Source organism: Mya arenaria, chromosome 10 (genome assembly GCF_026914265.1).
Source record: "Mya arenaria isolate MELC-2E11 chromosome 10, ASM2691426v1".
NCBI classification, from domain to species: Eukaryota; Metazoa; Mollusca; class Bivalvia; order Myida; family Myidae; genus Mya; species Mya arenaria.
The window spans coordinates 59,218,803-59,325,086 of NC_069131.1; the positions used below are offsets into that span (position 1 = coordinate 59,218,803).

General features: G+C 34.3%; 2 protein-coding genes and 1 pseudogene across 6 annotated transcripts; 2 read left to right on the forward strand and 1 right to left on the reverse strand.

The window, feature by feature from the left end:
* Positions 1 to 14,357: 14,357 nt before the first annotated feature.
* On the reverse strand, positions 14,358 to 22,757 carry LOC128204863 (tyrosine-protein phosphatase corkscrew-like). The gene is made up of 5 exons (XM_052906270.1): positions 22,693 to 22,757; positions 22,183 to 22,219; positions 21,514 to 21,617; positions 20,717 to 20,842; positions 14,358 to 14,402 (listed from the first exon to the last, which is right to left on the reverse strand). Exons 3-5 carry the CDS (start codon positions 21,610 to 21,612, stop codon positions 14,358 to 14,360), a joined length of 270 nt encoding a protein of 89 aa, XP_052762230.1. The 5' UTR covers positions 21,613 to 21,617; positions 22,183 to 22,219; positions 22,693 to 22,757.
* Positions 22,758 to 35,196: 12,439 nt separating this feature from the next.
* LOC128206218 (protein draper-like) lies at positions 35,197 to 97,784 on the forward strand. Of its 5 annotated transcripts, XM_052908540.1 has the most exons (23): positions 45,431 to 45,830; positions 52,053 to 52,169; positions 81,128 to 81,207; positions 81,319 to 83,115; positions 83,453 to 83,558; positions 83,944 to 84,008; positions 84,213 to 84,368; positions 84,704 to 84,861; positions 85,109 to 85,196; positions 85,507 to 85,574; positions 85,718 to 85,754; positions 86,335 to 86,438; positions 87,251 to 87,376; positions 90,601 to 90,749; positions 91,069 to 91,204; positions 91,809 to 91,937; positions 93,188 to 93,290; positions 93,459 to 93,535; positions 93,703 to 93,837; positions 94,135 to 94,263; positions 94,592 to 94,746; positions 95,200 to 95,335; positions 95,578 to 97,784. In XM_052908540.1, the coding sequence occupies exons 3-23, from the start codon at positions 81,156 to 81,158 to the stop codon at positions 95,668 to 95,670; spliced, it is 3,999 nt and encodes a 1,332-aa protein (XP_052764500.1). In that variant the 5' UTR covers positions 45,431 to 45,830; positions 52,053 to 52,169; positions 81,128 to 81,155; the 3' UTR covers positions 95,671 to 97,784. The 5 variants fall into 5 exon arrangements, with proteins under 5 accessions (XP_052764501.1, XP_052764503.1, XP_052764500.1 ...); XM_052908541.1 differs by lacking the exons at positions 45,431 to 45,830; positions 52,053 to 52,169 and adding an exon at positions 35,197 to 35,229; XM_052908543.1 differs by lacking the exon at positions 52,053 to 52,169 and having other exon boundaries at positions 45,430 to 45,830; positions 83,456 to 83,558.
* On the forward strand, positions 74,112 to 76,481 carry LOC128204864 (zinc finger MYM-type protein 1-like; annotated as a pseudogene).
* Positions 97,785 to 106,284: the final 8,500 nt, after the last annotated feature.

The window sequence follows — 106,284 nt, forward strand, 5'->3', positions numbered from 1 at the left end:
GATAATATCAGTACATCTTCAATCATAGTAAATCTGATCTTGTTTGTTTAATATTTTTTAATAAGTAGACTACCTTTTATAATTGTATGCAAATGTATAGGTCTTCACCTTCTACTACGAATTGATATCGCATTCATGTTTTAGATATAAACACACACAAACACACGCACACACACACACACACACACACACACACGCACACGCACACGCACACGCACAAACACACACGCACACGCACACACACGCACACGCACATACACAAACACACTCGCACACACGTATATACCCTCACACACCATACAAATACACACACACACACACACACACACACACACACACACACACACACACACACACACACACACACACACACACACACACACACACACACACACACACACACACACACACACACACACACACACACACACACACACACACACACACACACCCTACCAATACACACACAGCCTCATACAACCTAACACATACACCCTCACAGACCGAGCCCATATTCACTCATGTGCTTGGTCCGAGCCCATATTCACTGACGTGCTTAGTCCGAGTACATATTCACTTAAGTGCTTAGTCCGATCCCATATTCACTGACGTATTTAGTCCTAGCCCACATTCACTGAAGTATTTAGTTCGAGCCCATATTCACTGATGTGATTAGTTCGAGTACATATTCATTAACGTGCTTAGTCCCATCCCATATTCATTGAGTGCTGGGTCCGACCCAATATTCACTGACCTACTTAGAACGAACCCATATTCTCTAACGTGCGTGGTCAGAGCCCATATTCACTGACGTGCTAAGTCCGAGTACATATTTACTAAAGTGCTTAGTCCGATCTCATATTCACTGACGTTTTTAGTCCTAGCCCAAATTCACGACGTACTTAGTTCGAGCCCATATCCAATGATGTGCTTAGTCCGAGTACACATTCAGTGATGTGCTTAGTCCTAGCCCATATTCACTGACGTCCTTAATCCGAGCCTGTATTCACGGACGTACTTAGTCCTTGCCAATATTCATTGACGAACAGTTATTCACTTACGTGCTTAGTCCTTGCCCATATTCACTGACGTGCTTAGTCCGAGCCCGTATTCACTGACGTGCTAAATCCGATCCCATAGTCACTGACGTGTTGATTCCGATCCTATATGCCCTGACCTGCTGAGTCCGATCCCATATGCACTGACGTGTTTAGTCTAAGCCCATAGTCACTGACGTGCTTAGTTTGAGCCCAATGTCACTAACATGCTAAATCCAAGCCCATATTCACTAACGTGGTTAATCTGAGCACATAGCCATTGACGTGCTTAGTCTGAGCCCATATTAACTGACGTGGTTAGTCTGTGCACGAAGTCACTTGACGTGCCTAGTCAGAGCCCATAGTTACTGACGTGCTTAGTCCGAGCCCATATTCACTAATGTGGTTAGTTAAACAACAATACCTTTGACAATAGTTCTTGAAAATTAAATAATTTTACAAGATATTTTGCAGAGACAATAATTTAGATCAAAATCCCTGCAACGACATTAACTTAGGCAGCAGTCCCCACAATGACAGTATTTTTTTTATTTCATAATCCAATCGATTGCGAACACTCATAAATCTTGTAAGTTGTTGTATCATGTTACACCGCCCTATTTAGTGCATTGCAATTTTAATAAATTGTGAAAAGGTGAGTATGACTGACAATGGTTGAGATATTCTTTTCCTGTTTCAGAGATATAAATGTTACATGATTTTCGCGACTGTGGATTGTCATGATTTAGACTGAGGTTAGCGCATTCACATTTGGACTTATCATACTTTTAGTAACACTACTTTAAGCGGAGAGACATTCAACAAGAAATACAATACAGTATTCATTGAATTATTGTTTAACAGTTTCGTTTCGGTGCGTAAAATATTTTAAACCTGAAAGATTTTACAGTCTTAGCATAAAACCGAATTAATGCTAAATGATAAATAGTGGATATGAGTAAGGTAAAAACTAATATATATATCAACTTATTGTTAAGAGACAAAAGCTGCATAAATCTTACAAGTGTTAGCTTCTTCAATTTTTTCAAAAACGAACAAGCTTATTATCAATCAGTAGTGTTGCTTAAGAATGATCGTCTTGCATTAATTCTTTGTTGGATTATCGAATATGAATCCGTGAATTATATCAGTTGTCTTTCATTTTAACCATAGTAGTAACAAAGGTAGCCATGTATGAACATTATAACACATTCGATGCAATAGTGATGGCATATATAAAAAAATAAAAATAAAACATTGTCAGTCAAAAGTGATTTACAATTTCCAAATGTACACTCTAACATATACGATACTGCGCAATACTGTTCATTAATCATATGTAACATCCTAAATATCATGTGGGTAAGGGTCTGAAAGTGACATGCCTTAAATATAAAAACAGCAAAGCCAAATTCCAATTTTTATCAAGGTAGTTTGAAGAATTGTCTTTATTCGATCATGTAAATATTAACGAATCCACAAAATCTGAAAAACAACGTAAAGCATTTACGTTTGATATATAAAGTGGTAATCCAGTGCAATGCAAACGATGAAACTACCCAGTCAAGCCATAATTTACTGTTTTAACGTTAAAATAGTGAACAGCTCTGTTAAAAGAAGCGCTCAAAATCCGCTGCAATAGGACAAATTCCTGTTAGTCAGTGCCGCTAAGAACATGCATTCTTACCCAAACAGTATGTGAAACGATCAACAATTGCCAGAGGGGTTAGCTCTGTGTCGTTTCATTTGGGATTCAAACTGAATGTCAAGTAGAAACCACATATCCGCATGCAATTTGTATAAAATTGTTTTTAAGCTACGGATACAATTTTCACCGTGAAAACCACGAGCTTACCTCGACATTATAAATGAAATGGATGGTGGCCCATTATTATAAACATTGTTTTATTGTTTCTGCCAAACAGGCGTTGGCCTTTTTGCATTATAAGCTGGAATATCGTCTACTCTATATTAAACGGTGAAGTATCTTATACGTTTATAAAATAAATCATAATCTGTGTTTTGTCATACTTGCCACTGGGACTGAATATAAGGTGCTTTAAAATCAGGTTGTCTTATTCAAGAAGGTTTATACACAAGCAAGATTCATAGGCATTAAGAAAACAAATGAGCATTCACGTTTCCAATAAGCAAAGATTGTTCACTTTCTATTCAAGTTCCAAATTTCAAAGGCCCCACTAATAGGGTGTTGTCTATCAATCAGTTTCAATATTCGAAATGGAGACCAAGTCCGTAGAGCAATTTTGCGTTTACCATCTATCATTTACGATATTCGAAGCGGAGACCAGGTCCGTAGAGCCATTTAGTGTTGACCATCTATCATTTAGGACATTCGAAATTGAGAACACGTCTGGAAAGCCATTATCATTTTTTAACCTTTAAGTCACCTTTAATTCGAAACGAAGACCGAGTCAGGATTTCCATCAAGTGTTGCCAGTCTATCATTTACGATTCGAACGAAGACCATGTCCGGAAAGCCATTTTCGGTTGTATATTTTTCGAGGAATATCAAGCTTAATGCGAGATAATAAACATTGAATATTTATTTATTTTCATTAAATCATTAAAGCGAACGCTTAAGTTTATATAGTTTATAGTCAATCAAGTGATACGTACACTAATTGTTTTGATTATATGTTTGCTAACAAGAGAAAAATCATATATTGTAAAACAAATTGTAAATCTATGCCAGCACCTTTGTCTTAGAATGAAATTAAACAAATGCACTTTAGATTATCGTGTGATTTTTTACAACTTAAAATTTAGTAAATTATTTTTATTTTTTAAATTTAATGCAAATATTGCTAGGAGACTGATTATGAACAACATTAGTTTCTATGATCATATTTGTGGAAACATTTAATAAAACTTTGGTTAGTATATTTGTGTTTCAATACAACGATTATACATAGAGCATCTCAATGCTCATACGTACATAACATAGAATATTATGATATATATATATTGTAGCGTATATACACACACACACAAGTGTCAAATATAACTGTTGCTGTTCCTAAAGAGAATTGAATGCTTCATTAGCCAAAACTTTTATGTGCAAGACAATCAATCACACTTACCACATTTAGATCATATATGTTCATTGTTTTGATTCGGGTACGCACGCTCAAATTTGCGCCCAGTGCGCTACGGGCCCCTCTTCATCCTTAAACCGCCCCTTCATGTTATGTCATAATTTGTTAGAATATGACCCTTAAGTCACAAAACATTTGGTTACATCGTATAACAACCGGTAGAGGTCTAAAAAAATACTATGTATATGTGCTGATACTTTCTTAAAAAAACTCGGCCCGAACCAGCATAATCTACAACAGATCGATCAATATAGGTGAAACAGTTACCTTGACATGCCAGAGTAAATATACAACCGATCATGTTCGAAATGGTTTGGGTTTGGGGTTACATCTGTCGCTACGTTGACATCAAGATGGCGTTTCATAGGCCCTGAGTGAAGAGAAAAGGTTTATATATGTCGCATGTCTGGCACACTGTGCGCCTTCATGAACATTTATATACGCAGTGACAAATGTGTGCAAGCACCGCTGCAGTCTTGGACCTTGGTATCGTTGGTAGCGATGACATGTACTTTTCTTATTCCGTCTGTATGTTGTACACTGACACCAAGACATAATCAGTCAATGTCATACAAGTGGTCTAATTAAGCAATGGAAACTATCATAACACAGTTGGACCTACAGGGACAAGCCAGTAGTTAAACGCTTAAAACGAATACATACTTTTGTGCACAATGTAACGGCCAAACAGAGACTAAACGAGGGACACCTCTTTATTGTTTGTAAAAGTCAGAAATCTAAAAATCATATGACTCTTACCAAAATTCAACGCTACTAAAAGTACTCTGTAGTTGAGCGTAAAATACATATTAAATATGAAGGAATATGCTCTTTACTTCTTTAGTGCAACTGTACATATTATAAACGCACGCGGAAAATCTTGTTGTTGACCCTTATATATTTTATTAGACTTCCAAGAACTTGAATGCAAATTATGATTATGAAAATGAACGTGATTTTAAAATGTATAGATAGACCATAACCTTAACATTCAAATTACTCTGAGTCCATGTGCATATAAATTAAAATCTGGAATGTACTCGACTCGATAATGTTTCAAAGGAACAATATGTGAAAACAACGGATCATTGATAAATGACACCGTTTCACATGTGCTTCAAGAAAATTACATTTTGAAAATCGTCAAAGTGCACATATTCAATCTCGTGTTTTGGGGCCTTGATCACTGTTCTATTTTTAAATACATATTGGTATTAAATTAAGGTATTTGCTTTTATCTCCCTTTGTTTCTGTGTTTCCTCATTTAGACTAAGTTGAACCTATTTTTCACCGGTATTGGTTAACATAATACATTTCTGTCAGTATTTGCAAACGACAATCTAATTGAAAAATAATCATGCTGAGCTCAACTCTCTGCATTACAAATAAACTAGCATTTATGACACTAATGAAATTTTTCAACGGTGATGAGCATAAGAGTTCCCAAGTAGTGCTCATTTTCTCCTTAGGGATGTAGGCTAATCATTTAGAACGTTTATTTTACACTTACCGTTGCCAGCCGAAGTATCTTTATACATTACCAACTGTTTTCGGTTCATTTTGTTTTGATATCCCGAAGAAAAATTTGACAGCATATTGTTGTTATTGTTGTTGTATTCTGCATTCATTATTATACAATATTAAGACATAGTTTTAGTATTTATTGTCAACTAGAAATTACTTTATTATTCATAGTTTTCAGTATTTTCATGTTGATGATGGCTCCGACGAGGCTAATAATTTTAAGTTCATGATTATTGATAACTGTTGGAAAATGTATGTACATTAATGGTTTAAAGCTGCACTATCACAGATGAAACGTTTTGACAACTTTTTTTTATTTATTTTTTTATTTTTTTTTTTTTGTCTTGGGACAGCTTTTTGCATAAATATTTGAACGGAAATATGAAAGTTTACGAGCAAAAGTTTGCGTAAATATCTGCAAACCAGGGATGAAGGACTTCTGACAAAAGATCAGATCGTAGATATACATATTTCCGTTCCAAAATTGATGTTTTATGCATGGTTTCTTTAACCGTTAGTAACGGTTTAAGCCAAAAAACATTAAATTTTGAATGGAAATATGAAAATCTGCGATATGCTCTTTTGTCAGTATTCTTTCATCACTGGTTTGCAGATATTTACGCAAATGAATACTAATTCCAAGACAAAAAGATAGAAAAATTGTCAAAACGTTCAATTTGTGAGAGTGCAGCTTTAAACCCTATATCTCTGGTGAAACAGTGAACTCGTTTTTCATTCCAACATAGTCATCCCATTATTTATTGATATAACTATTTTGATGCGTGTTTGGTCAATTTGTGATTGTTTGTATTTTTCGTTTCTTTATCAATGTCTTTTCGGCCCTTACTGTTATTTTTAACAGGGTTTTGTTTTGGCTACTTGGGATGTTCCTTTAGTCAAACACATATAATTGCTAAAAGGTTATTGCTTGAAGTCCTGCAATGACCTTTGATTTTGTATTCGTCCTGCTTTGGAATATCGAAGTTGTTGTTTAACCCGATGATTATGCACAGATAATCGATTACTAGCAAACTTTTCAAACTTTTCTAAACTGCACCGGCGTTTTCCTCCATTAAAGTTTAAATAATTATTTTGTTTCAACGGATCAATAATTGTGATTATGTAGTTGATACTTCATCCAATGTTTTTTTACCGGTCGCAAATTGGATTTTAAAATATAAATTAAAAAAAAACTGAAACTGATTTATTTCATTAAACGCCTATTTCTATATAAATATTCAATGAAATTGTACACACAATACAAAATATAAGAATCACAAATTATAGAACAAAATCAAACACTGAGACATATACCATATAAAACATGTCAAACGTAGGTAGCAAAACTATAAAACAATAAGAGAATTATTAAAATATTAACAATTCACGATACATACTACTTCTAAAAATTTAAATAACCTGCTTTAAAAAATGGATCGTTGTGACTAAAATAAATTTATACATCGATGCCACGAATAACAGAGGCTCGAATCAGCTGAATTATATTAATAAAAATAAAAATAAATTATACATGAGCTTGATTAAGATGATAAAAGTACACTCAACTTAAGACTTCAAACACTTTAAATTACAATATATTACAATAAAAAATAAATCAGGATTCTAAAAATTCATATAAATATCACAGAACACAAATAACAGAAACACGGATAAGTCCAATCAGTCTATCTTCTATTAAAACCACAGTATGAACAATGACTAGAAAAATGCATAAAAATCTCTAAAGAAGTGAGTTTTAAGATTCTTTTTGAACTGTTCTATGGAAGACGAGTTCTTGACGTGTACAGGCAGTTTATTCCAAAGAACTGGGCCTGCTGTAGCGAAACCCCGGTCAGAGAATGTTTTTCGCCTATTAAATGGGACATCGTAAATAAGTTCCGACGTAGCAGAGGATCTCAAACCGGCACGTCGATGCATTTTTACGGTCAATAGTTCCGTGAGATATGATGGGGCATTTCCGGTTGAACAATTAAACATTAAACACAGTATCTTAAATTGAATTCGTGCTTTAACTGGCAGCCAATTGAGCTCGAATAACGCGTCTTTAGCACTGTCATATTTTCCACGCTGAAGAACAAGTTTCGCACACATATTTTGTATACGCTGCAATTTATATAAATCACAATCGGCTATTCCGTAAAGTAATGCATTACAATAATCGAGATGGGAGATGACAAGCGACAAAACAAGAATTTTGGTAGCGTCTACGGTCAGATATTTACGGATACTTTTAATCCTCAGATAGTTAAACATAGCACTTTTACACTTAATTCGAATATGTTCTTTAAAATTTAGAAACTGGTCAAGGTAAGCGCCCAAATATCGCACAACTTTCACGGACGGGATATTGTCACCTATAATGTTGATTTCAGTGGTGCAACATTTATTTAGTTGAGAACTATGTCCGAATAAAATAAACTCTGTCTTCGATGTGTTCATCTTAAGTTTATTCGCGTTCATCCACTCATTTATTGTGGTCGCACACTCTTCAAGCTCTTGTATGGCACTGTGCTCCTCAAGCTCCGAGGCAGGCCGGAAACGCTTGCCGGCAATATGGTCATCGGCAAACCCGTACACGGAAATTGACGGTGGAATGACGTCAAACAGTGTGCCAGCATAAGTGAGGTACAGCCAAGGGCCGAGGCAACTTCCCTGAGGAACACTGCATTCCAGTGACCTCGAGGATGACATGGCGGCGTTGACACTCACACGGCAACTTCTGGGACGCAGATACGAATCGACCCACGCCAAGGCCGAGTCAGCAATGCCATACTGTTTGTGGAGGACATCAAGCAGGATGCCGTGGTCTACAGTATCGAAGGCGGCGCTGAGGTCGAGTGCAATCAATGCCGTCACTTCCTGTTTCTCCATGCCGTCCAGCAAGTCGTTGACCAATCTGACTATTGCCGTTTCACACGAGTGATAGCGTCTATATGCAGACTGGTTCACCGGAAGGAGACTGTTGGCTTCGACGTGCTCATTTAGTCTTAGTAAGGCTGCCTTTTCAATCACTTTTGAGAGGAACGACAGGTTACTAACAGGTCTATAATTAGATAGGTGAAACTCGAGTCCCGCTTTCTTCAGTAGTGGTCGAACGATAGCCTGTTTCCAATTGGATGGAAATACACCTTCTGCTAGTGATAAATTGACAATTCGCGTAATACATGGTAAAAGTTCGTTTAGAAATGACTTCAATATATGAGTTGGTAAGATGTCAATGCTACAAGACTTGGTATTCAGTTCACTTATAATTCGCTTAACGTCCGTTTGCGAAAGCTCCTGGAAACTGTTGAAACACAAGGTGTCCTTAGGAATAGGCTCAAAACACTGGTAGTCATTGAGTGCATTTCTGATAGTGGCAATTTTGTCCATAAAAAAATCTGCGAATTGTTCAGCTAACGTTGTGTCGTTCACGGCAGAGGGCATTGGATTTTCAGATTTGGTGCCAGTAAGTTCGGACACTATACGATACAGGTGTTTGGTATTTCCTTTTGCGTTTTCAATTTTGTCAACCATGACTGTTTTCTTCTGTTTGCAGATTTCATAACTTTACAAACTTCTGATTTGTTTAAAATATTCAAATTGGTCCTGTTGTCTGTACTTCCTCCAAATACGTTCAGCTTTACGTAAGGTACGCTTAAGCTTCATGATGTTATCATTGAACCATGCTTTTTGTTTCCTGACAACTAGAGTTTTCTCTTTAACAGGGGCATGCTTGTCAACAATATTTTGTAATTCTGTTTCAAATGTGCACACTAAGGTATCAATGTCCACGGAGTCAAATGGCATATTCAATAAGTCACTGGAAAATTCGTTCAAAATTCAAAATTGTATTCAAAACTTTAATCAATAATCGGCCGGAATCGCAAACCTCATATTGGCCGAGTCATTGATACTTATGTCGAAAACCATGTACAAACAAAATTACTGTATACAGTAACATATGTAAAAAGTGACTCGTTTTCTGCTGAAATATAAAACAAGTATTATATATACAACGAGAAACGTCATGAATGGTGATTAAGGTATGTTGAATAAGAAAAAAAGTACAAAAAGCGCTCATCAGATGTTTAGTGATTGACAGAAAACATGTATGTCAACATGTATGACATAATATCGTATTGATGATATAGTATAGTTAAAATAGCCAATGTGCTGTAAACTCAAACGTCTTACGCAATGATAGTCGCTTTAATGAGTGCAGCGTAGAACAATGCATTTGGATAATAAACAATATTGGGCAATCCAGAATTCTTATCTAGCATCACAAAATGTGTGGCCTTCGTATCACGTGCTACAAAACTTTCTTGGAATCAAGACATTTTGTTGAATATTAAGTCAGCGTCACTTTAATAGAACATTCTACTGCCTAAATCATATAAATTTGTCTAAAAGTGATATTTTCAAAATATACATGAAAACTGCTTGAAATTTTCTTTTGAGTATCGATCGTTCGAGTTATGTCTTATAATCATTTCATTTTAATTTCTGTTTGCATCATTTAACAAAAAAAACACTCTTAGAATTGTTCAAATTATTTGTTAACCATTTGATTGTTTAAAACTCAAGGTCATAAACAAAAGTATACATCTACGATAAAAAATGATTCAGTCTTAATTTACAAATAACACCCACAAATGCAGATTCCTTTCTAGTGTATACCATTGCTATCCATCGATGTGGGGTCATCGGATATCGAATGTCAACACTATGGCTTAAAGGAAATACTTTATTTTGGCGGTTCCGGAACAATAGAAATTCATCTGTTTAGCTTTTGTTGTTTCATACCAAAGACGTTGACAGTCTTAAACCGGATACATTACCCGAATTGCAATTAGGGGCATTCGATGTTTTCCTTGTTTATTCACGAAAAGTTTTCCTCAATGTCTTTTTAAAACATTGACATAGTTTTCCTCAACGACCTTTTGTTTGACTGATATTTGCTGAATTGCCCATAGGCGAATGAGGAAAAGATTAAAGATTACACTTTTAAGTCTGAAGGGGTCGGCTCAAAGATTTAAGCAAACATTTAAACGACCGTTTTCAATAAAGTCGGGATTCTCCTAACAATTAGACAAATACAAATACTACTTATAGATGAGTTTAGACATTGACAGTATCCAAAACATAATTGTACGTGGTGATATTAGTTTCGGCTTCCTTGAAAAGAAATGTTTTGAGATAACCCATATTGTCAAACTAAAGACTTACACTTAAAAATCGCTACATAAGATTTTAGCCGTTTATTATTTTAGAAGATAAAGGTTTCATATATTAAATCTATCATATCACTGCTATATGGAAACGTAACAAAGCTTATGTTATTTCTTAATTAGAAAAGTGCCTTTTTGTATACTACCTTCCCTAAGTAACTTCTAGTCAATTTTAGTACGATGACATAGATCATGAAATATTTCATATAACCCAGTAACAATATATATATATATATATATTTGTCAAGCGACAGTAAGAATATATAGTGACAAGCGGTTCGATCTTTATAATGGGGTGTTTTAGATATTCACGCCTTTACTGATTATGTGCCATTAATCATCATAATATGTTCGCCTGAGTGGTGACCGTGTTTCGTGAGCAAATTGCTATGTAATCGCTATATATTAACAATCATATCACCCTTTTCTGCCATGTTTTACCAATACATAATACTGCAGGATCAATAATTGTATTCAAAACTTATTTTAAAACAAAATTGACATAAAATATGCATTTGTTTTTTAGTATATATTATAATCTTGATAGAGTAAACCTACCAATACCGTTTTGTTTTTTTTAACAATAAAAGAAGCACAATAGTCTCGTCCTAAAGCCTTCAGCATACATTACAATCACATCAGGATGTAAATCAGCTTTGAAATATTTCACGTATTGAATGTGCATCCTTAAATTTTGATCTTAAAAACGATAGCACGATGAACATTAAGGATACTCTTGCAAACATGACGTTTACTGCAAAACAAATTAATTTACACATCGACTAAAGACAAATTTTAAACAAGGGTTTAGTTAAAACGAGTGAATGCGAATAACTATTATATTGCTTTAAAACAATCCATATTTAAACGTTTAATAAAAAATGGGACGAATATAGTCGATCTGAGGATATGTAAGTATTTATGTCCCATTTAAAAAGACAAAAATAAATTGTTATTTTTTTTATTTTTTAACTTCAAAAAACTTTATCAAATGTTATATATTTACATCCGTACTTGATTTTCTGAACGATAAAAGTATAGTTCATTTTGCATGAATCGGTCGATCTTTCTTGACCTTTGTTGGCGGAGTTTGGCAAGAAAGCAACGCTCTGATTGAGCGCTGCTGAATCACCGCGTGTAGTAATCTTACTACGATCTACTTTATTGCTAGATATAGCAGGGCACATGTTCGTTGAATTCCGGCTTGTTAACATGTTTTTGTTTTATGTTCTACGAAGAATTTAAATGAAAGGCATTATTTTCTATAAATATCATTTGAAAAATTTGATTTTGCTTTTGATAACAAAAGAACAAGCATTGAACAAATAATAAAAAACAAATTTAAATTTACGCGGTTTTTACTACGGTTCGTCTGCAACAACTGTCAAAACAAACATGGCTGATGATTCTGAGTTCGGCGGTTTCTTTCTAGGACAAATGTATGATCCATTATCGGATTTCAATGAATATCTTTCTTCGATAGAATTAGGCGATATCTTCGTCTACATTTAAATACATGAACTGATTGGAGACTGTCAAAGTGTCATCTTTTTTCGCGAGTTCGAACAAACGTCTTAATGTTGACAATTCGAGAAGGCTAGCACTTCACAACAATTCAATATCTATGCGGTATAATTACCTTAAACTGGAAGTTATCCATTAAATCAGCATGGCCACATTTTTATGCCCACTCAGATAGGTCATGCATATGTAAAACAGGAATTAAAATATATCGAAAGTTATCTTGATTAAAATGAACGTATACAACAAAAATCATTTTTACCTTCACATATTTTACAGAAACTACCAAATGATTAAAACAATCTTTGATTGTTTGATTTTTTCTGCAAATGGACTATTTATAATGCGGAAGATAAAAAAAAACACCAAGGGCGAAAAGTGCTCTTACCCTTTACATTCGCTCTACACGTTTTTTCCCATTTGTTTTAATTAAAGACTTGTTCTCAAACACTATTCGAGCGAACAAATAAACAAATAGAAATGAAAAATATAACTATAAGCATTGATTCTGATTTTTGTGCGTATGCAAAATAGCGGCCGAGCGTTCATACTGCATGAAACCACAAAAATCAGAATAAATTCTTAATTGAACCCTTTTTAATATCAAAGAATAATTAATAAGCAATATTTGTTTGTTTAAAAGTTATGTGATTCGTTTTGATCAAGCCGAATTAAATCTAATTGATTTAAAAGAAGTTTTTAAAGTTGATGTGTTCATTCCTTAATTTGCAGTGAATACAATTCAATTCAACAATGTTTCTTTCACGTTAAATCAGTTTTAAATCGAATACATTCCAAACAATAGGCACCCATCCTTTTTATCGAGGTAACTTTGATACGATTTACCACGTACGATTTTACTTTATTCGAGATTGTTGGGACAAGAGTGAAATTGTGCACACAAACTAGTTTAAACCTCCAGGAAATTTACTGACCGTTCCAAGGCGGTACCTTACAATCCTTGATAAGCACACCTAGTGTTTTATATATAATATATATGTAGTGTTATTTGGGAAGTTTTGTGCTGTTGTTCTATTTTTCTGGTTTGTGATTGTTTGTTTTTTTGTGTTCTATGTCATTGGCATTTACTCTGTGTCATAAAACGGGGTATATGTTTTTTAATTTATTACACAGTTTTATCATTTCCTCTACCTGAGTTGTATGTTAATATTGTGATTGTGTAAATTAGTTGATGCTTTTCCCATAAGGAAGCTGGTGCGCATGCTGCACATGATTCTTATTTGGCACAAGAAGAACAAGCAATAGAAGATATGAAAATATGTTATTACTACCAAGTTTAATGACTTAAAAGAAAGAAGGCTAACACATTCAAATCGAATATCTGTAAACTGAGTATTTAAGACAGTCATGGAAAAAGATAAAATAGATGTATAAAAGTTATTGTCAACATTCATAAGATATTACCATTAACTATTTGCTGAACAAAACATACCAACAACATCGTGATTGCTGTGCAATAAGAATTACAAACTATTTTGTTAGGTCCAAGCACAAGCCATATTACAATGTTAAACTAAGATTTTTAACTCCATTTTTCTTTTCTAACGTTTAACTGAAAGTTATGATCTGAGAAAGGTGGACATAATTGCGTATAAAACATTACAAAACAAGTATACGTTTAATTCATGACAGAGGAAAACAAATATTCTTCACAATCATTATTCGTTTTATTTATCAATACAATTCCTAAAATACGTCATTTAAGAATAGTTTTTTTTTGTTGAAAGTTCAAAAATGAGTTCGGTCACGAGAAAGCCAATATGCTCTCATTTAGTAGAGTGTTGATAGTTTATACAATTACGAACCTGCAATGCACAACCGTAGGTCCATTTAGTGGACTCTGAGTACTGAGAACCCGTTGTCGGAACTCTATCATCGCAGTAACATCGTCGGGTATCGCTTTGTCAACACGTGAAGTGCAAATGGTGCAACGTCCTTGCTTCGGTACCCTACAGATATATTATGATGGTTCAAGTACGATACTTTTATTATGTTTATGAAATATTATTTGATTAAATTTGTTTCTTTTCTAAACTGTTAGAGCACAAACTATATACACTGATGTATATTGCTTGAGTTGTATGGTGAGCATTCTTTTGTTTATCTTATAATCGAGCATCAAAGTTAAATATGTGCGCCCTTTAACTCATTCTGGGTTATTGTGTGGATACTCGGCTTGGCGCTGTACATTTATTTGCAAGTTCCTTCCTTATGTTGATGAGTGCGTGTGCACACGACTGTATATCAAATTAAACCAAACAATTGAAATCCCAGAATGTCATTGTCAACGAATTAAACATTTCAAGACTCCAGGTTAAAGGTACATCTAATTTAACAACCTTAAATATTAATTTACATGGAAAAGAATTTCGAATATGAGGTTGAAAATATGGTTTAAGTGATAGAAATCACAAAACCTTCGTCACTTAGAACATTTTATTATGTAACTCTTTTACAATAATATGCCATATCCCTGTATAGTACTCTTCACCCAAATAATAAACATATTACTCATATTATGCACCATATATATCACAAACAATAAGACTAGATTTACACAAGAGTCACCAACAAGAACGACAATTCAGTCCACTTGATTACTCAAGTGGACAATAAGACTAAAAGAGTTACTCCCCTTACTGTGACTACAGTTTAAGTGATAGAAATCACAAAACCTTCGTCACTTAGAACATTTTATTATGTAACTCTTTTACAATAATATGCCACCTAGAGAGATGTTAAAGTAAACAAACTGTCAATAAAGAGTCTCATTAAACTGATAATGCACTTACAATAACTGCTTGTTATCTATAATGTTAATGTAAAAAACAAAATAATATGCAAAACTATAAACAACAACTGTTGCATAATATAATACTGAGTGTCCAGGAATGCTTTAAAGTATCATACACACGAAACATACAATCGATTCTAGGTATATCCATGAAAACGAAGTCTCTTGAATGTTCTATTTGAGTATATTGTCACTTATCGTATCCGAAGGTACTGAATGTACATAATGTTCATAAAACACACTTTCAGTCTTCCAGCGCCCTAACCGCATGACCTTTTTGGGATCTTCAAGGCTTTCAACCGCTTTAGTAGCCCCAGTTGGGCGGAAATCCTTTGGACGGAATCCTTCACCTTGTAAACCAACACGGTTTAAGGCACTTTTTAATATGTTGGATACAGTTTTTGAGTCAATCGCCCTGAATGGTTTAGTTAATGTTAAGAACACAGGTTTATCTACACAAAGTTCTCTTTGTTGAGTAGTTCTTTCAATGTAAGTCTGTAATGCACATACAGGATCTAGTAAACTATCAGTGGTAGGACGTACAGTAACAGAAAAACCAGATCTATCTGTGTCATTCTTAATGCCATGAAAATCTATAACTACACTACCGTCTTGTTGAAAATGAAGCTGACTTGTACTAAAAATCATTCTCTCAATACAATTAGAATCTTTATCAAAAATAACACCCCTAGGGGCAATGTCAGATGGCCTAAGCATAACTGTGAATGCAAGTAGAACAATGGTTTTCTCCCTAAGGTCCTTAAGTTTAAGTTGTGTATTACAGCCTAATTGTCTAAATAACATATTAAATGGTTCTGTAGGTATAACATTTGACTTTTTCCTGACCGCGACAGTTCCAGCTTTTACAAGTCCATCACAAAGGTACTTTATGTCCCTATCATGTGTAAAATTGGGTAAACAACGAATGTTGAAAAAATGGGACAGTGCAGCACAACATGACTTCAACATTGATGAAGGCCTATCAGAACCATCAGCAGTCTGACATAAAAACTCTGCTAAGTGATGTGGTTGAACCTTGCCGACCTCAATATTGTTATTGTGACAAAAATTTAAAAACCTTTTAAGCATTCTATTGTAAAGTTCCCATGTGCTTTCTGCGAGACAGAGTGTAGTTTGCAAAGCTGCTCTGTCTGACCATCCCTGAGTTAGTAATTTTTCTTGCCACTCACTCTCCATGCATATATTTTCCAGTTTGTGTTTCGAAGCGGCTCGGCTACTGTACCGTTTAAGAATGTCTGCCTTTTGTTTGGAAGTGGAATTGGTGGTACCACTGAAAGAGCTTTGAGTTTGTGAAACCACATGTGACCCCGCCATGCTGGTGCAATTACAGTTGCCTCTGCTTGTTGTTGCACAAGTACTTGCACCACCTGCTCTAATAACCGAAAAGGTGGATTTACAAAATTGTTCATGTGTATTTGCCATGGTTGCAAAGCGATCTATGTTGTGTGGGCCCCATAGTGTATCTAGGAGATAGAACAGGGCTGGATTTAGCTGCCATTCGTAAAGTGGGTTTAGGCGTGACAATTTGTCCGGCATGCAATTCAACTTGCCCTGGATGTGCTTTGCCGACAGTAAAACGTTGTGCTCTAGAGCAAGTTCCCAAATTCCCGACGCTATTTTGTTGAGTTCCATGCATGGCCCACCGAGGTGGTTTAAGTATGCTACTGTTGTTATATTGTCCGACACTATTTGAATATGTTTGTCTGCAACTCTGTCTATGAATGATTCCAGCACTAATCTGACTGTTAGTAGTTCCCTGATGTTGGACGACTTGTGGCTTATACTCGGGGGCCAAAATCCTTGGGCGTAACAATTGTCCATCACTCCACCCCATGCTATGTGGGATGCATCTGTAAATATCTGAGCTTGCACTGGTGAAGGAATTAAAACGGTCCCGTTCCATTGTTGAACTGAAGTTTTCCACCATAACAAATCAGATTTAACACTATTATTCAAATATAACACATCTGACCATGAAGTTTTTGTTTTTAACAATCTATAAACACTTCTAAGCATAAGTTTTCCAGGTAGCACAGCACTAGTCATAGAAACACATACACCAGCAATTTTTGCTAGAGTTCTAGCCTCTATTTTAGTTTTCTTAAGAAGCCGTGATAAATCATGACTTAGCTTTCTCAGTTTGTGTTTTGGCACTAAAATCTCTGGGTATCCTGAGCTGCCTTTTGAGGTCAAAATAAATCCAAGGAACAATTTCGTTGGTTCAGGCGTTAACGAACTTTTCTCCTTATTAACAACAAACCCCAAATTATCTAATGTACTCAAAAGTAGTGATTTTTTGAAAGTTCATATCACAACATTGAGCAGCAAGGCAACCATCATCTACATATGATGCAAGACGTAACCCAAGATTGCGCGAGTATGTGATTACAACACGTGTTATTTTAGTAAAGAAATATGGACTTACATTTAATCCAAATGGTAAAACAGTCCAAACATAGTAATTATTGCGCCATGTTATGCCTAAATATGATTGAAGTGAGGGATGAATATTGACATGATGAAAACCTGAGTTAAGGTCCCATGTAATAAACTGGTCCTTAGGTTTTACAATATTTTTCAGGTAAGAAATGCCTTCATATTGAAATTTCGGGGCTTCTATATATTGATTTATGGCCCTTAAATCAGTAATTAATCTCCATTTACCACCTTTTTTAGGCACACATCCTACTGGACTTACACATGTGGGTACATAATTTACATGCTTTAAAGCTCCTGATGTCAACAGCAATTGGATTTCTGTGTCAACAAATTTATTTTGACTAGAAGTAAGTGAATGATTGCACCGAAAAAATGATGGTGGTTCTCTTTTAAATGAAAATTTAACACCTTCAGATATACAGTTTAACACAAAATCACTGGCACCTATATTTTGCCATGCAGCTAAGTGATGCTTTAAGGAACCGGCATGAAATTGCATAATCTTAAACTAATGTTACATACCCAAATGCACAGTATATACTAAAATATGTAGTACACAATGTATCAAACACACAAAACATCAATTCGATTAAGAAATATCATATAGTAACTACTATACATTGTTTGAAATGTGAATAAATGTGTCTATGATTTAATGATTTAAGAACACTACACTGTATGATTGTCATTGTTATCTGAGTTTTGTGTTTATCACTGTATTGTATGTACATCATCAATAAACATGTAAATAGTTACATGGCAACAGTAATGGCATAATGATGTAACTGTCAAAGTTTCTAGTTATCGGTAGATTCCTCCTTCTTGTCATTACGCTTGAAAAATCTGGGCTGATAGTTCCTTGGTCCCTGAAAGGAGTCGAACACGTTATTGTAGTTTGGTCCAGATCCCCGACCACGGTATGGAAAACGACCGAATGACCTTGGTTGCAGGTTATTGGAACCTCTACCAGCAGGCGGTTCGTGTTGGACTTTTACCGATGCGAGCGAAGCAGCAGTTTTTATGTTTTCGATAGCGACATCACTAACAGTACCCTTGGAACCCTGTAGAGATCGAAATATCTTGGCAGTGTCATTTGAAAAGTTAGACTGAACAAACACATTGGCTTGTTCACCTTGCAGGTAATGAATTTGTGCACATAAAATAGTGTTTATGGTGGCTAAGGTGTCTTCCGTGGGTTTGTCAATGCTCCAAAGAACTTTAAGAGCTGTCTCCGAGTACCGAGCACATTTGTTGACGACAGCTGACAAGTGTTGACAATCACGTTTTGAGGATTTGCAATCTGGTACTAAAAATTCTTTAGGTAGACGTTTGGAAGCAACACCTGTTTTTATTTGCAAAAAGTCACTCTCAATGGCACTCACGTCCACTGTTGCTAACCCGGTGGTACCTTTTTGAAAACTAGCAGTTAACTGGTTGGTAGGACTGGGTGGGGTAAAACCCGATGCGTACTCGTACTGAGATTCTGGACGATTATGTGCTTCCTCGAACGCTTTCGTTAGTCTGTCCAATCGATTTGCTAACTCGTCGACCTTTTCTTCCATGCTACTCATGTCGAAGTGTGAGGTAAACAGCGATTTTCTGACGCTCCTCTAAACCTCGTGGCCATGGGTGAAGAGTCACCAACAACAGATGGAAAGATGGACTACAGATGGAAACTCCAGGACTAGGATCAGCTGTTTTATTTTATTAATGGAACTAACTCGTGTTACTGACCTGATCTAAATACATATTGCGCGTGCACCACCACATTATCAATGTACACCCCTCACATATGCTTTATTAATTCATGTTACATAGAAATGGCTCCGGATTGGCAACTGTCAATAACAATTGTGTGAATGACCCGATAAAGAATAATTGTGCGCGTGCGCCAGCGCTCTGTGATAATGCACCATTGACATTTGTTTTATTTATTTTTCCATTAGTCACAAAGTAATGACTCCTAACGGAGAGACAGACGGAAGAACGGAAAAAGCCAAATGTATCTGAATGTTCTTTCCAGTGGATGATTATGAGGGAAATGAAATTTTGATTTAAAAATACGAACGAATTGTTTGATTGTTTTCATCACTTAATACTGTATCTAGCTCTAAACATCATACTGCCTTAACTTAATATTCCAAACCACTTTCATAATGTGATTATAATATCTGTAATTGTTGACTTTTGTATGAATTTACTTTGTGGTAAGACTTTTTTTATTCAGAAAAGAGAAAACTATACCTTAATGAAACAGGTGAGATTCAAAATTATTTGAATTACTCGTGCACAATCTCTCATTATAAGGTTTAAATAAATCTAGCAGAGGAATATAACTAAATATATCAGTGAAATATAATAAGGCATATTATTAAGTATTTGTCGTGTCATAAAAACGCTTTTGTTAAAATAAGGAAAGGCAATCTGTAAATTTAAACCCGAAAGAAAAGTATTCGGTTTACGTTAAAGTTACTTAAGTCAAGCATGTAAGTTTAATGATCTTGTGGAGGCATTGCGGTTTATATTGACAATAAGCCTTTAGAAATTGCGCATTTACCCTTCAAGAAGCGCTTATTCATTTCACGTCTTAGATGATAGTCTCACCATATTATGTAATATCTGAATAAATTTAATCCATAAACTAGAAAAACGTGTTTTAAAAGTGAATTTAATACATAGACCAGAGTTTATTTTATATACGAAGGATTTACATATTATGTTATCTGATTTCATTTTGAGATAATTTTGGGATAAACGATATTCATAAACATGTAAACTAAGAACCATTTGTGTTGAAGTAAAATATTACTTAAACCCTGGACAACCTATTCTGATAGCGCACAATACGCCCCGTGAAACTGCAGCTTCACATTGACGGAGACTACCATTGAGACAGTAGTCATAGATGTACCAATTCCAATGGCAGTTAGTACACGATAACTTGCACTCTATTTTCAAGACCATTTAAACAGACTCAATGAAATCCAATGGTATATTGTGTCGGCTCACCATGGTCACTGTGAAAGCCCTTCTAGTAAACTCGGCAAACTCATCCTCCGAGCGGTTCTCCACCTTTATATCGCCATACTTCTTAGTTGTGCCCGGGTTTGGCCAGTACTGCTCGCATTTAGGAGACTGAAATAGCATACCTTTATTCTTTACCAACGTACACCATTTAATTAAGGTTTAATCGATAATCAATGGTAGTATAATAATAGTAGTTTCAGTAACAAGGAACCTTAAATACACATGTTTGCTCCCACAATTATATCGTCATACGTCAGCAAGTGAAATTGTTAATACAAACGACTACATACGGCCAGCTTATTCCTACATTTAAAACAACGACAGTGAGTTAGTGTTCATGCAAAAGAGTGAAGTTCGTCCGATGGTAAAGCGAATAACGAGAATATTCTAACGTATAAATTATACACGGATATATCAAAAAAGAAGTTACGCCTAAAAAGTTACGATCTTACACATACTATTTTTTATTGACGTGGTGCCTATAAGAACATTGTCATAATATGTTAAAGAATACTTACATTTGCAACATAACATTTAAAAAAAATTGTGACATAACGTGAAAGAGACTATAAAAGCATTTGAAATTACAGTTTGAGAAAATACTATATTGACCATACTCATTTGTGTTCGATATATTTTTCTTATATTTTTGTAATTCTATTGTAATGACAAAAAGGGCTATTTGTGTGATTTGTCGTTTTTACTTTAATATCTTATTTCTTCATAATGTTATCATCTAGAGTTCTTTGGAAAAAAATGTTTAAAAGTTTTATACTTACTCCCTGCTCAACCATGTTGGTAACCATAACAATCTTCTCAACCCTCTGTTGCCAAATCATTTTCCAAAATAAGCTAAAATCTCCTAACTGTTGGGACATGGGACCTGGAACGGAATTGTTTATAACCGCCGATATCAATAAAATGTTTATTTACAAATTGCATGTTAGCAAGAAAACATTAAATCAAAAAGTAAGTACAATAAATCTGGATTAATATATCAAATTGTTAAATCGTTCCCTTTATCCAAGCAATAAGAAGGACGAGCATTGCTTGATGCCATCTGTTTCAATTCGTGACTGTGTTACTGGACTCAAATAAATATGGAATCAGACTTTCAAAAAGTAATATATTTTAAGCTTGGTGAATTAAATGCCTTTCCCGAAGCCAAGACGAAATATGCATTTGCTTAACGCTGTTCGAATGGCTTAGTCAGGTATAATGCGTTCAATAGTATGTATGCGTCATAATATCGAAATTTTGAAAAATCAGATATAACGACCGGCTATAACTCCATTGAAATCTTTCACTGAGTGACAAAAGTGCCATGCATTAAATTTCATGCATTTCAATAACGAAACTATTTGTGTTTTTACAAAATGTACTTATACATAAGTACATATGGAAACCTGAAACCATGATATGGCTTAATATTTCAATTGTTCTCTTACCTAATGTGGCGATATACTGCTTCGGCGTCTTGTAACCCTGGAACGGTGTTATTGAATTTTATGATCATATTGTTTAATTTTATTTTATCAAGGTATACAAACTATGACATTGGGTAGTTTGACGGCGTTTTTGAATAACACAATTGATAAGGATATTTCAAAGATATAACATTTGAAAGTACGAGTGCATGCCTACTAAACTAGGAAGTATTCGTACTGCATACACACTTATAAAAGTAAAAGTTACCGACTAATTAAGGTTTTCCTCAAACGCTTTAGTGCGAATGTATGATTTCAATCACTCAGGTAGCAGATGAAATAACTGTCAAGGAAAACGTTAGATGCATACAGTGCAGTAGATGAGTGAATAGCGTTGTAAGTCATCCCCATGGTATTTATAGCACGGTTACGCCCAATCTTTTTGTGACGGTTCCGATATGGAAATTAATGTGTGGTGTAAATAAGGAAAACACACTTAATCATTTAACAGTACTTTTTAACTTGACATACATCAATAAAACTTGCGTTTATGTAGTCGGAACCACCACTGCTTCTAACCTTTACCCTCGAGTCATCGTCTGAACGGTTAAAAGGAAAGAAAAACAATGTATCACATATTGCTGTTTAACATAAATATGTTCTTACTTTAATTCAATATTTTATTGCCTCCAATAATGAAGATAGGAAAATACATATGTAATACTCGAAACACATACAAAGGATTTTGGTGAATAAACATGCATATATATATATATATATATATATATATATATATATATATATATATATATATATATATATATATATATATTCAAAAGGTTGATCCCTCTTACCATTCCCTTATTGCCTTAGCCCCCATAACCATTCAAGCTCAACTTGCATGACTCCATTTTCAGGTTAGGATCAGACATCCACGCGTGCATGAACGTGTTTTAGACGATGGATGACCATACAATCCATAAGTGTTTTGCGAACCGAAATGTGAAATATTAGAGAAAAACAAACTCCTAAAGTTTCTGATCAATCGGAAGTAAATAACGCTATAAGATAAAAATGAGCAAACCGTATGAAGTGTGAATTCTAATGAAACCGTATACTTTCCAAAAAAACATAAAGCTTTCTTATTTGGCCCAACGTGACAATTAGTAGTGCATTCTACCAGAACGGTGGTTATTACTTCACACGAAATTGAAACGTTAGTTTAAACAGGGTAATGACTGACTGTTGCCAGTTTAAATGTCAGAGCCTCTGCCTTACAAGCCTCTGATTCTCATCGACCTGCTGGCTTTATTATGTCAATGGGACAGCCTACCAAAGCGAGGGTGCTGCTATTCTAAATGTATTATAATGTACCTGGTGTTTTGTATTTAGAATATTCAATGTTAATTGTAGACAGGCAGTTAACCAGAGAGCTAAATATTGATCGTGACAATGTTTGTCATCAAGATGACAGGGCTGGGGGGCTCTGCGTTAAAGCTACACTCTCACAGATTGAACGTTTTGACAACTTTTTTTTTGTCTTGAAACAAGCCAATTTTTGTAAAGATCCATGGAAACCAATTATATAAGACTGCTGACAAAAAATATTTAAGTTCAAAAATTGTTGTTTTATACATTTTTCTTAAACCGTTAGTAACGGTTTAAGCCATAAAAACATTAATTTTCGAACGGAAGTATATGAAAATCTGCGATCTGTTCTTTTGTTAGCAGTCTTATATCATTGGTTTGCAGATATTTACGCAAAAAAGTTTCCCTTTCCAAGACAAAAAATAAAAAAGTTGTAAAATAGTAAATCTATGAGAGTGCAGCTTTAAGGCCGGAAAGCGATTTACTGTCTCATTGCTTTCCTTAGAAGCAGTCGAAATGTTTGGATTTGGAACTCCTTATCTGCACGACGAAATAATTGTCCAGAAACACGTCCTTTATTGCAGTTACCCTTTTTGTTAATTCTTGTTTTGTAACAATGAATTCACCATGCCATGCAAAAAGCAAAGCTAAAAGAATCGGACACCAACTGATTTTAGTATTGATTGATGGTAACGAAAGGTAATATTTCAGTTATCTGTTCTAGAAAGCCAATCTTTAATGGCCTTCCACAGTTCAAAAGCCGTTTGAAAGACATGAACACAAACTGTTTAATAGAACATTTATGATTTAGTTTAGGTTCAATATTGAACAAACATAATAAAAACATCCGTTCAGGCATTTGTAGGTGGAATAAGGCGTCGAGCAATTTTTACGATCGAATATGTTATCAGATGTTCAATGATCAGCATGCAAACGACAAGACATTGTTGATAGGGTATTCTGGGGCATTTCGACACTTAATTATTATCTTATTGTCGACAATTTTTTCCGAACAAATGCAAATGCTTTTTGATCTAAAATCTAATGAAATCTTCTTTCGGTAAATGTGGTCAACCATATTTCCAAAAATATGTCGCAAAGGATGTACGTATACTTGACTTCTAAATAAGTGTGTTCCTTAAAACTAAATAAAACATGAGCTTTTGAAACATTTTATTTTTTTACATTCGCCACCAACTTTTGCACTGTAGGGGTTCCTAAAAGGTGGCCTTTACTATAAGTTGGTTTGCCGTTTTGGGTGCCAAAAATTATGCAATTCACTAACTTATTTTCTTTTGCATCTGGATGACCAAATATTTTCCATTGGCCTCCGACGGCAAACTTGTATAGCTTAATTGTATTGTAAAAAAGCTTATATAAAGAAAGGTATGACACAAAGTATATGATATCTCAGGAGGCCAAGTATCCGTTTATTGATACAGGAAGAAAAAAAACCCCAAACCTTTAAGTCCCTACATTATAACACTCCAGTGATTAAAATGATATTGAAGACGATATTAGTCGTCTACTTTAATTTCTAAGATCAGCAACTGGGACCATTTCGAGAAATATTATATTCTTCCTTACAATTTATTTCGTCTTGTGTCGGGGCAATTGTAAGATGGCCAATTTGACTTTTAATAAAAGCCTAACCAACTCAGCGCTAACCGCACTGTCGGTTGAATAGTTGCAAGAGTTTTTACCCCACTAATCCTTTTAAGGACAAATGCTTTTTAAAACTAAAAACAGATAAGCCACATAAGTGAACCATCGCGCATGCCTTCTATTATCCTTATGTTATAATATTTAACTTCTAATACAAACAAATCGCGTTAAAAGTCTACTCGAGCGAATAGTTTGTCCAAAAAAAAAACAATTTTCCTACCAATGACTGAAGATGACTGTGGTTTGTTTTCTTGTCAGCATAACATGACAGCAAGAATTTTCTTCTTTTTTTTTTTGACGGGTTGGGTCCTTAAAATATCTTTGCATGAATTTTCCGCATACATATTGAACTGAAGACCAAGGTATACTGAAACCGTTTGGGTCTCTTCATTTTTATTTTTATTCATTGGAACCCCCAATTTCATTGCAAACTCTATGATGTTATTTAATTAATACTTGTATACCACGTTTTGTCCAATAAAAACAAACACTCGTCTTTATTAGGGTCAAGGGTTGGTAGTCCTGTTAATGTATTAACTAACCAATGGATAAATGTTGAGAATCCCAGAATAGAAAGGGGCGCAAGTGACACCAAACGGAATATGAAGGTTGATGTATATTGCCCTTCGCACTTTCATTCATAGAAAGTTAAAATCGCACGGACTATAAGGCAATAGCCGAAATGTTGATGTATGTATCTGTTAGCCTATAAGCAATTTTGGCTGAAATTGGTAATAATATTAACTATCTTTACAAATGACATATATGGCGCGGTCTCGATTTCATTTTAACATCAGCCAGAAAATTTTAACTTTTGAAATTCAAGATGTGGTTTGCCTGATATGGGGAAGCGGGTGTACAGCCTAAAAACAGAGCGGAAGTTACCACGGTTTAAAGAGGACCGCGCACGGTGTGCTAAGTAACGGAACTTTGCTTGGTCACTGTAGTAACTATGCCCTTTCATTCGGATCAATCTACAACAATCTACAACAACAATAAGAAAGAAAAAAAAAGTTCCTGCACCGACAATTATTGAGCAGACATCAACTTACACAGCAGTCCATACAACAACAGAAACTTATCTGCAGCAACAATATTGTAGACAACAGTCTTTTCAACGCCAATAAATTAAACAACAGTCTATGCAAAAACAATGCATTAATGCATTAATTTATTTTTTTAAATGCAATGATAAAAACATGATCATTTAAATGTTTTCCAATTTAATCAGACAGTAGAAAACATAAAAGATACACATCATTCACTTATTCATAGCGTAAAACAACTCTTATTATTAAATCAATGACGATGACTCATAAATCTTGAACACACTTCTGAAAATGTTTAGGTTGTTGTATCATGAAACAAAGCTCTATTCAGTGCATTGCTTAAATGTGTTAGGTGAGTATGAATAAAAATGGTTGCGATATTCTCTTCCTGTTTCAGATATTTAAATGTTATAAGATAGTCGCGACTGCCGGTTGTCATCATTTAGACTGAGGTAAGTGCATCTATATTGGGACTTAACATACTTTAAATAACATTACTTTTTTAAGCGCAGGCTCATTCTACACGAAATACAATATATTACCCATTGAATGATTAGATTTCTTCCTGTGCAATGAATACGCTTAACCTGACAGGGTTTACAATCTTAACATACATAAGCATTAATGTTTTAACTAGAATAATGATAAATAGTTGATATTATTAAGGTACGAAATGTTACCTATTTTCAACTTTATGCTAACAAGTTAACAGATTTATCAAACGTGTTAAATTAATGCTTGATAACAACCAGTACTCTGAGTTAAGAAGTATCGTCTTGCACAAATCTTAATCAAATTCGCTAAATACATTGAAGTCATACGTCGTGTGTAAAATGCTTTGTTGGATTATAAAATAACAATCATGTTATAACGTCAAAAAGTACATTACTTCAATACCATATCAGCTACGCCAAATATCAATATCTTCGCATGATGGTTGTTTGGTGTTTAGAAGATCTACTTTTTTAATCATCTAAATATAAAACCGAACCGCAAAAAACGATATACCACGCAAATCATTTGCTTTGACGTACGTTTAAAGAATTAAATGATTTTACCATTGGTAATGCGTTGCATGTAGCAGAATTAATTGCACACTGTCAAGCCCTACTTGACGGCTTAAACAATATGCTGTTAGTCAGTGCCGCTAAGAAAATACAAGCCCACCCTTACATTATGTGTAACGATGAACAGTTGTCAGAGGGGACATACGTGCAAGCTCTTTGTAGTTTTATTCGGGATTAAAACAGAAAGTCAAACACCAACCATAAACATTGACACGCATTTTTTTACACATGAACCAAATCACCAAATGTGTCTCAATGCTATCAAATGGATTCATGTATACGAGGGTGCTGGGTACCGAAATATGCAACAGCATTAACTTAGAAAAACAGTCCTTGCAACAACAATAACTTAGAAAACAGTCCCTGCAAAAACTATAACTTAGACAACAGTACCTGCAACATTAATAACTCAGACAACAGTCCCAGCAATAACAATAACTTAGACAACAGTTCCTGCAACAACAATAATTTAAACAACGGTCCAAGCAACAACAATTACATAGACAACAGTCCCTGCAATAACAATAACTCAGACAACATTCCCTGCAACAACAATAACTTAGACAACAGTCTCGGCAACATCAATAACTTATACAAAGGTCCCTGCAACAAAAACAACTTTGATAACTTAGACAGCAGCCCCCGCAGCAAAATAACTTAGACAACAGTCCTTGCAACCACAATAATTTAAACAACAGTCCCTGCAGTAAAAACACTTAGACAACAGTCCCTGCAATAAAAAAACACTAAGACAATAGTCCATACAGTAAAACAACTTAGACAATAGTCCCTGCAGTAACAATAACATAGACAACAGTTTCTGCAGCAACAATAACTTAGACAATTATAGGTTCATTTACATAACCATAGACATCAGTATTTGCAATAACCATAACTAAGACAACAAACAATTCCTGAATAACAATAACTGATATACCAGTTTCTACAACAACAATACCTTTGACAACAGTTCCTGGAATTGAAAATTTTCTACAACAGGTTCTGCAGCGACATTGATTTGTATAAAAAAATCCCTGCTACGACATAAACTTTGACAGCAGTCCCTACAAAGATAAAAAAAACAGTCTCTGCAGCGATAAAAAATAACAACAATCCGTGCAACAATATAACTTAGACATCAGTTCCTGCAACAACAATTTCATAGACAACAGGCCGTGTATCCACAATGTAATTAGGTATTTTTTAGTAAAATGCAATAATTAAATACATTTACAATTTTAATATTTCTAATTTAATATATATTATTTTTGTATGGTAGGTACACAGCATTATTTAATAGTCCTTTTCAACTTAACTGCGATACTGAACCTAGTGTATGCGCAAAACGTACCAGGGATGGCAAACTTCAAAACAACAAAAGACAAAATGGTGAAAAGTTGCTCTGTTTTCGGATGCACACATCGCGCAACTTCTGTGGCGAACGAGAATAGCGTTCGGTTCTACAAGTTTCCTTAAGGTTCACACAAGCGAATGAGCTGGATTAAAGCCATGAACAGAAGATGCTGGATGCCAAATGGAAACTCGTTCGTCTGTTCAGCACAATTCGTTTCCGTTTGGCACAGATAAACCTTAAATTGCATTTATGGAAAATATTAATAACCAATTGCACGATTGTTGCGGTGTATTTAAAGCTGAAAACCTAAAATATTTAATGAACCATTGTTTTCGATATTTGTTCATCCTTTCTGGTATATCCAAATATTTGTATTAATTGTGGTAAATCTTATTTGGGAGTAAAATTGTATCTCTAAGAAAAGAATCCGTATTGCAACATTTTACAAGATCATTTATATGTAAGTTTCTTTACTGTAAACATTTTACTTGTCATGTTACCCAACCAAAGAAGAATACTGAAGCCCTAAAACATGGTATTAATTAGTTGCCAACTATATAGTATACTTAAACATGAGTATTGACTAGCTGTAATGTGTCATATTTTATTGATGTTTATTATCTGTGGAATGTGATTCGTTAGAAAGGATTGATTTAATACTTGTTAGTTATTAAACCTTTATGAAAAAGGCATATTTTGAGCAGTTTAAGGCATCAAATGATTACGATGTTTTTTTTCCCAAGATGTTATGAAATATTCAAAAAACAATCAATTCAAATGTATGCTGATGTCTTTATGAAGTTATTGTAAAAGCCTTTTAGTTTTCACAACATGTCAAAAACAAAGGTGGCATCAATGTAAATTCTCTGGACACATAAAATGATCTTTTTAGCACCAGTCCACACAACAAAGTCACACCATGGAAGGCCTTTCACTCCCATCTCCTCCTGCACCTGTGCATAATAATTATGTGTCTTGCAGAGTGCTGGGTCAAAATCTGAACTCATGTAAAAAGAGGGAATACTCAATATATCATCCACTTCTGACATAAAAAAAAATCTTTTTGTCAACACTGTAGGGCTTTTTATTTCCAAAACCCCTTTCTGGCAATCACAAGGCATCGACTTGTCTATGACAATGCGATCACAGCTGGCCCCGAGAAATGTTGCATACGGTATAAGATGCAGACCGGTTTCCATAACTTCCACCGGAGTCCCTGTTGCCTCTTTGAACTTCATATAATCTGTCATGGCAGTATCCTCATGGTCTTGGCCCCACTTTACCTGTACAGGAAGATTGCTGTATCTGAAATGCAGGATTTTTTCCTTAATTTAATATTTATAATAAATCAATAGTGATGGAAACACCTGTATAATATAAACACATGCGCTAGCATCTACGCCAATTATTTTCATGTGTGTTGGAATGAATTCGAAAAAAGTCAAATAAATTCAAAAACTTATTGGTTCATTTCATAAAGGTTAACTTAAAGTTGTTTGCTTCAATTGAAATGTCTAGCATTTTATTTGTTATATAAGACCATTACGCAGCACAAATTTACTTGTTAAGCGATGATTCATTTATTATATCTGCGATAAGGTGATTTAGGGACTTTCCAGCAGCCATAACCTGGCCAAAGTTTGAACTGGAAATTCTCTCTCTGTGAAGCAAACACCACAGTATGTTTGTCCTCTGCCCCCTTGTCCTAGCTTCAATGGTGACTGCGCGAGATTCATCAATGACACTCGGTGACACTGGTAAAAGTGAAAGTTTATACAACAAGATATTACAAAGTTCATAATAATTATTACTTCATGGTTAGCAATCAAATGAATATTATCAATAAAAACTAATATTGAATGCAGACCATTTGAGGTATTTAAAAGAAATTCCTTTTGACACTACCTCTCCCAAATATACAATCAATTGACATTGAAAGAAGTGATGGGGATTACATAAGGATGCAACTTCCTTTACCACTTAGACCTATTAACAAAGGTAAGGCATATCTGGAGAAGTTAAACAGTCTTTTGTGCCCAGTTGAAAATTAGTCATGTTGCTTTATAAAAAGTTTTCAATATAATTTAAGTTAAAAAGTACATATATTTGCAAATTAACTATAAATGTATAGAGTGATTAAGTTATCTTGAATGCATACTTTTGCTTGGTGGGAAAATCCTGGCACTGATATTCTCCATGATTGGATCAGGAGATGTCTCCACCTCCATCTCCTCTACTGCTGGTGGGGCACTGTCTGGAATTGAATTGGTGCCACTTGTGCCATACCAATTGCAAAAATTCAAAATTATTGTCTTTTTAAGAGATGATATTTCAGAGTTTGATTCAAATTAGGAAATATATCTGCCTCAGTGTGTATGTACTATTAAATTTAAAGTTTCCAATCATGTTGTTTCCATTTCTTGGTCTGAAATTTTCACACAATCAGAGCAAATTAAAATGTACAATGTATTTCAAGTTTAAATCCTACTAGTTTTGGGGAAAACTGCTTTAAGTTCCCTCATCGTCTGGCTGTAAAAGTCTACATCTAGTTCCCTATCACTAGAGTGTCTGTGATCAAACTCCACACAGCTTCTACTGGTGACTGGTGAGAAGGTAACCCCGGCTTGCTCAAATCCAGTTGGCTGATGGGCTTCGGATCAAGGGTCAAGGGTCCATGCCGCCAATTTTGAAGTGCATGCCAAGTTGTCTCCCTGAAGACTGAATGTTTGCCTGTAATACTTAATGGCGAACAGTAGCCCACCAATGTGGCTGCATGATTTCGCTAACATGAAATTTGTAGTTACAATATCCATATTTTAATAATGACTGTTACAAGTATAAGGCTTCTAATAGTGAAATTCAAATATATGCAAATAAAATGGCAAATATGCACCAATTACGTTACAAACAATATGCATGATATGCACAGAAATGATCCGATAAGAAGTCAAAGCGTAGACCTGTCCTTTTTTGTAGGTATTTATATTCAATAACACATTATATCTGTATACATGCACGTTTATATACGTGTAAATGTAGATTAAACAAAAGAATGACACATACCGTACTTGATAGTGGCAGAAAGCATGAACTGGGTTTTTGAAGCAAACATACACTGTATTTCTGATTTTCTTCATGGAGGCCAACACCTTGGAGTAGGATGTGGAGGAGGTGGTTATTGATTTTTTAGCGTTTCACGCATGGCTTGTTCGCTGAAAACACAGGATAATGGCGATATAGATATCATTAGTTCGTTAACGTCACGTGGTATCCATCAAGCCTTGCGAAGTCTGGCAGTGAGACCTCGACGCACAAATACGCTTGTCGGTACCACGAAACGGTAAAATTGCCAAACCAATAATGAAATGGCCTAGCAAGCTACATAAATACTTTTATGTACCATAAATATTATTTATATACATGTAAATGTAGATTAAACAAAAGAATGGCACATACCGTACTTGATAGTGGCAGAAAGCATGAACTGGGTTTTTGAAGCAAACATACACTGTATATCTGGTTTTCTTCATGGAGGCCAACACCTTGGCCATAACATACAGGAACTCATGATCAATCTAGAAAGAAATATAAACAAAAGTTTATATGATTGGGTACTGATATTTACTTATTGTAAACATACAAGGGACTACGATTGTTTTTGTACATACTATAGACTATAGAATTTGAGCACAGGGTGGGAGGAGTAACCCAATGTGGGGCTTGAAATAAGTTGAAGTATTGACTTTCTCACATTTTTATACACCAGGAATTCTTCATCATGGATAATGAATAGATTTCTACCTTGAAATAATAAAATAGCTAACAAAATATGTATTCCCTTATCTTTTATATTACCACTGAAAGTTTGATGTCGTGAACATCCCCGGCATGGAAATGGAGAACTGCTCTGTCTAAAGACTTTATCTAAGGGATGCCGTCTCCTTCCGATCATGAAACGATACAACCCGTCAAACATCATCTCAGACAGCGTATCGAAGTCAGTCCTGTGTATTACCCCATCACATGGTGGTACATTGTCCTTCCCGGAACAAGTTGGTATTAGCTGATACTTCAATTGAAAACTGATCGTATTCAAAACATCGCGGGCCGCCATATTGTTTTGTATACGTTAGCAACGTTGCCACCCTAGGCGGTTGTGCGCATGCGTGCATATTTGACTGAAAGAGACTATTCATAGCGCATAAAACAAACACTTATAATCATATCGATTGCAACACACTTGAAAACGCTTTAAAAAGTTGTTGTATCATGTCATTAAGCTAAATTCAGTGCTTTGCGAAGTCTGTGTGAGTATGACTATCAATGGCTGCGATATTTTCTTCCTGTTTTAGAGATTTAAATCTAACATGATAGTCGCGACTGCGGATTGTCATGATTTAGACCGAGGTTAGTGAATCCCCATCTGAACATATCATATCTTTAAGAAACATTATATTTCAGCGGAGGCACGTTCTATAAAAATACTACCGATTGAATGAGAAGTTAACATATTTGTTTCTGTTCAAAAATCTATTTTAAACCTGAATTTTCAGTTTTCAGTTTGCTCATTTAATAAGTATATTGTATTCTTTTAAGTTGGAAAACAGCATTATTTAATTTATAGCGCAAAAAACAAACACAAAAAAATACACTTATACTCAACGCGAAAACGAACACTCAAAGATCATGAAAATGCTTTTAAAAAGTTGTTGTGTTATGTTATATCGTTCAATGCATGGTAATCTTGCTAAATTATATTAGGTTAGAAGGATTAGAAATGGAGATATTCTCTTCTTGTTTTAGGTATTTAATTATAATATAATTGTCATGACTGTGGATTGTCATGAGTTAGTTAGTGAATCTTCATTTGGATTTATCACCAAATTAATAATATTACATTTTTAGCGAAGATACATTATAACAATAATATATTTTCTATTGAATGGTTAGTTTACAGTTTTATTTAATTCATATATCGTTGCCAAGACCAGTTTAAACTTGAAACGATTACATACGTATTGATGCTTTAACTGGAACATTGATAACAAGTGGATATTAGTAAGGTAAGAACAGTTCAATATAATCAACTATTTGCACAGATCTTCAGTGTAAACGTTTTTCAAATTAGCCAGACGAGCTCATTATCAATCAGTAGTGTTGGTAAAGAATCAATGTCTTGCATTAATCATAATTAAATCCGCTAGATTATTGGAAATTACACGTCGTGGATAATGAGCTTTGTTAATCAAAATATAATTATCAGTGAATTAAATAAGTTAACGAGGTTAAATACATTGCGATCTTACACTCGAACAAACAGTGTGTTATTTTTTTCCGTTTTTATTATTTGCCTTAAACAGATTTTAATTTTAAATGGCAGTTTATTGTTGTTTTTCAGAATAACACGCAAAATTGTTTGCGAACGTTAAATCATTTCGGATATGACTCCGTTGAATTTGTGTCCCAGCCCTGAGCGTGCTGACGTGGCCCTTGTCGGTTTTGCAAGCATCTCCTTAGTCTAGTAGCATTAATGTTAAGGTACCTTTGGTTGGGCATACTTCTACGTTATGTCAAAAGCTTTACACAGCATTTCAATTGTATCACATTTAGTTGGTGACTTAAACACTCGCTTTATTAAAAAAAGTTACTATTCAAACATGCTATTTATTTACAAGACCTTGACCATATACTCTCAACATCTCTTATGAAAGTTACAACACATTTCTGTTAAATAACACTGGTCCCACTATGGAGCCAAACAATACCTCCTTTCATTGAAAATAACCGAAATGTATAGATATTTGGCACTGCCTTCGTAGCTTGTAGTTTTCTTGTGTTTCTCGTGTTTAAGTCCAGTTCAAGATTAGAGTATGAACTATAGAATATACATAATATGGAACAACTTCAATTTGGTTTCCGTTAAAGTAACAACTTCTCTATGTGGCACTCAACGACTACCATAATCTTAGTCTTAATACATCTAGATCTTAGTGCTAGCTTGGAAACAGAGGTTGTCCCTCTAACAAAACGACTATATTACTTTTTGTTGCATAAAATAATTACTTATATAATATTAAGGGCAACGACAATAGCATGATAACGAATAAAACCAAATAATAGTTTTTCAACATTATAATATTATCTTGTTTAATGATATAAACATTGTTTGAGTTTAACTTTATAAATACAGCAGGTTTCATAGTATCAATCACACTACAGCGCATAAACATCTCATTAAGATTGAAAACGAATACCTACATTCATAAACCTGCGATATGAGGACGTTATTTTGAAAATGTTTAAATTGTATCATGGTTCAGCGATCTATTCATTGCATTGAAAGTGTCTTTACGGTCTGTGTTAAGATTGTTAAGTGGGCAAGTAAACTATGGTTGCAATATCATCTTCCTGTTTAAGAAAAAAATGATGAATATGACAGTCGGGAGTGTATATCCTTACGGTTTCGGCACGCGCGACTAATTCTTTAGTATGGAATTTATGCCTCAAGCATCAGCATTACATATAGCCTCTTGTTTCGGATGATATCAGTAAATCTTTATTCATAGTAAGTCTGATCTTTTACATTTATTTTATCTAATTAATTTAGTTAATATGTGGAATAATTATGCATTTTATTTTTTATTATGACTGCAAATGTACAGGCTTTCACCTTCTACTACGAGTTTCTAACACATGTTTGTGTGGTATATTGCGCTTTTGGTTAATGTGCAATTCTATACAAATTCTTAGTTTTGGGCGACTTAGTTTGTTGATCAAAACAGGAGGTATACCACAATTGTAGTTCAGACACATCAATTAGCGCACCTGATATAATGTCTTGAACATCGCTATATAATATAATATTATTATTATATTTTTTTTATAATTACTGAATATAGCGGCTGGAGAAATAACACTATAACGAATTAAAAGCGCTTCGAAAATTAAAAGTGAGGCAATAGATAATAAACCTTGAGTACGCTTTTGAACATGTTTCAGTTGTTGTATCATATTACAGTATTACATTCCCCTAGTCAATTGCTTCAGGATAAATACCAGTAATCGGGTACATCTTATTTTATTCATGTTTAAGAATAAAGCATAAAAGGTAATTTTAAGTGCGGATTGTTATTTAGTTAAAACTTCGGTAAATGCCAACTTATTTGGACTTCAAATTTCCGCTAAGATTGTCACAGGCAGGATGATGTGTTTGTTTAGAATTAAATCATTTGCCGTTTTTAATGACTTGACTATCTCTCGTTTCTTACTCAACATTATTATTTATTATCAAACTTAACCTTTAAATAATGACATATTGCCTTTTTAACTTAAAGCGGGTGTACTATTTTCAAAATGTTGCGTATATATTTAAGGTCTCACTTAGAAAATATTTCAGTAAGATAATAAACGGGGCAATATCTGATCAAGGAATTTCTTGCAACTCATGCAATTCAGATCATATTGAATATTCATCTTAGAACAAATACTTTTTAAACCATAGAGTTATAATCATGTTAGCCTATGTTTTATCTTACATCTTTTTTCGATTTCTGACAGTCGCTTAGTATTAAACTGAATTTTCTTATCACTTCCTAATGATTAACCAATGTTGTCTTGTACGGATGTTGATATGATTGGCACTAGACATATATTGGTAAGAGAATACTTTTTAGGTATGTTTATATGTCTTATTAATGACTAGAATTAGAATAGGAAGCTTTTTTGGACGTTTATTAACTACTGGACTGTGTGAAGTTATTTAGGTTATTCTCAAATAATTTCAATGTTAGAATTGGAGAGAAAATTTTGATTAAGAGCAATACAGTCTAAGCATATACGTATTTATTACTGACCTACGTTATAACGAAACTGCGATTATTTATGTAATTGATTGAAATTTATTATTCTGTCGAATTTATTGTACAACTGGCTGTACATATATAATAATTGTGCGACTTAAAATAATATGTGGCCTTTTTTAATGATATGGCATTATATGTTCGTACAAACCATTCTTGCACAGTTAAATTATAAGACAACACACGTCTTATGTCGCATATACTAAATATATTTTGTTCAGTACAATGAAAACGTATACACTTACAACGTAATGTAAACGCTATAGCAAAACGCTCGATTTGATAGCTAAGCATAGTGCAAAGTCATTGCATCGTAAGGTTTTCCCCAAATTGTCTTATCCGGAAGTCAGTGTAGTGTTTGTTATAAAAATAACAGGGAGCTAATGAAGCTAGCAGATAACATCTTCTGGGATGCTTTCTGACCACTATCGAATAACATATTACTAACTCTACTGAGAAGAATTGACCAACATATTGTAAATTCCATATTATTGAACCCTGAATCCAGGGTCAGATTCAATTTTCTTGTCTACATAATTTAATACTTAACGAAGAATAACTCGCACATCACAAATCCGTCTCTTACTTTGTCAGTCTCAACCTTTTCTAGGTCAATAATTCCATTCAAAATTCACAGATTTGATGAGCACATGTGTTTCTTAGCTATGAGGTCAATCAATCAATCAATCAATCAATCAATCAATCAATCAATCAATCAACTCATCAAATAGCCGCAATGTTGTATGATATCTGTGTTCTCATAATGTATAACATGTTATTCAAGATAAACCCTATTATCCTACAGCATATGCCAAAATGTAGGCATATGTCACGTTTTTGTGACTGTTCTATTTTAAATTTAAAGTAAAAGTTATTTCCAAAACAAATTTTTTGTTGGCTTCCAGAGTATATTATTCTCTAAAAAAATCAACTTTCAAGTCAGTTTTGTTTTTAAATCCACTTGGTTTGGGACTTTCTAATTCATCCAACTTTATGGGACTTTTACCCATTACTTACATTATTATGTAATCATTATCTTACAAGTTATGCATACTGGGTCACAAATGCACCAGTCCTTTTCAAACTAAATTCCGGCTGATGCAACATGCTCCCTCTGCAAATTTTGACGAGTTAGGTCCTTAAACTAACTTTGCATGAGTTGATCTTAAGGCCAAGGAATACTAAAACAGTTTTTAGGGCTCTAAATATTCACTTCATTTATTGGAACAATAAAAACAAAAACGTTTTGGCCAGTCGAAAACAACATCGTCTTTATTATGGTCAAGAGATGGTAGTCCTCTTAATTTTTTAACAAACCAATGGATGACTGTTAATAATTCCAGAATAGAAAGGGGCACAACTGACATCGAACGGAATTGAAGGTTGATGTATATTGCCTTTTGTACTTTCATTCCCAGAAAGTTAAAATCGCACGGATTAATAGGCAAAAGCCGAAATGCTGATTTTATGTATCTTTAAGCCTATAAGCAATTTTGGCTGAAATCGTGAATAATATCAACTACCTTTACGAATGACGTATATGACGCAGTCTCGATTTCATTTTATCGCCAGCCAGAAAAAAAATAACTTATGAAGTTCAAGATGTTGTCTGCCTGATACGGGAAAGCGGGCGTACTGCCATAAGCAGAGCGGAAGTAACCACGGTTTAAAGCGACCGTGCGCGGTATGATGCTTAACGGAACTTTGCTGGGCCATTGTAGTAACAATACTCTTTCATTCGAATCACATTGACTAGAAGGTTGATGTTTGTTATATATTAGGCAAGAGTGTTGTTATTTGCAGGCTGTTTTGTTACATTACCTGTGATTATAAAAAAAAACACAATTTGGTTAAATTTTGTTGTACCACATTAGTCACAACAGCTAGTGACGAGCCTATAGACAAAAGTCACAACTAATTTAAAAGCGCATTCTAAATCGCTGGTCATATTCACGCCAGCCAAGTTCGGCTACATTGTCTAGCTGTCAGCCTAATATCTCGCCCGCATTTCAACTACAATACGGTTCTTTTAGGGAGGGCTGTAAGGAATAAATAGCTAAAGGCAATAAAGGCGTCGGTTCATTGTTCAATCCTTGATATTTAAGACATATTTGATGTGGATCATCTCGCAATCTCGATATCTATTGGTAATTGTCTCACATTATTTTGAGCGTTTACGGGTTTGTTTATGTCTAGTAATTGGCTTAAAGCTAACAGAAATGTTCTTATTACAACAATAATTAAGGTAACAATCCCTGCAACGACATAACTTTAGACAACACTCTCGAAAATGACCAAAAAAGTCCCTAAAAGAACACTAACCTGGAATACAGTCCTTGCAACCACATTTTCTTGGACAAGAGTATCTACAACAACAATAATATAGACAACAGTTCCTGTAAAGACATTAATTTATATACCAGTTCCTACAACAACAATAAGTAAGACAATAGTTCCTGCACCGACATTTATTGAGCAGACATCAACTTACACAGCAGTCCCTTCAACAACAGAAACTTACCTGCAGCAACAATATTGTTGACATCAGTCTCTTCAACGCCAATAAATTAAACAACAGTCTCTGCAAAAACAATGTAATTATCCATTGTTTTATTTTGTTAAATGAAATGATAATAACATGATCATTTAAATGTTTTCCAATTTAATCAGACAGTTGTAAACATAGAAGCTACACATCATTATGTTATTCATAGCGTAAAACAACTCTTATTATTAAATCAATAAAGATGACTTATAAATCTTGAACACTCTTCTGAAAATGTTTAAGTCGTTGTATCATGAAACAAAGCTCTATTCAGTGCATTGCTAAACTGTGTTAGGTATGTATGACTAACAATGGTTGCGATATTCTCTCCCTGTTTCAGAGATTTAAATGTTACATGATAGTCGCGACTGTGGATTGTCATGATTTAGACTGAGGTTAGTGCATCTATATTGGGACTTATCATACTTTTAATAACATTACTTTTTAAGCGGAGGCACATTCTACAAGAAATACAATATATTTCCCATTGAATGATTAGATTTCTTCCGGTGCATAAAATATTTTAAACCTGACAGGGTTTACAATCTTAACATAAATAAGCATTTATGCTTTAACTGGAATATTGATAAATAGTGGATATTATTAAGGTAAGAAATGTTACCTTTTTCAACTTTATGTTAAGAAGCTAACAGCTTTATTAATCGTGTTAAATTAATGCTTGATAACAATCAGTTCTGTGAGTTAAGAAGTATCGTCTTGCACAAATCTTAATTGAATTCGCTAAATACATTGAAGTCATACGTCGTGTGTAAAATGCTTTGTTGGATTATAAAATAACAATCATGGTATAACGTCAAAAAGTACACTACTTCAATATGATATCAACCACGCCAAATTTCAATATCTTCGCATGATGGTAGTTTGGTGTTTAGAAGATCTATTTTTATTCAATCATGTAAATATTAAACCGAACCGCAAAAAACGATATACAACGTAAATCATTTGCTTTGACGTACGTTTGATGAATGAAATAATTAATCAGTGGTAATGTATTACAAGCAGCAGAATGAATTTCACCCTGTCAACCCTTACTTGACGGTTTAAACATATACAAAGTGAACAGCTGGGTTAAAATGTTGAAGGCTGAAGATCCACTTACATAACACAATGTCCTGTTAGTCAGTTCCACTAAGAACATACTAGCCCACCCTTACACTATTTGTAACGATGAACAGATGTGTGAGAGGCCATATGTGCTACCTCTTTGTCGTTTCATTCGGGATTAAAATTGAAAGTCAAGTAGAAACCATTAACATTGAGACGCACATGAACAAAATCACCAAATGTGGCTCAAGGCTATCAATTGGATTCCTGTATACGAGGTTGCTGGGTACCAAAATACGCTTAAACATTGCCATGCAGGGCTAGCCCCACTTCGAATGCCAAACTAGAAATAAGATCTAAATATAAACAGTGTATGGTTACAATATTCAGGCGTAAACGGCCACTTAGAAAATATAATAATTGGTACATTAACTAAAACTAAATTGAAGTTTCCCTACGTCGTTCCTTTATCAAAACAAGAACTATGTTATTATTTGTTGCACTTACAAATAACGTATAAAAAGTTCGTGCAACAACGGTTTCATAAGGCCGAACAATAACAATAAATGTTTTACATGTAAAATGATGATATATCTTTTTAAATATTTATGCTTATGTTAAGTAACATTATGACAAACAGCAGGTTTCAAAGCATCATTGATTTTACAACATATTAAAGAGCTCAATTGAATTTAAAACGAATATGTTCATTAATAAACCTTGAGTACGCTCTTTGACAATGTTTAAATTGGTGTATCATGTTTCAACGATATGTTCAGTCCATTACAGTGGGAAGATTTACAAGAGTTGAAATATTTTCTTCCTGTTTGAGAGAAACATATATATATCAGTAGAGGTTTTAGATCTTTACGTAGTTCTGACACGAATAACTAATAATGTTATATAAGTTGCATTTTGTCGCAATGTAGCTCTCCGAGCTACTGTTGTGATTTACGTGTATTTTACGTGAAATAATTGTTATTGTATCTTGTATCTTATTTGTAGTGTCTGGATGTCTTGAATGTCTAAACGGGCGCAAACACGTCTCCTTTATCTTCTTTTCAGCCAGACAATCTAAAGGTAATATTTTAAAAGTCGGTACGTAATTTCCATGCTCGACATTTAATTGCCACTTCGATTTTCTGTCCTGTCATGCACTACAAGCATGATGATTGAACAAAGCGAATATTGTAGTATTGGGAATCGGACCGAAAAATAACTATTGATAATCGGTTTATGGAACCGATCAATAATCGATTATTAATCGATTAAATCATTATTTAATTATCTTTGGTTATCATATTCAGGCATACAGATACAGAACTTGCACCTGTTTTAAGCACCAATGTTCACTTACAAATGGTTTGTACATTTATTTGTATAAATTACATTTTTATTCAGATCTTTCAGTGTTTACAAGTTACTTTTACAAAACATGAGACCACAGGCTCTTATTATTGTCTTACATTTAGTATTGTAAACACAAAGAAATATATATCAGTCATTCGTAAACAAGTACAACAAGCAGTTGAATATTCTATATGTTTTACAAGAACATTTTTATTCAGAAATCTGAGAAAACTTAGTTCTTACATGGTAAGAAGTAAACGGTAACATGTTTTAAAATCACTTTTAAACCACAAACATGAGAAGTTGAGAACCAATCCATTAGCATTTAAATTATAAAGAAACTGTCCCTTGTTTCTTCAATCGATGGTTCAAATTTCACTATCGATTGTCTTTCCGATAAATTGTCGATTATAATCGATCTTCGGCACAACACTAGAATATTGACTTATGATATTTGACATTCATGTATTGTTAATATAAGGGTCGAGCAACTCAGAGATTTCGTCAGTTGTTTTAATGATGGGATTGGAATCATTGATGCATTTAAACAGTAAAGAAACAAACAAATCGTTATAAGGTATTAATAATACCTATTCAGTAACTGTTGAGAAAAAGAAATTGAATCCTGCCACTGGAATACTTTCCGCATAGGCTTCCTTCCTACAAAAACATCCAGGGAGAATGTCCATGAGAACACAAATGACGATGACAAAAACAATACAAAATATAACCAGGGTACAAAATAAATTGCATACGAAAATCACACAACCATATGGTCACAGCAATATATCATACAGCATAGAAGTATTAAATAGCGTCCGTATTACCAGTAATACATAAATAATAGTTTCATTATTACAATTAAGATTAATTTTATACACATACATATTATCAGATGCACTGGCCCAAGCATTGACGGCAATGTTGTTTTAACTTTGGACAACAATTACATTACTAAATAATTATTCAGCGAATAACTGAAAAGAAGGTATAAACCAATATTCTGACAATATTCTGATTACCGCCTGGTAACGGTCAGTGAATCACGAGTTCAGTGGAACATGTGTGTACTCGAGGCTTAAACTACTTTGTATGGAAACTACTAGCAAGAATCGTTTCGAGACATGTAGTCTGAGAAATCGCTGAAGTCCCCGCATGACAGAGTGAGGAAACTTGTCAATGCGAACTGACATGCATTTCGCCGGTTTGTTTATTAAACCCTGGCCCCAATATAAGGAAAATACGCGCAATTTCGCTATCTCGAATTCAACTCATTTTTGCCACGTTACAGCACTGCATGATTCGAAATAACTACTGTTTTACTCTTTAAAATCACGTCTGCATGATTAAGATATCAACCTCCGGCTACATCCACCACAGAGAAATGCATTATTTGTGTAAACACTTTTAATTATACGGTTTATGAAATGATCTGTCTATTTATGTATAATGTTATGAACCGTATAATTGAAACGGTGTATACATGTTGCATTCCAGTGAGGTCAATGAAGTCAAGTCAAATTTCTTGCATTCACTCATTTTATAACACGTATTGACAATTTGGGTAATATTAAAGGACAAGAATTGCATCTAGGTTAACAAGTGATATGCATATACGAGGGAAGATCGTAAACATAATTAGGAAACGCTCGAAAATATGTTACACTAACATGACTTTTTCTTTGCAATTGTTTGTTGTGAAACCAGGCGCAGCCATTGATCTTATAATTTTATTTTCACAGTTCCTAAAATGCAAATAGAAAATGCCTGCCGCATACAGAATATATGATTTTACAAAGAAAGGTACGTTTTGCAGTGTGTAAGTAACTCAATGCACTTATTCTTCATGCAAATTAAATCGCCAGTCCAACTTAACAAGACATCCAACCGACGTTAATATTCATGAAGTTTGTAGATCATCTTCAAATTGATATCACATTAGATGTGTTGCTGACGCCACAAACATGCCGATATTTCATACTTATTTATGTATAGGTAACTGTCAGCCACTATGACCAATATCGTGTTCGTTTCATGGACAGAGGCATATCGATCTAAGCCCTGGTGGAGTTCGATCTAACGACCTTTTGCGTCAGAGGCGGCGGTAAAGTAACCTTTACCACAGTCCCTGCAATAACAATAACTTATAAGGTATTTGTTTTTGTAAGATGCAATGATTAAATACATTTTCAATTTTCAGTTCTCTTATTTAATAAGTTTATTTTATCCTTGTAAGTAGGAACACAGCATTATTTATTTAATAGCGCAAAAAACAACTTATACTCAACTCGATTGCGAACACTCATAAACCTTGAAAACGCTTCTTAAAACATGTTGTGTTATGTTATACCGCTCTGTTCAGTGCATATTAATCTTGGTAAATTATGCTAGGTTAGAAGAACAAGAAATGGAGATATTCTCTTCCTGTTTTAGGGTTAAATTGCAATATGATTGTCATCACTGCGGATTGTCATGATATAGTTTTTGCATCTTCATTTGGACTTATAACCAAATTAAAAACATTGCATTTAGAGCGAAGATACATTGTACAAGACAAACATATATTATCCATTGAATGATTATTTTACAGTTTTGTTTTATTCATACATCTGTGCCAAACTAGTTTAACCTTGAAACGATGTACAGTCTCAATATACATACGCATTGATGCTTTAACTGGAACATTGATAACAAGTGGACATTAGAAAGGTAAGAACAGTTCCATATCAACAACTTTTTGCATAGATCTTAAGTCTTAACGTTCTTCAAATAAATCAAATGACCTCAATATAAATCAGTAGTGTTGGTAAAGAATTAATGCCTTGCATTAATTATAATTAAATCCGCTGGAGTTTTTGAAATCCCACGTCGTTGATAATGAGCTTTGTTAATCAAAAGATAAAACGGATTTTAATTTTACATGGCGGTTAATTTTTAGGTTCTTAGAATAGCGCGCCGAATTGTATGCGAACGTTAAATAATTTCGGATATGACTACCTTAAATTTGTGTCCCAGCCCTGTGCGTTCTGACGAGGCCCATCTTTTTTTCTTCCAGCATCTTCTTAGTATAATAACATTAATGATTAGTTACCTTTGGTTATGCATGCTACTAGTTTACGCCAAATGCTTTACACGAAACAGTTCAATTATATCACATTTAGTGGGTAACTTAAACACTCGCGTTATTCAAAAGAAGTTGAAACATTACTATTTAAACATGCGATTTATTTACAAAAGCTTGAATATACACTCTCAACATTTCATTATAACAACAAGCCCACATTTCTGTTGAATAACACTGTATAGGTCCCACAATGGAGCCAAACAGTTTAACAGCTTCCTTTCGTTGAAAGTATTCAAATATCTTCTGAAATGTATAGATATTAGACACTGCCTTCGAAGCTTGTAGTATAAGTGTTTCTTGTGTTTTAGTCCAGGACAAGGTTAGGGTATGAAATATTGGAAATTAATAACATGGAACTACTTCAATTTGTTTTCCGCTATAGTACCTAGTGCACAAGTGTCCCTTCACGTCTGAATATTATAATCTTAGACTGCATTCATCTTGATCTAAGTACTAGCTCGGAAGCCGACCTTGTCCCTTTATCAAATCGACTATGCTACTTTTCCTTGCATAAACCAAAACGCATACAAAAGTAAGGGCAACGACGAAAGCATGAAACCCAATACAAATAATGGATTTCCACAATTATGATTATATCTGGGTTTATAATATAAAACTATTTAAATAAACTCTATAAAAATATCCGTCTCCATAGCACCATTCACTGTACAGCGAATACACATCTCATTTAGATTGAAAACGAATACGTACATTCAGTAACGTGCGATATGAGGACGCTTTTTAAAATTGTTTAAATTGTTGTAATACTATCATGTTTCAGCGATATTTACTGTCCATTGAAAGCGACTTAACCGCCTTTGTTAAAAGTGTTAAGTGGGCTGACAAAAATGGTTGCAATATTTTCTTCCTGTTTGAGAAAATGACGAATATTACAGTCGCTAAATTATGTTAGGTTAGAAGGACTAGAAATGGAGATATTCTCTTCCTGTTATAGGTATTTAGTTGTAATATGATTGTCATGACTGCGGATTGTCATGATTTAGTTTGTGCATCTTCATTTGGACTTATCACCAAATTGATTACAGTACATTTATAGCGAAGATTATACAAGAAAAACAATATATCATCTATTGAATAATTGGTTTACAGATTTATTTAATTCATATATGGGTGCAAAAACTAGTTGAAATGATGTACAGTCTCAATATACATACGCATTGATGCTTTAACTGGAACATTATTAAAACTTGGATTCTAGTAAGGTAAGAACAGTTCAATATAATTAACTAATTGTATAGATCTTCAGTGTTAACGTTTTTCAAATTAGTCAAACGAGCTCATTATCAATCAGTAGTGTTGGTAAATAATCAATGTCTTGTATTAATCATAATTAAATCCGCTAGTTATTGGAAATCACACGTCGTTGATAATAAGCTTTGTTAATCAAAAGATAATTATCAGTGAATTAAATAAATTAACGAGATGAAATACATTGCGATCTTACACTGGAACAAAAAGTGTTTTGTTTTCCTCTTTATGATATGCCTTTAACATATTTTAATTTTAGGTGGCAGTTGATTTTTAGTTTTTCAGAATCGAGCACCAAATTGTATGAAAATGTTAAATAATTTCTGATATGACTACGTTAAAATTGTGTCCAAGCCCTGTGCGAGCTATCGTGTCCGATCTCGTTTTTTTCCAGCATCTTCTTAGTCTAATAGCATTAATGTTTAGGTACCTTTGGTTAGGCATGCTACTACGTTACGTCAAATGCTTTACACAAAAGTTCTGTTATATCACATTTTGTGGGTGACTTGAAAAATCGCGTTATTAAAAAAAATGTCTCACAATGGAGCCAAACAGTTTAATAGTCTCCTTTCTTTGATGATAACCGAATATGGTCTGAAATGTATAGATGTAAGACACTGCCTTCGTTGCTTGTAATCTAAGTGTTTCTTGTGTTTTAGTTCAGGAAAAGGTTAGGGTATGAATTATAGGATATTCATAAAATGGAACAACTTCGATTTGGTTTCCGTTAAAATACCAACTGCACTATGTGGCACTCAACGCCTGACTACCATAATCTCAGTCTTAATACCACTAGACTTTAGTGCTAGCTTGGAAACCGAGGTTGTCCCTTTAATAAATCGACTATGCTATTTTCGTTGCAAACACTAATATCTTATAAAATAGTAAAGGCAACGACGATAGCAATATACCGAATATAACCAATTAATTGTTTTTCAACATTATGATATCATCTCGTTTAATGATATTAAACTATTTGAGTTTAACTTTACTAAATGCAGCAGGTTTCATAGCATCATTCACTTTTCAGCGCATAAACATCTCATTAAGATTGAAAACAAATACGTACATTCATAAACCTGAGATACGAGGACGCTATTTTGAAAATGTTTAAATTATATCATGTTTCAGCGAGCTATTCATTTCATTGCAAGTGTCTTTACCGTCTGTGTTAATATTGTTAAGTGGGCAGACAAACTATGGTTGCAATATTTTCTTCCTGTTTGAGAAACATGATGAATATGACAGTCGTGGATGTAGATCTTTACGGTTTCGGCACGCGCGACTAATTCTTTAGTTCGGAATTTATGCCTCAAGCTTCAGAATTACATATAGCCTCTTGTTTCGGATGATATTAGTACATCATCAATCGTAGTAAGTCTGATCTTTTACAGTTCATTTTATCTAATTAATTTAGTTAATATGTGGAATAATTATGCATTTTATTTTTGATTATGAATGCAAATGTACAGGCTTTCACCTGTTACTACGAATTTATAACACATGCTTGTGTGTTATATTGCGCTTTTGGTAAATGTGCAATCCTTTTCAAATTCTTAGTTTTGGGCTACTTAGGTTGTCCCTATACTGGTTTATACTGGGACAGTCTTAGCACTTCGAGCCTTGCCTTATCCATATACTTCAATACTCTGGCGTGTTCCTGTTCTTCTATACTGTGTATATCCCTTTGTTTCGATACTTAGATTGTCCTTGTACTTTGTAACGGTGCCGGTAATTGTACTTCGACATTTAGCCTGTCCCTGTACTTTGAATTTGGGCCTGACCCTGTACTTCCTTATTGGGTCTCTCTCAGATATTCAAAACTGAGCTTCTTTATTTCTTTGCTTGTAACTGTAATTTGACGTTGGGCCAGTCCACGCACTACGATCCTTGGCTTTTCGCTGTACCTCGATTTTGAGACTGTCCCTGTTTAAACTACCAGGCTTCTCCCTGTACTTTGATACTGAGATTTTCCATATACATCAATTCCTGTCCCTGTACTTCCACCCTGCGCTTGTCGATTTTCTTCGATACTGAACCTGTCCCTGTACTAAAATGCTGGGCCTGCCCCTGCACTTCAAATATGTGACTGTCCCTGTACTTTGGTACTGATATTTTCCATGTACATCGATTCCGGGCCTGTCCCTGTACTTCGGCACTGGTGCTTGTCGCTTTTTTCTTCGATACTGTACTTGTCCCTGTACGAAAATGCTTGGCCTATCCCTGCACTTCGAAGATATGACTGTCTCTGTACGTTGATACTTGGCTTTTCGCTAAACTTAATTACTGAGCCTTTTACGGTAAATCCTTACAGAAATTGGAATGTCTCTGTACTCCGATACAGGGCGTGTCCCCTCTTCTTCGACACATGATATCCCCTGTAATTAGAAGCTCGGCTAATGCGTGTACTTCAAAACAATGCTAGTTACAGTACTTCTATTGTTTGACTGTTCCTCAATTTCGATACTCTATATACAATTTTCAGCTCTTAAACCGAGACAATTTAACCAAGTACTTTTACCTAAAATTGCAATTACATCATCATGAAGTGGTAAGGGGTACGATGTTGTTGTTTTTATTCTGTCCATTTGTCTAAAACCAGCACAAAATTGTTTTATCAACAATACATTCGGAAAACTTTATGGATTTTGCGATGTTATTATTATGTAAGCCGATTGCATTTTAGGGGGATAATTACCAGTTGGAATATATATTCTAACCGTATCGGTTTAAGTAAGATCTTAGTAGTCCTTAGCAAAAAAGCATCCGTTGTTTTTAATCAGCCGTATGTATGGAGTCTTAAATTTTCAAATATCGGTTATAATGTTATGTATTTAGCTGACAGTGGCAATTACGTCGCTTGAACTTCTGTTTTACTCAATAATGCTCAATAAAGCTTTGATTGCTGTTGTTGATGTTATTTGTTTAGATAAATTGCAACTAGCAACTTTGACTTTAGAACTAAATACTGAGATTAACATTATTTTGTTTATAAAGTAACACGAGTTTGTGTAGTTTAATTATTTGTAAAGATGGACTATGGCCTATATTACTTTGCATGGTCTTATTTGAAGGGAAATAGGATAATGATGAACTAATTTCAGTATGGTAAAATCAGAATTTATTATTAGTATATACTTTATTTTGTATTTTCCCCACCTCTCAAAACCACGCCCGTTATGAGACAGGATGTATGCAGAAATATATTGTCCAAAACAGGAGGTATACCACAATTATAGTACAGACACATAAATTAGCGCACCTAGTAAAATGTTTTGAACAGTCCAATATGATATAATATTATGATTATTTTTTTTTATTATTACTGAATATAGCAGGTGTAAAAATAACACTATAACGGATTAAAAGCGCGTTGAAAATAATATACCAGTAATCGGGTATATTGTACCTCGTCGCGATATTTTATTCATGTTTAAGAGTAAAGCATAAAAGGTAGTTATGAGTGTGGATTGTTATGATTTAATACTTTGATAAATGCCAACTTATTTGGACTTCAAATTTCCGTTAAGATTGCCATAGGCAGGATGATGTGTTTGTTTTTAATGAAATCGTTAGCCTTTTTAAATGACTTGACTATCTCTCGCTTCTTATTCAAGGTAATTATTTATTTTCAAACTTAACCTTTAAATAATAACCTATTGCCTTTTAAACTAAAATCGGAGGTACTTGTTTTAAAATGTTGCGTATATATTTCGGGTCTCACATAGAAAATATTCCAGTAAGATAATAAACGGGGCAATATCTGATCAAAGAACTTTTTGCAACTCATGCAATTCAGATAATATTTAAACTACATCTACATCTTAAAACAAATACTTCTTAAAACAAAGCGTTATAATAATGCTTATGTTTATTTAATCTTACAAGTTAAAATCGTCTTTCGATTTCTGACAGTCGCTTAGTATCAAACTGAATTTTATAATCACTTCCTAATGATTTACTTGTTGTTTCATGTACGGATGTTATTATGATGGCCACTAGGCATGTTTCCATGTCTTATTAATGATAAGATTTAGAATGGGAAGCTTTTTCAGCTTACCGAAACAGAAACATATATTGCATTTCTGGACTGTTGTTAACTATTGGATTATCTGAAGTTATTCAGGATATTGTAAAATAATTTCAATGTAAAAACTGGAGAGAAATGTTTGATTTAAAGCAATACAGTCTTAGCATATATATATTTATTACTGACCTACCTTTAAAGAAACTGCGATTATTTATGTTATTGAATGAAACTGGTTATTTTGTCGAATTTATTGTGCAACTGGCTGTACATAAATAAGAACTGTCTGACTTAAAATAATATGTGTTCTATTTTGATGATCTGGCATTGTATTTTCGTACAAATCATTTTTGCATAGTTAAATTATAAGAAATCAGACGTCTTATATCGTCTATACTATAATATTATATTCAGTACAATAAAAACGCAAATACTTATAATGTAATGTAAATGTTCTAAGATGAAATGTCTTTGTACATGAAGTTTGCGATAATTCTGTTGAAGTTTGACAATATGTTAAGTGAGCAAATAAAGTTACATATACAACGTTTTAACACTAATAGAGCAAAACCTTTAACATAAAATTCATTTTGATAACGCAGAACGTGTTCTGTTTGTTTTAGCTTTCAGCATAATTTACACACATGCACACGCACACACACACACACGCACACGCACACGCACACACGCGCACACGCGCACACGCACACACGCACACACACACACACACACACATTCGCTCATTTGATCGCTCATTTAATCACTCATTTAATCACTCACTCACTTATTCGGAAATTCAATCGCTCACATTCTTACTCACTCAATCGCTCGCTCACACTTTCTCTCCCCTACTCACTCAATCGCTCGCTCACTCTCTCTATCTTACTCACTCAAAGTGATTGCACGAATGATTATTTTCATCTCATCAACGCTTTTTCAGATTTATCCCAACAGTGTTTCAGCGGATTTGGGCTATGCCAATTGTACAAGAGTATTTTTGGCAGAAGTAGTGTCAAAGTTGCTTAGCTCATTAGTATTTATTATCAATACTTTTTACACGTATTAGGGTTATGGATTATTTTGTTTCAATTAACCAAATCAGTATATGTTTAGCCATGATTTACCGTCATCATTAAATGGATTTTTTCCATTTAATTCTAGTAGAAAAAAATGCTTTTTGTAATATTCTTTGCACTACAAGCATGATATTTGATTAAAGCGAATAGTAGCTTTTGATACATGACACATGTGACATTAATTATGTATTGTTAATATAAAGGTCGAGCTACTCGTTTGGAATTTGAGATTTCGTCAGTTGTGTCAATGATGGGATTGGAATCATTGATGCATGTAAACAGTGAAGAAACATAAAATCGTTATAAGGTATTAATAACACCTTTTTAGTATCTGATGAGAATTCTGCCACCGGAATCGTAACCGCATAGGTTTTTCTTCCTACAAAAACATCAAGGTAATGAGAACACGATGACGATGGCAAAAAATCATCACAAAATAAAGCAAGGGTTATAATTTTATGAACCGTTTAATTGAAAGGGTGTGTACATGTTGCATTCCAGTGAGGTCGATCAAGTCAAGTCAGGTTTCTTGCATTCACTCATTATATCACATACATAGACAAATGAGACAATATCAAAGGACAAGTATTAAATATAGGTGAACAAGTGATATGCATATACGAGGGAAGATCCGAAAGTTATTCATAATAAAAAAACGCTCAAAAATATGCTGCACAACATGACCTTTTCTTTGCAATTCAATTGTTTGTTGTGAAACCAGGCCCAACCATTGGTCATGTAATTTCAATTTCATAGTTCCTAAAATGCAAGTAGAAAATGCCTGCCACATACAGAATATATGATTAAACAAAGAAGGGTACGTTTTGCATTGTGTAAATAACTTAATGCACTTATCCTACATGCCAAATAAATCGCCATTTATAAATGAACGTATTCGTTTTGAATTTAATTGAGCTTTGTATGCGTTGTGCAGTCGAATGTTGGACTAACAAGACATCCAAACGAAGTAAATATTCATGAAGTTAAGTGTAAATCATCTTCAAAATAACATACCATTAGATGTGCTGCTGACGCTACACATATTTTGTTTGTTCATACTTATTTATGTGTAGGTAACTATCAGCCACTATGACCAATATCGTGTCCGTTTCCTGGACAGAGGCATATCGTCCTTTTTGAGAGGCATATCGATCTAAGCCATGGTGGTGTTCGATCTAACGACCATTTGGGTAAGAGGCGGCGTTAAGGTAACCTTTATCACAGTCCCTGCAATAACAATAACTTAGACAATAGTCCCTGCAACAACACTATAATTAGGTATTTGTTTTCGTAAAATGCAATGATTAAATACATTTTCAATTTCCAGTTCTCTTATTTAATAAGTTTATTTTATTCATGTAAGAAGGAACATTATTTAACTCATAGCGCAAAAAAACAAAAACACTTATACTCAACTCGATTGCGAACACTCATAAACCTTGAAAACGCTTCTAAAAAGTTGTTGTGTTATGTTATACCGCTCTGTTCAGTGCATAGTAATCTTGCTAAATTAGCTAGGTTAGAAGAACAAGAAATGGAGATATTCTCTTCCTGTTTAGGGCTAAATTGCAATATGATTGTCATAACTTCGGATTGTCATGATATAGTTTTTGCATCTTCATTTGGACTTATAACCAAATGAAAAACATTACATTTATAGCGAAGATACATTGTACAAGAAAAACATATATAATCCATTGAATGATTATTTTACAGTTTTGTTTTATTCATACATCTGTGCCAAACTAGTTTAACCTTGAAATATAGAATATACATACGCATTGATGCTTTAACTGGAACAAGTATGGGCAACGACGAAAGCATGAAACCCGATACAATTAATGGTTTACCACAATTATGATTATATCGTGGTTTATAATATGAAACTATTTGAATAAACTCTATGAAATTCAGCAGGCTCAATAGCATCATTCACTGTACAGCGAATAAACATTTCATTTAGATTGAAAACGAATACGTACGTTCATTAACGTGCGATATGAGGACGCTTTTTAAAAATGTTTAAATTGTTGTAACATTTTTCAGCGATTTTTGCTTTTCATTCAAAGCGACTTAACCGTCTATGTTAAAAGTGTTAAGTGGGCTGGAAAAAAATGGTTGCAATACTTTCTTCCTGTTTGAGAAAAAATGACGAATATTACAGTCGTGTCTGTAGATCGTTACAGTTTCGGCACGGGCGACTAGTTCTTAAGTTTGGATATTTTGCCTTAAGCTTTATATCTAACTGATAGCCTCTTGTTTCAGATAATATCAGTAAATCTTCAATTAAAGTAAGTCTGATCTTGTACATTTCATATTATCTGATTAATTAAGATTTAGTTAAATATGTTGACTGATTTTGCATTTTTTTCATAAATGTATGCGAATGTATAGGCTTTCATCTTCTACGAATTGATAACACATTCATGTTTTGAATAGAGGCAAACATACATTATCTTTATCGGCCTCCCTGTACGTTGAAACTTACGTAATGACTGAGCCTTTTCCGGTACGTCCAAACAGGAATAAGAATGTGCCTGTACTCCGATACTGGGCTTATCCCTCTACTTCGATAAATGACATGTCCTGTAATTAGAAACTCAGCATGTACTTCAAAAGAGTACTAGTTCCTATACTTCGATTCTTTGCCTATTCCTAAATTTAGATGTTCCATATACAATATCCAGCTCTAAAATCGAGATAACCTAACCAAAAAACATTTACCTGAAATTGCAATTACAGCAACATGAAGTGCTAAGGGGTACGATGTAGATTTTTTATTCCGTCCAATTGCCTAAAAAACAGCACAAATTCGTTTGTTCAGCAATACAATCAGATAACTGTATTGACTTTGTGATTTTAGAATTATGTTTGCCCCTAGCATTTTATCATTATTGAGGGGGTGGGGGTTGAGCTGTTTACCAGTCCGTATCTTCATTGTGACAGTGTCTGGTGTTTCTTTATTAGCCGTTTATATGGAGCCTTTACTCTTCAAATATCGGTTATAATGGTATGTATTTAGCTGAAAGTTGCAGTTACGTCGTTTGAATTTCTGTTTTAATCAATAAAGCTTTGATGACTGTTTTAATAATTTGATTATTTGGATATGTTACTACTAGCATCTTTGACTCTAGTATCTAATACTGAGATCAACATGAGTTAATTATAATGTTTGCCCTTAACATTTTATCAATTGCATTGTCAAATAATTGTCCCATTGTAAAATGGGGTCCTATATGGATTTAGTCTTATTGAGGGAGGGAGGGAGGGAGGGAGGGAGGGAGACGGGGTGAGATGTTTACAAGTCGGTATCTTCATTGTAACAGTATCTGTTTGAGTAAAATCTGTGTCTTCTTTAGCAGAAAAGCGTCTGGTGTTTCTTCATCAGCCGTTTGTATGAAGCCTTAACGCTTCCAATATCGGTTATAATCGTGTGTATTTAGCTGGCCGTTGACATTATTCACATCACCGAATAACGGGCCAATTGACGAAAAATACAGCTAATTATCATTTTTTTGCAAACGATAGGATCGATTTGTCATTTGCAAAGTGCATTCTAAATTGCTGGTCATATTCACGCCAGCCAAATCAAACATATTTTCTAGCTGCCCCCTTATATCTCGCCCGTATTTCAACAACTATTGTGTTCTTTTGGGGTGGACTGTTAAGAATAAAGAGCTATACATAAAGAAAGGTGTTCGACCATTGTTCAATGTTTAATATATTAAAGACGTATTATTGTCGCTATTGATAATTGTTTACATCAGCTTGACCGTTTAAAGGCTTTCTACGTCTTACAATTGACTTAAATCGACACAGTTACCAGAAATGATCTGAGATTCAATGGACGCCAACATTGAGTCGCCCAAATGACGATGTTTGCTGTGCGACATAAACATGGCCGCATCCTGCTCTAAAGGGAAATGATCAATAGGAATTATACCTTGCTCACAATGTGCCTGATTCACAAAGGTTTTGGTTCAGTGTTGGATCTTGCTATGGCCGACCTGCACGTCCGAACTGTCTTAGGTAGAGCGTCGCTGTATGATGTTGCTCTAAATGTCGCGGCGCTTGTCGGTGCTTCTGACAGTTGAGCTACGTAGCTGGCATACGGGTCGTTTTTTGATCTTCACCTGGATGCACGTGAACTGTATCCATGTTAACGGTTTGGCCGTCTCGAATCGTCAGTGTTTTGCTATCCGCAGACCATGTATGATGTTGCGAAGATCCGACTTAGATATTGTAATGAATTTAAAACAATAGTTAACGAGGAAACATCATGATTAACCATTTGCGAGTAAATTTATTTAAACCACTGCTTATTTGCTTATATTTCTAAATTTTGTATTTATTTTATAGCCAAATCAACTACTAGTGCATAGCAGTAATACTCCTTCCAAATTAATTATATGTCCCTTGAGCCGAAAAGACGCATTTTGAAGTCAAGTACTGTAGCAAGAATACGAATTACAAGATGCGTCTTCTCAGTTTAGATTAGTATGCGGGTGCTTTCATAACAGTTCTGTTTTAGATATACAGCTTTGCAAAAACAAAATAAGTTTCAGTTATGTTGTATACCGGTGAATACGTGCGCTTTGTCAAGTAAGAATCAAATTGACCTTTATAAAATTGAAAAGACAGTGAACAACATAATATTATGCGAGTTGAACCTAAGTTGACAGTCGGTTAATAGCAACTAATATTTGTCCCATTTAAACGACAAGAGTTACCGGAATTATATTGTATCTTAATATGGAAAGGGAAATGAATTTCTAACAGAATACAGTATCCGGAAAGTTTGAGAACTTTATATATCTTTATAGTTTTTTATTAAAACAGAAAACATATACGCTATTCGTGTATATAACAACAGTCCCTGGAACAGCAATAACTTAGACAATAGTCCCTGCAACAACAATTACTTAGATAACGGCCCTGCAAAAACAATAACATAGATAACGGTCCTGCAAAAACAATAACTTAGAGAACAGTCCCTGCAATAAAAATAGTTTAGTCAACAGCCCTTGCAATAACAATAACTTAGACATTCGTCCCTGCATAAACATCAACAACAGCCCTTGCAACACTAATTTCTTAGACAAAAGTGCCTGCAACCTTAATTACTTAGACAACAGTCCCTGCAACAACAATAACTAAGACAACAGCCCCTATAATAACAATAACTAAACCAACAGTCACTGCAACAACAATTACTTCGATAAAATCCCCCCTGCAGCAACAATAACTAAGAAAACAGTCCCTGCAATAACATTAACAGCACATATCTTGTATCTAACTTGTAGTGTCTGGATATCTTGAATGTCTGAACAAGCGCAAACACGTCTCCTTTATCTTCATTTCAGCCAGACAATCTAAAGGTAAACCTTTTAGATTCAGTACATCACTTCCAATCTCAAATTTTAGAACAAACAGGTTATCTTTCCTGTCATGCACTACAAGCATGATATTTTACCAAAGCGAATAATGTCATTTAAAATATGTCATTCATTATGTATTGGTATGCATTTAAAAAGTAAAAAACATAAACAAAATCTGTTTAAGGTATGAATAATACCTATTTAGTATCTGATGAGAAAAAGTTTGAGTCATACCACCGAAATACTTTCTGCATATGCTTCCTTCCATAAGTATAACACCTATCCACACGATCACAACAATATATTGTATATGTAGAAGTATTCATTGGTGTCTGTATTACCAGTAATACATATATAATAGTTCCCTTAATATAATTTTACTTTATACACATAAATATTATCAGATGCACTGTCCGAAGCAGTGAAAGCTATGTTTTATAATCTTATGACAAGAATTACATAAGTTAATAATTAGTCAGAAAATAACAACAAAAAGGTATAAACCTATATTCTGACAATATTCTAACTATCGCCTTGTAAAGGTCAGTGAATCATGGGTTCAGTGGAGGCTTAAACTACTTTGTATGGTTTTTACTAGTTAAAAAACGTTTCAACGTTAGACACGTAGTCTTAGTAATCCGTGAAGTCCCCGCGCGACAGAGTGAGGAAACTTGTCTATGCGAGCTGACATTCATTTCGCCGGTTTGTTTATTAAACCTTTACCTCAACAAAAGGAAAATACTTAAGTCATTTCGCAATCTCGAATTCAAATCATATTTTCACGTTATATCATTGCGTGATTCAAAACACTAATGTTTTATTCTTTAAAGGCACGTTAACTTCTGCATGATTAAGATATCAGGATTCGGTTACAACGACCTCAGTGAAATGCATTGATTGTATAAACCCTTTCATTTATACGGTTTATAAAGTCATCTGTCTCTTTATGTATTAATTGTATGAACCGTATAATAGAAAGGGTTTACACTTGTTGCATTCCAGTGAGGTCGATGAAGACAAGGCTAGTTTCTTGCATTTACTCATTATATTACATGCATGGATGAATAAGGTAATAATAAAGGACAAGTATTACATATAGGTGAACAAGTGTTATGCATATACAATGTGATATCGTAGCAAGTAGATTGCATACAAAATATATTATTTTACAAAAAGGGTACATTATGCATTGTGTTAGTAACTCAATGAACTTATCCTTCATGCCAATTAAATCGCCAGACCAACCTAGCAAGACATCCAATCGAAGTAAATATTTATGAAGTTAAGTTTGTAAATCATCTTCAAAATGACATACCATTAGTTGTGGTGCTGACGATACAAACAAGCCATAGGCGGTAACCTATACCTCAGTCACTGCAATAAGAACAATTAAGACAATATTCACTGCAACACGAATTATTAAGACAACAGTCCCTGCATGAAAACAATAATAAGTTTGTATGTGTAAAGTGCAATGATTCAATACATTTTCATCATATTTTCTAATTAAGTAAGAATATTTTATTCTTGTTTAGTACGTACACAACATTATTTCATTCATTGCGCATAAACAAACACTTATAATATAAATATATTGCTAACACTCTTGAAACTTAAAAAGTTGTTGTATCATGTTACAACGCCCTATTCAGTGCATTGTAATATTGCTAAATTATGTAAGGTAAGAAGGAGTAGAAATGGAGATATTTTCTTCCTTATTTAATGATTTAAATGTTTTGTCATCGTCGCGACAGCGGATTGTCATGATTTAGACTGAGGTAAGTGCATCTTCAATTGGAGTTGTCATCATTTTAATAACATTTTAAGCGAATATACATTCTACAGGAAATACATTATATATTACCAGTGGGATGATTAGTTTATAGATTTGTTAAGGTACATAAAATATTGCAAACCTGAAACGTTTTACAGCCTAACTATACATACGCATTCATGGTTTATTTGGAATATTGATAAATAGTGGATATTATTAAGGTAAGAACTGTTTCCTATTTTCACTTTATTGTGAAGAGTCAAAAAACTACATAACGTTAACGTTCTATAAATTAATCAAAATCAAACAAACTTTTAATCAATCAGTACTGTTAGCTCAGAATGATCGTCTTGCATATATGATAATTAAATTCGATGAATAATTTGAAGTCATACATCGAGTTATTATGCTGTGTTTGATCATAAAACAACAATCATGATCTGACGAATACTTTATGTGGAACAATTTAATGAAATTGTTTATTAATATTTGCAAATAAAGAATTTTAACATCTACTACGATATGATCACACGATCACGTTTTAAAAAATATATTTACACACGTATGACAATATATATATTTGTCAAAATGCTTCGAGAACATATACAGATATATGTATATATTTCATCCCGAAGAGTCACAGAACAAAACAGATAGGTCAACAGATGTTTGGGCGGACGGACGGACGGACGTTATGTAAACGCTAGAAAAATATGAAAGATTTACAGAATATACAGAGGATATTTTAATAGGGCGCTTTTCTGGTGACCTGTATTACGTCGAGTTCTGTGCGTAAACAGGTATCCGTCGAAACCGCTGAAAAAAAGTTTTATCGTAATATTTCATATTACATACATGCCTATTTAATCATTCCTTATAATTTTTCGGTTTCAATTTAATTTAAATTTACTGCAACCTGTCAAATGCGCGTATGAATTCGAATGTGTTACGTAGTTTTGTGTTATGGAGTCAAGGGAGGCAACTACAGCGAAACTAAGTCAGAAGTTACAAAATTGAGTTTATTGATCAAACTAAGAACACGATACTTTGTGGTTTAGCAAAATTATTTTTATGATAATAAACATGGCTAATGCAGTAATTTATGACTTTCGAAATACCAAAGAACTAGTTCACTAAAGAAGCTGTCCAGATAGATTGGAATAGTTATCTATTTCGTCCTTATCTTCATTATTATTTGAAGAACATGAGAACCATGTTTCTGAGTATTTACATGCTTCTATGGCGTAAGCAAAGTTAAGTTTACGTATTTAAAAGTTGACAGGTTTTACCAGGTTTTTTTTGTCCAGCTATTGTTATCAACGCGAAAGTAGTTCCGAGATAACACACGTTACTCGCATGATGCGGAATCAGAAACGACAGTATCAGTACGGCCTGCTGTATTTTCACTGTTTGATATGGAAAAGGAATTTGATTGGCATATACTCATGCTTAAATATAATGTAACCTTTCTAGTCCATCAAGCGTCCTGTGTCTGATTCCAATCATAAGGATTCTCCTATATACTGGATATTCTGGATATACTGTGTATATCCTATTGTTTCGATTCTTAGATTGTCCCTGTACTTTGAAACGGTGCAGGTAATTGCACTTCGACATTTAGCCTGTCCCTGTAATTTGAATATTGGTCTGACACTGTACTTCCTTATTGGGTCTGTCTCAGTAATTCAATACTAAACTTCTTTATTTCTTTGCTTGTAACTGTAATTCGACATTGGGCCTGTCCTCATACTACGCTTTTTGGCTTTTCGCTGTACTTCAATTTTCAGACTGTCCCAGTTTAAACTACCAGGCTTCTCCCTATACATTGATACTTGGATTTACCATGTTCATCGATTCAGGGCCTGTCCCTGTTCTTCGACCTGGTGCTTGTCGCATTTCTTCGATACTGAACTTGTCCCTGTACTTAAATGCTTGGCCTACCACTGCACTTCGAAGATGAGACTGTCCCTACACTTTGGTACTGATATTTTCCATGTACATATATTCAGGGCCTTGACCTTGTACTTCGACCATGGGCTTGTAGCATTCATCGATACTGAATTTGTCCCTGTACTAAAATGCTTGGCCTATCCCAGCACTTCGAAGATGTGACTGTCCCTGTACGTTGATACTTGGCTTTTCGCTATACCTAATTTCTGAGCCTTGTCCGGTCAGTCCATACAGAAATTGGAATGTCCCTGTACTCCGATACTGGGAGTGTCCCACTTTTTCGACACAATACATCCCCTGTAATTAGAAACTCAGCTTATGCCTGTATTTAAAAACAATGCTGGTTACAGTACTTATATTGTTTGACTGTTCATCAATTTCGATACTCCATTTACAATTTTCAACTCCTAAACCGAGATAACTGAATAACCAAGAACTTTTACCTAAAATTGCAATAACATCATTATGAAGTGGTAAGGGGTACGATGTGGATTTTTTTTTTCTGTCCATTTGTCTAAAAACCAGTACAAAATCGTTTATTTAACAATACATTCGGAAAACTTTATGGACTTTGAGATTTTATTATTGTGTTTGCCGATAGCATTTTAAGGGGAATGATTACCAGTCGGTATATTCATTGTAACAGTATCGGTTTAAGTAAGATCTGAGTCGTTCTTAGCAAAAAAAGTGGCTGGTGTTTCTTAATCAGCCGTATGTGCGGAGCCTTAACTCTTTAAATATCGGTTATAATGTTATGTTTTAGCTGACAGTTGCAATTACGTCGCTTGATTTTCTGTGTTACCCAATAATGCTCAATAAAGGTTTGATTGCTGTTGTTAATGTTATTTTTAAAACTACAACTAGCAACTTTAGAACTAAATACCAGATCAACATTATTTTGTTTATTAAGTACGCTTGCATATTTTCTTCATCTTCACAACTAACACGAGTTTTTGTATATTAATTATTTGTAAAGATGCACTATGGACTACATTACTTTGCATGGTCTTATTTGAAGGGAAATGGGATTATGATAAACTAATTTCAGTCTGCTAAAATGAGAATTTGTTATTAGTATATACTTTATTTTGTGTTTTCCCCACCTAACAAAACGTAATTAACTGCGACCTTTATGAGACATGATGTATGCAGAAATATATTGATCAAAGCAGGAGGTATACCAAAATTACAGACACACATCAATTAGCACGCCAAGTAAAATTATTTGAACAGTGCAATATAATGTAATATTATTATTAAAATAATTTTTATTATTACTGAATATAGCCGCTGGAGAAATTACACTATAACGAATTAAAAGCGCTTTGAAAATTAAAAGTAAGGCGATAGATCATAAACCTTGAGTACGCTTTTGAACATGTTTCATTAGTTGTATCATATTACAGATTTACATTCCCCAAGTCAATTGCTGCCGGATGAATACCTGTTATCGGGTACATTGTACCTGGTCACGATATTTTATTCCAATGCATACTATCTCTTTTTGAGTGGGACAACTAATTTTTGATTCTGCATGATATAGTTTTCAATATATTCGTATAACCTAGTGCATTTAAATATGTCGTGTTGCATGTTGTTCCGTATAAAGTTTATAATAAGACAACACTGTTACTCTTTTTGGAGCATGGTTTTGTATATATATGTATAGTGTAATGTTTTTCCTAATATTTTGTATAATTCTATCAAATAACCTGTCAACTGCATCAGAGCTGCTTGATATTTAAAATTAGATGAAAAACTTCCAAGTTGAATTAGAGGTATTCATTCATGATTTTGTTAAATGTATTAGCGAATCCAGAAGGGGGGGGGGCTCACCCCACCCCAAAAAAGAAATGAAAAATAAAAAAGATTGTCAGAGTTTACTTTTTATTTCAGTATTTGGGGAAACAAAGTAATAAAATACACCCCAATTTTGAACTAAAAATTGTTACTAGAATCTCCCTTGCCATTACTTAATAATTCCTGTTTCTGAGGGAGGGGAGCAGGTAAAAAAATAACATACCTAAGTCACGCCCCCTCTAACTTCCAATCCTCGACTCGCCCGTGATATGCTCTTTTTATGACAAAATAAAGAGTGTTTAATCATTAGAAGTGTTAAAACTAAGATGCCAATAGCTGGAACCCTTCAGCAAATGTTGTTATTTGCTCAAATACCGTCTTTGAATACCACATTATTCATAAGCGTTAAACACGCTAATGGTCACTTATTTGCGTCTTTGTTGTTGCGTGATTGGTTGATTGAAATGATAATGTGATGTTATCAATGTATTGTTAAACTGTAAAAATTTCCAACACGTTGGATCATCCCTGTGGTGAAGGCGTCGGTTAGCTATTTCTGTTGACATGACCGAACTCCACTAAACCAAAAACACTGTTTTTATACCATAATTGTATTTTTTTCTACTTTTTGGTATCATTGAGTAAATTAATGATGAAATAACAGTTTTCAGATGCATTACAGGGAAAACTAAATTTCCGTCTATCTCTTTCTAAAGACATTTAAAACAATATATGTTGCAAAGAATCATCTTGTAAGTAAATTTGTGATTAAAAGATAATACATTGAAGCATCTGTGGTATTGAAGTATTCAAATTGCCTCTTTTGAAGCAATCTCTACACTACGTACAATACATACTTTCGCCTAGCTTTTGTCAACAAGTTTAAGTTAAAACGTTTTCCTCCTGTTTTCGACACTCTAAAGAAACTTGATACATGTCATTAAAGTCCAACGCTTGTTCTTAAGCAATGAATAGGTTTTATAAGTTGAGTATAGTTACAGGGAGAAATAACGTTTCCTTTTTAGCATTTGAATTTATGTTAATTACACGTACGTAATTCGGGATGTGATAAATTTCACATACATCTATGCGTTAAACGTTCATTTTCATTTTTTTTACATACAACTGTTAGACAATAAACATGGCCCTTGTTATTCTACTTTGGACAAGTTAATATTATGTTCAATGTAATCAGATGGAAGTTAACTGATTTTTTCATATTATTTTGCCGCCGTAATAATGTTTTATTACAGTATATGTCTTTGGTAAACTTTCTCAATGACGGTTATTATTGTTGGTAATGGTGGGAAGTTCACTCCTGCATGTGTGTGTTGTAGTGGGACTGGAACGATGTAAAATGAAAATAAATATATAATAAGTACGGAACACAGAGTGTCACAATCCGAGTCCGGGCAAACGATACAAGTACGACCACGTATTCAAAGTGATCAAAGCTTCATATCATTATACAAATAGTTTAGATGGGTAACAGATTTAATCGTTGTTATCACCAGTCTGTATACTAGGATAATAATACTATAAATGTTTTGTGTAATACTTTCAATAACGGTAACCTTAAATCATGTGTAATTGTATGTAAATGATTAATTATAACAAATTAAGATGTACATTGAGAATTTTGTTTATGTGAATCCATTCTCTTACTCAGAAACGCGCCCAGTTGTATATGTATATGAGTTGTATTGGCACAACATGAACTAAAATCATAACTATGTATTAAAGTGATTAACAGTTCACCAACATGTACGTGCATGTTATCACAGGTAAAACAAACAAAAGGAAATATGATTTTGAATACAAAAACAAATCAAAATAAGTATTATAATAAACATTAGTTTCTTTAAGAAAGCGTGATACAAAAACTTGAACATATTTTCCAATCCATGATCATAGATTTTCAGCATGAAAATAAGAAAAATAAGTAAGCAGACAGAAGCACTAAAATAATAATCGAACAAACATTTATCAGAGAAATAACCACATAGAGAATTTCAATACCACAAATACAAAACATATAAATTCAGTAAAATAATAACCACACAAATGAATTTCAGTAAAACAATTACATTACATTTGGAATTAAGTGAACTATTTACAGCGCTCACAGACCAAACATTCTTAAACAATATCACCAGATGTGCTCATATTTTTAATCAGCTATTCAAAAGTATTATATTTAAATAACTAATTAAGTTTTATTGCTGGAATAGTTGAAATAAGCAAGTGCCATTTTCCATATGTACATGCATCTGCCATGGTTTTCAATTTAATGCAAAATCTTGGAAACATCACCGGCGCTTATCCAAATAATATATTCAGTGTAATATTTCGTTTTTCCACCTTCCATCTTGCGGCGCTGTGGTTCTGTGTTGCACTGGCGATAGAACAGGCTAGCATCATTTCTGTAATGTTCAGCGATAATCAAAGCAGTAATCGCCGTATCGGAAAATTTTATCCCCTACCCTCGTAATTTCCGGTAAAGGAATTAACTCTTCTGCGCCAACTTATTCATTAACTGAAAAGGTGTAAATAATAGAATCATTACCGGAAATTTTAACATTAAGTGGTTTCCGCTTTCGTGAGCAATAGAAATAGAGATAAATGTTAAAAAAAACTTACGAGTTTTTATGTGGCCGATAATACATTATTTTAGATGATTAAAAGTATAAACGCAACAATCATCCCATGCGATGTTTTGCCGAGATTAACCGTTTTAAAAAGACCAGCAGTGTTCTTAAGGAAGCCACGATTTGTGTATATTAAGCAAGTTACGTTACAAATGTCGATAAACATACCTTCGCTATTTTAAAACTTATTGGAACAAAGCGAAAGTAATCCCGATTGAAAACGGGTCGCGCGCGGTATGCTGCGCCATGAAAATGTTTATGGGCCACTGTTATTACCATAATATTTCATTTAAATCACAGTACCTAGACGGATGATGAAGGTTACATATTAGACAAGAGTATTAAAATTTGCTTGTTGTGGCGTTGCCTTCCATTATAATGAAACACTTTGGTAAAACTGTGTTTCGCTACATTATACACAACATCGTATAACTGGTCATATTCACGTCAGCTATGTCAAGCATATTTTCTAGCCGCCCCCTTATATCTCGCCCGTATTTTCAACAGCTGTTGTATTCTGTTGGGGTGGACTGTTAAAAATAAAATTCAATTAATTAAGAAAGGCGTTGGTCCATTGTCCAATGTATGATATAATAAAGACGTATTTGGTTTGGCTCTAAGCGCAGTCTCGCTATTGATAGCAAATGACGTTTGACATCATCTTCACCGTTTAAGGATTTTCTACGTCTTAAATCGACAAAGCTATTACCAGAAATTGTCTGAGATTCAATGGAAGTCAACATTAAGTCGCCCAGATGGAAACTTTTGCTCGGCGACATAAACATGGTTGCATCTTGCCCTAAAGGAAATGATCAATAGCGGGAATATGTTGTTCACAATGTGCCTGAATCACCAAGGTCGTGGTTAAAGGGGGGGGGGGGTCTGGTATGGCCGATCTGGTCGTCGAATTGTCGTAGGTAGAGCGTCGCTATATGATGTGGCTCTAAAACTCGCGCTTCATGTCCGTGCTCCTGACTGTTGAGTTACGCACACACGGGGCGTTTTTAATTGTCACCTGAACGCACGTGACCTGTATCCATGTTAACGACGTGGCCGTCTTATGCCATGCGTGTTCCACTGTCCGCAGACCATATATGATATCGCGTTTGGCGTTTTTTTGTCTTCACCTGGGCGCACGTAAACTATGTTCTTTGCTTTCCACATACCATGTATGATGTTACCAAGATCCGACTCAGGTATGACAATGGATTTAAAACAATAGTTAAAGAGGAAACGACATCATGATCAACAATAAGCTAGTAATTTAAACCACTGCTCTTTCGCTTTTATTTCTTTTATTTTGAAGTTATTTTATAGCCGAATCAACTACTAGTGCATAGCAATAGTACTTTTCCAATATACAATATTTGTCTCTTAAGCCGAAAAAGCGCATGCTATAGTCAAGTATTGTAGCAAAAAAGCGAATGATATAAAACACGCTATTTCAGATTAGATTATTATGCTGAAGCTTACATAACCATTCTGTTTAACATATACAGCTCTACAAAAACAAAGTAAGCTTAAGTTATGTTTTATACCGATAACCACGTGCGCTCTTTCAAGCGAGAATCAAATTAACTTATATAAAATTGAAAAGACAATGAACAACACATGGGAGTTGAACCTACGTTGACATTCGGTAATATTTTTCTCAGTTTATCGACATGCGTAACCGGAGTAATTTTGTATCTTAATATGGTAAGGGAAATGAATTTGTAACCGAATACGGTTACCAGATATTTTGATAACTTTATATTATTTATATTTTTATGAGAGAAAAACGCTAACTGTGTGTATAACAACAGTCCCTGCAAAAACAATATCTAAGGAAATAGTCCATGCAGCATAACAGTAGACAACAGTCCCTGCAACATCACTTAATAACATCAGTCCCTGCAACAGCAATTACTTAGACAGCAATCCCTGCAATAACAATTACAATAACTTAGACAACAGTCCCTGAAATATCAATTACAATAACTTAAACAACAGTCCATGCAATAAAAATAACTAAGACAGCAGTCACTGAAACAACCATTACTTAGGCAACAGTCACTGCAACAACAAAAACTTAGACAGAAGCCCCTGCAACAACAATTACTTAGACAACAGTCCCTGCAATAACAAAAACTTAGACAGCAGGCCCAGCAACAAAAATAACTTAGACAACAGTCCCTGCAACAACAATAACTTAGACAACAGTCCCTTCAACAACAAAACTTGAGACAGCAGCCCCTGCAATAACAATAACTTACACAACAGTCTCTGCATCAACAATAACTTAGACAACAGTCCCTGCAACAAGAATAAATTAGACAACAATCCCTGCAATGACAAAAACTTAGACAATAGCCCCTGCAATGATTATGATTAAGACAACTATCCCTGCAACAACAATAACTTAGACAAAAGCCCCTGCAATAACATTAACTTACAACGGTCACTGCAACAATTATAACATCAACAACAGCCCTTGCAACTTTAATTACTTGCAACATTCAATGCATAGACAACAGTCCATGCAGCAACAATTACTTAGACAACAAGCCCTGCAATAACAATAACAAAACCAAGAGTCCCTGCAACAACAATATCTTCGATAAAATCCCCTGCAACAACACTATCTACTGAAATAGTTCTTTCAACAACATTTAATTAAATACCAAATCCCTGCAACAACAATAACTAAACCAACAGTTCCTGCAACAACAATTACTTCGATAAAATCCCCTGCAACAACACTTACTAAGACAAAGTCCCTTAAACAACAAACAAAAATAGACAACTGTCCCTGCAATAACAATAACTAAGAGAGACAGTATCTGCAATAACAAAAACTTAGACAAACAGCCCCTGCAATGCCAATAACTTAGTCTACAGCACACGCAACAATAATAACATAGACAATAGTCCCTGCAATAACAATAACTTAGACAACAGTCCCTGCAACGACAATAACTTCGACAGCATTCCCTGCAACTACATTAACTAAGTCAACATTCACAACAACAATAATTACTGATACAATAGTCCATGCAATAACAATAACTTTAACAATAGAATCTGTAATCTCAATAGCTTAGACAATATTTCCTGCAATAACAATAATTTAGACTACAGTCCCTGCAAAAACAATAACTTAGACAACAGTCCCTTCAACAACAATAGCTTAGACAGCAGTCGCTGCAAATATAATAACCTAGACAACAGAGCAATAACAATAGCTTAAACAACAGTTCCTGCAATTACAATAACTTAGACAACAGTACTTGAAAGAACAATATTTTAGACAACAGCCCCTGCAAAAACAAGAACTTAAATAACAATCTCTTCAATAATAATAACTTGAACAAAAGTCCCGCCAATATCAATTACTTAGACAACGGTCCATGCAGCAACAACAACTAAGACCACGGTCCTGCAATAACAATAACCTAGACGGCAGCCCCTGCAGTAAAAATACTTAGACAATGTCCCTGTAATGACAATTACTTTGACAACATTCTCTGCAGCAACAATAACTTAGACAATAATAGATTCATTTACAATACTTTAGACATCAGTATTTGCAATAATCACCATAACTAATACAACAAACAATTCCTGCAATAACAATAACTGACTAGTTTCTACAACAATATTACCTTAAACAACAGTTCATGCAATTGAAATAATTATACAACAGTTTTTGCACCGACATTAATTTAGATCAAAATCCCTGCATAAACATTCACTTAGACAGCAGTCCCTACTACGATTAAAATATACAAACGTCTCTGCAGCGATAAAAAATAACAACAATCCGTGCAAAAAAAATAATTCAGTCACCAGTCCCGGCAACAACAATTTCATTGGCAACAGGCCGTGTATCAACAATGTAATTATGTACTTTTTTGTGAAATGCAATAATTAAATACATTTTCAAGTTTAAGTTTTCTAATTTAATATATTTTATTAGTGTATACTAGGTACACATCATTACTTAATTCATAGCGCATAAAACAAAGACTTATAATCATATCGATTGCAAACACTCATAAATCTTGAAAACGCTTTTGAAAAGTTGTTGTATCATATTACAAAGCTATATTCAGTTCATTGCTTAATCGTGTTAGGTGAGTATGACTATTAATGGCTGCGATATTTTTTTCCTGTTTTAGAGTATAAAATGTTACATGATAGTCACGACTGTGGATTGGCATGATTTAGACTGAGGTTTGTGGATCTCCATTTGGACTTATCATACTTTTAAAAACATTACATTTTAGCGAATGCACATTTCAAGAAGAAATACAATATATTACCAATGGGATGATTAGTTTATAGATTTGATTCGGTACATTAAATATTTTAAACCTGAGAGGTTTTACAGTCGAAACATGCATACGCATGAATGCCTTAACTGGAATATTTATAAAAAGCACATTAAGGTAAGAACTATTTCCTATTCTCACCTTATTGGTAAGAGACACAAAGCTACATAAATTGTGTTTAAACGTTTTAACGTTCTTTAAATTATTCAAAACCAAACGAGCTTTTAATCAATTAATATTGTTAATTAAGTATGACCGTCTTTCATAAATAATAATCAAATTCGCTGAATATATTGAAGTCATACGTCTTGTGTAATATGCTTTGTTTGATTATAAAACAACAATCATGATCTGACGTCAAAAAGTTAATTACTTCAATATAAAATCAGCTAAGCCAAATTTCAATATCTTTGCATGATGGTAGTTTTGTTGTTTAGTAGATCTATTTTTTTTTATTTAATCATGTAAATATTAAACCGAACCGCAACATCTGGTATACAACGGAAATATTTTGCTTTGGCGTACGTTTGATGTATGAATTGTTTTATCAGTGGTAATGCGTTGCAAGCAGCATAATATGACTCACCCAGTCAAGTCGAACCTGGCGGTTTCAACATGAACAAAGTGAACGGCTGTGGTAATAAGATCCACTTACATAACACAATATCATGTTAGACAGTGCCGCTTAGAACATGCAAGCCCACAAATACATGATGTGTAACGATAAACAATTGTCAGAAGGGACATAGGTGCTAGCTCTTTGTCGTTGCATTCGTGATTAAAACTGAGCATCAAGTAAAAACCATTAACATTCACACGCATTTTTTACACATGAACAAACTTACCAAATGTGGCGCAAGGCTTTCAATCAGATTCCTGTATAAGAAGGTGTTGGGTACCAAAATATGCAAAAATATCGTCATGCAGGGTTTCCCCACTTCGAATGCCTCACTAGAAATAAGATTGTGATATAAACAGGCTATAATTATAACATTCAGGCTTAAAGGGCCACTTAGAGAATATGATAAATGGTTCGGAAATAACGGAAACTCATTTGAAGTTGTCCCTTTATCAAAGCAAGAACTGTATTATTATTATTATTCGTTGCGCAAACTAATAACGTATTCAAATTTTAGTGCAACTATGATACCACCAGGCCAAAAAATTAACAATTAATGTTTGACCAGTAAATGATAATATATTTTTTTATATAAGCTAATGTTAATTTACACCATCCCATACATCAGGTTTCATAGCATCATTGATTTTACAACGCTTAAAAAGCACAATTGAATTCAAAACGAAAACGTACTTTTTAAACATTTAGCACGTTTTTTGACAATGTTTAAATTGGTGTATCATGTTTCAACGATATGCACAGTCCATAACAGTGGGATGGGTTACAAGAGTTGAAATATTTCCTTCCTGTTCATAAATATATTTCATAAATATATCAGTCGTGGCTAATCAACAATTTATGAGTGTATGGACCTTCCCCAACTAAAGTACTAACCTGCCATGTATTATTATTGGTTATGAATAATGATATATGCATAAGCGTGTTTGTTTATAAAATACTGAGCTAAAAGAGAGAACATTATGCATGATTATTTTCAAACTAACTTGTTATACTGAGAACATTGTAACACTTAGCACAATCGGTTTTTGTTTCCAAACCTAGCCCTCGAAGTAATTTTAAGAGATGAATAATATTATATTTTGCAGGCATCACTGATGAAAATATAGGTTAAGTATACACTTTCAAACTCATTGTTATTTTCCATTGCATAGTTTAAATATCACACAAGTGAACATGTTATAACTTTTGTAGCAAATATCGTTGTTTTATCTGATATTTGAGTTGAATTTTAAAACGGAAGAAATTAAGGAAAAGGGAATACGTCTGCATTACTTTGCTGCATTATATTCTTCCTGTTTTGAATATGCGTTGAATATAAGAAGTATTTATTAACCCATCATGTATCTATTAATTTTCCTATTAGTGTTACTGTTTACTTGTATCGCCTGACGGGTTTGCTTCGTTTCGATTTGTCGTATGTTCTTTTATAAGCATACTGCTTCTTTCGTTTCCGCCATTTCGCTGTCCTCTATCAAATGATTTCCAAAATGTAATTTTTTAATAAAAACGTATACGAATACAATCTTACATAAGGTAAATTCACCAATATATTTTGGTCGTTCACGCTCAAAGTCGAAAACTTTTGCTTGCTATTTTATAAAAATATCATTATGCTCTTATAAATGCAGATTCTAAAGAGTAGTCAGAGAATGAAAACACACATTTTCTACTTGTTGTTCAATTTTCGCCTTTGCGAGGGAGGTGAGCAAAAGGGAAACTTGAGGAGAAAATTCTTTCTCAAACTGTTGATTTTACGAACTTCCGACACTCCTTCGATGAGTTCTTTTGGAATGATTAAAATACGAATAATTTAGAAGCAGCACTGCATAAATCTCTTCATAACGAAACAAAAAGTAGCATTTAAATCCAAATCAAATACTAGCATCCATAAAACTTGAGTACCATTTTGAAAATTTAAAAAAAATCGTATCATTGCACAGTGGTATATTAGTCATTGCAGTCGGATAAATACCTCTTGTTTAATAATTTGTGGTTAGTAGGACTTACAATGGGTGCACTATTTCTTTCTCTTCGAGAATTATAAATGTAATTAGGCAGTCGTGATGCAGGTTGTCATGATTAAGAATGAGTTAAGTGCATTTTTTTTCGGAGGTATCATAGTAAAAATATTACACGAGAAAGCAAATAAATTGATGAACCCATTGAATGATAAATTTTATATTAAGTGTCACTTATATATCGATGCATTCAGTATTCTAAACCAAAACCGTTTAATTGTCAATGCTAACACATAGTAATGCTTTAACTGGAAGTTAGATAGTTGACAGTGGACTATCGAGATGAATTAGGGTAAAAACTGTCCCTTAGAATCATCTAAATGCTTATATGAAAAAAGAAACATTTCTTAAATAAAATCATTAAAACCATGGAGGCAAACGTAAGATAAAAGACGTCAAGCCTTTATATCAAATTCAAGAGAAAGGTCAATATGAAATATTTTAAATATTTTTAAAAAGGTACGCCAAACGTAAATGCACATACATTATACATTATACATAAACACACTTTGAGGGGAAGTAGTTACTTATATATTATACATATTAAGTATATTAGATAGTTTGAAGTATAGCCGAAATTTAAAGTGATTTAGATATATTGAACAGATAGTGTATAGTAGTTATTTAAAGTGTATTAGATACTTCGAAGTGTAATGGATATTGGGAAATGTAGTAGATTCTTGAAAGTGTTGTAGATACTGGGAAAAAAGTACATACTTGTTTGTGTAGAAAATGTTTAGACGTGTAGTAGATTATTGGAAGAGTAGTTAATACTTGGGCGTGATGAAGATTATTGAAAGTGTAGAAGACACTTAGGAGTGAGGTAGATACTTGGAAGTGTGGTAGATATTTGGAAGTGTGGTAGATATTTGGAAATGTGGTGCATACGTCAGGCGCGTAGCCAGGCATACTCCCATACTCCCGGGAGTACTTCGATTTTGAAAAATGAAAATTCTAAATGGCCTAAATCCGGTGTAAAACTTGAACCCTAAGGGGGTACAGGCGAATTTGAAACCAATCCAGCTCGGCATTATAAGAGTTAAATGTAAAATGTCATATATGTAGGTAGTAACTGTATATAGTATCCTTTACTACGATGTTCTAAGCACACTTTAAACATGACATCTTAAACACAGTAAACACAGTCAACAACATAGCTTTACTTTTACGTATTATAACTATGATCAGTCATAGTTACCTCCCGTTTTTATTACGTCAAGTCAAATTTTAAACAGTGCGAATTTTAAACAAACAAAAATGGCGTCTCCGACAACCTTTTGCCCACCTTATCCCGATATATTTCGAGAATATGGAACTTGTGCAACATCAGTCCCGTATGATAGTGAATTCAAATTTAACCTGCTGACCAAACACTGGGATGAGGATCCAAGTTTCAAGTTTCCAACAAGGTATATTATTAATAATAGTATTATTTATAAAAATACACACGCTACTTAGACTTGAAAAGTAACACTTAACTGAAAAACTAATTAATTTTGTAAGAGGAAATTCAGATGAATAAATAGTATAATAGCATGTGTTTTTGTTAATTTGGTGAAATTTTCAGAGCAAGAATTTATAAAAATATAATACAATTTGATAGTAAAATATTCGGCCATAAATCGCTTGAGATAATTAAAAAGTTATGTATGACCTTCACAAGTCCCTGTGGCGTAACGGTTAGCGCCGAGGACTCGAAAACAAACAACTCGAGTACGAATCTGGATAGAGTACATTTGTTTTTAAAAATTATTTGTACATCTTTATTGTTATCTAATATTGTCATTATCTTCTTCTTATTATTTTCCTCTTATTATCATTATTATTATTATTATTATTATTATTATTATTATTATTATTATTATTATTATTATTATTATTATTATTATTATTGTTGTTGTTGTTGTTGTTGTAGAAAACGATTTGTATTGTCCATTTTGAAGCAAACCTGATTAGGAACTTTATTTTTAATTGTAGGTATGTTCAAGGACGGTTTCGCACCCTTCAACCAAAGTATTTCGTGTCATATCCATGGCTACGCTATTTTGTGGTCACTGATGGTGTCTACTGCGCCCAATGCCATCTGTTTGCTGGCCCTGATGCTCGCGTGAAAACATTAGTCACCACAGTATTGAGAGATTGGAGCAACATATCCAAGGTAGTTTTGAGCCACATGAAATCAGAGGCCCACCTGTCTAACTGTGATTCAGCAGATCATTTCTTAGCAATAATGAAGGGCGACATACTATGTAGCATGTCATTCCAATACAATGTGGTCGTTGAAAAGAACAGAAAGATCCTTGTTAGTATAACAGAAGCGATAGTGTTCTGTGGGAAACAGAACATTGCCTTGAGGGGGCATGAAGGCGATAAGGGAAATTTTCAGGCCCCATTTAGCTTTCAGGCCAAGCAGGATCCTATATTAAAAATATTAAAAGAGCATCTAGAACACGGAGATCCAAGATCTATATACCTTAGCCCCGATATACAAAATGAGCTTATTTCCATTTGTGGAAAACAAGTCGCAAACAGTATCGTGCCAAAGTGCAACACCGCACCCTGCTTCATGTTTATGGCTGACGAGGCAACTGATTCCAGCACTATGGAACAGATGGCCATGTGCCTTAGATACTTCGACGGAGCTGATTTACGCGAAGATTTTTGGGGGTTCGCTGAGTGCGAATCAACTACAGGCGAGACGTTGGCCAATGCCTTCTTAGCAAATCTTGAACTGGCGGGTGTTGACGTAAACAAAATGCGTGGCCAGGGATATGATGGCGCTGCAAATATGTCCGGTATCTGAAGAGGCGTACAGGCAAGGATCCAACAGCGTATTCCAGGGGCTGTGTACACCCACTGCAAAGCCCACTGCCTCAACCTGGCTATTATCTACGCATCAAAAGAAATGTATGCAAGGAACATGATGGCTACCGTACAACAAATAGCGTTTGCTTTTAACTTCAACGCCTCCTACGCTTCCAGGAAAACCTTGACGATGAAGTTGCCCGTGTCGAGATGGATAAGCGCACTAAACTGCAATCTCTGTGCGAGACCCGCTGGGAAGCTAGGTCGGATGCTTTGCACACTTTCCTATGCTCATTTAGGTAATCTTGAGTAAACATACTTATATTATACAATGCCTAAATACTCTAAATCAATATTCTTCAAAGTGTTTATTGTATTTTTTCCTAATTATGTGATATTTCTTAGTCTGTTATCTTATCACTTTTTTATTTAAACTAATGTACGTCTGAATAGAAAGTCTTTCGATGTTCATATTGTTCGCTCACAAACCATGCATTCTCGAAACATTAATTTTATTGTGTCATGAATTTCCAGAGTTATTGTAAGTTCCTTGGACAAACTCGCTAGCGACTATGGTGACAGCAAAGCCGCGGGATAAATTTTCAGAGTTGTTGTAAGTTCCTTGGACAAACTCGCTAGCGACTATGGTGACAGCAAAGCCGCGGGATACAGTCGCTCTATTCAGAACTTCGAGTTCATCACTACCCTAGTGGCTGTCGAACATGCGTTGTCAGTGCTCGTACACCCGTCGAAACTCCTCCAGAAGAAGACGTGTGATTTACTGGAGGCAACAGAAGAAGCACGAGTTGTTGTCGCTATGTTAGAGGTTTGTTATTTAATTCATTTTCCTAACGGCTAGTTGTGGGATGAAATTATTTCGTTATGACAAAAAAGTTATAGAATAGTGTTAATCACGCCTCGGTTAACCGACAAAATCATATGTTAGTCAATATGTACCAGTGTACTTGATCTTACTTTGGGTCGGACTATAGTTATACTTTTCATCGGCGTAAATGGCCATGTATATTTTTTTCCTAGACCCGTCACCCATTAACAGTGCACTAATTTCATAGCTTGTATATATGTTTACAGAAACAATTCATACGTGTGTATGTACATATGAATTGAACTTATTTGCAGTCATATGTTATTAAATGTTTTTTCCATCTTTTCAATTTCAAAAAGAAAGATGGACGTTAACGTGCGCTTTACTAATGCGTTGTTTAATGTTAAGTCGCTATCAAATATCATTTCAGTCTGAACGCAACGATCCAACAGCATGGGACAACCTGTACGAAAAGACTATGTCACTAGCAAGAGACATTGGGGTGGAACCGTCCATTCCTCGAGGCCCGGGGCGACAGGCAAACAGGCCTAACGCACCAGCGGCAACACCCACAGAATACTGGAAGGTAAACATGTTCCTTCCTTTCATTGACCACCTAGTTGTTGAGTTAACAACACGCCTGCTTAAACCGCATGGGAGATTTACTGCACAATATCTTCTGCCGACGAAAGTAGGTTTTCATTCAATCATCCTTTTTTGATGAAATAAAATATGTGATATCAATGAAAATACTTGGAATTGCGTAATGTTATACATGTTTAGTTAAATAAAACATCAATTATATTATTGTTCCGTAAAAAAACAAAGTGTGTGTACCAAAACGTTAAGTTCTGTGCATATCTGTATTTTTCTCTAAAGCAATTGCTTATTTTATTGTTTAATTATAAAAAGTGGGTCATGTTTGTTTTGTTATAGGCTACTGAACTGACACCTACCAGGGCCGCAGTGATTTTTGCAGAGTACAGTCCAGACTTAGAGAATGACGAGGAGACGTTTAAAGGATGGATTGCTAAATGGACCACAATATCCCCAGCTGAGTATCCAGACCTGGAAACATCTTTGCGAGTGGCCACTGAGGCATCATATCCAAACATAAGACTTTGCATGATGGAGTTGATGTGCATGCCCGTTTCCACTGCTACGGCAGAGCGGTCCTTCTCCACGATGAGGAGAGTCAAGACGTACCTCCACAACACGATGATCACCGAGAGGCTTTCAGGGCTTGGGCTTCTTAACATTTATCAAGAGCGAGATATCAACGCTGAGCACGTAGTGGATGTTTTTGCACGTAGAAAAGACCGTCGGCTGGCGTTAGTGTTCAAAGTTTAAAGGTGTGTTGTTGTGTAAAACTGTTTCAAAACGGGGAAATAATCCATAAGATAAACTATGTATACATTTGTGTATTATTTGCTTGTGATGTTTTCCATGTTTAAATCAAACTATATGTGATATTTGTCCTCAATGCAACTTTTTCATCTGTATATCCTATATATTCGGAGGGGGGCATCTCCACCAAGTATAAATATGTTTTGAATATTTATAGCTCGATCTTGTAGTTTTCGTTTTTTGCTTCAGTTATTACTAACTTAAAACTTGCATTTCAAGTTACCAGATATGCGTCAAATGCCACCAAAACGCACGAGTAAACAAAACAAATTCAGGGGGAGGACCCCCGGACCCCCCGCTAAAAATGGGAGTACTTCAAATTCGGTTCCAGCTACGCCCCTGTATGTGGAAGTGTGGTGGATACTTGGAATTTTGGTAGAAGCTTCGAAGAGAGGTGTATACTTGGAAGAGTGGTACATACTTGGAAGTGTGGTACATACTTGGAAGTGTGGTATATACTTGGAAGTGTGGTAGATACTTGGAAGTGTGGTAAATACTTGAAAATGTGGTAGATACTTGGAAATTTGGTAGGTACTTAAAAGTGTGGTATATACTTGGAAGTGTGGTACATACTTGGAAGTGGGGTGGATACTTGGAATTGTGGTAGCTACTTGAAAGTGTGGTGGATACTTGGAATTGTGGTACATACTTGGAAGTGTGGTGGATACTTGAAAGTGTGGTACATACTTGGAAGTGTGGTGGATACTTGGAATTGTGGTACATACTTAAAAGTGTGGTAGATACTTGGAAGTGTAATGCATACTTGAATGTTTGGTACATACTTGGAAGTGTGGTGGATACTCGGAAAATTGGTAGATACTTGCAAGTGTGGTAGATACTTGGAAGTGTGGTAAATACTTTAAAGTGTGGTGGATACTTGGAAGTGTTGTAGATTCTTGGTAGTTTGGTGGAACTTAAAAGTGTGGTAGATATTGGGAAGTGTGGCTGATACTTGGAAGTTAGGTAGATACTTGATAGTGTGGTAAATACTTGCAAATGTGGTGGATACTTGGAAGTTTAGTTGATACTTGGAAGTGTGGTAGATACTTTGAAGTTTGGTAGATACTTAGAATTGTGGTAGATACTTGAAAGTGTGGTACATACTCGAAAATGTGGTAGATACTTGGACGTGTAGTATACTTTGAAGTGTATTAGATACCTAAAACTCTGTAAGCAGTTTAGACTTGGTGAAAGGTTTTTGACCTGGGGCAAGGTTACTTGAGAGTTGTGTGTTGAAATCTACTGTAGGATGACTGATGCAATCTTTGAATACACCGTAAACAGGGACTGGCCGTCGCTACGGAAGTCTCTATAGTCGTCAGTATCACTATCCAACGTCATATATACACATGATAGATATGTCAGAATGTTTGTGTCTGTCCTAAGTTCGATGCCAGTATTTTTTTTCGATTTCAATATTATTAATGTTGTCAACATGATAAGTTAAATCATTTCCGTACAAAATGGCAGTGCAGCCTTAGTCAAATTTAAAAATTCCAAAGTGGTTTTGATATTCGTCTACCGTTTAGAACGCCGAACATTTAATATTTATGGAGTCTTAAAATATTACACTGTGTGGCAATAAATTATGTTCGGTAATTAATGCGCTTTCACTGTTCTTATTTTCAAGGAGCGTAGACAGTGATTAGGCCAAGGACATGATGCCTCGAACTTTCTTGACAAGTAGATTCAGTGTCATCATGGCTAAAAGATATTGTGGAGTCTTCACTGTGTTATAGTATGTTAATATCAGTACAACAAAGTTTAACACACTAATCTATAGTTGGGTCCAATTCGTCAACTACGTCGTAGTCCTCCTTGTTGTAGTGCCACATGCGGTCTCTCGGTGTATCCCTATCTATTTGGTCTCTCTCTGGCTTCCGTTTGCTGTCATTGCCGTCGTCTTGGAAGCGGATTTTTTAACATTTGATTTCTGGGCGTTTATAGTGGTCCCAACGTTTTTGACGTGATTGTTGCTTTTCCTGTTCCCATTCATTCTGCCCGACCCATTTCCAACAGGTAACGTTTGGCAGCCTAAATGTGCCATTCTCAACTGTTTCCTCGTCCTCGGGATAATTGTATATTTTTGCTATTTGTACCGTAGAATATAATCACTTGCTTCATGTTCACCCGTTTGTCTTCGAAATGGTCATAAATGTCTCGCTCAACGACATTGGAGTCTATGTTGCCAATAAATTAAGATGATGTATGTCGGTGCGGAACTACTCTAAAGCGGTTTTTGGCTGCTTTTGTTGTCGGTGGGTGACCCCAGCGAGTTATCGGTATTCCGATTTGTGGACGCCTGTGGCTGAGATGCCTGCTCGTGAGTAGGTGTGATCCGTTGTCTCGGCTCTTTTGTTACGATTTGTGTTCCCGTTTGTCCGGTTCTTAGGTTTTTTTCAAATTGTTAGACTTGTCAGGTCGATTTTGTTAGCATACGCGTGCTTCTGACGATACTGATGTCCGCCCCGACGCGGCTTTAAGTGTCGTCATGTGATTTTCCTGTGGTTCACATAGCTCCTTAGCTAAGCTTTGTGCTTTCGCTGGTGACGTCAAGGCTTCAGTTCAGTGGATGATTTACATGTTGGCTCTTCCGTTGCGGCGCCTGAGAACACCATTGGGGCGTAAGAATCTACCAGGCGCTTTTTCAATACGCTAACCGCAGACTCAAGAATTTTGACGTCAATTTGTTTATAGGGTTCTCCTGAGTCGGCAGAAACGCTAAGACACTATTCAAGGTACCTTGGTATCTCCGAAAACCGTCAGTATACTGGTTTTTACATCGACAATGTCGGCTTAAATTTGGCTAAGCAAATATCCCGTTTGTTGAAATTTCGTCGGCGTCTTAGTCAATTATCTTTCTCCATTTAGGAAAGCCTGCAGCACATAGCAGTCGCCTGTACAATTTTGTTCTTTTGTGCCCGCCTTCGAGTTACGTCGAATGACAATTCTTGTCTATGGACATCCAGGGACTGACGCGTTCTGCTAGACTTTCCCTATACGCATTAACCCTGGTTGTGTCGCCTCTGCAATAGCTTAAGAGGTCATTAACGACTGGGTTCCGGTTGAGTTAGAAGTTCGTCGAGATATTAGAAGAATCTCTGCGGTAATGTTGGCTATGAGAATTATATTACATAGTCATCTGGCCAAGCTAGAAATCCTGAATTTGCGCAACAGCAAAGCAAAGATAAAACAAGTTCACGTATGGAACACACATTTACCTCTCTTGTTGAAGACAGTCGTCTATAGCATCATGGAAACCTTGTCTTGTGGCGATGTTTTAAAATCCAATTTAATTATCTCTCGCTTCAAATGGCACTAAAAACATGGCTGCACTATCCTCAGAACTATTTTAAGAACGATTTTACTATTTACATAATTTGAATCACTGTGCGCATATCCATGACAACCACGAATTATCACATATATTTACGCAAATTATTTACACTACGCACAAAATAGTTCCAACTCATTTTTTTAACTTTAATTTGTTTAACAGAGGTGGGAGATAAAGCATCTATCATAGCTACTCGTGTTAGATAAGTTCATCTCAACCCTCCCGCATGATGTTTTGTTAATCTCATTTCCGTAAATCAGCCTATGCCCGTGTTCGAATGAATCTATCTTACAGGAGTGACCATGGAAGATACTTATAATATTAGCCCTGATTTATATTGGTGCGGGTTTATCCCTTAATGCAACTTTAGCGACTTTTATAGTGTATTCTTCCTGCCTTGAAACATTATCGTGACTTAAAATTGTTATGGTTTAGACGCAAGATAGAGCTTCTGAATGTTGACAGCCTCTTAATTGCTTCACTCAATGTAAACGTCCTTTAAAAGACCAACACATAAAATATTAAACCAGAATCTGATAAAGTCTTCTTTCGGTTTACTCCTAATAACTACTGAACATGTCACAAAGGATGTATGTTTCACTTCCTGAGACTTGAGTCTGAACATATTTTATGTATCTGTGTAGGTACTGTTCGATTTTCAAAGTGTTTTAAGATAGTATTTGATATAAGAAAAACAAATAGTACATGTGTTTTTTTTTCTTTCTATTCAATCTTCTTTATACCAATTTGCTATGATTTTTGCTAGTGCCTCTTATATCAACGAACGTGTATTAATTATCATTTTATCGTTAATAACCTCATCTATCGTTATCATTTATGATATATTTTCTAGAGTCTCCCTGTAATGCAGGAGACACCATCGTTAAATGAATTAGATTATATGAAGGCGCAATACACTGATACACTGCCTCGATCTAGTTAGTGTGTAGCGGCGATATTAACTTCCTGTATAAGAATATTATAAATGTATGACTTTATAGTAAAGATTCAACACCCGGGTTTGTGACTATTCAATTGGACTTTATTTTTCATAGTTCTCAGAGTCTTATTTTGTTTTTATTTGCACGTAAGTAACCCACTTTTTTACTTTGATTTAAAGGCGCACAAAAAAGGTACGTGCAAAATTATTGTATACGTAACCCTTTTTTCTGAACAAGAATCTTAAAAGTAAATGACAGTAAATAAATAGATATGTAAACGTTAACATATTAATCAATTGTGTATGTTGCAGACAACGATTAAAGGCACACCAGAACGAAATGTTGCTTCGGATATTTGCTTTAATATGCCTGGCACGATTAAGTCTGGCAGGTAAGTACATATGTCATTGTTTAATTTTACAACCATATAAAAATGAATTTAATATAGAAAGAAATCAGCTTACACTTAGAACCAATGAGTGCAGAGTGAAACTTATTTCAGCTACGGCCATTATTAACGAGGTAGAGGTAGACTGCTTCGATGCCTGTGCCTGTTGTAAAGGAGGAAACGATCGATGTAGTTCTGATTTGTTTTGTCTTGATGGTTGCGTTGCCACAATATTTGGCGATAAATGTCGTAATTACTGTAGTGGTAACTGTTTTACATGCTCCCACAGCACAGGAAAAACATGCTACACATGCAAGGACACATTTTATGACTTGAATAGTCATTGCAAAAAGAACTGTTCAGTAGGGTGTGTTGATAGGACTTGTAAGATTGACGGAACATGTAATACATGTACTTCAACCTTTGAAGGAGCTAAATGTGACACTTGTATACAAGGAAAATATGGCGCAGGTTGCTCTTTGGATTGCTTTTATGAGAACTGCAGATGTAACGAATTAAATGGATGCGATTCATGTAAAACAGGATTTGCTGGTTCTTCTTGCATGGAATGTATATCTGGATCTTATGGATCGAACTGCAGCATGAATTGTCCTAGCAGATGCCAAGGAGGAAAATGCATGAGGAATGGAACATGTTATCAATGCGTATCTGGATACTTTGGAGAACGTTGTGACAATACGTGCTCAAACGGTTGCAGTGCTGGAGTTTGTTATAGAAATGGGACATGTACCTGTAGAGATAACTTTTCAGGTTCACATTGTGATGAGTGCTTAATAGGTTACTATGGGGATGGCTGTGAAGACAAATGCAGTATCGGTTGTTCGACGTCGTACTGCGACATAGACGACGGCTCTTGCAATTGTAGAACAAACTTTGATAGCAGTAGATGCGATTCATGCCGAAACGGAATGTACGGATTGTCTTGTGACTTACAATGTTCAGATGGGTGTGTCGGAGCTACATGCTCAAGAGACGGTAGCACATGCACAGGCGGATGTGTTAATGGATACTCAGGTAAAAATTGCAAAACAAATTGTAATTCGGAGTGTGTGTCATGTCGACAGAATAATAAATCATATTGCACATCATGCGTTAATGGATATTCCGGCTCAACATGCAACTGTCAACCCAACTGCGACTGCTATGGAGGCGATAAGTGTAACAATTGTTTAAATCAGTGGATGAATCCTTCATATGAGTGTAAATGCCATACAAAATTTTGTACTAATAATACCTGTTCAACGTGCCTGAATAGTACTTTCTTCCGTGACAGCATCAATCACGCATGTTGTGAGTGTCCTAGAAATTGTAAAAACGGTTTCTGCACACCTGGACCCCAATGTACAGGTGGTTGTGAAGATGGATTCTTTGGAATAGATTGCTCTCAGAAATGTACCGATAATGGCAATGGGTGTTCAAAATGTAGCCAGCTTAATGGAACATGTTCCATGTGTAACGCAGGTTTGTACCCGAATGAAAATGGAGATTGCACTACTTGCAATAGAGAATGTAATAATGGGAAGTGTAACTCTGAAACTGGCAAATGTATACATGGTTGTGCAGAAACCGTTTGGGGAGACAAGTGTGACATACCTTGTAATAAAAACTGTGGATCATGTCAGCAAGATTCAGGAATCTGTGATTCATGTACAAATACAACATTCCATGGACTTTATTGTAACGCATCATGCAGTTCCTCATGCAACGGGAGCAAGTGTTATCAAAGTAATGGTCATTGTTCAAATGGATGCAGTGGAGATTTCTTCGGCAATCTTTGCCAAACCAAATGCCCTGCAAATTGTAGGCAAAGTGAAACAGACACGAGATGTAACGCTGATGGCATCTGCAAATTTAATTGCGTCGATGGTTATGTAGGTGATGATTGTTCAGGTAAGAATATAACAATAATTAAAGCATGACTTATGATAGGTATAGTTATATAAATAGTTAAAGTTATCGTTAGAAGTACATGCTAATATCATTGTTCGTATTTCATATAGTTTCTTTAAGTTACGAATGCATTTTTCAAAATGTTCATGTTTAATTACTATATGTTTTATGTCAACTTGTTTAACCGATGCATCGAACAACAGGTGTTCATACAATGAAACCATTCTGCACAAACTATATCGTTACACTTTGACTGGTTGATACTTGTTACATGTGTGATGAATGATAAAACTGTGTAGTTTATAGGATGATAACATATCATATATTTGTTGATAAGAAGCAGTAAAAGCCGGACCACCAGTAGCAGCTATTGCTGGAGGAGTAACTAGTGGCGTTGTTGTCATCATTGGCGTCGCTGTTGCATTGTTCTTCTTTCGACGAAGGTATAGCATATATTCACTATAACAACATTTTCGTATATGTATTCTTTATTGTTTTCCCATGGTTATTCTAAACATCCATTTTTGACGCTTCCATCTTTTCATACATAACGAGCTTCTTTGACAAATAAAATACGTCAAAACAGTTACATTTTTCATGAACAAATTATGAAAAACGTTTGCTGGTAATTTACGCCAGAATTAAGAGCCATTTGCTAAAATTGGTCGCCATTCGCTAATCCAAGAGTTTGTTTAACGATAGCGGACAAAGTGAACAAAATGAAATTATGAGTTTTATGCAATCAATTCTAAAATTTGTTAAAGGATACCGAAAGATTTAACTCACAATTTTCATTTTATTATATCACACTCGCTTGCCTGCCGTTAGCAAAATCAAGCAAAATGGCAATAACACACTCCCGGCAAACATTACTGCGGAGGAGAACAAAGAAAGTAAGTCCATCGTATCAATACTTTGTTCATTTTTTGTCAGGGAATCGTTAATGAGAATATAATATTAAAACCTCATCTTCATTTAATAAATATTCCACTATTTTCTCAAGCTATAACAACTTATTAACCAGAACTGCATTAAATTAAAAATCAACAATCTTAATTTTGCTTCTTACGTTTTTCTTTATTTCCCTTTATCATCAGCAAACGAAGGTGTCCATTTTAACGAAGGAGGTCTCAAAAAGGAATTAATGAAACAATATTCATCCCGGTCATCAGTAAATCAGCCCTCTGCAGTAACGCAACACCCATATAGACATGTTGTGACTGCATCTGAAATTGAGATTGATCTGGAAATAGGTAAGCCTTTATTCATTTACGATCAGTTTAATGAAAAAACTAATACGCTAAGCATATATGCACATGGAATGGCCCCTACTGTGACATCAGTGCAATAAACAGGAGATGCACAGCAGGGGTTTATCATGCAAAACATTACTTTAACAAGGCCTTTAAGCTGTACAAAACTGTTGACAAATCAAAAGATCGTGCACACAAATTAACATGTCGATCTCCCGAGAATATTTGTTGTTGACTTGATAGACAGTGATTGTTATAGGGAATACTATGGATATCATACATATATAACTTTCGTATGCACAATATCTAATTAAGTGGTGTTTTGCGGTATTTAGATGATGCTAACAATAGATCAGTTGCCAATTCTTCTAAAGATGATCAGACGTATTATAACGAACTTGGATCTTCAATTAACCAATCTAACATACCCATTGGTCAACTCGTCAAGTATGTGCATGGAAAATCTCATGAGGCGTTTAGTGCAGATTTTAAGGTAAATACTACCATGGTTATTAATGGTATGTATCAGAGGGATATTGGCAATCGTGTAACACTTATGATACATTTCCGGAAATATTTCAACTTTAGTTCATTATCAATAACGAGTTAGTTTAAAAGAGCGCCGTACAAGAAGAGATAAAGTGGAAATAATAAAGGCTAAAGGAGTGTTTTGAAGTCACTATATGTTCTTTGTTTGTTATCTTCATTCAAGTTTATGTTCATTTTTAATTTGTTGACAGAAATTTTCCATTGGTCTTGTGAAGCCATATGTTGAATCGCAGAAGAAGGAAAATATTAGTAAGAATCGGTACAAGGGGATTTATCCATGTAAGTTATGGACTTTGAATATGTTTATCTTTCATGAGTATTTGGACTGCAAGATGTAGGAATGGAAGAGTCTTGCCGTTTAGTCTTTTGAAAATTTAAGTTTGAAATTTCCTAACAGATTGGTTTTATTTTTCATTTGAACATGATTCCAATTACAATGTATTTCATACGAAGTCCTTAATACAATATTCAGCTATACATCAACACGGTTCTATAATATGTATTACTTTATAAATAAGTGTATTCGAGTTTTAAATAGAGTAATATAGTTTTGACACAATCGTTTTGTTTAAAACATTTAACCGTTTAGACGATGACTCGAGGGTGAAGGTTAGAGACAGCGGCGGTTCAGATTACATAAACGCAAGCTTTATTGATGTATGTACACTTAAATGTTATTTTTACCATGTTTGAGTGTGTTTTCTCTGGTTTTGTCCCATTTGTACAATGACCTCGTTTTTGAACCTTGAGAAAAGGAAAATTAAACAAGTTATAATTATCATTTGAAACTATCTTTTCAGGGGTATAAAAAGCCAAAGGAGTATATTGCCACATTAGGTAAGCGGTAACAGGATACATGATACGTAAATTACGAAAACAGGTGTCATTATATGTAAGATAAATTACTTAATTTGAATAATTTTGTTAAATCTGCGGAAATTTATTTTCGTTATTTACCGGCATTAACATTGAATGCATGAATTTTAAGTTATTATGTTAATGATTTTATGGTGCAACGGACTTTCGGCTTTGTCTTTGGAATGGAATTTAAATTTCCAAGTTCAAAATGAATGTTAATTAAAAGCCCATTATCTTATATAATGAATTAATATTCAATAAGAATATTATACTTATTCTTAGAGATGCCAAACTTTTTAAAAGCAATTAAAACACTCGTATTTTACACTAATTTAAGTTAATTTGTTCATTGTATACAGCAACAGAAAACGATACAACTAGTCAGACGCCATGCAACGCTAGTCCTTCTTATCAGTTGTTGAAGGGGACTTATTTAACAATTGTAAATGTATAAGCTACATCTATTGTTCCTTCCTCACATTTGAATTAATGTATTCCCGTTCGAAACTGTTCAGTGCTATTTGAATATTTCAGTAGTATCGGCGTCATTCCATTCCAGGTCCAATGTCCCAGCAATTAGGAAACTTTAGTTTATTTTGGAAAATGATTTGGCAACAGAGAGTTGAAAAGATTGTCATGGTAACCAACCTAATTGAACAGGGGGTAAGTATACTCCAAAAATATACTGTGAGTTTAAGTATTCGAAACAATATGATGAAGAAACAAATCATTACTTTGTCGAAAAAAGACTAATAGATTTCGTTCAATGACATTCTTGATAATAATATCCTTATCATCATAACTATAGGAATAATTGACAATTAAATATATAATTCCAAATACAATTCAGTAGAGTCAAGATAGTTTTTAAACTATTTGTCACGTCCTTTTGTAGTTTTAGAATGTTTTGTAACATGTTGAAATAGCAATGGTGTTTTTCTATGTAACCTCGAAAGTTTTTATGTCTTTAAATTAGTATGTCCAATATTCCCAAATCCTTTAAAATAATACGTTGCATGAATTATTAAAACAGTATGTAAATGGTCTGTCGGAAATAATAGAAGCTTTCAAGCTGTACGCAACTGTTCCCATAGTCACATAAAACAACAGTATTTCAAAAAGTATTTCATTTCACATGTTCTAAAAGTTGAATGTTGGAAACTCGATAGGTCAACATACACATTTAAGTCATGTGATTTATGCATGTATAATTATAATTTCAAATAGTTTCGTTGTCCGCTTCAGAAGCTGACGTATGATTCCTAATTATCACTTCATAAAGTGAGTGTCGTCCAGGAGACAGCTTGAATTATGAAAACGTCTGTAATACCTAGTATACTTTTTAAGAGAACACGTATGCATTTTGAGGGTTGTTTCCTTGAAAATGAACTGCTATAGGTATATTGATTATCGTTTACACCTTAAAGTATAATGAATGATATATGTTGGCTTTTGTTATTGGTGTATTATTGCAGTCTCCTAAATGCGAGCAATATTGGCCAAATCCTGGGACAACTAGGAAGTATGGCGATATAAAGGTGGAGAGCTGCTCGGAGGATGAGTATGCCGAGTTTACACGAAGGGCTTTCACAGTGACCATGGTGAGTAGACACGTTCTCTCTGTTATTCGATGTCATTGCATATTTATTTATGACTCATAAACAAGTAATACAGCATATACTGTACTAAGTGACAATGGACTAATACCATTGGTCAATACGCTGTCAAAATGGTCCCAGTCATACCGAGGCTGCTTTTTAAACGTTTTGGCGTATTGGGTGCTTCAAGAAAATCACTCGTCAAGAATTAATTTGATATAATCGAGACAATTAATTTGATAAAAAATATGGTATCGTTATCTTCCGAGTTCTCACGTTAATGAAGTATAGTTCATATCGTAATAAAATAAGATAATCGCATGATGCATCACTTACGAAAGCCACTTCGGTTTATACAATTATTTGATCTATATTTAAGACACTTTTTCCTCTTTTGTTTAATGAATATAATCTGACATCAGACCATAGAGAGAACATAATTTCTTACCTAACTTTATTTTCATTCTTTAGTACTTCTACAAAGTGCATGCTTTAGTAATTTTATTGAGGTGGGTTGTCACTTGTCTATATTGACTTTGTATGCTTCAGCACTTAGCTTTCATAGTTCTGATGAGAGAAACTTTACCGTAACTCGAAACTTTAATCTTAGTTTAAATAGACAAATTGCCCACGCTTATTGTAAATAAAGCCCTTTGTGACATGACAATGCCATAAAAATTATCATGATATGAAATTGCTGTGCTAGATTGGTTTACAATTTATATAAGGTGGGTGTGCATAAATTATATAAATGTTTTAAAGGTCAGCTATTTTATTTAAGTATTATACACGTTCCTAAGGCTAAGATATGCCTTTATATATATATATATATATATGTGTGTGTGTTTCTTTCTCAAATAAAGTGCGTTTTAAAGACAATGCAAATTCAAACGAAATTTAACAGTTACACGTATCTCAATCACACTAAGAGAGTTGAAGTTGATATGTTATAAGGGCCTTATAATGAGACAATTGAAATGCAATAATAGCGATGAACAATAAATTCGTGTTTTGTATAAAAAGATACTTTTTGATCATTGTCAGCCGCTAAGTTCGTTTAGTGGAGGGATACATATTTGGCGTTGATCTTCGACAAACAAATAATGCAACTTACATCAAATGTGCAAAACAATAGTGCAAAACACGTGTAGGATTCATCTGGATCGGTTCATCAACCTATTGTTCTTTAATAAATGAATAAAACCAAAACGATGCCGATCCGAATGACTTTTACAGTGACTATGGTCTGTTAGCACGCGATATTATTTAAAATCATAGAGTGATTATTAATGTTTCTTAAAAATAGTTTATCATTGAAGCCAGGGTTAATGTTTGATGAGATCTTTCCTCTAAATATATCATTATTTTTAACAGATAGCATTAACGTAGACTTTTACTCTCATGCCAAGTTATTGTTTTATAAAAGATCAAAGAAGTAATAATGTTGTAAACATAATCTGATATTGTACTTGATTGTAAAAGTTTAACTATTTTAGTGAACTGATTAAGCTTAATTATTGTGAAGAACGCAATTGATACATGATCTTTGCACATTTATCTAATTCAATATTCTGCCCGATCATTTCAAAAGTGACAAAATTGAGACATTTTTTCATTTTTGTTTAAATATAATACGAACAGAGACGAAAACAATTTAAACAGCAAGATGATACTGCAAATTTATGACATCCAAATTGACCGTAAAGCATTTATCATTAAAAACCTTCATATTTAAGACGGTAGTCACACGCTCATTTTCTTCCTGGTTTAAATTACCCATATTCACTGTAATTAAAGCCTTTGGTGACATGACCAAAGTATAATAATTACCCATATTATATTTTCAGCTAGATTGAGTTACATCCTGTATTAAGATTTTCTTCATGAATAATTTACAATTTTGTAAAAATTAATCCGTGTTTATGAAGCGAGTTTTACTTATTAATCTTTGGATAATTTATCATATTTTCCTTTACCAATTCAAGTACATTTTAAAAGTATAATTCGTTTTATAACAGATACCAAAAACCAATTATACATATTTTAACGTTACTTAAGAGACGTTTACAGTATGAAGGCATTGATGGTGTACTGTATTATGCTTATATGATCATATGACAAATTCTATGTTTGGTCACTACTCTTACTAAATGTACAAATTTCCGCTTATAAATGAAAAACAGGAAATAAGAAAGGAATCATGCAATAATCAGATGGAAGAAAATGCCAAACGAACAACACGGACAATTCCAGTAGCACTTCAAAGTACTGAAGGTACTGCGAAGGATGTTTGGCAAGATGATACTGTACTATGTCATGGAAAGACATATTGACATGTTTCTATTGTGTATTAAATATTTGAAGAGCCATTAAATGCTTAATTCTATATATATGATATATATTTAGTTTATAATTACAAGAAACAGATACACAATTAAAGCGTCATCTTGGAAACACCAAATCTTGTATGTTGTTGTTCATTTCTGTAAATATATATGATCAGAGATAATGTTTAAGGTATATATCCACGTGGCTAGGAAATAAAATAATCAGATTTCCCTATGGGTAAAAAATGTCCGTAGTACTTTGTTATGTCTGGTACAAAACAGCCGCTTTAAAGGAGGTTACGGAACATTGATGAACTTTAGTTTCGCGAATGAATATTATATATTTGTAACTTGCATGTTTTGTGTTTGCAAAAGCTCTACCTTTTAACAGTTTTCAAACTCAAAAACAAAGTTTAATGTTTTTCCTCTAATTATTTTCTGTTCATCCTCATGTATAATTTCAATAAATTTTATCAAATTATCAAACATTTCCATGTGAATTTTTTCGTTCATAGCATTGCACCTCTTTATCGACGGCGCACTAGGCGGTTACCACAAGTTCAAAATAAGTCTTGATCTTTTTTAATTCACGGCAAACTTATTGTAAATACTCAATTTACACAACGATTGAACTGCCAGAAGATCATACGTACGTACGATCATTTACAACTTCCGTCCCTAAACCTCACTCAGAATATATATCACACGTAAAAGTGGGACTTTAAGTCAAAGAAACCATTGCTGAAAGCATTCAGCAAAATGTAACATCGTACAATAACATACTAGTATAAGGGCTACTTCATGGAAATTGATAGCAAAACCTCGGGGACAAACGAAGGTTTAAATTTAATAATAAACACATATTAAAAGTGTCATACTCGGACCATTTTATATCTGAAGGGATCCGAGGAAAGAACGTTGCACCATTTGCACTTCACGTGTTGGCCTGACAAAGCAATACCCGACGATGTTACTGCGATGATAGAGTTCAGACAGCGTGTTCTGAGTACGCCAAGTACATTGAATGGACCAACGGTTGTGCATTGCAGGTCCGTATAAACGTTAAAATATAAATAGCGCAATTACAGAGCGATGTAACAATTTTTAGCTCTTTGGGTTAATCCTCATTGTATTATAAATGGTAAATATTTGTTTTTCAAAGCATTTTAATGAAATGAATTATGTTTAAAAAACTGTGTACTTCTAGTGATACTCAGATTAATACGTTGGTACGTGTTCAGACGTTAAAAGATGAAAATGTGTAAACAGAAAAGTGAATTAAGTATATATTCTTGTTAAATAATTATATATCAACTGGTTAACATTTTTTTATTTGATACAATACTGTCCTCTTTTCTTACTTTACAGCGCTGGTGTCGGGAGAACAGGCACCTACATTGCTCTGGACATACTGACGAAAGAAGGGGAAGCCGAGAAAGCCATTGACATCCCCGGGTGCGTCCATAAAATGCGTCAGAATAGGCCGAATATGGTTCAGACACTGGTGAGATATAATGTGTTATGAATATTTATGCAAAAAAGCTGCAGAAAGCTGTTATTGCTTAACACCATAACATAGGTAAATCAAATCAGAGTACATTTTTGCATTTTATATAGGCGGATTCTTTTGATTTCGAAAATGATACCATCATGATTGAAGACCTCATGTTATCATTTCGTATAATGGCTGTGTTAACTTATTGCTTTTTCTACTAACTGCGTATGTTAAGCTTGTTCACACTATGCAACTAAATTTTATGCATTAATAAAATATCATATAAAAGGTATATTGTGCACATGTTATTGAAACTGGTTCTTTGGTTATCATACAATTTAACTGCAACGAAACGAGTCCCATTCTATAAATGGTGACAATATATATATATATATATATATATATAAATATATATATATATATATATATATATATATATATATATATATATATATATATATATATGTATATATATATATATATATATATATATATATATATATATATATATATATATATCATTTAAAAAAGTATAGCATAGCCTCGCTGCTGTACTAACAGGAGTGACATCACATTCTTATGAGTGTTTATGCGTGTCATTTTTACGTTTCAGGGGCAGTATCAGTTTCTGCACACCGCCGTGGTGTATTCACTTCCTTTCGACTGCAAACAAATCAAGGGAGAGAACTTCAACGAGTACATGAACAAACACACGACACGAGTACTAAATAAACAGTTTGAGGTACAGTTGATCAAAGTTGGGTTTATTTTTAAATACTGATGAATGAATTTATTGATTTTACTGCATGCACGAATACCTTATGTTTAACAATCTTTTTTCATTTGAATGATGAAATACCTTATCATCAACTTATTTTAAATGTACTTTAGAAGCTTACTATAGGCAATCTGTCACAAGCAGGGAGCCCATGTTTCATACTCAACTATTGGTCAGCCTTTCTAAAGCAAAGCCGACAGCCCAATGAAACGGACCGGAACGTTATTCAGCGTGCATATCTTATTTGACTATGTCGTTCTTGTTTTTCTATATATAATTAGTTTGATGTAATCGCCTCACGATTGTCTCCCTTAGTTATAATTGTTCATTTTTTCCATATACAAGGTTGTGCTATCTCATCGTTTGATGGTGTGAATTCAGTCAGTGTGCACAAACAATAGGTTGAGCGCATTTGTTCAGAGTGCTTTTGATTTACTCAAAGATAAATTACTGTTTTGATTTGACTAATGTTTCGTTGACAGTTAGGGTAAATATGGACAGTGTAAGACCCGTACCTTGTAGATGAAAAGCATTAGAAATATTCAAAGTATTCAACATGAAATCTTAAGATCATTTAATCATTCACATTTGTTATTCAGTAAATAAATGATATTCAGCTAAAAAATGGTTGTATACCGACCCACCTAAAGTAATTCTGAAGAGGTATGCGCAAGCCGCAAATTTGTATTCTGCCATTCCAAGATTCAATGAACATGATTCCTTGCACTTGCATTAAAACTCGGTTCAGCTCATCATAAGTCAGTCCGACACAAGTCGCTGGCCTGACTAATTGGAGTTGTAGGCGGTAGTCTGAAACGGGACGTCAGACAGTTAAGATTGCTGGAATAAAAGTGGCACCCATTTTGTATGTGATTATTCTTAGTTCTAACAATTTGGTCTTCCAATATTTCCTCTGTATTGGTGTTGGAAGGGTGAAGTATAGTCTGGACGGAAAAGTCAGTGTGTGTGTTTATTTTTTATATTTTTTTCAATTAAGAAAGCCAATCAAAAGTAAATTGCATAATTTAAATGTTGCCCTGTCCATGATGTTTGAGAATAATCTGAAATACGAGTAGCTGACATATCCGAATGTAATACTCAGTAATACGTATATTAGTATGTTGCATCATGTAATGATACTTCCACTCTAGGTCTGTACAATTTCAAATATGGTCTTATAATTATATATGTTTTTGATTTTTTTTCTATTCCAGCTACTTCAGCATACGGTCGAGACACGATCTAAAGATGAAACAGAAGCAGTTGACCGAAATAAACAGCACCTGAGTAAAAACAGAGCACGCGCCGATATCCCGGGTAAATTGCTTAAGTGGGCTAGACGCGTGTTTACGTAATCGTTTAACAAAATTTAGTCTCAATTAATTTTGATCGTTTAGAAATATTAGTCAAACATTTGCACCGAAATACTAAAAAAAAATGTACATTTTAAATAAAACTGATGTTGATGATTTTTCTTTCCTGTAGGTAATGAAAACAGACCAAGACTTTACCTGAACCTAAAACCAGGAGCGTCAGACTACATCAATGCTGTTTATATTCATGTAAGCGAGTTTCCTTCGTTGGTAAATTATATTTCTTTTAAATTCTTCAAACGTGTCGTTAAAAACCTGTACTTTGCCATCATGTACTTCGTCATAAATCAATGTTGTGTCTAGCTTTTAAAACGTTTCCATCAGTATTTCGGATTGTGGTTGTTCGCTTTTAACAGAGCTTCAGAATGAAGAAACGCTACCTGGTAGCACAAACTCCACTACCAGAGACGGTTATGGACTTTTTGACACTAGCTGTCCAAGAGAGGTGTTCGTGTATCGTCAGTTTCGAAGCTGACATGGACAAACAAAAGGTAGGATACGATTTTATTGCAAGGATCGTATTAACATCATAAACCATAGATTAATAGACATTCACTGAGCCGGCAAATCAAGAAATTAGTTTAATAAATTATAACATATGGTTATTTTATCAGATCTCGAACAGGCTTTAACAAATTATTTGACGAGGCCAAATACTAAATATCACACAGTTTAATGCAGTATATTTATGAAAATGTTCGCATCAACATGTGGCTTCTAATAATTCAATACAGTAACATGCTATTTCAATTTGTTTGCGATCTCCTTATTAATAACACGTGGTGCAGAATATTGGGATATACTACCCTGCGGCAAACCAAGAAGTTTTGAATAAGGGAACATTCCAAGTCAGCTGCTCCAGAGAGGAAAATAAAATATTCTACGCAGAACGAACATTGACAATACAGCACAAAGGGGTATGATGTAGTACTAACAATAGTTTAATTGTTTCACTTACTAAATAAATGCACACTGATATACTAAAATTATAGGTTATGACAATTCCTGTCCACTGATTGTCCACATACTATATTTTATAAAGTATGATCCCTGTTGTGACACTGGCCTTTCATCTGCAGACAATTTGACGGAAACGTAGTTTGTACAGTAGTTGAACATTCAATACACAAGGTGAATATTTACTAGATAACATGTACATTGGTGCAATCGACAATTGTTTGTATATTGAATCTAAATAACACAAATTGTTCTTAAAAGCTAACGTGTAAATGATTACCGTTTTAGACGAGCACTTATCGAACCATTTCACATCTTCAATTTACTGACTGGGATGAAATGGAGAACATACCACGGTCAACTACAAACTTCCTGTCATTTCTGAACGTGATAGATAATGTCATGAAGCAGCAGGACGACGGACCGATATTGGTCCATTGTTTGTAAGTAAAAATATTTCTTATATATTAAAGTTTTAGTTTCACCCTTGCAAGCGCTACCATTCAACACCAACATTATCAAAATTATAGGTATGTGCAGTTTTAGTTGCGAGAAATCTCAAAATGTACCCTAAAGGCATAAAAAATGCTAAAAATCAGATTGAAATAATGTGCGTTATTCTAAGTTATACTTGGTGTAACATGTACGTATTTCTAAGTCATTATAAGTTGTGTAACATGAACCTAATTCTAAGTCCTTTTACTTGGTGTGACATATTCGATTTTCTAAGTTATTATAATAGGTGTAACATGTATGTATTTGTAAGTCATTATAATCTGTATGTCATGTCATGGCAATGACAAATGGGATCTGTTAAAATTATTGCATAACTACATATTTATTAAGGTGAAAAGTAACTATTAGTATTATTTGCAATCAAAATTTCTTTAACAAAGTGACGGTGCGGGCAAGAGCGGTCTGTTCTGTGTGGTTTCGTTGCTTCTCCACAAAATGGCCGTGGAACATGAAGTCAGTGTACTTAACGCTGTAAGGAAGGTCAAAACCACGCGGAGGCTGGCAATTCCCAATCAGGTTAGTAAATCATCTTATCAATCAAACCATAACGAACAAAGGATACTATAAATATAATATAATATATCGTATCACTATTATCTATTCGTTCGAAAATCTCTACATTTTTAAAGTATTGATGGAAATGATGCCCCGTTGATTAAGTATTGTCTAATACGAAGATGGCACAGCTCAATTATGCAACACATATATATGCACTATATGCTAAATAATTGGAAACCTGTGTTTATTTGTGTTACCAGGAACAATTTGTGTTCTGTCATGGATGCGTTTCGGAGTATCTTCGTTCGTTCGACGTCTACGCCAACTTTAGCGATGACACGGGGCAACTTTAAAGTGCTGTCCTGTCTGCTCTCGAGTGTAAAACTGGAGATATTTAACAATATAGACAATGTAAATAGTATTATGTATTTGTGTTTGGTGCAGTGCACTGTGTATACACTTATACAATGTTATGCAATTATTTGAAAGCGGACAGATGTAAGCTAAACTGTATTTAATCCAATGTTGTATATGTATTAATGACATTGAAGTTATGAACAAAAATATGTCCCGTTATCCGTTTTATAAGTGTATTACTAAAAAAGGAAAACATGCACTAACTTCCACTTTACCTTTCTTATTAATAAACATCAAAATAATTAGATGTGAGTGATGAAATGTTTACTCATTTACAGTGCATGTATGAATTATGTAACTATTGTTAGTTTCTATTAAACATACACATACTAGTATGCATGGTTGTATTATTTTTATGAATTGTTAAAATGCCATTCATCCTTAATCATATTACATGTTACACGATGTCATTGTGGTCTTCATGAGCAAATAGAAAAAAATCCATAACTCACTTAAAGAACAAATATGTTAATTTTTGAAACGTTAGTTATTCAGATTTTCATTGATAACACACTCACCCTAAAGTGATATACATCATAACACTGAAGAAAGCAAAGTTAAGTATTTGAATACTCAAGCTTGATCATTTATCAGACGAGTTGATGATGTTTTGCAATAACGTTGTTTCTGAGTTCATCATACAATGAAACACACAAGAACTACAGTAGTCAAATAGAAACAGAGGTTACCATGTTTAATGTTAGATATAAACATTCAAGTTCAATATAATATGTCATTTTTAAAATACATCCATGGAACATTTAAAACAAATTTTTGACACCAATTTTGTCAGCAGAATTTATGTTGTCATTTAAATAGCTGTTTTATATATGATTTCATCCCCCCCCCCTTTGCAAAACATCTTTATAAAGGTTTGGCATTATATTGCATGGACAGCCAGTTATTCATCTTATTTTGTTACATTTCGTAATGCTTTAAATACGTGCAGATTGCTCCCAATAACAATGCTTTATATGATAATCAAGATTTGTATGCATTGGTAATATTTTATACTGTTTTTGACCCATTTCTTTTGCAAGTACAAATACATGTATGTGTTATATGTATATTTTGTATCAATTTTATACTTTTTGACTAGCATGTACATAGCTTTGGTACTTGATTTCATCCTATAATACTGTTAAGGGTTATTATTGATGCTAATTATTTTAGTAAAACGACTTCACACCGATCTTCAAAACCGAAAGTTTGAGTAAATTTGTGATCTTTTTTTTCAAACGTTTTTTTCTTACTGATTGTTAATGTTATTTGGACATGATATGACGTTAACAGTAACATGAAGAGACATTTGTGAAACTTTAAGAGAAACATACTGTACTATGATACATAATATATTTTGTATCATTCGGTCATTCAAAACAAGCAAAGTATATTGAAAAACATCCATAAACACATGATGATTTAAGCAAACAATGTTTAAAATTACATATGTGTGAACAGTTTGTGAGATTTTCTTTGTGCAATTTCAACATTTACATCGGTATGAGGCTGGTCAGCATTACCATAATTTAAAAAGCAAAAAGTGACTTTAGACCAATATTTTGAACATTATTAGGAGTCTACAAATTATTTTTTACCTTTTTTGTTGTTTTTTCATTGCACAGAAAGAGTTATTGTGTTGGTATTATTTGTAGTGGCTATCAAGTCTGGATATACCTAAAGGTGATTATGTTGACACTTCTCATGTTTTGAATACATTGGGAACATAATCCGTATACCATGATATTTTAAGATACTCATTTACAAATTGATTGTATAAAACGTCTTTTTGTTCTTTATTGTATAGCCATTACAGTGCAGAACAACTTCTCCTTAACTGTTCTTCTCTTTTTTATTTTTTTTATTGTTTGTCCACGATTTATAGTTTCAGACAATGTATGAATATGTTAATCATTATTAATCAGAGAAGTTATATTTGCTTATATTCACTATACTATTATTGTTCTTGTTTGTCTAATGTTTGTTCAACATAGGTAATTGGTAGCTTATATTTAATTTTCCTTTATACGAATAAAACTTTTAAATTACATGTTTTTTAAACTTCTTTTCCGTTTCATAATAATACCGTGAAAACTCCAGGAACAATCCTGTATATTACGCATGGATATAAGTGGACTCTCAGGGTCACACATATATCATGGCAGCATTCACCATTATTTAGTTCATACGTACATTTACTTTAACTTAATCTTGTTGACAGCTACATGCTTTTAAAATTCACGATCGAGTCGAGGAAGAACCCAAACATACTGTCTATTTTAACGGCCTAGGGATGTAAGGCGTGAATATTACCGTGCTAGCCATCAACGTACGCGGACCCTCAGCGTTACATATATATCATGGCAGCATTCACCCTTATCTAGTTCATACTTACAAAAACTTAATCTTGTTGACAGCTACATGCTTATAAAAGTTCACGATCTAGTCGAGAAGGAACGCAATAAGTATTTCCATTTTAATGGCCTAGGGATTACGGTTGTTTCTTAATTCGGCTTTTGGTTCCCTGTTTTCGAAAAGGGCACAAATAAATCTACAAGAAAATCCAACATTCGAGTGTCTCTCTTTAGTCTCTCTTTACAGAAATTGTCGTAAAAAGGAAGTCCCAAACTTTCTGTAAGATCTGAAGTTTGACATTCATAAGCATCAACCACTCAATGGCTGAAAAATATTTTTCTTTTAACAATTGTTATTCGTCACAAACCGTACAATTCTTTAATAAATAAATAAATAGGCGTCATTGTAGTATACCTAAATCTTAAAAACTGCAATGACATAGTGACAACTGAGATGCTTTTCTGTCAGCAAGTTCCCCTGTGATAGTTAATAGCTTCTCATATAAAAAGGCGTGGATAACTGCCGAAACTGCCAGGCAAAAGGTAAATACAGACAACGAATTACGTTATTCCGAATAATTCAAGGAAGAACATGGGATGCTATAGATTTCAATAACAAAAATAAGCTTTTTAAAACATCAAATTGAAAATTATTTTCAAAATAAATAACAATGAAAAAGCCATCCTGAAAATATCATGCTACATTTAACAAAACAATCAACACTGTGTTTTCCTGTCATCTATGTAATTTTTTACTGTTCTGAGTGCAGCATTTTGAATTGAAAACAAATGTCAATAATAACTAATACAGTTTAGACAAGATTGTATTCCATAGCCTTCAAAAAAGGTAAGCATGCGAATAAAGTTTTATACACTATCGTGCATATGTTGTTTTCATGAACAAACTGCAATGAACACTTGTGATATCAAAGTTACGTTAGGAGTCAAAACCATTTACGAACAGAGACGTATACGCATCTTGGAATACTGACTAGTGATGTATTGATGTAAAATTTCTCAATTCATAATTCAAATTGCGAAGTGTTGATTAACGTCAATTAAGGTAGCTGTAAATTTTCTGAAAGCTTTTACTTAGATGTTAATAAACGATGCAGGTGTGTCGTCTATCCACAATGGCACACCTGGTCCGTAATGCATTGCAGGCCAGGTGTGCCATTATGGACAGATGGCACACCTGCACCGTGTTTTAACCTTTTTATTGCATATGTTGTTTTTTTATTTCATTTTATAAGAAAAACAAAACATTTCGGCCTTTACTCTACAATAGGTATTCTTTTTTTGTTTTATTGGACAAGTATCTAATATCGCACTGATTGACCTATGATGCAGCTATTGCATTCGTGACGTCATCAGAGTCATTATTTCTAGGTCAAAATAGTGTGGCGTGGAATGATAAATCCTGGATTAATTTAAGATATTTCCTAAGGTAAGGTCATTTAAAACATAGATATTCTATATATCTATAATATGTTTAAGCAACATCAAAATCACACCACCACGTGTTTGTGTTTTAATGAATACTATCTTACTATTTGTATTATTGAGCGGTTCTAAAAAATGGATGACTAAAATATGTCGATGACATATTCTTGACAACTGTCAATGCAGAACTTGGAGTAATATAAATGTGAGGTACGATCATGTGTAGAAAAACGCCACTGCTTGATTTATGTATCATTTGGTCGTGGATTACACTAGACATCGATTACTTATACTGAAAATGGCACTGGAAATGATGGTACAAAAAATGTATCAGGTATAAGCATACTCCAAGGTAAGATTTCGTTAACATCGATATTATTTGTTATTTAAATTACTCGCGAAATAGGGGCTTGTCATGCAAGCTACCTTTCTCCGGCCAAGTTTGCGTTGCTTAGTACGTCGAACTCTTCCGTTACCTGTTCAGGTGCGCGTTTTACCGAAAGTAGTCTCATTATGGATTTTTCGCACATCTCGAGGTACCAATGATATGACCAACACGAGGCTAGTCAGTGAGCTGTGTGAAAAAGTTGTTATTGTTTAGTATGTTCAGAAACAGACAATTAAAAATGTATTATTATGATACAGCATAGCTAAGATATGCGATAATTAAGACAGCATGTTGGTGTCCACCTCATTCTGTCCCACTACATCTCGCTGACTTCATTGTGTCAACTTTAAATACCGGTTTGAGTGAGTCCGTATCATGCTATACGCTTTGTCCACAAACTGTTATCTCGACAACAGTTCGAATGAATATTATATTTAAAGCGTTTTTTTTTAATTGAAGAATTGTTACTATCATCTTGATTATTAAACTTGGATAATAGTTGGTGTATGAAATTGAATATTAATATTTTAGAGGGGTACAGGGCGGTTGGTCAACATTCGTTAAGTTTTGATAACCTCGGCTGCTTTAATGGTGGACAGTTTTCCCTTCCGGTGATTAGATACACTGTTTTCCTCTTAGGAGGTCATTTATTATAACACTTTGCATAGTAAATGCCAAAGTGTTTTTACTCCTCATTTTCTGCTCGAAAATATATCTGGCCATTGCAAGAGCGTGCACGTCATTAACTTAATAACTCATGTGGTCCAGTTATCAACATAATAAATTGCAGTATCAAATATAGTTTGGTATGAACACAATCAATAATGTCATTCACAAGTGGGAGAGAGCATATTGTCAACCCTTTAAAAACATTGTCTGCCCTATAGAATTGATACAATGAGATTGGAAATTATTTACAAATACACCATGGCAAAATGCCCATAAACGGATTAATGATGACAAACATATTACAAAATATAATCTAGACACAAAATAAACTATAGAAGAAATTCTAACTTCCATACGATTCCAGCAATTTATTGTAAAGCGTAGAAATATTCAATGGTGTCCGTATTACGCGTAATACATGATAAATATTTCCCGTATTTCAATTACCTTTATACTTTGTACATAAACATATTATAACTTGCCCTGTCCCAAACGTGGAAGGCAATGTGGATTTATTTTTTATACATTATATGAGTTAAATTGTTATTTCGATGCTATTAACAACTATAATAGTATTAATTAGTTGATTGGATATTGGCAGTCATTTGTCCAATGTGAGCTGTATTGGCCTGCGCCCAAAGGGCGATGGCAAATACTGTTGACGGAGGACAAATAAATGGGCAAATATCAAATCACCTAATAAATAAGTATTTTATTAATTAACTATTACGTATAATACGATATTTTGATTGCAGTGTACAGTTTTATAAAACATTTCTTTTTGCGATTACTGCATAAATCGTTTGCCAAGTGTTCAAAATGATTTTCGCGATTGTTTTCACCTTGTAACTGTCAGTGAAACACGAGTTCACTAGAACAAGAGTCTTCTTGGGGATCAAACTAATTTGTATGGTCAAAACTAGCTTGAGCTTGTTCATGGCATGTACACTGAGTACTCGCTAAAATTAACGCATTCCAGAGTAAGATTACTTGTCTATGTGAACAAACATGCATTTCACCGGTTTTTTTTTTACTTCTGGCCTAAATATAAGGGTACAACCCAAGGCAATTTGCAATTTCTAACTCATCTCATCTGTTCACATAACATCATGGCATGATACAAAAAAAATTAGGTTTCACTCTTTTTAAAGGCGCATTGTTTTTTACATAATTACGATAAACAGCCTAGCTTTGTATTCTTAAGAAAATCATTTACAGATCACATACTTTCCTCAGGTAACTACCTAAAAATAATAGCTTGGAAGTACAAGTTTTGGCCTATAATAAAACGTTGATTAATTAGGTTTAATCCATAATCTATGAAATAAAGCGCTTTTAAAAACAGTAAAAACAAAACATATTTTGAATCATACCATCCGTTTATTTAATAAAATGCGTTGGAATTATGACTGTTATCTAACTTAAGTATTCTCCTGAAATTGGGACCAGGCATGTGTCAAAAGCAGGAGAGTGTTACCATCTGTTCACCGCGAGTATCGTGCGATTGCTCTTTCGAAGTATATTTGAGCAGACGTACTTAATAATGCCAAACTAAGAGTTTTATAGTATCTTCAATGTTAAATTGATAATGTGATTAAGATGCTAAAATAAATTTGTAACACTAACATTTTACTTGACCAGATATCTTGTTTGTACGGTTTTTTTGTCGTACGCCCATTTATAAGATGGCCTTATTATGGCCTTTGTATGAGCGTGGCATGTAACATCGGATTAGTTGAGAGAGAAAAACTATTCTGGCCTAAAAGTTATACAATTATAAAAATGTTTTCCAAATATTCAAAGCAATCATAAATCATTATACATTAAATTAAGCTGATGTTGAATTGGTATATAAGTTAGACACTGCTTACTCAACAAACATATGATATACTGTAGAAGTTTCAAATGCTTATATAAAGTGTCTTATTTTTTGCTTGGATATTTTTGCAACTAGAGTTTTAATCTAAAATATCAGTGACAATAAATTTAATTGTAAAATATCTTACCTTAACATCTTGATGGTGATCCGTACAAGGTGGAAACATAACATATACTATATATAATTGCATAGTTTTAGACGCAATGTGCCTCCGGTCAAATAGTTGGTCACGTGGCATCCTGTAATTGTTTCCAATGTTGTTTTTTTTCCGATATAGAAACAGCTTTACGTTTAACAATACCAATGTCAAATGGTGATACCTAATAACCCAATATGATTTTGATATTATTTGAAAGGGTATTGCTTAATGTGTTAAATGAATTACCAAACATTGTTATTGTTCGTAATAGGGATTATTGCAGGTTTTTTTTTTTAAATTTTGATCATTATTTCACATGAATTCAGAAATCAAGTCAAGCAAAGCTTATTGATAATGTCGTTGTCTGTTCATTTTAGTCAAAATTTTTAATGAAAATTTGAGGGTTATATAATGACAATAACCGGGCGGGCGGGCGGGCGTTCTGGTGGTCCAATTGCGCCGTATTTCGTTAGCAACTATGCGCTTTTTATGTCATAATTCAATAGTTTTTTTAACCAATTGTTATAAACATGGTCAGAATAGTTGTCTGCATAAGGAAAATGGATTCTATTATTTCAAAACATCACTTTACGGGTTTTCAAGAACATTTCGCGACTGGGCTTGGATATAAGAAATATCCCGTAAGACAATAAAAAATATGTGATATTATATCGGTTACAAACTTCACAATGAAGCAGTTTCGCACATAAAATAAGATTTTATTATCGTCATATCTGACAAAATACACTTAAATCCATACATTAATTGTTAAGTACCATAATTGTCATTCAATCACCGAAATCACCGAAGTTTTAGCCTTTTACCTCAGCTGACGTCACAAAAGGATAGCTAATTATATAAACTGTATAATTGAAAGAGTAACATATACAATTACTTCATTGAACTGAGGTTAATGTAGCCCTAGGTTATTATCGAATCAGATATTGTCCGCACCTGAAATGCAATTAGTGTTTTATAAAAAGATACAATGGTGAAACCATTTATCATTTTAGATCAAATTAGATTTTAGTTACAAACAAAATAAAAACTAATTTGCATTTTACTGACCGTTGGAAGAAAATATCTAACAATCCTTGATAAAGTACCCTACATTTTTTGTGCTGTTGTTCCAAGTTTCTAGTTTGTGATTGTTTGTCTTTGTGTTCTATGTCTTGGGCGTTCACCCAGAGCAGTTAAACGGGGTTAATGTTTAAACTTTCGGCAACTGAGCATGTTTCTGTAGCTTTTCATATACTAAATATTCTAACGATACCATATGAATTATCATATATAGTTCATATATGTGAACAACACCAATTGTGTTAAGCCTTGTCCTTAACATGTTTGGAGCATACACTCGAACCCCGTTGGCTCGAACTCGCTTGGCTCGAATTCCTTGTTAGCTCGAACTGATGGACCGATTTCATTATGCTGAAGGAAAGCATTACCGCTTGGTTCAAATTTTCCGAAGCTCGAGGTATTTTCGCCGGTCCCTAGGAGTTCGAGCCAACGGGGTTTGACTGTTTTTAAAACAAGTACGAAGTATTACAGTAGTAATAACCCTTTAAAAATAAATACCTTAATTACTAACAGTACTCTACATATGTCATCATATACAGAAATTAACTATATTTAACTTTCAAAAATCAGTTACAAAAAACGCTGGTGGTTTATGACAACGAAACTTCTTTTTGAAGCTTCTTTTAACATTTAATTCAAATCGTATGTATGGATGACGTCAATCAAAATGGCTTTTCAAATGATATATTATTTTTGTATACATAATGCATGTTTATTTTGTCGTGTAAGCTAGCGTGGTGCACTGTGAAAAATAATCCAACCGCTTCAATGATATCTCGTTCACTAATAGTATACATCGTACAAGAAATATATCTTGTTACAATAGGACAATTACATATCAAAGCTTTCCCCGTGAATCAAACTTGTTTAACGGCCAATATTTAATTGGCAGTTAGGCCAATATTTAATTGGCAGTTATGACTTTATTTAATTAACAATAAAAATGGCCAACATTAGTCAGAAAACCGTTTTGAAAGATATGGCTTTTAAAGTTCTCTTAAATATGTAAAAAGCCGTCCATATGCGCACTGGGAAATTATCAAAACAGTGCAGCAATATGTGTTTAATACAATTTTAGGAAAAGTGTATTAAAGTCATCGGTAAAAAATGTTTTGTAGAAAAAAATCAAATTTGAAATATGATTTTTGTCTGATGTATATATTTTGAATTACCTGAAATTTACCTGAAAGACATACGCAGGAAAGGAATTTATTATCTTCACACAGATAAATTACCTAAGAGTATATCGATGAAATTAGAAATTTTAGATTTTCTAAATCACAGTTGTATCGCTTTATGTGTTTGTTTTGGACTGTCATACCTGTAAAACGTGATATTTCTACCTGCGCCAAATCCGTTTATTTACACTACATGATACCGGAAATTAAAAATGATATGAATTGTTTACTAGCATACTGTGTTTGGTTTGAGATTTTACTCGGACTGCCGATCGTCAAAAGTTAACTCGGAATTACAGATATGTTGTGTACACTTTTATCTCGAAACGAGCATCGGAAGGTGCTTATTTGTTTTGTTGTTTTTCTTGCCTCTGCTGGAAAAGTAAATGGTTCGTCAGAAAAATATCAGTGTCTCGGATGAAGTCTGATGTCTCCGAGAGTTTTTGTCGCGGTAGGCGACTGCAGTCTCGGATTTTTTTCAGAATTCAACTTTTACCCTAGAATATGATTTATGCCACGGAAGGCGACTGTTATCTTGGAATGAGATTTATGTCACGGAAGGCGAATGTTGTCTGGGTATGAGATTTATGCCACGGAAGGCGACTGTTATCTTGGAATGAGATTTGTGTCACGGAAGGCGAATGTTGTCTGGGTATGAGATTTATGCCACGGAAGGCGACCGTTATCTTGGAATGAGATTTATGTCACGAAAGGCGAATGTTGTCTGGGTATGAGATTTATGCCACGGAAGGCGACTGTTATCTTGGAATGAGATTAATGTCACGGAAGGCGAATTTTGTCTAGGAATGAGATTTGTGTAACGGAAGGCAAATATTGTCTGGGTATGAGATTTGTGTCACGGAAGGCAAATATTGTCTGGGTATGAGATTTGTGTAACGGAAGGCAAATATTGTCTGGGTATGAGATTTGTGTCACGGAAGGCAAATATTGTCTGGGTATGAGATTTGTGTCACGGAAGGCAAATATTGTCTGGGTATGAGATTTATGTCACGGACGGCGACTGTTATCTTGGAATAAGATCTATGTCACGGAAGGCGAATGTTGTCTAGGTATGAGATTTACGTCACGGAAGGCGAATTTTGTCTGGGCATGAGATCTATGTCACGGAAGGCGAATGTTGTCTGGGTATAAGATTTATGTCACGGAAGGCAACAGTTATATTTGAATGAGATTTGTATCAGGGAAGGCGACTGTTATCTATGAATAAGGTTTGTGTCACGGAAGGCGACTGTTATCTGGGAATGAGATTTGTATCGCGGTTGAGGACTGTTATCTCGGAATGAGAGTTGTGTCACGGAATGCGACTGTTGTATGGGAATGAGATTTATGTCACAGAAGGCGATTGTTATCTGGGAATGAGATTTGTGTCACGGAAGGCGACTGTTGTCTGGGAATGAGA

Excerpts from the sequence above, each read along its gene's own strand:
- LOC128204863 (XM_052906270.1), bottom strand. The coding sequence starts at position 21,612 with ATGTCCCAACAGTTAGGAGATTTTAGCTTATTTTGGAAAATGATTTGG. Across the intron at positions 20,843-21,513 it reads CCAACATGGTTGAGCAGGGA|TCTCCTAAATGCGAGCAGTA; the intron begins GTAAGTATAAAA and ends ATGCTATTTCAG. Across the intron at positions 14,403-20,716 it reads GGGCTTTCACAGTGACCATG|GGTACCGAAGCAAGGACGTT; the intron begins GTGAGCCGACAC and ends ATATATCTGTAG.
- LOC128206218 (XM_052908541.1), top strand. The coding sequence starts at position 81,156 with ATGTTGCTTCGGATATTTGCTTTAATATGCCTGGCACGATTAAGTCTG. Across the intron at positions 84,009-84,212 it reads TGCGGAGGAGAACAAAGAAA|CAAACGAAGGTGTCCATTTT; the intron begins GTAAGTCCATCG and ends CTTTATCATCAG. Across the intron at positions 93,536-93,702 it reads TCAATGCTGTTTATATTCAT|AGCTTCAGAATGAAGAAACG; the intron begins GTAAGCGAGTTT and ends CGCTTTTAACAG.